This window comes from Petromyzon marinus, chromosome 62, assembly GCF_048934315.1.
Source record: "Petromyzon marinus isolate PM22_M1 ecotype Great Lakes invasive population chromosome 62, UKy_Petmar_22M1.pri1.0, whole genome shotgun sequence".
NCBI classification, from domain to species: domain Eukaryota; kingdom Metazoa; phylum Chordata; class Hyperoartia; order Petromyzontiformes; family Petromyzontidae; genus Petromyzon; species Petromyzon marinus.
The window spans coordinates 9,251,803-9,362,944 of record NC_133728.1 but is presented as its reverse complement, the minus strand read 5'-3'; the positions used below and the strand labels follow the sequence as shown (position 1 = coordinate 9,362,944).

The 111,142-nt window shown below is 51.2% G+C and overlaps 2 protein-coding genes across 2 annotated transcripts; both read right to left on the bottom strand.

Annotated features, from left to right (window-relative positions):
- Positions 1 to 19,491: 19,491 nt before the first annotated feature.
- On the bottom strand, positions 19,492 to 21,563 carry LOC142906278 (uncharacterized; the record flags this gene model as incomplete). Its single annotated transcript, XM_076053762.1, has 1 exon — positions 19,492 to 21,563. A coding segment is annotated over one exon (984 nt), but the record flags the coding sequence as incomplete, so codon positions are not given.
- LOC116955923 (ST14 transmembrane serine protease matriptase) lies at positions 21,558 to 110,230 on the bottom strand. Its single transcript, XM_076053761.1, is given in 21 exon segments — positions 21,558 to 22,798; positions 31,598 to 31,734; positions 32,618 to 32,889; positions 37,581 to 37,764; positions 38,201 to 38,323; positions 39,867 to 39,980; positions 43,280 to 43,387; positions 43,901 to 44,005; positions 45,770 to 45,900; positions 46,100 to 46,209; positions 48,049 to 48,071; positions 48,074 to 48,157; positions 48,397 to 48,527; positions 50,824 to 51,055; positions 51,848 to 51,883; positions 52,891 to 53,069; positions 54,708 to 54,778; positions 56,916 to 57,091; positions 61,553 to 61,706; positions 76,219 to 76,396; positions 109,980 to 110,230. Coding segments are annotated over 20 exon segments (2,604 nt in total). The 5' UTR covers positions 76,291 to 76,396; positions 109,980 to 110,230; the 3' UTR covers positions 21,558 to 22,636.
- Between the last annotated feature and the right edge of the window lie 912 nt (positions 110,231 to 111,142).

Here is a 111,142-nt window from a genome sequence, read left to right as displayed (position 1 = left end):
CCGAGGACAGTGTGAATCGATGCCAAGGTTTAGAATTGGAATCGATGTACCGAATACAATTCTAATCGATGCACAATTCGAAACAAAGTACAGAGTAATTTGGAATCGACGTACAGAGTCCAATTGGAATCTAAGTACAAAGTACAATTGGAATCGATGACCAAAGTTTAATCGGAATCGACGTACAGAGTATAATTAGAATCGAGGTACAAAGTGCAATTGGAATCGATGTAAGAGAACATTTGAAATCGAGGTACAAAGTACAATTGAAATCGACTTCGTTTGCTTGGTTAGAATCGATTCTCCCCTTCGCCTTGAGCGTGAATCGACCCAATCCGATTCCCACGCTGTGCTGGTCGCCTCGTCCGCGGTCTCCCCCCGTTGCGCTTTCTCGACTCGCAACAAATTTAAAGACCCAATCACTAAATTATAATCGAGGAATCGAAACACATTTGTATTTAAAAATATAAGAATCGATTCCTCCGCTCAAGCGTTGCCCTGGGCAACCGGGTGGACCCGGTCCCCTCCCCCCCCGCCTGGAGCCCCCCTCCCACCACACCACTGGTGCCAGGTCAGAGGGTTTTTTCCCCTCCAGATTCTCTCAATCCGATTATCTGAGAAGCTCTTTTCACGATATGGGGGGCACGGTGGGGGTGGGGGGAGAGTCAAGCGACAATACGACTCGCAAAAACAAGAGACAATGCTACATGTCAATAATAATAACAACAATAATCTTATTGGTTATTTCGGTAAAGTCGTGTAGAAGGGAAATAATAAAATTCAACATAATAAAATTATCACGACGTTTCGGCCACAACACAAGCATCCGTCCTCAGGTGAAGAAACAGAGGCTGTCGGGAAGACGGCGCTCCAGTGAACACTGCTAAGCTTGGCAGCGTCCTTTAAGCTGGGTGGGAGTAGCAGAGCGCCTTGACAAAGGAGTTTACATATCAACAGAATGATTTAGCAGTGACGTAGCTAAGTTAATGTGATAGATTAGCAGGATGTTAAAGTCAGAAATTAGCATGGAACTTGGAAATTATATTAAACATTACACTGAAAGGTACTAAGAGATCAGCAGGATGTTAAAGTGAGAAATTAGCATGTAACTGGGAGATTAGCATGATGTTAGTGTGAGGGATTAGCATGTAACTGGTCACAGAAGTGGCTATGTTAAAGTCAGAGTTTACATATCAACAGAGGCATTTAGTATATTAACGCTAAAGAACTGCAACTACCCACCTATAACTAAGTATAAACTACATCAATATAATAAATGTACTCAATATTTTCTTCAATAAGTTGAGCTATTAACATAAAGTAACTGGGTATACACTACACTATATATTGAATACCATATAGTAAACTAATAAAAAAAACTAAAATATATACTACATCAATGTTATCAATGAACTCAATATACTCTCCAATCAGCTGAGCTACTAGCAATACGTCTTCTATACATTACAATTCTACGTCGAAAAAAGTAGCGGTATCTTTTCAACGTTAGCACCACGGAAAGCGGCGAGCTTTGTTCAGACGGACGAGTCTATCTATGCTCGGAACGGAGGAGGGGGGAGAGAGAGAAACAGCCACGGCGCGCTACTCTGTCCTGTGCTGCGTTACAACTATGCTATAAACTAGACTACTATACATTACAATATTATACCTTCCAATCTAAACTACACTGTATTATATCGTATACACAGCCCAATATAAGCTCTAACATTATATTGATATGCCTCCAACTAAACTTTTTTCTACATTACATGACTATACACCGTACTATACACTGCCATAGACAAACCCCACCATTGAACTATACCATGCGTTACTATACACTACCCTATACTTTAGACTTTAATAATATTAGACTTGTAAAATTGCATTATCTATTATTCTACCAACCCTACTGTATACCACACTGCTGTATATTCACTATACAATTACGATACTATATATTACCTTATAAATTATATTAAACATTACACTGTTATACTATTTATTATTATACAATATGCTATAAACCATACTATTGACCGTCGTGTGAAAGGTACAAAGAGGCAGTGCCAGCGAATGGACTGCGGTCTGAAAGTCACCGTAAAACACAATCAATCAAGAAGCGAAATGCTTTATCACGTCTTTCCAATGATTACTAAGCCAGAATCCATCTTCTCGGTTGAAATTGTCTCTGTATTTGTATATGTGAATGGCCTCATGAACGAATCTCTCATGGTAGCCGGATGGCTTTCAGAGAACCTCCGTCTTGGAGAAGTCAATGTCATGTGAGCCCACTGAATTATAACAGTGATCTGCCACGGCTGAGGTGTTCGTCCTACCGTGTTTCAGGTCTGCTTTATGTTCACAGATGCGGTCCGAGATATGTCGTTTGGTTTCCCCAATGTAACTGCGACCACAGAGGCAACTTAGTTTGTAGACGCCCGGGTACTGTATGTCTGGAACAGCATCTTTTACAGACGGGACCAGATCACGGATTTTATGTAGTGTTGAATCGGACCTGGATCTTGTGTTTATTCAGGATTTTGGAGATCTTTTTAGTGGCACCCGCAATGTAGGGTAAGGTGATGGTTTTGAATGGCTCCTCATGGTTGGAGTGATGGCTTTGCGGATTGTGTAGTCGGAGTAACCATTAGCCTTGAGAGCTTGGTGTACGTGTTTGAGTTCACTAGCAATGTGTTCCTGGTCGGAGACGCATTTGGCTCTATGATGTAGAGTCTTGATGAGGGAATTCTTCTGGGTGGTGGGAATCCGGTTGTAGGTAAGCATCCGTATGGGTAGCTTTCCTGAACCATCAGGTCTCCTTTTAATTAGAACATCCAAAAAGAGTAGCTTGCCATCTTTTTCGACTTCCATGGTGAATCTGATGGCTGGGTGTATGGAATTGACGTGGTCGAGGAATTGGTCTAGAGCCGGCCGGCCATGTGGCCAGATGACAAAAGTGTCATCCACGCACCTCTTCCATAAGGTTGGGCGCAGAGTGGCAGTCTGGATAACGTTTGTCTCAAATGTCTCCATGAAAACGTCGGCTACAACCAGAGATAGGCGGGAGCCCATTGGGGTGCCCTCAGTTTGTTTGTAGAAAATTCCATTCCAAGTGAAGTATGTATTGGTTAAGCAGTGTCTCACCAGGGGGCGTACATCAGTATGCAGTCCTTGATGAACCAAGTCTTAAATGATTGCGATGGTGTCAGGTACAGGAACTTTGGTGAATAAGGAAACCACATCAAAACTGACAAGCAGGTCATCTGGGGACAGGGAAATACCCTTGTTTGTCGATACCTGGTGAGTAGAGTTTAGTACCGCAGAGGTGTTTTTTTCCAGTGAAAGGCCGCAGGATTTCAGACAAAAAATGAGCCAGTTTGTAGGTGGGGGAGTTGATAGTAGAGACAATGGGACGAAGGGGTGTATCTTCTTTATGTATCTTTGGAAGGCCATATAATCTTGGTGGCCTGGCCGCAGGAGGTTTCAACGAGAACTGTTTGGTTTGATCAATTAATGCGGTTGAATCAGAAATTATTTCGTTGGTTTTAATGACGAGGCTGTTGGTGGGGTCTCTTCTTATTTTTGTATAGCTGCCATCGTTGAGTAGTTCCTGAATTTTGTTGTTATATTCTATTTTGTCCATGATGTCAGTGGCATTGCCCTTGTCGGCTGAGAGGATGACAATGTCATCCCTCTTTTTTAATTGATATAGCAATAATAGCAATCAATTGGTGTTTTCAGTGATGACGTCATCTTTCTCTATTTATATTCAGTTTAACACGTAGGCTTTCGCGATCAGTATTATTCCATACTAGCGAAAGTACCCGGTGTTGCCCGGGCAAAACATACATTTCAAAACTTCTCTTTAAAACTTCACATATACATACACAGATGTAGAGTAGTAGTTAGTGACGTCATGTCACACTCGCCCTCCGGTACGATGACATCACGTACGGTGACGCCATGCACAGGGGGCGGGACGGTGACGTCATGTCCCCCTGGAGTATTTAAGCTGGAACCCGTCTCGTGTTCAAGGTCGTCTGGAGAGTCTGGAAACGTGAAGGGTGGAAGTCGGGACCCCGGGGCAGGGGGAAATTAGCACCGGGCTAGGGTAGCCTGTGGGTGTGCTAGGGGATCCCCAGTACCCCTACCCCCTGGGGACAAGTGAAATATTCCTACATCAGTTACTGGCATAAGCCTCCGAATAAACTGTTGGCGAAAGCCCTTACAAAGATTTGCCTTCGTGTCATCATTACGCCGTAACACTGATACTAAGCTATTGTGAAAGACCGCTGGGCCGTTAGTCCATTTCTCCACTAACAAAATTACAAGAGGCTTGCAGAATCTTGATTTGAAGCTTTCATGACTGCAGGAATCCATAATCTTTGGTTCTTTCGGTAAAGTAAAATAAAATAAATCACGACGTTTCGATCGCAACACAAGCAATCTTCATCAGGTTGGAAGAACCACAGCAGAAGTCCAAAAAGTTATAGAAAGTGGGGGGTAAATGGTTGATCTAAAAGGTTACCGAAAATTGTCGACCCCCCCACTCAAAAAATATATTTACCCCCACGCAGGTAAATATACCTACACAGCCTACATACAACAAAGTAATGTCTCTTAACTCTGTAGTGGTATCTACTAACTGTCCAGTAGCATCTACTGAGCCAGTAGTAGATACTGACTGTTTAGTAGTATTTACTGATTGTAGCAGTAACGACTGACCGTAGTAGTATTTACTGGGCCTACAGTAGTATCTACCGGCTCTATAGAAGTAACAACTAACTCTATAGTAGTATCTGCTGACTCTATAGTAGTATCCACTGACTATAGTAGTAACTACTAACTCTATAACAGTATCTACTGACTGTATAGTAGTATATACTGACTCTATAGCAGTAGCTACTGAGCCAGTAGTACAGTAGCTACTGACTGTATCGTAGTATATACTGACTGTAGCAGTTTTGACTGACTGTAGTAGTATTTACTGACTGTTTTAGTATTTACTAACTCTATATAGCAGTCTCTACCAACTCGATAGCAGTATCTACTATCATTACAGCAGTGCATACCGACTGTGGTGGTACCTGCTATCACTACAGCAGTGCATACTAACTGTGGTGGTACCTGCTATCACTACAGTAGTGCATACCGATTGTGGTGGAACCTGATATCACTACAGCAGTGCATACTGAGTGGTGGTACCTGCTATCACTACAGCAGTGCATACCGACTGTGGTGGTACCTGCTATCACCACAGTAGTGCATACCGACTGTGGTGGTACCTGCTATCACTACAGTAGTGCATACCGATAGTGGTGGAACCTGCTATCACTACAGCAGTGTATACTGACTGTGGTGGAACCTGCTATCACTACAGCAGTGCATACTGACTGTGGTGGTACCTGCTATCACTACAGCAGTGCATACTGACAGTGGTGGAACCTGCTATCACTACAGCAGTGCATACTGACTGTGGTGGTACCTGCTATCACCACAGTAGTGCATACCAACTGTGGTGGTACCTGATATCACTACAGCAGTGTATACCGACTGTGGTGGTAACTGCTATCACTACAGCAGTGCATACTGACTGTGGTGGTACCTGCTTTCACTACAGCAGTGCATACTGACTGTGGTAGTACCTGCTATCACTACAGCAGTGCATACCGACTGTGGTGATTACCTGCTATCACTACAGCAGTGCATACCGACTGTGGTGGTACCTGCTTTCACTACAACAGTGCATACCGACTGTGGTGGTACCTGCTATCACTACAGCAATGCACACCGAATTTGGTGGGACCTGCTATCACTACAGTAGTGCATACCGATAGTGGTGGAACCTGCTATCACTACAGCAGTGTATACCGACTGTGGTGGTACCTGCTTTCACTACAGCAGTGCATACCGACTTTGGTGGTACCTGCTATCACCACAGTAGTGCATACCGACTGTGGTGGTACCTGCTATCACTACAGTAGTGCATACCGATAGTGGTGGAACCTGCTATCACTACAGCAGTGTATACTGACTGTGGTGGAACCTGCTATCACTACAGCAGTGCATACTGACTGTGGTGGTACCTGCTATCACTACAGCAGTGCATACTGACAGTGGTGGAACCTGCTATCACTACAGCAGTGCATACCGACTGTGGTGGTACCTGCTATCACCACAGTAGTGCATACCAACTGTGGTGGTACCTGCTATCACTACAGCAGTGTATACCGACTGTGATGGTAACTGCTATCACTACAGCAGTGCATACTGACTGTGGTGGTACCTGCTTTCACTACAGCAGTGCATACTGACTGTGGTAGTACCTGCTATCACTACAGCAGTGCATACCGACTGTGGTGATTACCTGCTATCACTACAGCAGTGCATACCGACTGTGGTGGTACCTGCTTTCACTACAGCAGTGCATACCGACTGTGGTGGTACCTGCTATCACTACAGCAATGCACACCGAATTTGGTGGGACCTGCTTTCCCTAGAGCAGTGCATATTGACTGTGGTGGTACCTGGTTTCACTACAGCAGTGCATACTGACTGTGGTGGTACCTGCTATGACTACATCAGTGCATACTGACTGTGGTGGTACCTGCTATGATTACAGCAGTGCATACTGACAGTGGTGGTACCTGCTATCACTACAGCAGTGCATACTGACTGTGGTGGTACCTGCTATGACTACAGCAGTGCATACTGACTGTGGTGGTACCTGCTATGACTACAGCAGTGCATACCGACTTTGGTGGGACCTGCTTTCACTACAGCAGTGCATACTGACTATGGTGGTACCTGCTATGACTACAGCAATGCATACTGACTATGGTGGTACCTGCTTTCACTACAGCAGTGCATACTGACTATGGTGGTACTTGCTTTAACTACAGCAGTGCATACTGACTGTGGTGGTACCTGCTATGACTACAGCAGTGCATACTGACTGTGGTGGTACCTGCTATGACTACAGCAGTGCATACCGACTTTGGTGGGACCTGCTTTCACTACAGCAGTGCATACTGACTATGGTGGTACTTGCTTTAACTACAGCAGTGCATACTGACTGTGGTGGTACCTGTTATCACTACAGCAGTGCATACTGATTATGGTGGTATCCTGCAATGACTACAGCGGTGCATATTGACTGTGGTGGTTACTCCTATGATTCCAGCAGTGCATCATGACTGTGGTGGTACCTGCTTTCACTACAGCAGTGCATACCGACTGTGGTGGTACCTGCTATCACTACAGCAATGCACACCGAATTTGGTGGGACCTGCTTTCCCTAGAGCAGTGCATATTGACTGTGGTGGTACCTGGTTTCACTACAGCAGTGCATACTGACTGTGGTGGTACCTGCTATGACTACATCAGTGCATACTGACTGTGGTGGTACCTGCTATGATTACAGCAGTGCATACTGACAGTGGTGGTACCTGCTATCACTACAGCAGTGCATACTGACTGTGGTGGTACCTGCTATGACTACAGCAGTGCATACTGACTGTGGTGGTACCTGCTATGACTACAGCAGTGCATACCGACTTTGGTGGGACCTGCTTTCACTACAGCAGTGCATACTGACTATGGTGGTACCTGCTATGACTACAGCAATGCATACTGACTATGGTGGTACCTGCTTTCACTACAGCAGTGCATACTGACTATGGTGGTACTTGCTTTAACTACAGCAGTGCATACTGACTGTGGTGGTACCTGCTATGACTACAGCAGTGCATACTGACTGTGGTGGTACCTGCTATGACTACAGCAGTGCATACCGACTTTGGTGGGACCTGCTTTCACTACAGCAGTGCATACTGACTATGGTGGTACTTGCTTTAACTACAGCAGTGCATACTGACTGTGGTGGTACCTGTTATCACTACAGCAGTGCATACTGATTATGGTGGTATCCTGCAATGACTACAGCGGTGCATATTGACTGTGGTGGTTACTCCTATGATTCCAGCAGTGCATCATGACTGTGGTGGTACCTGCTATGATAACAGCAGTGCATACTGACTGTGGTAGTACCTGCTATGATTACAGCAGTGCATACTGACAGTGGTGATGCCTGCTATCGCAACAGTAGTACATGCTGACTCTATAGCAGTATATATCGACTCTATACCACAAAGCACTCACCTGACAGAGTGGCGTGGTGAGGCCTAGTCCCGTGCAGAACCCCCGGCCTCGCCTAGATTGTCCAGCCGGCCTAGGTGGCACTTTGACAGGCTGGGGCTGGGCCGCTATCCCTCCGCCCGCGCTACAATAATACTATCTGAGCGCTATAATATTAGTATCTATTGACCCTATAGAAGTAAGTGCACACATTGGGGTGGGGGAGAAGAGGACGTAACACTTTGATGAATTTACCTCTTCAGCGTTGTGTGTATTTTTTTTCCATTTTGAACGCGAATGAGAAATCCACCCCCCCCCCCCCTCACCGATGACGCGTGTGCGTTGCTAGGGGCAACCCCCGGTCAGCTTTAGCGTCGCGAGTAAATAAATAAATATTAATAAATTTTACTAAATTGTTAGTTTGACTACTTTAAAGTTGACGGATGGGAATATGGAATAGCGCTGGCTCACCACGGGGCTTACGGCGTGGTACCCGGCTACTTTTTCAAAACGTAAACCCCAAGGGACAGACAGACAGACAAAGAATGCCTTTTATAGGTAAGATAAAGGTTTTTGGGTTAGATCGCGTTATTTATAAATGTGTCGCAACCCTCCACCACCCGACACGGCCCAATCAGTAAAAATGTGTCACGTTGACAAAGGACAAAATAGTTCACTACTTTAGCCCACCGGTGTGTCGAAGAGTGAATCCACAACATTGACAAACAGCCTTTTGCCTGTCCAAGGACCCGGGTGTGTTTCAGTAAATCTGCAACTTGCAAGGCGCGATAGTCATTGCATTAATTCGTGTGAAATTTGTAAGGCCGTGGTGACACAGACTTATTTCATTTTAAGGTTATATTCCCGTGTTCATCATGACGTCCTTTTTACTTTGATGTCTCAAGGGGCTGTCCATAAATGACGTCACGCGATTTTTGACGATTTTTGACCCCCCCTCCCCCCGTCGTCACACGGCGTCACAAAAAGTCAAACCCCCCCTCAAATATGACGTCACAAAGCTCTGACCCCCCACAAAAATAAATAAAACATGCTTCAAATCACTTTAAACTATTGTCATTGTATTATTTATTGTCATTTATTGTATTATTTATTGCCATTTATTGTATTATTTATTTATTGTCATTTATTGTCATTGTAGTGCATATTTAATGTGGTGCTGCACTCTGATGTTGTAGGAGAAAACATTTATTACAAAGTCAATTTAATTAAAGTAGAACGTGTTTGTCTATATTTATTTAAAGTTGCGCATTTTGACGTGACGTCACATTTCTCAAACCCCCCTCGTCACACATCGTCACAAATGTCTGACCCCCCAAGGTGCGTGACGTCATTTATGGATGGCCCCCAGCAGCGTTACGGAGACCACGTGACGTGAGGGTTCTGTCGTGAGGGCTGTCAGTTGACGCCGAGGAGGGGGGAGGAGGCGACTCGCCCCCCTCCCCCCCCATGTGGAGTGACGTCACTCGCTAATAAATATTAATGAGGGGGGGGGTCCATTTAGAAGACGTCACATCTTCATGATCATTAATGTGGAGGGCTGTTCGATATAGAGTGACGTCACCCGCTCGTGATTATTAATGAGGGGGGGTGCTACATGTGGAGTGACGTCACCTGTTCATGAGTATTAATGAGGGGGGCTGGCCGACGTGGAGTGACGTCACGCGCGGGACACAGACATTCTTGGCTCATTACAGTACGACATTTGAGGAGTACGACGTTTCACTGGAAATTACAACCAGCATCTTCGGGCGATTTGCCAGACTAGTGAAGCTATCCACCAGCTTCCGGTCTTAAATAGTGCAGGATGACGTCATCATTGTTGTAACCCCATCACGTTTCGAGATCAGAGGCGGAGGTGGGGGTGGGGTTATATGCAATTATGTAATAGATCAGTAATCAGCCACTTAGCATGTGAATCACCTGTAAGGAATTGCCATGTGTGTTGTGTATCACTTAACTAGCTGGACTACCCGGCTTCGCCCGGGACTTGGATTCACCACGCCCGGCCGCCTTTGTCTCCCCAGTGGCGATGTTCACACACCACACTACTTACTCGTTTGAGTAAGTAAAATAATCGTCACCGGTGGTGGCAGCGGGAATCGAACTCGGGTCGCCGGGCTCGTAGCGCAGCGCGCTAACCACTACACTACAATGCGTTACGCTTCCACGTGCGCGGGTCACGTGACAGATTTGACGTCATAGCCCACTTGCCGTGCAAAAACTAAATGCATTATTGAGCTCCCCCTACCCCCCCCCCTCCAAAAAAAGTGTATTTTTATAATTGTTGCATGGTGTACAGTCTGGAAAGTACCCACATGGCAAATTTCCAGTTTGTTGCATGTCGGGAAGTACGCTAAACATTTTGAACAGACACACGCAATCACAACTTTGCCTTGTAGCTATCACAGCGGTTGAAATTATTTGAAATTATTCTCAATTTCGACCGATTCTCTAACGAGTCTTGGCCAGTAATAATTAGTTACTGCATAACACTCCAACGTTCTGAAAAATCAATTGAATGTCCTTGTTGGCAAGCATGCGCTGCCACTGCTGACAGCTGAGTTTGGGAGACTTTAATGTTCCTTTGGTGTTCTTTTAGTCTTACGCTAATATGACACCGCATAGGGGGTCGTCCATAAATGACGTCACGCACCTAGGTGGGGGGGGGGGTCAGACATTTGTGACGATGTGTGACGAAGGAGGGGGGGGGGTGAGAAATGTGACGTCACGTCAAGATGCGCAACTTTAAATAAATATAGACAAACACGTTCTACTTTAATTAAATAGACTTTTTAATAAATGTTTTCTCCTACAACATCAGAGTGCAGCGCCACATTAAATACGCACTACAGTGACAATAGTTTAAAGCGATTTGAAGCCTGTTTTTTTTTGTGGGTGGGGGGGGGGCAGAGCTTTGTGACGTCATATTTGAGTGGGTGGGGGTCTGACTTTTTGTGACGCCGTCTGACGAGGGTGGGGGGGTCAAAAATCGAGCAAAATCGCGTGACGTCATTTATGGACGGCCCCATACGCAATTGATCCGATATACACCTTCTGTTGATAACTTCGGTAATTCATCTTTAGTACAAGAGACTCGTTTTTTAATTGTGTGTACCGTACCAAATCTCACTTTAATTTTTTTGCTTTTGCAAAACACGGGCTAATTGGTCAGTAACTCCCGAGGTATATGGTATTTACATTTTTTGATAATCTGATCACTTTCAGCAGTATTGTTGCTCGGTCTTGGTTTTAGCATTCGATGCTCTGTTAATGTGAGTATTGTTGTAGCCAAGCAACAGAGAGCCGAGTCACAGCATTTACAATCTCTCCGACACATCAGCGCGCTGTACTGGTAACGAAGTGTCACGTTCTGTTCACGTGACAAACCCCTTGCTAATTGGCTGTGTCGGGTGGTGGCGGGTTTAACGACACCACATTTGTATTTACGCGATCTAAACCCAGCCCCTCCCCCCCCCCCAAAAAAAACTATATTATGGATGGTATTGGTCGCGAAAGTTTCCGAGGTGTTAAACTTAAAATGTTATCTTCGTTAGGCAATTCACGTTGAAGGAAGAATCGTTAAATTTCAATTCTTGCAGACACAACAAAACTATTTACAGAAAAATATTATTTTTCACACGCTTTCTATTAACTCACTGTCTGTTGTTGTTGTATCCTCAAATCTTGCAACTCAATTTTAACCCACTTCGCAATGTGGTATCGACTGCAGACTCTGTATACTTGTGTCTTACTGATGACAATACTACATTATATCATAAAACAAATACAAAAATCAATATTTTTAAACATCATTTTTTACATGTAAGATGTTTCGGCTTGGGTCTAATTGTCCACGCTCAACTGACGTTGGCTGTAATTGGCCCACGGTCCCCTTGCGTCGTGGCAAGCTTCTGGCCCACTTCCTGGAGTCGTGGAGTTCTGCCATTACTAGTACGGCACATTTCATTAAAGCGTGGTTTAAAAAAAAAGAAGCTTTTTTTCAATGTTACTTTATTCATTAGACAAATCGTTTCTCATCTCCAGCTGCTCGGTGGGGCAGTGCCCCAACGCCCCCTAGTGAACAAACCGCGCCTGTGATGCCCCACGCACTCAGCCGCTACGCGCCAGCTCCTTCTCACAAGCGGACCTGGCCATCACAAATTGATTGCACCTCAACGGAAGTGGCCCATGGTCATCATCATTATGACCGCGTGGAAATGTACAGAGCGGTAGCAGCCAAATACTCTGAAACGCGCGATGTCGATTCTAAATGGGAGAGACACGCAGACTCCAAATATACAGCAGCAGCAGGCAACAGGGTCTGGATCGAACCCACGACCTCCTGTGTACCAGGCGAGGTAGTTAACATCTCCTAGCCACCGTGATGATGATGATGGTGAGAGAGAGAGACACGCAAACTCCAAATATACAGCAGCAGGCGACGGAGTCTGAATCGAACCCACGACCTCCTGTGTACCAGGCGAGGTAGTTAACATCTCCTTGCCACCGTGATGATGATGATGAGAGAGAGAGACACGCAAACTACAAATATACAGCAGCAGGCGACAGGGTCTGGATCGAACCCACGACCTCCTGCACACCAGGCGAGGTAGTTAACATCTCCTAGCCATCGTGATGATGATGAGAGAGATACACGCAAACTTCAAATATACAGCAGCAGGCGACAGGGTCTGGGTTTAACCCACGACCTCCTGCACACCAGGCGAGGTAGTTAACATCTCCTAGCCACCGCGCTGCCAGTGACAGGTGAGCGAGGCTTGACACAGTGGCTGATGCAATGAAGTAGAGCGCTGTGTACAGACGAGTAGGCACGTGGAGGGGGGGGGGTGACGGAGGCGTCAACGTGGCTTTTCTGCACGGATGTGAGTCACAGGTGGCACAAAGCGAACTGCGCTACTCAAGCTGCAACCTCGCCATGACTCACGAACCGTGGACTCGCCCATAGCCACCTCCACGCTCTCTCCTGCCTCTCCCCTCTCATCTCACTCCCCTCCACGCTCTCTCCTGCCTCTCACCTCTCATCTCACTCCACTCCCCTCCACACTTTCTCCTGCCTCTCCCCTCTCATCTCACTCTACTCCCCTCCACACTTTCTCCTGCCTCTCGCCTCTCATCTCACTCCACTCCCCTCCACGCTCTCTCCTGCCACTCCCCTCTCATCTCACTCCACTCCCATACATTCTCTCTCCTGCCTCTCCCCTCTCATCTCACTCCACTCCCCTCCACGCATTCTCCTGCCTCTCATCTCACTCTCCATCCCCCTCCCCAGCCACCAGCACTGACGATTTCCTCCTGCCAAGTTCAAACCCCAGGCTCAACCACCCCCCTCCCCCATTCCAAGCCAGCATGTGGAATGTGCTGCTCACAGCAGGCGATACGATTTTAATCGTCGCTGTTCACCTTCAACTGCACCAGAAATTGGGCGTCACAAGTAGTTTTAAGGCAAGTAAAAAAAAAGAGCACAGCGACAAATTGGGGCCTGCATACGCAACGAGCAGAGTTAATTAAAATGTACAGGGAATTGGAGCCAGTCTTCGGACTGTTGCAACTCACGCAGCAATGTTGTATCTCAGGCCAAGACTCGAAGTCCACGTGGAATGATCTTGGAATGCACGAAGCTCGCTCCTTCGCTCTCTACCGCTCGCCTCGCCCGGTGACCCCGACGCCACCTATCAAGGTCACGCGGCGGGGTGCGTCCACCCGAGCGAGCGGGCGACTCGCGGTGTGAACGTCGCCGTCGCCGCCGCCGCCGCCGCCGCCGCTGCTGTGGTGAAGCGACAAGGGGCCGGCGTTCACCGCTTCTTCTTCTTCTTCCTTCCTTCCTTGCTTCCTTCATTCCTTCATTTTTTGTTTACGATCAGAGGAAACAAGAAAGATGCTCGGTGTAGTCGGCACTTTGCTTCCTTCATCATTTCGTTTTTTTTGTTTTTTCAATGCTTCGCTTTATGTGCTCCCCCCCCCCCCCCGCCTTTTTAAATGAAAGATTACACGAAAGATGTCACGCTCTGCTCTCCTCCTTCTTACCCCTTCCCCCTCTCTCTACCCCCCCCTCTCTCTACCCCCCTCTCTCTCTACCCCCCTCTCTACCCCCCTCTCTCTCTCTACCCCCCCCTCTCTCACTACTCTATGTCTATGTTCCCCCTGTTTTCTCTGAAATATTTGTAAAAAAAAATAACTACGACAAGTGCTGCATCTGCACCCAGCCCTTCCCACAGTCAAACGGCCTCCGACGGGTAGCTTAGATCTGCATGCAGAGCTCTCCGTCTTCTGCCACCGAGCACACGGCCTCCTCCAGCGCCTACTGCTCCTTGAAGGCCGGCACGGCGTGGGTCAGCCGCGCGTGGCGGAACTCCGGCCACACCCTGGCTCCAACCAGAGCGCGGAAGATGCCCAGGCTGCTGGCCGGACGTTGCCCCTCCAGGGCCACCTTCCTCGCCCTGTATACGGCGAGCTTGGCGTGGCCGACGAGCACGTTGACCGGCCCCTGAAGATGTTGGGGTCCGTCGCCCTTCGGGTATCCAAAGATGAGGACCGTCGGGGAGAAGTGGAGGCTGAACCTTAAGAGGATGTTTCTCAGGACCTTGAACAGCGAGTCCAGGCTCTTGCACTCCACGTATTGGTGCGCCACCGTCTCCACTTTACCGCAGAACCGGCACTCCGGGGACGTGTCGGTGAAGCGTGCCAGGGAGACATTGGTGGTGATGGTGCCGTGGGCGATGCTCCAGCTGAGGTCGCCGATGCGGTTGTACGTCGGGCTGGAGTAGAGTTGCCTCCAGCGAGGCCTCTCCGGAGAGATGCAGGGCAGGGCTCTCCTCCAGGCATGGTCCTTGTGGCTCCTCAGGGTGTCCTGTTGGTGGAACCGGACCATGTAGGAGTAGAGCACCTTCCTCTTTACATTTGCGAAGGCCACCTCCAGCAGGTCTTCCAGCCGGCACAGGTCATGATCCGCCTTCATTTGTCGGCATTGGCGATGCAGTGGCACGACTGAGAGCTCCGGTGGAGGAGGATCGAGAGGGGCCTCGTCATCCCCACTGCCGCTGAGAAGGCCCCCTTGGCTTCGGCTAGGATCCGGGCAGCCACCCGGAGCGACTGCAGCCCCCCTGTCTTTACGGCCATGTCTGCTGGTCCGAGCCACCGGCCCCGTGTTTCGGGCTCCACCAGATCTCCCATCCTGGTGAGCCACGCGTTGGCGAGGCGCCTCTCCATACCGGGGGCGGTGGTGGTGGATGGCAGCTTTGTCTGTGGGTTCCTGAGGATCGGTTCGAAGACCAAATCCTGGTCCGATCGCGGCTGGTTCAGCCTTCTGACGGCGAGGGAGCTCCATGTCTGCAGGACGCTCCTGTAGAAAGGTGGCAGCTGTCTCAGTGGGAGGCCCTACAGGTCCATGTTCCTCCTTCCTTCCATCTTCCTCCTTCCTTATTTCCTCCTTCCTTCTTCCTTCCTTTCTCCTTCCTTCCCTCCTCCCTCCTCCCTCATTTTTCTTCTTGCTTTCGCACTGGCTGCTGCCGATGCTGGAGACTGCTCTCTGCATCTCCACGTGGTCAACCTCCAGGATAACGGCGTCACCGCTCTGATGATTTGATTTGTGGATCCGGAGCGTTGCGTCGTTATACGTTGGTTCATTCTGGGGTAGTGACAGTGGTAAGGGTAGCGATAGGGGTGGTAGTAGGAGTCGGGGTAGTGATAGGGGTTGGGGTAGCGATAGGGGTGGTAGTAGGAGTCGGGGTAATGATAGGGGTTGGGGTAGTGATTGGGGTAGTGGTAGGGGTTGGGGTAGTGATAGGGGCTGGGGTAGTGATAGGGGTTGGGGTAGTGGGTAGGGGTTGGGGTAGTGGTAGTGATTGGGGTAGTGATAGGGGTTGGGGTAGTGATAGGGGTTGGGGTAGTGATAGGGGTTGTGATTGGGGTTGGGGTAGTGGTAGGGGTTGGGGTAGTGATAGGGTTTGGGGTAGTGGTAGGGGTAGTGATTTGGGTAGTGGTAGAGGTTTAGGTAATGATTGGGGTAGTGATTGGGTAGTGATAGGGGTTGGGGTAGTGATAGGGGTTGGGGTAGTGGTAGGGGTTGGGGTAGTGTTAGGGGTTGGGGTAGTGATAGGGATTGTGATAGGGGTTGGGGTAGTGGTAGGGGTTGGGGTAGTGATAGGGTTTGGGGTAGTAATAGGGGTTGGGGTAGTGATAGGGATTTAGGTAGTGGTAGGGGTAGTGGTAGGGGTAGTGATTGGGGTTAGGGTAGTGATAGGGATTGTGATAGGGGTTGGGGTAGTGATTGGGGTTAGGGTAGTGATTGGGGTTAGGGTAGCGATAGGGGTTGGGGTAGTGATAGGGTTTGGGGTAATGATAGGGTTTGGGGTAGTAATAGGGGTTGGGGTAGTGATTGGGGTTGGGGTAGTAATAGGGGTTGGGGTAGTGATTGGGGTTAGGGTAGTGATAGGGGTTGGGGTAGTGATTGGGGTTAGGGTAGTGATAGGGGTTGGGGTAGTGATAGGGGTTGGGGTAGTGATAGGGTTTGGGGTAGTAATAGGGGTTGGGGTAGTGATTGGGGTTGGGGTAGTAATAGGGGTTGGGGTAGTGATAGGAGTTGGGGTAGTGATAGGGGTTGGGGTAGTGATAGGGGTTGGGGTAGTGATAGGGTTTGGGGTAGTAATAGGGGTTGGGGTAGTGATTGGGGTTGGGGTAGTAATAGGGGTTGGGGTAGTGATAGGAGTTGGGGTAGTGATTGGGGTTGGGGTAGTGATAGGGGTTGGGGTAGTAATAGGGGTTGGGGTAGTGATAGGGGTTGGGGTAGTAATAGGGGTAGTAATAGGGGTAAGGGTAGTGATAGGGGTTGGGGTAGTGGTAGGGGTCGTGATAGGGGTTGGGGTAGTGATAGGCATAGTTTCTTTCTTTCATACGGCTGATGTAGATGCTGCAGAGATGACTACAATGTCACATTCACGTGATCAAGCATCAGCAGGAGCAGTAGCGGAGTGGTGGTGTAGCAGCATCATCATCATCGCTGTGATGTCTCCTCCTTCGTATTCGTGGATCGTGGTATTACGTCGCTAAACGCTGTACTACGGCCTGGCTCTGGATAACCACAGTCGCATCACTACCACTGGAGCATTTTTTATTGTACACGGATCATGACGACTTCAACGCACTTGTCTTGACATCGTTTCTTTTATTAAAGAGCCACGTGCTCACACTCGAACAGGCGGAGACCCCCACTGCAACCGCCCCGAGGTACCCGCGCAGCTCCCTGATATACGGTCAGAGGCCACGCCCCCATTCCCGAACCTTCTCGCTGGTTCTCGACGCTCGCTCTACCAGCAGACGCTACCATCCTCTTCCGTCACCTGGCCACGCTCCTATTCTCGATCATTCCCGCAGCCACCAGTCCATTCCTATTGCAAGCCGACTCCCCTGTCATTCCCTCCCGTGGCCACTAGTCCATTCGCTCTGCAGGCTGACTCCCCTGTCATTACCTCCCGTGGCCACTAGTCCATTCGCTTTGCAAGCCGACTCCCCTGTCATTACCTCCCATGGCCACTAGTCCATTCGCACTGGAGGCTGACTCCCCTGTCATTACCTCCCGTGGCCACCAGTCCATTCACACTGCAGGCTGACTCCCCTGTCATTACCTCCCATGGCCGCTAGTTCATTCGCATTGCAGACCGACTCCCCTGTCATTACCTCCCGTGGCCACTAGTCCATTCGCACTGCAGGCTGACTCCCCTGTCATTACCTCCCATGGCCACTAGTCCATTCGCTCTGCAAGCCGACTCCCCTGTCATTACCTCCCGTGGCCACTAGTCCATTCGCTCTGCAAGCTGACTCCCCTGTCATTACCTCCCATGGCCACTAATCCATTCAGACTGTAGGCTGACTCCCTTGTCATTACCTTCCGTGGCCACTAGTCCATTCGCACTGCAGGCCGACTCCCCTGTCATTACCTTCCGTGGCCACTAGTCCATTCACACTGCAGGCCGACTCCCCTGTCATTACCTCCCGTGGCCACTAGTCCACCCGTTCTGCAGGCTGACTCCCCTGCCATTATCTCCCGTGGCCACTAGTCTATTCACACTGCAGGCCGACTCCCCTGTCATTACCTCCCGTGATCACTAGTCCACTCACACCGTAGGTTGACTCGAATGTCGGTACACGTGTGTGCATCATCAGCTATCATCATCTGCCGCTGCTGCTGCCACGGTTTGTGCAGTGGATACGGTGTTAGGGGTGGGAACCACGAGCAGCTTCGTGGAAAATCGCGAACCCCCAGGGGGGGATCATTCTGCCGTGGCCCTTTCACAACGTTCGCAACTAAGCAGTGGTGATGTCAACACGGCGCCGGTGCCAGGCTAAGTGCACCCTTGAGGTTATCACGTTAAATTTCGAAGGCTCGCTGCCGGCAGGAGATGGAACAGAGAGACTCAACGTCCGTGCCAATCAATCATCTCCACCGACACGCAGCCCCCTTGCCGTCAACCCTCAGTGGCGCTTTGCCTAGTAGGATGGGGATGTTCTAGATTTGAAGCTTTCGTGACTGCAAGGATCCATACTCTTTGGTTCTATTCGGTAAAGTCATGTAGGTAAAAAATAAAACAAAAAATCACGATGTTTCGGCCACAACACAAGTGGCCTTCATCAGGTGAAGGGGACCGTACTGTCACGCTGTCCTCGTGGCCACTAGTCCACTCGCTCTGCAGGCTGACTCCCCTGTCATTACCTCCCGTGGCCACTAGTCCACTCGCTCTGCAGGCTAACTCCCCTGTCATTACCTCCCGTGGCCACTAGTCCACTCGCTCTACAGGCTAACTCCCCTGTCATTACCTCCCGTGGCCACTAGTCCATGTACACTGCAGGCCGGACAGCGTACTGTCACGCTGTCCTCGTGACAGTACGGTCCCCTTCACCTGATGAAGGCCACTTGTGTTATGGCTGAAACGTCGTGATTTTTTCTTTAATATTTTTTACCTACGTGACTTTACCGAAAAGAACCAAAGAGTAGGATGGGGATGGTTTATTTTTTTTTGTATATGTTGGGCGATTTGTTATTGTGTTGTTGTAATGTTCTTACCCCGTGCCCCCCTTAACTGGACATCTGTTTGAAACGAGCGCTGTAGCTCATCGGATTTCCTCCTGCAGTATTAAATACATATTACGATTCTGAATCCACTGCTGGATGAGAGTCCCTTGCCAAAAATCCTCCAAAAAAACCCACTTACAAACCTGCAGTCCGCCATCAGTCACCGGCCGGCTGTCCCAAACAAGAGCCCCCCCCCACCCTCGCCCCCCCCCCCTTCTAGGGGTTTACAAAACAAGGCAACGTAGGAAATATTATTTCTTTTATTCGTGTAAAATACAAAATGTACTTGAGCAAAGACAAGATAAAAAAAAATGACCACGCGTTCAGAAATTATCTATATACAACCACCCCCCCCCCCTCCCTATTTGCCCGAACTGCTCCCAAAAGCAGGAAAGTGGGGGGGGAGAGAAGAGTTCAGTGGCAGAAATGCTTTCTCTCTCTCTCTCTACACCCACCCACCAAGCCACTCACCCTCCACCACCACAACTGCAGATGCAGGGCCGAAGGGGGCTAAATTGGGCTTTTGTCAGAACCCGGCGAGAGAATTGGCGATCCGGGCGGGGAGTGTTCAACTGGTGGCGGGCAAGAAAATCGACTCGTAAAAAAAATGACCGATGTCTCTGGCACCGGCACGGCGGGCGTTGTTCGGTGTTGGAGTTCGATCCTAAGGGGCTCGAGAGATGCGCGTCTGGATTTTCGTCTCTACGGGGGAGGGGGGGGGTTAAACAAAAAAAAGGTGGCAACGCTAAATCCAAAGGCTTGACTTGTCACACGCACACCGGTGGCTAGGAGATGTTAACTCCCTCGCCTAGCACGTGGGAGGTTCGTGGGTTCGATCCCCGATCCTGACGTTGCCTGTATTTGCCGAGATGTTAATTCCCTCGCCTGGTACGCAGGAGGTCGTGGGTTCGATCCTGAGATTGACGGCGCCTGTATTTGGGCGAGATGTTAACTCCCTCGCCTGGCAATGCAGGAGGTCGTTGGGTTTCGATCCCAGACCCTGATGACGCCTGTATTTGGCCAAGATGTTAATTCCCTGGCCTACAAATTCGTCGCGGCGGCTGCAGCAGCTCTTGGGCGATGGCAAACAAAAAAAAAAGACGAACGAAAATTTTGCCGGCCGACCTTCGCCTCCTTGCAACGGGGATTCGCGAGCCTTTGAAACAAAAATACACGTGGCAAGAACAAAAATAAAAAAAAATCGATTCACCGTTAAAGGTGGAAGGTTGGGATCGGGGCAGCGAGCGACTTAAAACTGCACGGCGGCTAAAATAGCGCGTTTAACAAAATGGGGGTGGAGGGGTGGGGGACGTGGTGGGTAAGGGGGGGGCGTTCATCTTGCTCCAAGAAAAAATAAAATGAACCACGCGCAGAGGCAACAGGAGGCTTCGCGAGATTCACACGGATCGGCTTGGGCGAGGGAAAATTCTCTCGCTCTCTCGCACGACGACGCGAGACTACGCGAGAAATCGATTCTCTTTAAACGCCATCGCAACAAAGCAGCGAAAATAACGCCAGTGGCCGTTTTCCTCCACCTCAACGTGTGCGCGCGCAGACCCATATGGCAAGATTCAAACAAGCAACAACCGCTGACGACGACGACGATGAACGTGAACGATGATGACGACCGTGGTAAATGTGCAGACCCATGCAGATGTTCAGACACAGAACATTGCATCCACCACACACCCAGCAACACCCCCACCCCGCCACCGTACCCGCTCCACACTGCTGCCGGTGGTGGTGATGGTAGTGACACTGGTGGAGATGCTGGTGGTGGAGGTGGTACTGGTGGACGCGGTGGTGATGGTGATGGTAGAGGTGGCGGTAGTGGAGGTGGTGGTTGAGGTGGTGATGGAGGTGGCGGTGATACTGGTGGAGGTGGTGGAGGTGGTGGTTGAGGTGGTGATGGACGTGGCGGTGATACTGGTGGAGGTGGTGGTTGAGGTCGTGATGGAGGTGGCGGTGATACTGGTGGAGGTGGTGGTTGAGGTGGTGATGGAGGTGGCGGTGATACTGGTGGAGGTGGTGGAAGTGGTGGTTGAGGTGGTGATGGAGGTGGCGGTGATACTGGTGGAGGTGGTGGTTGAGGTGGTGATGGAGGTGGCGGTGATACTGGTGGAGGTGGTGGAGGTGGTGGTTGAGGTGGTGATGGAAGTGGCGGTGATACTGGTGGAGGTGGTGGAGGTGGTGGTTGAGGTGGTAATGGTGGAGGTGGTGGAGGTGGTGGTTGAGGTGGTGATGGAGGTGGCGGTGATACTGGTGGAGGTGGTGGAGGTGGGGTGGGATCGCGACCGCGCTTAGCGAACAACCGAGATTAAAAAGTTTGCCAACGAGACCACCGGGTCACATCGACAAGCTATCGGATACAAAGTGGGGGGGGGGGGGGGAGGGGGCCGGAGGGGGGGGGCAGGGGGACGCGAACTAAACTCTAAAATTGTACAACGCGCGCAGGCCGAACGGTAGAGAATTAGACCCAAATAAAACATCGACTCTCGAATCGAATCACATTCCCAAAAACAAAACGCGTTAATTTCACTAATCAATGAGGGGGTGGGGTGGGGGAGGGATGGGCGGGGGGGTGTTAATTGGGTTCCCGGTGTGGCCCGGTGTAGACACGCATGTGTGTGTCTACACATGTGTGTGTCTACACATGTGTGTGTCTACACATGTGTGTGTCTACGCATGTTTGTGTCTACACCAAACGGGGACAAGCAGGGCCCAGCTGGGCGCCCAGCAGCGCCCAGCGGGGCCCAGCGGGGCCAAGCGGCACTCAGCGGGGCCCAGCAGCGGGGCAAAGCGGGGCCCAGTCGGGACCAGTAGAGCCCAGCGGGGCCCAGCGGGGCCCAACGGGGACAAGCAGGGCCAAGCAGAGCTCAGCAGGGACCAGTAGAGCCAAACAGGGCCCAGCGGGGCCAAGCGTGGCCCAGTAGGGCCAAGCGGGGCCCAGCAGGGCCCAGTAGGGACCAGTAGAGCCAAGCAGGGCCCAGCGGGACCAAGCGTGGCCCAGCAGGGCCAAGCGGGAACCCAGCAGGGCCAAGCGTGGCCCAGCAGGGCCAAGCGTGGCCCAGCAGGGCCAAGCGGGAACCCAGCAGGGCCAAGCAGGGCCCAGCAGGGCCAAGCGGGAACCCAGCAGGGCCAAGCGTGGCCCAGCAGGGCCAAGCGTGGCCCAGCAGGGCCAAGCGTGGCCCAGTAGGGCCAAGCGTGGCCCAGCAGGGCCAAGCGTGGCCCAGCAGGGCCAAGCGTGGCCCAGTAGGGCCAAGCGAGAACCCAGCAGGGCCCTAGGCGGAGACTGACGTGGCATTGCCGTGCCAACACTGGCATGGCCGGGGGGGGGGAACGCGTCCCCCCCAGCCGCCGCTCCCCTCCCCCAGTTTGCCGGGGCCCGGCTTAGATGCCGGTCTTCTCCTTGAGCCACGAGCGGAAGACGGTGACGCGCGAGTAGACGCCCGGCTTGTTGCGCTGGGCGCAGCCCTCGCCCCAGCTCACCACGCCTGTCAGGAACCACTTGCCGTTGTTCTCCATGCAGGTGAGGGGGCCGCCGGAGTCGCCCTGGGGACCGGCGGGGGACAGACGGTAACCGTCACGGTCAGCGCGCGCCGGGGCTGCGCACGTACGGTGCCGTCAGAGGGTTCCAACGTACGTACCGCTATACGCTACACTAGCATACGCTACGACATACGTTGATATACACTACACTACTATACACTACAATATACATTGATATACAATACACTACTATATACATTGATATAAGATACACTACTATACACTACGATATGCATTGATATACAATACATTACTATACACTACACTACTATACACTACGATACACATTTCTATATGATGCACTACTATACAGTACATTACTATACACTGCACGATACATACCGGCAAAGAGACTCAGACCGGCATAGATCCATAGACTGATTATAGAGAGCGATGGACTGGCATATTATACACGCTACACCAGTATACTAAAGAGAAAACTAATTATTTTGAAATTGATTTTTGTGCTTAGTTTTTTATCCTTCCCCCCTGCACCTCCGATAATCGCGGTGGGCTACGTACGGTGCGAAAGAAGTTCAACATACACGCAAGAATACACTACTACACACTACACTGTACACTACTATACAATAATTTATGTAACCCTTTCTGGCAATGAAACGGGAGTTGTGTGAAGATGTTCAAACACCAAACAGAAACCTCTTGCCAAGGAATCAAGTTACTGCATTGACCACAACACACGGTACTTGTGGTGAACATGCAAACAAAAAAAAACATGCTCTGGTAGTCTATGATGATGCAATGTCTTTGAAATTGACTGGTCGAGAGCAGAGATAGCAGCCTTCTTCTTTAGAGCCGAGTCTCACCCAGTGTTCGACCAGAGAATGCCAAAAAACGAACAGCACAAAGACGATGCACTATCAGGGTATTTATAGCTCGGGGTGAGCACTTACAAACCTCCGATTATCACGGTTGGCTACGTACGGTGCGAAAGAAGTTCAACGTACATATATACCAAAGAAGTTCAATACAAAACAAGTTGAACATACATACAAAGTCTTTTGGGTCTTTCGGTAAAGCCATGTCAATAGAAAAAAATATAAAAATAATAACAATATCACGACGTTTCGATCGCAACACAAGCAATCGTCATCAGGTGAAAAAAAAAGAGGAAAGCTGCTGAGGCAGCCTGTTTATAAAGGTTTAGAAATGGGCGGGGCAGCTAATGTTAATGTAGGAGAGGGCTCCGACACTGGCAATAGGTCTACACCAATCAGAGAGCTGTTTATAAAGGTTTAGAGATGGGCGGGGCAGCTAATGTTAATGTAGGAGAGGGCTCCGCCACTGGCAGTAGGTCTACACCAATCAGAGAGTTGTTTATAAAGGTTTAGAGATGGGCGGGGCAGCTAATGTTAATGTTGGAGAGGGCTCCGACACCGGCAGTAGGTCTACACCAATCAGAGAGCTGTTAATAAAGGTTTAGAGATGGGCGGGGCAGCTAATGTTCATGTGGGAGAGAGCTCCGACACTGGCAGTAGGTCTACACCAATCAAAGAGCTGTTTATAAAGGTTTAGAGATGGGCGGGCAGCTAATGTTAATGTAGGAGAGGGCTCCGACACCGGCAGTAGGTCTACACCAATCAGAGAGCTGTTTATAAAGGTTTAGAGATGGGCGGGGCAGCTAATGTTAATGTAGGAGAGGGCTCCGACACCGGCAGTAGGTCTACACCAATCAGAGAGCTGTTTATAAAGGTTTAGAGATGGGCGGGGCAGCTAATGTTAATGTGGGAAAGGGCTCCGACACCGGCAGTAGGTCTACACCAATCAGAGAGCTGTTTATAAAGGTTTAGAGATGGGCGGGGCAGCTAATGTTAATGTGGGAGAGGGCTCCGACACTGGCAGTAGGTCTGCACCAATCAGAGAGCTGTTTATAAAGGTTTAGAGATGCTTGTAAATGTCAGCTCAGAAAAAGCCATCGCCACATGGAGGTGGAAGAGGATGGCAGGCCGCCAATCACTAACACAGCTAGCGGTGGCTGTGTTAGTGAATGTAACTCAGAGAGTCGAAGATAACTGCTAACATAGGTAGGTAGGAAAGGAACAACACAGCCAGTTATCACCTAAACTGGTTAATAACGTCCTTCCGATGATTGCTCAGTTTGTACCCATCTTCTCGGTTAAAATTGTGTCAGTGTTTATATATCTGGATGACTTCATGAACGAATCTTTGCTGATAGCCAGTGGGTTTGCAGAGTTCCTTCGTCTTGGCAAAATCAAGTTCGTGTGAGCCCAGCGCATTAAAACAATGATCAGCCACGCCTGAGGTATTGGTCCTACCGTGTTGCAGATGTGCCTTATGTTCACGAACACGGTCCGAGACATGTCGCTTAGTTTCCCTAATGTAACTGCTGCCGCAGACACAGCTTAGTTTGTAGACACCGGGGTATTGCATATCAGGGATCACATCCTTCACAGATGGGATCAGATCACGAATGTTATGTACTGTGTTGAAGCGTACCTGGATCTTTTGTTTGCTCATGAATTTGGAAATATTCTTGGTGACCCCTGCTATGTATGTCAAGGTAATGGCAAGCTCTCTCCGGGCTTACATTTACAAGCAGATTTCTTACATTGGCATGCTAATCTCCCACAATACAATGGCCACCCCTACAGCTTCATTTCTGAGTTACATTCACTAACACAGCCACCGTTAGCTGGGTTAGTGATTGGCGGCCTGCCATCCTTTTCCACCTCCAAATGTCGCTGGCTCTTTCCTAGCTCTCTCCGAGCTTACATTCACAAGCATCTCTAAACCTTTATAAACAGCTCTCTGATTGGTGTAGACCTACTGCTGGTGTCGAAGCCCTCACCTACATTAACATTAGCTGCCCCGCCCATCTCTAAACCTTTAAAAACAGCTCTCTGATTGGTGTAGACCTACTGCCAGTGTCGGAGCTCTCTCCCACATTAACATTAGCTGCCCCGCCCATCTCTAAACCTTTATAAACAGCTCTCTGATTGGTGTAGACCTACTGCCGGTGTCAGAGCCCTCTCCTACATTAACATTAGCTGCCCCACCCATCTCTAAACCTTTATAAACAGCTCTCTGATTGGTGTAGACCTACTGCCGGTGTCAGAGCCCTCTCCTACATTAACATTAGCTGCCCCGCCCATCTCTAAACCTTAATAAACAGCTCTCTGATTGGTGTAGACCTACTGCCGGTGTCGGAGCCCTCTCCAACATTAACATTAGCTGCCCTGACCATCTCTAAACCTTTATAAACAGCTCTTGATTGGTGTAGACCTACTGCCGGTGTCGGAGCCCTCTCCTACATTAACATTAGCTGCCCCGCCCATCTCTAAACCTTTATAAACAGCTCTCTGATTGGTGTAGACTTACTGCCGGTGTCGAAGCCCTCACCTACATTAACATTAGCTGCCCCGCCCATCTCTAAACCTTTATAAACAGCTCTCTGATTGCTGTAGACTTACTGCAGGTTATGGAGACCTCTCCTACATTAACATTAGCTGCCCCACCCATCTCTAAACCTTTATAAACAGCTCTCTGATTGGTGTAGACCTACTGCCGGTGTCGGAGACATCTCCTACATTAACATTAGCTGCCCCGGCCATCTCTAAACCTTTGTAAACAGCTCTCTGATTGGTGTAGACCTACTGCCCGTGTCGGAGACATCTCATACATTAACATTAGCTGCCCCGCCCATCTCTAAACCTTTATAAACAGGATGCCGAAGCAGCTTTCCTCCTCTTTTTTCACCTGATGACGATTGCTTTTGTTGCGATTCAAACGTCGTGATTTTGTTATTATTTTTATTATTATTTCTATCTACGTGGCTTTACCAAAAGACCCAAAGAATGTGAATTCCTGCAGTCACGAAAGCTTTAAGTCAAGATTTATACATACATAGGCTGAACGTACATACACATGAAAGAAGTTCAAAATATATACAGAAGACGTTGAACATACATACGACAGAAATTCAACATACATACAAAAGAGGTTCAACATACATACACAAGCTCAACATATATACATACAATAGAAGTTCAACATACATACGTACGTAGGAAGTTCAACATACAGACAGGCAGACGAACGCACTAAGGGAACGATGCGCGACAGAATCAGCTTATCACCGCCTCTCACATACAGTCGGCTGGAGGGCCGAATCGCTTTGGGGGGGGGGGGGGGGATATGAATAACCAAAAATCTGCCAGTTTAACACGTAGGCTTTCGCATCCAATATCATCCATTTAGAGGTTTTTGGGTTAGATCGCGTAAATATATGTGTCGTTAAAACCCGCCACCACCTGACACAGCCAACTAGTAAGGGTTGTCACGTAAACAGAATTTGGCCAATTCGTCACTAGTACAGCACACCGGTGTGTTGGAGAGCCAAGCCACAACATTTACAATCTGAGTATGACGTTTCAATTACACAGCAATCAGCTGATAATGTATTTAACAAAACTAACACTACCCAAATTAACAAATTTGCTAGACTAACAAACAACTGAACTAAAAATGAACATTTTATAAACAAAACGGTTATCAACATGACTAATGTTCAATTATCCAGTGATATGGTTTCAGTCCTGTCTAAAGATCAATACTTTGCCATTGAGATAATTGCTGACGTGGAATCAGCAGTTAGACATCTCCCCCATAATAAAGCTGAGATGACTAGGCACGAGGTTGCCAATTTTTTTGAGAACAGGAAATTGCTAAAAACAAATATTTAGTGAAGCAAAAGCCTTAAGATAATTGAGAGCAAACAAAGATATCCAAATTCTTGTATAGTAGTGTCGTGTATTGTAGAGAGTAGTGTATAGCGTAGTACAATGTAGTAGTAGTGTATAGTAGTGTATTGTATAGTAGTGTATTGTATAATAGTGTATAGCAGTGCTGTGTATTGTATAGTAGTGTCGTGTATTGTATAGTGTAGTGTATAGCGTAGTAAAATGTATTGGTAGTGTATAGTAGTGTATTGTATAGTAGTGTATTGTAAAGTAGTGTATATTGTATACCATAGTGTATAGTGTAATTTAGTGTATAGTAGTGTATTGTAGTGTTGTGTATTGTATAGTAGTGTCGTGTCGTGTATTGTATAGTGTTGTGTATAGCATAGTAAAATGTATTTGCAGTGTATAGTAGTGTATTGTATAGTAGTGTATATTGTATACCCTAGTGTATAGTGTAATTTAGTGTATTGTAGAGTAGTGTAGTGCAGAGCTTTGTGTAGTGTATTGTAGAGTAGTGGATTGTATAGTAGTGTAGTGTATAGTAGTCTACAGTAGTGTAGTGTATAGCGGTGGTGTATAGTAGTGTAGTGTATAGTGTAGGGCATAGTGTAGTCTATAGCATTGTAGTGTATAGTAATGTAGTGTATAGTAATGTGGTGTATAGTCATGTAGTCTATAGCGTAGTGTATAATAGTGCAGCTTATAATAGTGCAGTGTATAATAGTGCACTGTATAGTGTCGTGTATCATCATCATCATCACGATCCCATGGGGCAGATAGCCGATGGTAGTAGGTGGGTCCCGTTGCAACATGACGTCATTCGTTTTTTCCACTTTCCTCTCTCTCTGTCTTGTCGTGCCAATACGGCTCCAGTGGTGGCCACGTCTTGTTATAACATTCCCTAGCGGTCGCCAAATCTTTTTACACGCTTTTATTTAACTCACTCTGTATGTTGTTGTTGTTGTTGTTGCCGCATCCTCAAATCTTGCAACTCAATTTTAACCCACTTCCCAATGGGGTATCGACTGCAAACTTGGGATACTAATGTCATACTGATGACAATGCTATATTCTATCATTAAACATTATTTTTTATATGTTATGTTTCCGCTTGGGTCTAATTGTCCACGCTCAACTGACGTTGACTGTAAATCACCACGGTCCCCTTACGTTGTGGCAAGTTTCGGGGCCACTTCCTGGAGTCGTGGAGTTCTGCCATTACGAGTACGGTACATTTCATTAAAGCGTGTTAAAAAAAAAATATTTTTAAATATTACTTTTTATAAATACGGCTCCAGTGGTGGGCACATCTCTTTATAAATACGGCTCCAGTGGTGGCCACGTCTCTTTATAAATATGGCTCTAGCGGTGGCCACGTCTCTTTATAAATACGGCTCTAGCGGTGGCCACGTCTCTTTATAAATACGGCTCCAGCGGTGGCCACGTCTCTTTATAAATACGGCTCCAGCAGTGGCCACGTCTCTTTATAAATACGGCTCCAGCGGTGGCCACGTCTGTTTATAAATACGGCTCTAGCGGTGGCCACGTCTCTTTATAAATACGGCTCCAGCGGTGGCCACGTCTCTTTATAAATACGGCTCCAGCAGTGGCCACGTCTCTTTATAAATACGGCTCTAGCGGTGGCCACGTCTCTTTATAAATACGGCTCCAGCGGTGGCCACGTCTCTTTATAAATACGGCTCCAGCGGTGGCCACGTCTCTTTATAAATACGGCTCTAGCGGTGGCCACGTCTCTTTATAAATACGGCTCCAGCGGTGGCCACGTCTCTTTATAAATACGGCTCCAGCGGTGGCCACGTCTCTTTATAAATACGGCTCCAGCGGTGGCCACGTCTCTTTATAAATACGACTCCAGCGGTGGCCACGTCTCTTTATAAATACGGCTCCAGCGGTGGCCACGTCTCTTTATAAATACGGCTCCAGCGGTGGCCACGTCTCTTTATAAATACGGCTCTAGCGGTGGCCACGTCTCTTTATAAATACGGCTCCAGCGGTGGCCACGTCTCTTTATAAATACGGCTCTAGCGGTGGCCACGTCTCTTTATAAATACGGCTCCAGCAGTGGCCACGTCTCTTTATAAATACGGCTCCAGCGGTGGCCACGTCTCTTTATAAATACGGCTCTAGCGGTGGCCACGTCTCTTTATAAATACGGCTCTAGCGGTGGCCACGTCTCTTTATAAATACGGCTCCAGCGGTGGCCACGTCTCTTTATAAATACGGCTCCAGCGGTGGCCACGTCTCTTTATAAATACGGCTCCAGCAGTGGCCACGTCTCTTTATAAATACGGCTCCAGCGGTGGCCACGTCTCTTTATAAATACGGCTCCAGCGGTGGCCACATCTCTTTATAAATACGGCTCCAGCGGTGGCCACGTCTCTTTATAAATACGGCTCTAGCGGTGGCCACGTCTCTTTATAAATACGGCTCCAGCGGTGGCCACGTCTCTTTATAAATACGGCTCTAGCGGTGGCCACGTCTCTTTATAAATACGGCTCCAGCAGTGGCCACGTCTCTTTATAAATACGGCTCCAGCGGTGGCCACGTCTCTTTATAAATACGGCTCTAGCGGTGGCCACGTCTCTTTATAAATACGGCTCCAGCGGTGGCCACGTCTCTTTATAAATACGGCTCCAGCGGTGGCCACGTCTCTTTATAAATACGGCTCCAGCGGTGGCCACGTCTCTTTATAAATACGGCTCCAGCGGTGGCCACGTCTCTTTATAAATACGGCTCCAGTGGTGGCCACATCTCTTTATAAATACGGCTCTAGTAGTGGCCACGTCTCTTTATAAATACGGCTCTAGCGGTGGCCACGTCTCTTTATAAATATGGCTCCAGCGGTGGCCACGTCTCTTTATAAATACGGCTCTAGAGGTGGCCACATATTTTTATAATATTCTCTAGCGGTGGCCAAATCTTTTTCCGGCACCAACCTCTTCTTACGTCGTCAAAGACATTCTCTGTTTGGTCTTCATCTCTACCCGGTTCGGTCCATTTTTGACCGAACAACAACCACAACAACAACAACTTTTAATTGTCCTGCTGTCATCCATCTTACCACGTGTGTGTCCAAATAGTGCCAAATCACTTCTCGTCACTGCCTGCATCGTCATCGTCATCATCAGGTCGTCTTCTTCTATGGGGCAACATCTTTCTTACTATCCACTTTGGTCAACTCTTTGGTTCCAGCTAAGACGCAGTCATCCTTCCACAGCAATAACAACAGCGACCACCACAACAACAACCACAACCACGATAACCATGATGGTAAAGGAACGACGTAGTTTTTGGCGACAAGGGTTTCTATGCGAGTCTGTGTGAGTCTATGGGAGTTTCTGGGTGAGTCTAAGGGAGTTTCTGTGTGAGTCTATGGGAGTTTCTGTGTGAGTCTATGGGAGTTTCTGTGTGTGTCTATGCGAGTCTGTGTGAGTCTATGGGAGTTTCTGGGTGAGTCTAAGGGAGTTTATGTGTGAGTCTATGGGAGTTTCTGTGTGAGTCTATGCGAGTCTGTGTGAGTCTATGGGAGTTTCTGTGCGAGTCTCTGTCTAAGTCTATGGAAGACTGTCTGTGTGAGTCTGTGTGAGTCTATGGGAGTTTCTGTGCGAGTCTTTGCGTGTCTCTGTGCGAATCTATGGAGGTCTCTGTGTAAGTCTATGGAAGACTGTCTGTGTGAGTCTATGCGAGTCTATGTGAGTTTATGCGGGTCTATGCGAGTCTATGCAGGTCTATGTGGGTCTCTGCGTGTCTCTGTGTGTCTCTGTGTGTCTCTATGTGTCTCTGTGTATCTCTGTGCGAGTCTCTATGTGTCTCTGTGTGAGTCCATGGGAGTCTCTGTGAGTCTCTCTGTGAGTCTCTCTGTGAGTCTCTCTGTGAGTCTCTCTGTGAGTCTCTGAGTCTCTGTGATTCTCTGTGTGAGTCTTTGCTTGTCTCTGCGTGTCTCTGCGCGAGTCTCTGTGCGAGTCTATGTGTGAGTCTCTGTGCCTATGTGCCGGTGCGGTGGGCGTCTGCCTGCGTCCCCGCGGTTGGGTGGGGCCGCGTGCGGCGGAGGGGGTCACCTGGCAGGCGTCGATGCCGCCCGTGAGGAATCCGGCGCACAGCATGCGTGCCGTGATGCTGCCGTCCAGCAGCCCGTTACACACCGTCTGGTTGATGAGCTTCACCTCGGCCTTCTGCAGCACGTTCGAGCCGGAGCCTGGGGAGGGAGGGAGGGAGGCGAGGGAGGCGAGGGAGGGAGGGAGGGGAGGGAGAAGGGGGCTTGGAGCAGCTGCGGGGAACAACCGCTGTGCCGGCACCGATAGCCGCCACGAAGTGGCGGTGACGTCACCACGGCGCTCGTGCGAGGCTAAGTGCCGCGTGAAGCGTTAAGCGCCCGCTACTGGCAGGAAGGCACGGCACAGACCCGGCAGGTGCCGTGGGTCGGCTGACTGAGATGACTGGCCGATGCGCCACCTGTGCCCCCCCCCCACTGTGTCAACTCGCTGCGTTTTAGCCGCCCGTCGCTCCGCTCGTTGTTGTGAGCGTCGCTCCTCCGCCCTCCGTTGTTGTTGGAGGGCGACTACCTCCAACTGCCCAGTAGCATCCTTCACGAGCCTCCTCCACATAGGCCGATCTTGACACCGCTGGTACCAGTCATCGGCAAGTCCACTCAGCTCCACGTCCTCCTGTACCACATCACTCCATCTCTTCTCTAGCCCGTGCCGCGCCCATGTCGCCCTCTCTATTCGGCAGAACAAAAGCTGTTTAAGGCATGCGGTGGCTGGACATGCGGTGGCTGGGCATGCGGTGGCATGCGGGCTCCATGACCCAGCGGGAGCAGCTCACTGATGGGACTTTGTCCAGATCTTTCAGGGATTAATGAGCTCCTCACACAATCCAGCCTGCAGGTTAAACCTCCCCCTCTCCCCTCTCTTCCTCCCCCCTCCCACATCCTCCGCCACCTCCCCCTCAACCCCCCCTTCGCCTCTCCTCCCCCATACCTCCCCCCGCCCTCCCTCCCCCTGCTCCCACCCTCCTCCACCCCCCCTTCCTCCCCCCACCCACCCACCCCCCCCCCCCACCGCGCGTGCCAGCCTCACCGCCCTGCGTGATGGCCCCCCAGCCGGTGATCCAGCACTCCTTCCCCACGGGGAAGACGTGGGTGGCGGCCGGCAGGCAGATTGGGCGCACGACGTCGCTGAAGGTGATTGGCTGCTCGAGCTCGAGCACGGCGATGTCGTGGTCGTAGTTGTTGTCGTTGTACTTCTCGTGCACCACGACGCGGCGCAGCGACGCCGTCACCGTGCTCGCCGACGGCCGGCTCTGCGTGTGCAGGCCCAGCTTCACCACCCAGTTTTCGGGACGCGAGTTGCTGTGGGGGTGGGGGGTGAGGGGGGGTGAGGGGGGGGTGTGAGGGATGGAGTGGACGTGACGGACACGGACGAGGAGAGGTGCGTGCGGTCAACTGCGTGTGTATGTGTGTGTGCGTGTGCGCGTGTGTATGTGTGTGCGTGTGTGTGTGTGTACGTGTGTGTATGTGTGTGCGTGTGTACGTGTGTGCGTGTGCGCGTGTGTGCGCGTGTGTGCGCGTGTGTACGTGTGCGCGCGTGTATGTGTGTACGTGTGTGCGCGCGTGTGCGTGTGTACGTGTGTGCGCGTGTATGTGTGTACGTGTGTGCGCGCGTGTGCGTGTGTACGTGTGCGCGCGTGTATGTGTGTACGTGTGTGCGCGCGTGTGCGTGTGTACGTGTGTGCGCGCGTGTGTGCATGTGTACGTGTGTGCATGTGTGCGTGTGTGTGTACATGTGTTTAGGACGGTCCGGCAAAACAACCCCCTACCTCCTCGCGGTGCCGGACGGGCAACTCTGTCGTGGACAGTGCTGTGGGGGGAGTTCCAATTTTGATTGGCTCCTCCCCTCATGGCATATGTGTCCACCACAGGGGCTAAACGGGGGCTCTGGACGGGTGCGAGGGGCTGGTAACCCCTCCACCTTCAATTAATTACCACAAAACCACGAATTAAAGTGAAATATGTAACAACTAAGCTTGTGCCGGAGGCCCCGGGGGGCCAGGCGTCTATGACGTCTCCTGGCCAAACCCCAATTGGCGGAGCCAGGAGATTGAATACCTACCCTCGGGGCTACTCCAGAAACAACGAAAAGCCACTACGGGTGGCCACGTGGAATGTTCGAACGCTCACTGCAGAGGAGAGGCTGCCACTCCTCTGTCGGGAGCTGGACCGGTACCGCCTGGATCTATGCGGCATTCAGGAGGTCCGGTGGACCGGCTCTGGCTCCTGCCACCATGAGGGGTGGACAGTCCTCTACTCGGGGCAGCAGACTGCCAAACAACAGGGTGTGGGTCTTCTTTTGAACAAAAGAATGAAGGGGGCGTGGGAGCGTGGCGGTGAGGTGTGGGAAGCTGTAAGCCCCAGGCTACTTTGGGCTCGCCTTCCCATCAACCGGAGGCGAGGAATGGTGGTCGTGGTTACTTATGCCCCCACCGAAGATGAACATCCGTGGAGGGATGCAGGCAAAGCCGATGAGTCAGATGCCTTCTATGACCTCCTGTCACAGGTGCTGGCTAAAGTGGCCACTCGGGATAGAGTCATCATGTTGGGTGACTTCAATGCCCGAGTTGGTCATGATACTGGCACCTGGTCTGGAGTGATTGGAGGGCATGGGCCAGATCAGCTCAATAACAACGGTAGGAGGCTGCTAGATTTTTGTGCAGCCCATGGGCTTGTAATTACCAACACGCTGTTCCGGCATCGGCGCATCCACACAACATCATGGATGCATGCCGGGTCCAAGCAAGAACATCTGCTGGACTACATAGTGACGGACCAGCGAATGCGAGCCCATGTCCTTGACACCAGGACCTACCGTGGAGCTGATCTGCCCTCTGACCATCGACTAGTCATCTGTAAGATGCGCCTGCCATTCTTCCACTCCGGTGGTGGGTGTACACCCAGGACCCCATTCCAACCTAAAGTGGCCTGGTCTCAGTTATCTGATGAAAGTTGCAAGCGAGAATTTCATCATCGCTTGCGGCTGGGATTGGCATCGTCCCCGACTCCTCCTGATGTCGAGGGTAAATGGGCGAGGTTTAGGACTGTGACTCATGCAGCTGCAATGGCTGCTTTGGGTACGCGGTCCAGACCTCCCCAGACACCCTGGATGACAGAGGAGTTGTTCAGGATGGTTGAGAAAAAGCGACAGGCCCACTGTCATCGGCTACAGAATCCCACGTCAGAGAATGAGGAGGCTTACCGCAGCCTTCGCTCGGAGGTTCGGAGAGCCGTGAGGCGCTGCAAGGATGGGTGGTGGTCGCGGGTTGCTGAGGAGATGGAGTCTGCCTCAGTGGCCCGTGATCACAAATCGCTATTTAACTCCATCAAAAAAGTAACCTGCAGCGCCACACCTATTACCATCATTAGGGGAAAAAACGGTGATCCAATTTCCGACCCCCAGGAACAGGTTCGCAGATTTGCTGAGCATTTCTGTGAGGTCCTGGGGGAGGGAAAATCCCACAGCCAGGAAAACATCGTGGCACAAAGTGAGGATAACCCTGCTGAGGCTGCGGTGCCTCAAATATTGGATGAAGTCACCCCCTGTGAGTGGCTGGCTGAGGTGCCATCTGCTGAGGAAGTATTGAAGGCGATCCGGAGTCTGAGACCAGGAAAGGCAGCGGGCAGAGATGATCTCCCAAGCGAAATGCTGAGGGAGGGTGGCGTTTGTGCACAGACTGCCCTATATGACATCATAACAACAGTCTGGACCACTGGACGGGTTCCGCAGGATTGGAAGGATGCCCTGGTGGTCCCCCTTTTTAAGAAGGGGGACCGCACAGACTGTAACAACTACAGGGGCATCTCACTCCTCAGTGTGCCGGGAAAGGTCCTGGCAAGGATTATTCAGCATCGCCTTGCCAGGCACGCTGAGGAGAGGCTTGCGGAGCCCCAATGCGGTTTCAGGAAAGGGCGGTCCTGCACAGATGCCATATTTTCTGTCCGTCTGCTACAGCAGAGGTGTAGGGAATTCCAACAAGACCTACATCTCTGCTTTATTGACCTGGTCAAGGCCTATGATACCATCAGTAGGCCTGGGCTCTGGGTCGTTCTTCGTGCTTTTGGGGTACCTGACCCTCTGCTCACGATCATTAAGGACCTTCATGATGGTGAGCGGGCCCGGGTAAAACTACGTGGCCGGGAGTCAGAGCCATTCCCTGTACATCTTGGGGTGCGACAGGGATGTCCTCTGGCTCCCACATTATTTAACATCTATTTTGACCACGTAGTTCGTGAAGCCTTCAATAGCTGTACCGGGGGAATCTCCATATGGTACAGATATAATGGGAGGCTAATCGATGCCCGGGTGCGGTCAAGGGATGGCTCCCTATTGCTCAACCACGTTATGTATGCTGATGACTTGGTAATAGCTGCTCAGTCAGAGGAGGAGTTGGAGACGCTGCTGCTGAGACTGGAGCGTGCCACTAAGAGGTGGGGCCTTACCATCAGCCCCACCAAAACTAAGCACCTGCCTGGGTATTTTGTACCATCGGACACTCCACCCCCACAACTCCCAATCGGTGATGGGGCAGTTGTGGAGAGAGTGGAGAGTTTCCCATACCTGGGCAGTGTGCTTATGACTGGCTCCAGTTTAACAGCAGAGGTCTCACTCCGAATCAGTCGAGCGGCAATATCTTTTCATCGGTTGCGTAACGCTGTGTGGAAGCTACCTGGTCTGTCGCTCCGCACTAAGCTTCAGGTCTTCTCGGCCACGGTCATTCCCTCCCTTCTCTACGCTTGCGAAACGTGGACCCCCCTAATGGAACATCTTCGCCGGTTAGAAACATTTAGGCTGACCTGCCTACGATCCATCCTGGGTTTAACCAGACTGGATTGTGTGAGGAGCTCACAAATCCTTGAAAGATCTGGGCAGGGTCCCATCGGTGAGCTCCTCCGGCAGGCAAGGCTGCGATGGCTGGGTCATGTAGCCCGCATGCCCAGCCACCGCATGCCGAAACAGCTTTTGTTTGGCCGGATTGAGGGGGCTAAGCGGGCGCGGCACGGGCTAGAGAAGAGATGGAGTGATGTGGTACAGGAGGACGTGGAGCTGAGTGGACTTGCCGATGACTGGTACCAGCGGTGTCAAGATCGGCCTCTGTGGAGGAGGCTCGTGAAGGATGCTACTGGGCAGTTGGAGGCAGTCGCCCTCCAACAACAACGGAGGGCGGAGGAGCGACGCTCACAACAGCGAGCGGAGCGCCGGGTGGCTAAAGCACAGCGGGTTGGCACAGTAGGGGGCACAGGTGGTGCATCAGCCAGTCATCTCAGTCAGTCGACCCATGGCACCTGGGTCTGCCCCGTGACCTCCTGCCAGCGAGCGTTCGACACTTCACGTGGCCTCAGGGTGCACATAGCCTGGCACAAGCGTCGTGGTGACGTCACCGCCACTTAGTGGCGAATGGCGGTTGTTGTTGTTGTTGTACATGTGTACGTGTGTGCGCGCGTGTGTGCGTGCGTGTGTTTGTGTGTGTGCATGTGTGCGTGTGTGCGTGTGTATGTATTTGCGTGTGTGCGTGTGTGTGCATGTGTGCGTGTGTGCACGTGTGCGTGTGTGTGTGTGTGTATGTGTGTGCGTGTGTGTATGTGTGTGCGCGTGTGTGCGTGTGTACGTGTGTACGGGCATATGGTAATGTGGTGCTGGGGGTATAGTGGGGGGGGGGTGTGGCAGGTGGGTGGTAGTGTGGTAGTGGAGCGGGTATAGTGGTGGGGTAGGTATAGTGGGGGGGGGGGTGGGACAGGTGGGTGGTAGTGTGGCAGTGTGGTGGTGGGGTTGTGTGGGTGGTGGGACAGGTGGGTGGTAGTGTGGCAGTGTGGTGGTGGGGTTGTGTGGGTGGTGGGACAGGTGGGTGGTAGTGTGGCAGGTGGGTGGTAGTTCTGGTAGTGTGGTGGTGGGGTTGTGTGGGTGGTGGGACAGGTGGGTGGTAGTGTGGCAGTGTGGTGGTGGGGTTGTGTGGGTGGTGGGGGTGAATCCCGACCGGCTCTCCCTGGCTCACCTTCCCTGGAAGCAGTGGGCGGCCGACACGAGCCACTGGTTGGAGATGAGGGAGGCCCCGCAGCTGTGCTCCGCCACGGAGTTGGGGCGCTTGAGGTGGAGGCTCACCTGCCACGGCCACTCGCCCAGCTCCGCGTCCATGCCGCCCACGATGCGCGTCGGCTTGTACGGCCGGTTGCCGCACTCTGGAGGTGCACGCAGGTGGGGAGAGAGAGAGTTGTGAGTCTGTGGGTGTCTCTGCGCGTGTCTGCGCGTGTCTGCCCGTGTCTGCGTGTCTCTGTGCGTGTCTGTAGGTCTCTGTGCGTGTCTGTGTGTGTCTGTGCATGTCTGTGCGTGTCTGTGCGTGTCTGTGGATCTCTGTGCGTGTCTCTGCGCGTATGTGCGTGTCTGTGCATATCTGTGGGTCTCTGTGCGTCTCTGTCCGTGTCTGTCTGTCCGCGTCTGTCCATGTCTGCGCTGGTCTGTGGGTCTCCGCGCGTGTCCGCGCGTGTCTGCGCAAGTCTGTGGGTCTCGGTGTGCGCCTGTGGGTCCGTGTCTGTCTACGCAAGTCTGTGGGTCTCTACGCGAGCCCGTGGGTGGTGGTGGTGGTGGTGGTGGGTTGTGGGTTGTGGGGCGACCCACGGCAGTTGGCTTCGTCCCCTCCGTCGGAGCAGTCCTTCTCCCCGTCACACTCCAGGTTCAGCTTGCTGGGGCACTTCCCATCATTGCACTTGTAGTTGAAGGCCGTGCACTGCTGCGTCCCGGCTGCCCTCGGGGGGAAGGGTAGGGGAGGGGGGCGGTGGTGGGGGGGGGGGGGGGGGACAGAAACCCAAAGCGGTCTTCCCCTCCTGCCAACTGAATGCAGGAGACTCTTCCTCTCCTCCTCTTAATGACGGTGATCGGTTCCACGAAACCTCGAAGGCCACCGCTCCGCCCACCCCCCCCCCCCCCACAACCCGACCGCCCGGCACGTGTAGAATATTTTGCTTGCAGATGTGGCGGGGCACAGGAGAATGCCCTTCCCTCAACGACGGCGATTGTGGTTCGACGGAGCGGGGCGTTAGGCGAGTGCAGGTATGGACATCGGAAGTAACCCCCCCCCTTCCTTTTTGTCAGCCCCAAAAAACTTACTTCATCATATTTAAAAAAGTGGAAATTAACGGATAAATATACTTACCGCATCATAAACACGACATATTAAGAGAAACACGGTTAATCAATGCATCAATTTATATTTACTGTGCCTATGACAGTTCACTTATCGAATGGTCGATAAGTGAACACATTGGGCTCTACGGAGGCACTACACTACACGATACACTATTACACTATACACTACACTACTATACACTACACTACTATACACTACACTACACACTCAAGGTACTATACACTACACTATAATTCCACCACAAGAAACTACGCTACATTACACTACACAACACAACTATACACTACACTACTATACACTACGCTACTATACAGTACTATACACTACACTACGCTACATTACACTACGCTACTATACACTACACTATACACTCCACTACTAGACACTACGCTATATTACACTACGCTACAATACACTACACAACTATACACTACACTATACACTCCACTACACTACTATACACTACACTCCTATACACTACACTAGACACTACACTACTACTCACTACACTCTACACTACTATACACTACTATACACGACACTACTATACACGACACTCCTATACACTACACTAGACACTACACAACTACACACTACTATACACTACTATACATGACACTCCTATCCACTACACTCATGTACACGACACGACTATACACTACACTATACACTACACTACTACTCACTACACACTACTATACACTACTATATATGACACTACTATACACGACACTACTATACACTACACTATACACTACACTACTACTCACTACACACTACTATACACTACTATACATGACACTCCTATACACTACACTCCTGTACACGACACTACTATACCCTACAAAACGAAACACTACACACCTGTACACTACACTACTGTATGCTACATTACTGCAGTGTTGAGTCTATGGGCAGTGTTGAGTCTATGGTGCAGTGCTGAGTCTACGGTGCAGTGTTGAATCTACGGTGCAGTGCTGAGTCTACGATGCAGTGTTGAGTCTATGGGCAGTGCTGAGTCTATGGTGGAGTGCTGAATCTATGGTGCAGTGTTGAATGTATGGTGCAGTGTTGAGTCTATGGGCAGTGCTGAGTCTATGGTGCAGTGCCGAGTCTACGGCTCCCTCCGGCACTCACAGCCCGGGCAGGAGGCCTCATCGCTGCTGTCACCGCAGTCGTCCTTGTTGTTGCACTTGAGCGTGTTGGCCACGCACTTGCCGTTGTTGCACTTGAAGTCGGTCGCGTTGCATCCTGAGCAAGCGCGCACGCACACGCAGAGATGCGCAGAGACAGGGATGCTATCAATACACGCTGGACACACACAGACACACGCAGATATGCACAGACACATGCAGAGATGCGCAGACACACGCAGAGACGGGGATGCTATCAATGCACGCTGGACACACAACAACAACCGCCATTAAGTGGTAGTGACGTCACCACGACGCTTGTGCCAGGCCATGTGCACTTTGAGGCCACGTGAAGTGTCGAGCGCCCACTGGCAGGAGGTCACGGGGCAGACCCAGGTGCCACGGGTCGACCGACTGAGACAAGTGGCTGATGCACCACCTGTGCCCCCTGCTGTGCCAACTTGCTGTGCTTTAGCCACACGGCGCCCCGATTGTTGTTGTGAGCGGCGCTCCTCTGCCCTCCGTTGTTGTTGGAGAGCGACTGCCTCCAACTGCCCAGTAGCGTCCTTCACGAGCCTCCTCCACAGAGGCCGATCTTGACACCGCTGGTACCAGTCATCGGCAAGTCCACTCAGCTCCACGTCCTCCTGTACTACATCACTCCATCTCTTCGCTAGCCCATGCCATGCAAGTTCAGCCCCCTCGATCTGGCCAAACAAAAGCTGTTTAGGCATGCGGTGGCTGGGCATGCGGGCTATATGGCCCAGCCAATGCAGCTTTGCCTGCCGGAGGAGCTCATCGATGGGATTTTGTCCAGATCTTTCAAAGATTTGTGAGCTCCTCACACAATCCAGCCTGGTTAAACCCAGGATGGATCGTAGACAGGCCAGCCTAAATGTTTCTAACTGGCGAAGATGTTCCATTAGGGGGGTCGACATTTCGCAAGTGTAGAGAAGGGAGGTAATGGCTGTGGCCGAGAAGACCTGAAGCTTCGTGCAGAGCGACAGACCAGGTAGCTTCCACAAAGCGTTACGCAACCGATGAAAAGATAATGCCGCTCGACTGATTCAGAGTGAAACCTCTGCTGTTAAACCGGAGCCGGTCATGAGCACACTGCCAAGGCATGGGGAAACTCTCCACTCTCTCCACAACTGCCCCATCACCGATTGGGAGTTGTGGGGGTGGAGTTTCCGATGGTACAATTATACCCAGGCAGGTGCTTAGTTTTGGTGGGGCTGATGGTAAGGCCCCACCTCTTGGTGGCAAGCTCCAGGTTCAGCAGCAGCGTCTCCAACTCCTCCTCTGAGTGAGCAGCAATTACCTGATCGTCGGCATACATAACATGGTTGAGCAATAAAGAGCCATCCATTGACCGCACCCGGGCATCGATCAGCCTCCCATTTTATCTGTACCAGATGGAAGTTCCTCCGGTACAGCAATTGAAGGCTTCACAAACTACGTGGTCGAAATAGATGTTAAATAATGTGGGACCCAGAGGACATCCCTGTCGCACCCCAAGGTGTACAGGGAATGGCTCTGACTCCCGGCCACGTAGTTTTACCCGGGCCCGCTCACCATCATGAAGGTCCTTAACGATCATGAGCAGAGGGTCAGGGACTCCGAAAGCACGAAGGATAACCCAGAGCCCAGGCCTTGACCAGATCAATAAAGCAGAGATGTAGGTCTTGTTGGAATTCCCTACACCTCTGCTGTAGCAGACGGACAGAATATATGGCATCTGTGCAGGACCAACATGGGGCCCGCATCCGTCACTATGTAGTCCATCAGATGTTCTTGCTTGGACCCGGCATGCACCCATGATGTTGTGTGGATGCGCCGATGCCGGGACAGCTAGTTCGTAATTCCAAGCCCATGGGCTGCACAAAAATCTAGCCGTTGTTATTGAGCTGATCTGGCCCATGCCTTCCAATCATTCCAGACCAGGTGCCAGCATCATGACCAACTCGGGGATTGAAGTCACCCAACAAGATGACTATCCCGAGGGGCCACTTTAGCTAGCACCTGTGACAGGAGGTCATAGAAGGCATCTAACTCATCGGCCTTGCCTGCATCCCTCCACGGATGTTCGTCTTCGGCGGGGGCATAAGTAACCACGACCACCACTCCTCGCCTCTGGTTGATGGGAAGGCGAGCCCAAAGTGGCCTGGGGCTTACAGCTTCCCACACCTCACCGCCACGCTACCACGCCCCTTCATTCGTTCGTTCAGAAGAAGAGCCACTCCCTGCCCCGAGTAGAGGACTGTCCACCCCTCATGGTGGCAGGAGCCATAGCCGGTCCACAGGACCTCCTGAATGCCACAGAGATCCAGGCGGTACCGGTCCAGCTCCCGACAGAGGAGTGGCAGCCTCTCCTCCGCAGTGAGCGTTCGAACATTCTACGTGGCCACACGTAGTGGTTTTTTGTTGTTTCTGGAGGAGCCCCGAGGGTAAATATTAAATCTCCTGGCTCCGCCAAAAGGTGTTTGGCCAGGAGACGTCATAGACGCCTGTCCCCCACGGGGCCTCCGGCACAAGCTTATTAATTAAATTTTTCCATCGTGGTTTAGTGGTAATTCATTGAAGGTGGAGGAGTTACCAGCCCCTCGCACCCGTCCAGAGCCCCCGTTTAGCCGCTGTGCTGGTCACAGATGCCCTGAGGGGAAAGGCCAATCGGAATTGGCCCTCCCCCCACGGCACTGTCCACGACAGCGTTGCCCGTCCGGCACCATGAGATACGCACAGACACACGCAGAGACGGGGATCCTATCAATACACGCTTGATACACGCAGACACGCACAGACATGCGCAGACACGCACAGACACACGCAGACACACGCAGACACAAGCAGATACACACACAGCGATGTTATCAAAACATGCTTATCGCACACACACAACCAAAATTATACCTCCAGCACTACCACCACCGCCACACCACTACGAAGTGGTGGCTTATCATAGTCATCATCATCGTCAAATACTCTCAACGCGTGATGTCGATTCTAAACGTGGAGGGAAACACAGGAGGACCCGGAGAAAAATCCACGTGACCACAGGGAGAGAGAGAGACACGCAAACGCCAAATTATACAGCAGGCGTCGTCAGAGTCGGGATCGAACCCACGACCTCCTGTATACCAGGCGAGGTAGTTAACATCTCCTAGCCACCGTGATGATGATGAGAGACGTAATCTCCAAATATACAGCGGGGATCATCAGGGTCGGGATGAAACCCACGACCTCCTGTATACCAGGCGAGGTAGTTAACATCTCACAGCCCACTGTGGCGACCCCTCACGGTGACCCCCCCGCCCCCTTCCCCCTTCCCCCCCCTGCATGACCCCCCCCCCTCCCGTGACGCCCCCCCCCCCCCCTCCCGTGTGACCCCGCACCCTCCACCCCGGGCACCCTGCTCACGGCAGTCTTTCTCGTCGCTGAAGTCTCCGCAGTCGTTGACGCGGTCGCACATCCACATCTTGGGCTTGCACAGGCCGTTGGCGCAGGAGAACTGGTCAGCCCCGCACTCTGAGCCAGCGCCGGCAGGCGGGCGGGCACACGCAGACACGCAGACACGCACACGCAGACACGCGCACACGCAGACACGCACACACGCAGACACGCAGACACGCACACACGCACGCACACACGCACACACGCACACGGAGACACGCACACGAACACACGCACACGGAGACACGCACACGCAGACACGCACACGCACGGTCAAGCACACGGAGGGGAGCGGAGGGAGGGAGGAGGGTAGGGAGGAGGGGAGGGGGGAGGGAGGCAAGGAGGGAGTGGAGGAAGTGGAGGGGGCAGATGGAGCGAAGGGAGGGAGTGGAGGGAGCGAAGGGAGGGAGGGGAGGGGAGCGGAGGGAGGGAGGGAGGGGAGGGAGTAGGGGGGGAGGGAGGGAGTAGGGGGGGAGAGAGGGAGGGAGGAGGGGAGGGAGGAGGGGAGGGAGGAGGGGAGGCAAGGAGGGAGTGGAGGGAGCGAAGGGAGGGAGGGAGGGAGGGGAGGGAGGGGAGGTGATGAGTCACCGCAGTTGTTCTCATCGCTGAGGTCTCCGCAGTCGTTCCAACCGTCGCACTGCCGGCTCTGCACCAGGCATAGTCCCGAGTTGCACGTGAACATCCCGGGACACGCTACACACAGACACACAGACACACACACAGATAAAGGTTCCTGTTATAGCCTGAACAGACTGTTGGGGCAAGTGCTGTTAGCGAGTAGCACCTATGAAGAGGGTGAGGGGCACGGACACCACACACAGACACCAAACACACAGTTTAGCACGCAGGCTTTCGCGACCAATATCATCCATAATAGGTTTTTTTTCTAGGTTAGATCGCGTAAATATATAAATGTTGCGTCATTAAAACCCACCACCACCCGGCAAAGCCAACTAATAAGGGTTGTCACGTAAACAGAACATGCCAACTCGGGCATTGAAGTTACCCAACAAGATGACTATCCCGAGGGGCCACTTTAGCCAGCACCTGTGACAGGAGGTCAGAGAAGGCATCTGACTCATCGGCCTTGCCTGCATCCCTCCACGGATGTTCGTCTTCAGTGAGGGCATAAGTAACCACGACCACTACTCCTCGCCTCTGGTTGATACGAAGGCGAGCCCAAAGTAGCCTGGGGCTTACATCTTCCCACACTTCTCCGCCACGCTCCCACGTCCCCTTCATTCTTTCGTTCAGAAGAAGATGCACTCCCTGTTGTTTGGCAATTTCCTGCCCTGAGTAGAGGACTGTCCACCCCTCATGGTGGCAGGAGCCAGAACCGGTCCACAGGACCTCCTGAATGCCACAGAGATCCCGGCGGTACCGGTCCAGCTCCCGACAGAGGAGTGGCAGCCTCTCCTCCGCAGTGAGCGCTCGAACATTGCACGTGGCCATCCGTAGTGGCTTTTCCGTGTTTCTGGAGGAGCCCCGAGGGTAAAGATTCAGTCTCCTGGCTCTGCCAAATGGAATTTGGCCAGGAGACGTCATAGATGCCGGGGCCTCCGGCACAAGCTTTATAAAAAATGTAAATCGTGGTTTCGTGGTAATTAATTGAAGGTGGAGGGGTTACCAGCCCCTCACACCCATCCAGAGCCTCTATTTGGCCACTGTGGTGGTTACAAACACCATGAGGGGAAATGACCAATATAAATAGGCCCTCCCCCCATGGCATTGCCCACCACAGCGTTGCCGTTCGGCACCAACGAGGAGGAAGGGGGTTTACTTTATGAAACCTCACCTCGAGCCCTCAATACTCTGATAGTGCGCTGTTTTTGAGTTGTACGCCTAATGGCGTCTTCTGGTCCAACACCAGTGGAGACTAGGCTCTAAGAAAAGCTGTCTCGGGTGTGGACCAATCAAATTCAAGGACAGTGCATATTATCAGAGTTGTCTTTTTTGTTTGCATTTTAACTGCTTGTGTTGTGGTTATTGCAAACATGATGCCTTGAATAAAGGTGTCAGTTTTTGTGCCAGTTAAAAGGGTTAAACCTATTCCTATAGGAAGGGGGTTGTTTTTGCCAGACACGGACACCACACCACACACACATGGACACCACACACACACACGGACACCACACACACACACACATGGACACCACACACACACACGGACACCACACACACACACACGGACACCACACACACACACACACACGGACACCACACACACACACACACCACACACACACACACACACGGACACCACACACACACACATGGACACCACACAGACACACACACATGGACACCACGCACACCACACACACACACGGACACCACACACACACACACGGACACCACACACACACACACCACACCACACACACACACGGACACCACACACACACACACACAGACACCACACACACACACACACGGACTAGGCGAGGCAAGACTCACGGTTGTCGGGCTGGTAGGCCGTGTACTCGGCGACGAAACCGCGGTCCGAGTAGGATTCGTCTGAGTGGAACTTCACCTCCAGCGAGGCACCGCTGCTGATGGCCACAAACGTGGGCTGGTCGCTACAGTACCTGGCAACGCACGCGCACACACACACGCATACGGGGTCATCATCATCATCATCGTCGTCGTCAGCGTCGTCATCATCGTCATCATCATCGTGATCAGCCGATGACGATGATAACGATGATGATGACGTTGGCGGGCCTCCCTGGTTAACGTCTGCGCCACCGTCGCCACGGCCGCCCGCTCTGGCCCCAGTGGCGGCACCTCTTCTTGTTGACCTCCATGTAGTCCTTGAGGCAGTTGGACTCCTGGATGCCCGGCTCCCGCATCTTGAACCTTGTGAAGGTCACACGAACCTGCTTGTTGGCGTCGGTCTGCACGGCGGGGGGGGGGGGGGGGGCGGCAGAGGGGGGACGGGGTCGTTACGATCGGGCCCGAGAGGTCACCGCAGCCACCACCGCACCTCCACACCACCGCACTATCACCACCTCCACCACTGCACCACCTCCGCCACCTCTACCACTGCACCACCTCCACCACCTCTACCACTGCACCACCTCCGCCATCGCCACCACCTCTACCACTGCACCACCTCCGCCACCACCTCCACCACCTCCACCTCTTACCACTGCACCACCTCCACCACTGCACCACCGCCACCACCACCACCTCCACCACCTCTACCACCGCGCCACCTCCTCCACCACCTCTACCACCGCGCCACCTCCTCCACCACTGCACCAACACCACCTCTCTACCACTGCACCACCTCCACCACTGCCTCCACCTCCACCAGCTCCACCACTGCACCAACACCACCTCCACCTCTACCACTGCACCACCTCCACCACCTCCACCACTAACTACCAACACCTCCACGACCACCTTCACCACCACACTTCCTCCACCACTCCACTAGGGAATGTGATTTGTCGAGGTTTAAGGGTATGCTGTGAGATGTGTGTACGTGCGTGAGTGTGTGTGTGTGCATGTGCATGCGCGTGTGCGTGCGTGTGTGTGCCCGTGTGTGCGAGTGCCCATGAGCATGTGTGCGAGTGTGAGTGCGTGCGTGCGAGCGTGCAAGTGCGTGTGTGTGAGCGTGTGTGAGTGTAATCATGCGTGTGAGCATGCGAGTGTGCGAGTGTGAGTGCGTGCGTGCGCGTGTGTGAGCGTGCGTGTGTGCGAGTGTGAGTGTGTGAGTGCGTGTGTGAGTGCGTGTGCGAGTGTGAGCGTGTGTGCGAGTGTGAGCGTGTATGCGAGCGTGCGAGTGCGTGTGTGTGAGCGTGTGTGCGAGTGTGAGTGCGTACGTGCGTGTGAGTGTGTGTGAGTGCGTACGTGCATGCGTGTAAGTGTGCATGTGAGCATGTGAGTGTGTGTGTGAGTGTGTGTGTGTGAGCGTGTGTGCGAGTGTGAGCGTGCGTGCGAGTGTGAGCGTGTGTGCGAGTGCGTGTGCGTGTGAGTGCATGTGAGTGCGTGTGTGAGCGTGTGTGTGTGAGCGTGTGTGTGAGCGTGCGTGTAAGTAAGTGTGTGTGTGAGCGCGTGCATGTGTGAGCGTGTGTGAGCGTGTGTGTGTGAGTGCATGTGTGAGCGTGTGTGTGAGTGTGAGCGTGTGTGTGAGTGTGAGCGTGTGTGTGAGAGCGTGCGTGTGAGAGCGTGCGTGTGTGTGTGAGTGTGAGCGTGTGAGAGCGTGTGTGAGTGTGTGTGAGTGTGAGCGTGTGAGAGCGTGTGTGTGTGTGAGTGTGTGTGTGAGTGTGAGCGTGTGAGAGCGTGTGTGTGTGTGAGTGTGAGCGTGTGAGTGTATGTGTGTGTGTGAGTGTGAGCGTGTGAGTGTATGTGTGTGTGTGAGTGTGAGCGTGTGTGTGTCTGAGTGTGAGCGTGTGTGTGTGTGTGTAAGCGTGTGTGTGTAAGCGTGTGTGTGAGTGTGTGAGAGCGTGCGTGTGAGAGCGTGCGTGTGTGTGTAAGTGTGTGTGTGAGTGTGAGCGTGTGAGTGTGAGCGTGTGTGTGTGAGTGTATGTGTGTGTGAGTGTCAGCGTGTGTGTGTGTGAGCGTGTGTGTGTGTGAGCGTGTGTGTGTGTGAGCGTGTGTGTGTGAGTGTATGTGTGTGTGAGTGTCAGCGTGTGTGTGTGTGAGCGTGTGTGTGTGTGAGCGTGTGTGTGTGTGAGCGTGTGTGTGTGTGAGCGTGTGTGAGTGTGAGCGTGTGTGTGTGCGCTCACCTGGATGACCCAGCTGGTGTCCGTGTTGGGGGGTAGTACGTGGGGTAGGCTGGCGACGTGAAGTTCTGGGTCACCTTCTCCCTCGCTTGCAGGGTCACGGCCCCAAAGACTGGCGCAGCACACAACACGCAACACGCTCCCGTCACGTGACGTCACGCGTGACGCGACGGGGGGGGGGGGTGGCAACTCCAGCGGCAGTTGCCCCCAACACTCCCACCACCCCCCCCACCCCCCCCAGCCCCCCGCGAGGTGACAAGACACCCGGGCCAGCAAACTGCTGTGGTTCCCTCTCCTCCCCCCCCTCCTCCTTCCTCCATCTTCTCCCCCTCCCCCCCCCTCCCCCTTTACCGGGTTTGTCGATCTGCAGGAACTTGGCGTTGAACCCGGGCTCGTTCTGGACGTCGTTGGACGTGAAGGTGACGAGCATCACGTTCCCCGACGACAGCAGGCTGAACGCCACGGGGGCCACGCCGCACTTCCTGCGGTGGGGGGGGGGCGGCGATGAGGGGGGGGGGGCGGCGATGAGGGGGGGGGGAATTCGCGATCGGCGTCGTCACCGACGGCTTGAGCGACGTGGCATCATCGGCGACGTCGCTGATGTCACGTCACCTGCGACGTGACGTCAGCGACACGACATCATCGGCGACGTCGCTGACGTCACGTCACCTGCGACGTGACGTCCGCGACACGACATCATCGGCGACGTCGCTGATGTCACGTCACCTGCGACGTGACGTCAGCGACACGACATCACCGGCGACGTCGCTGATGTCACGTCACCTGAGACGTGACGTCACCGGCGACATCACCGGCGACGTCGCGTTGCCGTGACGTCACCTGCGGCGTGACGTCGGCGACGTTACCAACGTCATCGGTGACATCGCCTGCGACATCGCCTCAGCGACATGACATCATCAGCGACATAACCTCACCAGCGACACGACGTCACATCACCAGCGATGTGACGTCACCAACAGGAACACCGTCAGGTCACAGACTGGGTCACCGTAAGGTCACAGACAGGGTCACCGTAAGGTCACAGACAGGGTCAGAGAAAGGGTCAGAGACAGGGTCACGGTAAGGTCACAGACAGGGTCACCGCTGGGTCACCACCAGGTTCACCCACCAGGTCCACCCGCCAGGTCACCATCAGGTCACCATCAGGTCACCATCAGGTCACCCACCAGGTTCACCCACAAGGTCACCATCAGGTTCACCCACCAGGTCACCATCAGGTCCACCCGCCAGGTCACCCACCAGGTCACCCACGAGGTCACCATCAGGTCACCCGCCAGGTTCACCCACCAGGTCACCCGCCAGGTCCACCCACCAGGGTCACCCACCAGGTTCACCATCAGGTTCACCCACCAGGGTCACCCACCAGGTCACCCACCAGGTCACCATCAGGTGACCCACCAGGGTCACCCACCAGGTTCACCTGCCAGGTCACCCACCAGGTCACCCACCAGGTCACCCACCAGGTGACCCATCAGGTCACCCACCAGGTCCACCCGCCAGGTCACCATCAGGTGACCCACCAGGTCCACGCACCAGGTTCACTCACCAGGTCACCATCAGGTCACCCGCCAGGTTCACCCACCAGGTCACCCACCAGGTCCACCCACCAGGGTCACCCACCAGGTCACCCACCAGGTCCACACACCAGGTTCACTCACCAGGTCACCATCAGGTGACCCACCAGGTGCACGCACCAGGTTCACTCACCAGGTCACCCACCAGGTCACCCGCCAGGTCACCCGCCAGGTCACCCACCAGGTCCACCCACCAGGTCCACCCACCAGGGTCACCCACCAGGTTCACCATCAGGTTCACCCACCAGGTTCACCCACCAGGGTCACCCACCAGGTCACCCACCAGGTCACCATCAGGTGACCCACCAGGGTCACCCACCAGGTTCACCCGCCAGGTCACCCACCAGGTCATCCACCAGGGTCACCCACCAGGTGACCCACCAGGTCACCCACCAGGTCCACCCGCCAGGTCACCATCAGGTGACCCACCAGGTCCACGCACCAGGTTCACTCACCAGGTCACCCACCAGGTCACCCGCCAGGTCACCCACCAGGTTCACCATCAGGTTCACTCACCAGGTCACCCGCCAGGTCACCCGCCAGGTCCACCCACCAGGGTCACCCACCAGGTTCACCATCAGGTTCACCCACCAGGGTCACCCACCAGGGTCACCCACCAGGTCACCCACCAGGTCACCATCAGGTGACTCACCAGGTCACCCACCAGGTTCACCCACCAGGTCACCCACCAGAGTCACCCACCAGGTCCACCCGCCAGGTCCACCCACCAGGTCCACCCGCCAGGTCACCCACCAGGTGACCCACCAGGTCACCCACCAGGTCCACCCGCCAGGTCACCATCAGGTGACCCACCAGGTCCACGCACCAGGTTCACTCACCAGGTCACCATCAGGTCACCCGCCAGGTTCACCCACCAGGTCACCCACCAGGTCCACCCACCAGGGTCACCCACCAGGTCACCCACCAGGTCCACGCACCAGGTTCACTCACCAGGTCACCATCAGGTGACCCACCAGGTCCACGCACCAGGTTCACTCACCAGGTCACCCACCAGGTCACCCGCCAGGTCACCCACCAGGTCCACCCACCAGGGTCACCATCAGGTCACCCACCAGGTCCACCCACCAGGTCAACCACCAGGTCACCCACCAGGGTCACCCACCAGGGTCACCCACCAGGGTCACCACCAGGGTCACCATCAGGTCCACCCGCCGGCACTCACCGCAGCAACGTGCGGTTCTCGGCGGGGCTCAGGAAGTCGTAGACGGTGACGGCGTCGAACCGGCAGTCGTCCTCCACCATGAAGGAGACGAAGGTGAGCTGCAGCACCTTGCCGGCGTCGGCGCGGAGCAGCCACTGGCAGCGCGAGTTGGCGGGGTACTCCCCGTTCTCGAAGTTGGGGCTGCGGAAGAAGCGCTCCGTAGACCCCACGGCGTGCAGCTGGAAGGAGCACGCTGGGGGGCGGAGGGGGGGAGGGGGCACGCGGCAAGGCGGGGGTCACGCACGGTGCTCGTCTCTGCCTGGGGGTCTGCCTGGGGGTCTGCCTGGGGGTCTGCCTGGGGGTCTGCCTGGGGTCTGCCTGGGGGTCTAAGAGGGGGTCTGCCTGGGGGTCTGCCTGGGGGTCTGCCTGGGGTCTGCCTGGGGGTCTGCCTGGGGGTCTAAGAGGGGGTCTACCTGGGGGTCTACCTGGGGGTCTACCTGGGGGTCTACCTGGGGGTCTGCCTGGGGGTCTGCCTGGGGGTCTGCCTGGGGGTCTGCCTGGGGGTCTACCTGGGGGTCTAGCAGGGGGTCTGCCTGGGGGTCTGCCTGGGGGTCTAAGAGAGGGTCTAAGAGGGGGTCTACCTGGGGGTCTACCTGGGGGTCTACCAGGGGGGTCTGCCAGGGGGGTCTACCTGGGGGTCTACCTGGGGGTCTACGCACAACCATAGTCATAACCACCCATAGCCACTCGCATAGACCAACCACTCACAACCACCCACACCCACCACCCACACCCACCACCCACACCCACCACCCATACCCACCCCCACCCCACACCCACCCACACCATCACCCGTACCCCCAGCCACACCCCCACCCACACCCCCAGCCAGACCCCCAGCCACACCCCCACCCCAGCCACACCCCCGCCCCCAGCCACACCCCCGCCCACACCCCCGCCCACATCCCCACCAACACGGGTTCATAGCGCTAACCACTACACGACCGCTCCCCACACAGCCACCCCCCCCACCTTCCATACTCACGCGAGTTGAAGGGGACGACGTTGATGGGGTTGGCGGCTGTAAGGAGACACGGACGGACACAGACACACAGACACACACACACAGACACACACACACACGCGGACACAGACACACACAGACACACACACGCGAACACAGACACACACACAGACACACACACACACACAGACACACACACACAGACACACAGACACACATAGACACACACACACACAGACACACAGACACACACACAGACACACACACACAGACACACAGACACACACACAGACACACACACACACAGACACACACAGACACACAGACACACACAGACAGACACACACACACAGACACACACACAGACACACACACACAGACACACACAAAGATGAACGCCGATTGTGGGCAGGTGCCGCAAGCAAGGAGCAGCACCGAGGAAAGCCGGAACGGCACACGACAGGGTGGGTGGGTGGCCGGCACCACACCCGGCCGCCTTTGTCTCCCCCGGTGGCGATGTTGACCGCACAACGCGCCGGGTGCTCACTTGAGGCCGAGTCGACCCAGGGGAGGCCCGGGACACATTCGGCTGAACGTCGCCTTGGAGTTGGCAGCCATGAGGGGGAATCGAACTCGGGTGGCCGTGGTGCAGCTTCACCGTTGCCTTCACGTCACCGCAACGTCACCGCAACGTCACCGCAACGTCACCGTTACCGTCACGGTGACAGTCACCGTGACAGTGACAGTGACCGTGACAGTCACTGAGACCGTCACCGAGACCATCACCGAGACCGTCACCGTCACCGAGACCCTCACCGAGACCCTCACCGAGACCCTCACCGTCACCGTCACCAAGACCGTCACCATGACCCTCACAGAAGACCCTCACTGTCACCGTGACCCTCACCGAGACCCTCACCGAGACCCTCACCGAGACCCTCACCGAGACCGTCACTGTCACCAAGACCCTCACTGTCACCGTCACCAAGACCGTCACCGTCACCAGGATGGGGGGGTGAGTCACCGTCACCGTCACCACGACCACGGCCGTGACCGCGACCTACGGAAGACGGTGAGCGAGGCGACGTCGATCTGCCCCTGCCCGGGCTGCATGCGTGACAAGCCGAGCCGCTGCCTCAGCACCCCCTTCACCACCTCCTCCGACACCACGGAGCTCAGCACCGCCTCCTCCTTCTCCGGGATGGTGAAGCGGATGAGGTAGTAGGCCTTGACGCTGCCCTCGCTGCAGACAAACACAAAGGTCTCTGTGTGAGTCTAAGGGTCTCTGTGGGAGTCTACGGGTCTCTGTGTAAGGCTACGGGTCTCTGTGTGAGCATCTCTACGCGAGTCTACGGGTCTCTGTGGGAGTCTACGGGTCTCTGTGTGAGGCTATGGGTCTCTGTGGGAGTTTACAGGTCTCTGTGTGAGTCTACAGGTCTCTGTGTGGGTCTACGGGTCTCTGTGGGAGTCTACGGGTCTCTGTGGGAGTCTACGGGTCTGTGTGTGAGTCTACGGGTCTCTGTGTGAGCATCTCTACGCGAGTCTACGGGTCTCTGTGTGAGTCTACGGGTCTCTGTGCGAGTCTACGGGTCTCTGTGTGAGTCTACGGGTCTCTGTGGGAGTCTACGGGTCTCTGTGTGGGTCTACGGGTCTCTGTGGGAGTCTACAGGTCTCTGTGGGAGTCTACGGGTCTCTGTGGGAGTCTACGGGTCTCTGTGTGAGGCTACGGGTCTCTGTGTGAGCATCTCTACGCGAGTCTACGGGTCTCTGTGTGGGTCTACGGGTCTCTGTGGGAGTCTACGGGTCTCTGTGGGAGTTTACGGGTCTCTGTGTGAGTCTACGGGTCTCTGTGTGAGTCTACGGGTCTCTGTGTGAGTCTACGGGTCTCTGTGTGAGTCTACGGGTCTCTGTGGGAGTCTACGGGTCTCTGTGTGAGTCTACATGTCTCTGTGGGAGTCTACGGCTGTCTGTGAGGGTCACTGTGGGATATGAACGCTGGGTGAGGGGAGCTCACCCAGGGAGGCAGGGAGTGGAGGGAGTGGAGGGAGTGGAGGGAGGGAGTGGAGGGAGGGGAGTGGAGGGAGGGAGTGGAGGGAGTGGAGGGAGTGGAGGGAGGGGAGGGAGTGGAGGGAGGGGAGGGAGTGGAGGGAGTGGACGGAGTGGAGGGAGTGGACGGAGTGGAGGGAGTGGAGGGAGTGGAGGGAGTGGAGGGAGTGGAGGGAGTGGAGGGAGTGGAAGGAGTGGAGGGAGGGAGTGGAGGGGAGGGAGTGGAGGGAGGGGAGGGAGGGAGGGAGTGGAGGGAGGGGAGGGAGGGAGTGGAGGGGAGAGAGTGGAGGGAGTGGAAGGAGTGAGGAAGTGGAGGGAGGGGATGGAGTGGAGGCAGGGAGTGGAGGGAGTGGAGGGAGTGGAGGGAGGGAGGGGAGTGGAGGGAATAGAGGGAGTGGAGGGAGGGAGTGGAGGGAGGGGAGTGGAGGGAGGGAGGGGAGTGGAAGGAGTGAGGGAGTGGAGGGAGTGGAGGGAGGGGAGTGGAGGGAGGGGAGTGGAGGGAGGGGAGTGGAGGGAGGGGAGTGGAGGGAGGGGAGTGGAGGGAGGGAGGGGAGGGAGTGGAGGGAGTGGAGGGAGGGGAGGGAGTGGAGGGAGGGAGTGGAGGGAGTGGAGGGAGGGGAGTGGAGGGAGGGGAGGGGGAGGGGAGTGGAGGGAGTGGAGGGGAGTGGAGGGAGTGGAGTGGAGGGAGTGGAGGGAGTGGAGGGAGTGGAGGGAGGGAGGGGAGTGGAGGGAGGGAGGGGAGTGGAGGGAGGGAGGGGAGTGGAGGGAGGGAGGGGAGTGGAGGGAGGGAGGGAGTGGAGGGAGTGGAGGGAGGGAGGGAGTGGAGTGATGTTACCTGAAGCCCACGACCTGGGATGTGTTGTAGTAGGAGGCGAGGACGGTTGACTTGGTGAACGCCTCCTTGACCTACGCACGCCACCACAAGGTCGACTGACGGAAGGCGCTTCCACACAACGTCCACGCAACGTCCACGCAACGTCCACGCTACGCCCACGTAACGTCCACACAACGTCCACGCTACGCCCACACGTCACCACACAACGTCCACGCAACGTCCACGCAACGTTCACACAACGTCCACGCAACGTCCACGCAACGTCCACGCAACGTCCACGCCACGCCCACGTAACGTCCACACAACGTCCACTCAACGTCCACACGTCACCACACAACGTCCACGCAACGTCCACGTAACGTCACCGGTTGACAGGATGGGGGGGGGGGGTGAGTTCCTTAAATCTCCCCAAATGAGCCTCAACCACACCCCCCACCCCTCACCCCACACCCCTCACCTCTCACCCCTCACCCCTCACCCCACACCCCTCACCCCTCACCCCTCACCCCACACCTCTCACCACACACCCCTCACCCCACACCCCTCACCCACACCCCTCACCCACACCCCTCACCCACACCCCTCACCCCTCACCCCTCACCTCTCAACCACACCCCTCACCCCTCACCACACACCCCTCACCACACACCCCTCACCACACACCCCTCACCACAAAGATAAAGACAAAGATCCCCCATATAGCCTTAACAGACTGTAGGGGCAAGTGCTGTTAGCGAGCACCTATGAAGGCCGGAACGGTACACGAGGGGGTGGGTGGCCAGCACCACGCCCGACCGCCTTTGTCTCCCTAGTGGCAATGTTTACACACCGCACCAGGTACTCATTTGAGGCTGAGTCGACCTAGGGGAGGCCCGGGACCGGTTCAGATAATCGTCACTGGTGTTGGCCGTGAGCGGGAATCGAACCCGGGTCGCCAGGTTCATAGCGCAGCGCGCTAACCGCTACACTATCGCTCCCCACACCCCCCCCCCCCCTCACCACACACCCCTCACCACACACCCCTCACCCACACCACACACCCCTCACCCACACCACACACCCCTCACCACACACCCCTCACCCACACCACACACCCCTCACCCACACCCCTCACCACACACCCCTCACCACACACCCCTCACCTCTCACCCACACTCCTCACCCCCTTAACTCACCTAATCACCTCACCATCACTTCTCCCCTCTTCACCCCTCACCGCTCATCACAAACCTCACCACAACTCACCTCGTCACCTCACCCACCCGAGTCTCACCTCACCTCTCTCGCCCCCTCTCAATGCCTCACCTCATCGCCATCATGTTTCAACTCACCTACTCACCTCATCACCTCACCTCATCACCTCACAAGTCTCACCTCATCGCTCTCATCTCAGCCCCTCTGCCCCACCCCCTCACTGGCCTCACCTCATCAACTCACCTCATCACCCACACTCAACATCCCACCTCAACCCTCGCCCACCTCAACCCCTCCCCCACTCTCACGGGGGCTTCACCACACCAACAACTCACCTCGTCACCCCAACCCTCTCTCAGCCCCTCCCCTCCCTCACCTCGTCACCCCAACCCTCTCTCAGCCCCTCCCCTCCCTCACCTCGTCACCCCAACCCTCACTCACCCCCTCCCTCCCTCACCTCGTCACCCCAACCCTCACTCACCCCCTCCCCTCCTTCACCTCGTCACCCCAACCCTCTCTCACCACCCCCCTCCCTCACCTCGTCACCCCAACCCTCTCTCACCCCCCCTCCCTCACCTCGTCACCCCAACACTCACTCACCCCCTCCCCTCCTTCACCTCGTCACCCCAACCCTCTCTCACCCCCTCCCTCCCTCACCTCGTCACCCCAACCCTCACTCACCCCCTCCCTCACCTCGTCGCCCCAAACCCTCTCTCACCCGCCCCCTCCCTCACCTCGTCACCCAAACCCTCACTCTCACCACCCCCTCCTTCACGTCGTCACCCCAACCCTCACTCACCCCCTGCCTCCCTCACCTCGTCACCCCAACCCTCTCTCACCCCCCCTCCCTCACCTCTTCACCCCAACCCTCTCTCACCCCCCCCTCCCTCACCTCGTCACCCCAACCCTCACTCACCCCCTCCCTCACCTCATCACCCAAACCCCTGCCGCCCCCACCCTCCTTCCCTCACCTCGTCACCCAAACCCCTGCCGCCCCCACCCTCCTTTCCTCACCTCATCGCTGACCGTGGCAGCCAGTCTCTGCGCTGCGGGAGAGTTCATGTCCTCCAGGTCGGACGAAAATTCCATGTCCTTGACGTGCACGGAGCCCGTGTAGACGCGGGCAACCTTCTCATCAAGCGAGCCACGGTAATCCGTGGTCGCCTTATCCTGCACCTCCTGCACATAGACTGCACACGTGCGCAGAGAGAGAGACACCGAGACCTGTGTAGACTCGCTCACGTAGAGACCCATACTCACGTAGAGACCCACACTCACGTAGAGACCCACACTCACGTAGAGACCCACACTCACGTAGAGACCCATACTCACGTAGAGACCCATAGCTAGCTTCACACAGACCCATATTCACATAGAGACCCACACTCATGTAAAGACCCACACTCACGTAGAGACCCACACTCACGTAGAGACCCACACTTACGTAGAGACCCACACTCACGTAGAGACCCATAGCTAGCTTCACAGAGACCCATACTCACGTAGAGACCCACACTCACGTAGAGACCCATAGCTAGCTTCACAGAGACCCACACTCACGTAGAGACCCACACTCGCGTAGAGACCCATAGCTAGCTTCACAGAGACCCATACTCACGTAGAGACTCACACTCACGTAGAGACCCAAAGCTAGCTTCACAGAGACCCATACTCACGTAGAGACCCACTCATGTAGAGACCCACACTCACGTAGAGACCCATTGCTAGCTTCACAGAGACCCATACTCACGTAGGGACCCAGACTCACGTAGAGACCCATAGCTAGCTTCACAGAGACCCATACTCACGTAGAGACCCACACTCACGTAGAGACCCATAGCTAGCTTCACAGAGACCCATACTCACGTAGAGACCCACACTCACGTAGAGACCCACACTCACGTAGAGACCCACACTCACGTAGAGACCCACACTCACGTAGAGACCCATAGCTAGCTTCACAGAGACCCATACTCACGTAGAGACCCACACTCACGTAGAGACCAATACTCACGTAGAGACCCACACTCACGTAGAGACCCACACTCACGTAGAGACCCATACTCACGTAGAGACCGATAGCGAGCTTCACAGAGACCCACACTCACGTAGAGACCCACACTCACGTAGAGACCCACAGCTAGATTCACAGAGCACCACATAAACTCGTTCACGAAGAGACCCATACTCACGTAGAGACCCATACTCACGTAAAGTGAGGGAAAAAAGTATTTGATCCCCTGCTGATTTGTATGTTTGCCCACTGACAAAGAAATGATCAGTCTATAATTTTAATGGTAGCTTTATTTGAACAGTGAGAGACAGAATTACAACAAAAAAATCCAGAAAAACGTATGTCAAAAATGTTATAAATTGATTTGCATTTTAATGAGTGGAAATAAGTATTTGACCCCCTCTCAATCAGAAAGATTTCTGGCTCCCAGGTGTCTTTTATACAGGTAATGAGCTGAGATTAGGAGCACACTCTTAAAGGGAGTGCTCCTAATCTCAGCTTGTTACCTGTATAAAAGACACCTGTCCACAGAAGCAATCAATCAGATTCCAAACTCTCCACCATGGCCAAGACCAAAGAGCTCTCCAAGGATGTCAGGGACAAGATTGTAGACCTACACAAGGCTGGAATGGGCTACAAGACCATTGCCAAGCAGCTTGGTGAGAAGGTGACAACAGTTGGTGCGATTATTCGCAAATGGAAGAAACACAAAAAAACTGTCAATCTCCCTCAGCCTGGGGCTCCATGCAAGATCTCACCTCGTGGAGATGCAATGATCATGAGAACGGTGAGGAATCAGCCCAGAGCTACACGGGAGGATCTTGTCAATGATCTCAAGGCAGCTGGGACCATAGTCACCAAGAAAACAATTGGAAACACACTACGCCATGAGGGACTGAAATTCTGCAGTGCCCGCAAGGTCCCCCTGCTCAAGAAAGCACATATACATGTCCGTCTGAAGTTTGCCAATTAACATCTGAATGATTCAGAGGACAACTGGGTGAAAGTGTTGTGGTCAGATGAGACCAAAATGGAGCTCTTTGGCATCAACTCAACTCGCCGTGTTTGGAGGAGGAGGAATGCTGCCTATGACCCCAAGAACACCATCCCCACCGTCAAACATGGAGGTGGAAACATTATTCTTTGGGGGTGTTTTTCTGCTAAGGGGACAGGACAACTTCACCGCATCAAATGGACGATGGACGGGGCCATGTACCGTCAAATCTTGGGTGAGAACCTCCTTCCCTCAGCCAGGGCATTGAAAATGAGTCGTGGATGGGTATTCCACCATGACAATGACCCAAAACACACGGCCAAGGCAACAAAGGAGTGGCTCAAGAAGAAGCACATTAAGGTCCTGGAGTGGCCTAGCCAGTCTCCAGACCTTAATCCCATAGAAAATCTGTAGAGGGAGCTGAAGGTTCGAGTTGCCAAACGTCAGTCTCGAAACCTTATTGACTTGGAGAAGATCTGCAAAGAGGAGTAGGACAAAATCCCTCCTGAAATGTGTGCAAACCTGGTGGCCAACTACAAGAAACGTCTGATCTCTGTGATTGCCAACAAAGGTTTTGCCACCAAGTATTAAGTCATGTTTTGCAGAGGGGTCAGATACGTATTTCCCTCGTTAAAATGCAAATCAATTTATTAGATTTTGACATGCGTTTTTCTGGATTTTGTTGTTGTTATTCTATCTCTCACTGTTCAAATAAACCCACCATTAAAATTATAGACTGATCATTTCTTTGTCAGTGGGCAAACGTACAAAATCAGCAGGGGATCAAATACTTTTTTTCCCTCACTGGAGACTCACAAAGAGACCCACAGATAGACTCACATAGAGACCCATAGATAGACTCACATAGAGACCCATAGATAGACTCACATAGAAACCCACAGATAGACTCGCATAGAGACACACAGATAGACTCACATAGAGATCCACAGGTAGACTCATATAGAGACCCACAGATAGACTCACAAAGAGACCCACAGATAGACTTAGAGACCCACAGATAGACTCACATAGAGACCCACAGATAGACTCACATAGAGACCCACAGATAGACTCACATAGAGACCCACAGAGAGACTCACATAGAGACCCACAGAGAGACTCACATAGAGACCCACAGATAGACTCACATAGGGACCCACAGATAGACTCACATAGAGACCCATAGATAGACTCACATAGAGACCCACAGATAGACTCACATAGGGACCCACAGATAGACTCGCATAGAGACCCATTGATAGACTCACATAGAGACCCACAGATAGACTCACATAGAGACCCACAGATAGACTCACATAGAGACCCACAGATAGACTCACATAGAGACCCATAGACTCACATAGAGACCCATAGACTCGCATAGAGACCCACAGATAGACTCACATAGAGACCCACAGATAGACTCACATAGAGACCCATAGACTCACATAGAGACCCATAGACTCACATAGAGACCCACGGACATAAGAACGAAGCGAGCGAGCGTGCGAGCTTGGAGGAGAGTGCCATGGGCCCCCCACCCCCCCATGGGCCCCCACCCCAGCCTTAGTTGAGTCTTAACGACTCAACTATTTTTTGCCACTACCGGGTAAGGCCCACCACCACTACCCCCCCCCCCCCCAGACCCCCAAGCCCGCCCCTACGTAGCGACCCTGGCCAAGCTGAATGATAGCTCAACGCCAAGTGGGCTTCGTCGTCGTCGTCGCCGCCGCCGCGTGCAAATTCACAGCAGCGGCCAAATAACTCTCAACGCGCTGCTGATGTCGATTCTAACTGAGGAGGGGAAAATACCGGAGGGCCCAGAGAAAAGTCCACGGGGAGGGAGAGAGAGAGAGGGAGAGAGGGAGAGAGGGAGGGAGAGAAGGAGGGGGAGAGAGAGAGAGGGATAAGCTACCCGTCGGAGGCCGTTTGACTGTGGGAAGGGCTGCGTGCAGGTGCAGCACTTGTCGTAGTTATATATAAAGAGAGAGAGAGCGAGAGAGTGAGCGAGAGTGAAATGGAGTAGGAAGAGAGGGGGCAGAGAGAGGGGGGGGGGGGCAGAGAGGGGGGTAGAGAGAGAGGAGAGGCAGAGAGGGGGGTAGAGAGAGAGGGAAGGGGGTAAGGAGAGCAGAAAAAAATATTTTGTTGGGTCTTTCATTTAAAAGGGGGGAGGGGGTTTACATAAAGCAAAGCATAACAAAAACGAAATGATGAACGGAGCATAGTGCCGACTACACAGAGCATCTTCTTGTTTCCTCTGATCGCGATAAAAAGAGAGGGAGAGAGAGAGAGAGACACGCACGAAAACTCCAAATATCGAGCAGGTGTCAGAGGGGTTGGGATTCAACCCACGACCTCCTGCACACCAGGGCCAGGTAGCTAACGTCTCACTCACTAACTTGAGTCTGAGTGGATCTTGGTGAGAAGCCGATGGGGAGGGAGGGCAGGGGAGGGGAGGGAGAGGGGGTAGGGGAGAGGAGGGGAGGGAGAGGGGGTAGGGGAGGGGAGGGAGGGGACACGCATAGAACCACATGGACACGGAGACAGACACAGACACGCACAGCGACACGGGGCAAGGGGGGAATCATCGGGCGGGAGATGCACACACGCCGGTGGGGGGAGGGGGCGGTGGTGACGACTCACAGCCGAAGTACCAGATGGCCGCGATGATGCCAGTCACCACCAGCAGGATGAGGGAGACCACCGCCACCACGGTGAGGATCTTGCGAGGCGTCCACTTGGGCCTACGGCGGTGCGCCTTGGGCTTGTTGGGTTTGCTCGGCACGAAGACTCTCCCCTGCTCGCTCGCACGCACGCACAGATAACACAAAGCCAAAGGTTCCCCCGTTGTGGCCTGTAACAGACCGCTGGGGCAAGTGCTGTCAGCCGAGCGCCTATGAAGGCCGGCACAGCGCACCGGGGGAGGGCGGTGGCCGACACCACGCCCGGCCGCCTTTGTCTCCCCCAGAGGCGATGTTTAAACACCGCACCAGGTACTCATTTGAGGCCGAGTCGCACGCGCACACACACACACACGCACACACACGCACACACACACAGATAAACACACGCACACACACGCACACACCAACAACAACCGCCATTCGCCACTAAGTGGCAGTGACGTCACCACGACGCTTGTGCCAGGACATGTGCACCTTGAGGCCAAGTGAAGTGCCAAACGCCCGCTGGCAGGTCACGGGGCAGACCCAGGTGCCACGGGTCGACTGACTGAGATGACTGGCTGATGCACCACCTGTGTCCCCTACTGTGCCAGCCTGCTGTGCTTTAGCCACCCGGCGCTCCGCTCGTTGTGAGCGTCGCTCCTCCGCCCTCCGTTGTTGTTGGAGGGCGACTGCCTCCAACTGCCCAGTAGCGTCCTTCACGAGCCTCCTCCACAGAAGCCGACACCGCTGGTACCAGTCACCGGCAAGTCCACTCAGCTCCACGTCCTCCTGTACCACATCACTCCATCTCTTCTCTAGCCCATGCCGTGCCCGTTTAGCCCCCTCGATCCGGCCGAACAAAAGCTTCTAGATTTGAATTTTTCGTGACTGCAAGGATCCACACTCTTTGATTTTTCGGTAAAGTCACTTAGGTGAAAAATGAAATAAAATAAATTACGTTTCGGAAGCAACACAAGCAACCATTTTTCGATTCAAAGCTTTTGTGACTGCAATGATTCATCTTCTTTGGTTCTTTCGGTAAAGTCACGTAGAATGAGAATAAAATAATAAATTGATAAAATAAAATAACACAATAATATTCTCACGACGTTTCGGCCACAACACAAGCGGCCTTCATCAGGTGAAGGGACGAGACTGTCTGGTAGGACTCCAGCGCTGTCCTACCAGACAGTCTCGTCCCTTCACTTGATGAAGGCCGCTTGTGTTGTGGCCGAAACGTCGTGAGAATATTATTGTGTTATTTTATTTTATCAATTTATTATTTTATTCTCATTCTACGTGACTTTACCGAAAGAACCAAAGAAGACAAGCAACCATCATCGGATGTTGACTGCTCCAGCAAAATTACTGAAGCGTACGAACAAAAACTGTTACGGCATGCGGTGGCTGGGCATGCGGGCTACATGTCCCAGCCAACGCAGCCTTGCCTGCCGGAGGAGCTCACCGATGGGACCTTGCCCAGATCTTTCGAGGGTTTGTGAGCTCCTCACACAATCCAGCCTGGTTAAACCCAGGATGGATCGTAAGTAGGCCAGCCTAAATGTTTCCAAACGGCGAAGATGTTCCATTAGGGGGGTCCACGTTTCGCAAGCGTAGAGAAGGGAGGGAATGACCGTGGCCGAGAAGACCTGAAGCTTAGTGCGGCGCGACAGACCAGGTAGCTTCCACACAGCGTTACGCAACCGATGAAAAGATATTGCCGCTCGACTGATTCGGAGTGAGACCTCTGCTGTTAAACCGGAGCTGGACATGAGCACACTGCCCAGGTATGGGAAACTCTCCACTCTCTCCACAACTGCCCCATCACCGATTGGGAGTTGTGGGGGTGGAGTGTCCGATGGTACAAAATACCCAGGCAACAACAGCAACCGCTATTCGCCACTAAGTGGCGGTGACGTCACCACGACGCTTGTGCCAGGCTACGAAATCACGACTTAAAAAAATACCCAGGCACACACACACACGCACGCGCACACACACACACACACACGCGTACACACGCGCACACACACGCGCACACACGCGCAAACACACGCACACGCGCACACACACGCACACGCGCGCACACACACACGCACACACACGCACGCGCGCACACACGCACGCACGCACACACGCACGCACACACGCACACACACACACGCGCGCGCACACACACGCAACGCACACACGCACGCGCACACACACGCGCACACACACACGCACACACGCGCAAACACACACACACGCGCAAACACACACGCACGCGCACACACACACGCGCAAACACACACACGCACACACGCGCAAACACACACGCACGCGCACACACACACGCGCAAACACACGTACACGCACACACACACACGTGCGCACACACACACGCATGCACGCGCACACACACACACGCGCGCACACACACACACACGCGCGCACACACACACACACGCGCGCACACACACACACGCACACACACACGCACGCACACACACACGCGCGCACACACACACACACACACAAACGGACACACACGCACTGCACACAGTGGTAGTGTCGTGGATGCATCACCTTTGTGTCGCCTACTCGTGCCAGCGCCAGCTTCACCACTTGTTACAGCGCCAGCCTCACTACCGTTACCATGGCAGCCTCACTACCGTTACCATGGCAGCCTCACTACCGTTACCATGGCAGCCTCACCACCGTTACCATGGCATTATGACTACCGTTACCATGGCAGCCTCACTACCATTACCATGGCAGCCTCACTACCGTTACCATGGCAGTTTCACTACCCATTACCATGGCAGCCTCACTACCCATTACCATGGCAGCCTCACTACCCGTTACCATGCCAGCCTCACTACCCGTTACCATGGCAGCCTCACTACCGTTACCATGGCAGCCTCACTACCCGTTACCATGGCAGCCTCACTACCCGTTACCATGGCAGCCTCACTACCCGTTACCATGCCAGCCTCACTACCCGTTACCATGGCAGCCTCACTACCGTTACCATGGCAGCCTCACTACCCGTTACCATGCCAGCCTCACTACCCGTTACCATGGCAGCCTCACTACAGTTACCATGGCAGCCGCACTACCGTTACCATGGCAGCCTCACTACCCGTTACCATGGCAGCCTCACTACCCGTTACCATGGCAGCCTCAATACCCGTTACCATGGCAGCCTCGCGATCCGTTACCATGACAGCTCGCAAAATCCTGCTGAGCGGGGGTCGGGATTGACGAAGCAAATCACCATCATCCCTGCCTCCGCGGGTCGATAAAATGTGTACCACTGTGTGCGCAGGGGGTGGGGGAGTGGCAGTGTAGCGGTCAGCGCTATGCTGCGGCTACGAAGAGTTTGTTTCCCCGCTCACGGCCACCAACAACGGTGACGATGAATGATCTGAACCGGTCGTGGGCCTCCCCTTGGGTCGACACTCCCTCGCCACGGGGATGTGGAATTGGCACCCCTGGCCGTGCAGGGCCATTTCTTATACGGGACAGGGGCACCGATTCCTCGTGTGTGTGCCGGGTTTCCCACCACGGAAGTTGCCCCGTTTCGCCGTTTTATTTTGTCACTTCTCCTGCTTGGACTCCGACTCACTCCGAGACTCACTCCACGACTCACTCTGAGACTCACTCCAACACTCACTCTGAGACTCACTCTGAGACTCACTGCGAGGCTCACTGCGAGGCTCACTGCGAGCCTCACTCCTAGACTCACTTAGACTCACTTAGACTCACTTAGAGTCACTTAGACTCACTCCAAGACTCACTAAGACTCACTCCGAGACTCACTCCAAGACTCACTTAGACTCAGACTCACTCCGAGACTCACTTAGACTCACTCCGAGACTCACTCCGAGACTCACTTAGACTCACTTAGACTCACTCCGAGACTCACTCCGAGACTCACTCCGAGACTCACTCGGAGACTCACTTAGACTCACTTAGACTCACTCCGAGACTCACTTAGACTCACTTAAACTCACTCTGAGACTCACTCCGAGACTCACTTAGACTCACTCAGACACTCACTCAGAGACTCACTCAGAGACTCACTCCGAGACTCACTTAGACTCACTTAGACTCACTTAGACTCACTTAGACTCACTTAGACTCACTCCGAGACTCACTTAGACTCACTCCGAGACTCACTTAAACTCACTACAAGACTCACTCCAAGACTCACTTAGACTCACTCAGAGACTCACGCCGAGACTCACGCCGAGACTCACTTAGACTCACTTAGACTCACTCCGAGACTCACTCCGAGGCTCACTTAGACTCACTCCGAGACTCACTCCGAGACTCACTCCGAGGCTCACTTAGACTCACTTAGACTCACTCCGAGTCTCACTCCGAGACTCACTCCGAGACTCACTTAGACTCACTGAGACTCACTCCGAAACTCAATTAGACTCACTTAGACTCACTCTGAGACTCAATTAGACTCACTCCGAGACTCACTTAAACTCACTCCGAGACTCACTCAGACTCACTTAGACTCACTCCGAGGCTCACTTAGACTCACTTAGACTCACTCCGAGACTCACTCCGAGACTCATTTAGACTCACTGAGACTCACTCCGAGACTCACTCCGAGACTCATTTAGACTCACTGAGACTCACTCTGAGACTCACTCTGAGACTCACTCTGAGACTCACTCTGAGACTCACTCTGAGACTCACTCTGAGACTCACTCCGAGGCTCACTTAGACTCACTTAGACTCACTCCGAGTCTCACTCCGAGACTCACTCCGAGACTCACTTAGACTCACTGAGACTCACTCCGAAACTCAATTAGACTCACTTAGACTCACTTAGACTCACTCTGAGACTCAATTAGACTCACTCCGAGACTCACTTAAACTCACTCCGAGACTCACTCAGACTCACTTAGACTCACTCCGAGGCTCACTTAGACTCACTTAGACTCACTCCGAGACTCATTTAGACTCACTGAGACTCACTCCGAGACTCACTCCGAGACTCATTTAGACTCACTGAGACTCACTCTGAGACTCACTCTGAGACTCACTCTGAGACTCACTCTGAGACTCATTCTGAGACTCACTTAAACTCACTCCGAGATTCACTCCGAGACTCACTTAGACTCACTCCGAGGCTCACTTAGACTCACTCCGAGACTCACTCCGAGACTCACTCCGAGACTCACTTAGACTCACTTAGACTCACTTAGACTCACTCCGAGACTCACTTAGACTAACTTAGACTCACTTAGACTCACTCCGAGACTGACTTAGACTCACTCCGAGACTCACTCCGAGACACACTCCGAGACTCACTCCGACTCACTTAGACTCACTCTGCGACTCACTTAGACTCACTCCAAGGCTCACTTAGACTCACTCCAAGGCTCACTTAGACTCACTCCGAGACTCACTTAGACTCACTTAAACTTACTTAGACTCACTCCGAGACTCACTTAGACTCACGCCGAGACTCACTTAGACTCACTCCGAGACTCACTTAGACTCACTCTGAGACTCACTTAGACTCACTCCGAGGCTCACTTAGACTCACTTAGACTCACTCCGAGACTCACTCCGAGACTCACTCCGAGACTCACTCCGAGACTCACTCCGAGACTCACTCCGAGACTCACTCCGAGCCTCACTTAGACTCACTCCGAGACTCACTTAGACTCACTCCGAAACTCATTCCGAGACTCACTTAGACTCACTCCGAGACTCACTCCGAGACTCACTCCGAGACTCACTCCGAGACTCACTCCGAGACTCACTCCGAGACTCACTCCGAGACTCACTTAGACTCACTTAGACTCACTTAGACTCACTCCGAGACTCGCTTAGACTCACTCCGAGACTCACTCACTCCGAGACTCCGCACAGGAGCCTCCGGCTCGGTCGCTACAAACTCTGGCTTACGCCGCCACTTTAAAAAACAGACACACAATATAAATATTCTATCTACGGGAAATCATCGATTATCTGGCGGCTTACGGGGGGGTGGGATGGGAAGGGTGGTGACGGATGAAAAAAAAAATGCCGGATAATCGCTACATCATGATTTAAAATATCTTACTTTTGCAAATTCTCGCGTGACGCTATGTTTTTCGTGTGTCTACGGTGTGCAATTGGCTTTAATAAACTTGCACATGGCTTAACACGCAGTAGCACGCTTTCGCGACCAATATTATCCATAACAGAGCGCTTTTGCGATAGATCGCGTGAACGCAGATGTGTGTCGTTAAACCCTCCACCACTCGACACGGCCAATTAGTAAGCTTCATCGCAACCCTGGCTGTCGCCTGATTTTTCTGCTTGTCATAGTTACCGGACGAAACGTCACAGTTACTCGAATTGTAAATGGTTGTAGCGGGTTTACTCTCCAACACACAAGCGGTTAGTGCGAAACCAGTAACGAATTGGCCACGTTTTGTTAAAGTGACGAACCCCTTGTTGATTGGCCGTGTCGGGTGGTGGCCGGTTTAACGACACGATCTCACCCCCCAAAAAAACCTCCAATACGGAAAACCAACCAATACACCAGAAGAAATATCCTGCCGTAAAAAAAGTTGCCGTCTTCACCGTTACCGTAACTTGCCACCTCAACCTGGGAAAAAAAAACCTCTGCGTGGAGGCGATGTACGTGGTACCGCTACGCTGTTGTTGACTACCGCTGGTCTTGTGTTTCACTATCGCTTGTGTTTCACTATCGCAGGACTTGTTTCACTATGGCTTGTGTTTCACTATGGCTTGTGTTTCACTATGGCTTGTGTTTCACTATGGCTTGTGTTTCACTATCGCCGCACTTGTGTTTCACTATCGCTTGTGATTCACTATCGCTTGTGTTTCACTATCGCTTGTGTTTCACTGGCTTGTGTTTCACTATCGCCGCACTTGTGTTTCACTATCGCCGCACTTGTATTTCACTATCACCTGTGTTTCACTATCGCCTGTGTTTCACTCTCGCCTGTGTTTCACTATCGCCTGTGTTTCACTATCCCTTGTGTTTCACTATCGCTTGTGTTTCACTATCGCCTGTGTTTCACTATCGCCTGTGTTTCACTATCGCCTGTGTTTCACTATCGCTTGTGATTCACTATCGCTTGTGTTTCACTATCGCTTGTGTTTCACTATGGCTTGTGTTTCACTATCGCTTGTGTTTCACTATCGCCAGACTTGTGTTTTACTATCGCTTGTGTTTCACTATCGCCAGACTTGTGTTTCACTATCGCTTGTGTTTCACTATCGCTTGCGTTTCACTATCGCTTGTGTTTCAATATCGCTTGTGTTTCACTATCGCCAGACTTGTGTTTCACTATCGCTTGTGTTTCACTATCGCTTGTGATTCACTATTGCTTGTGTTTCACTATCGCTTGTGTTTCACTATGGCTTGTGTTTCACTATCGCTTGTGTTTTACTATCGCTTGTGTTTCACTATCGCCAGACTTGTGTTTCACTATCGCTTGTGTTTCACTATCGCTTGTGATTCACCATCGCTTGTGTTTCACTATCGCTTGTGTTTCACTATCGCTTGTGTTTCACTATCGCTTGTGTTTCACTATCGCCAGACTTGTGTTTCACTATCGCTTGCGTTTCACTATCGCTTGCGTTTCACTATCGCTTGTGTTTCAATATCGCTTGTGTTTCACTATCGCCAGACTTGTGTTTCACTATTGCCAGACTTGTGTTTCACTATCGCTTGTGTTTCACTATCGCCAGACTTGTGTTTCACTATCGCCAGACTTGTGTTTCACTATCGCTTGTGTTTCACTATCGCCAGACTTGTGTTTCACTATCGCTTGTGTTTCACTATCGCCAGACTTGTGTTTCACTATCGCTTGTGTTTCACTATCGCCAGACTTGTGTTTCACTATCGCCAGACTTGTGTTTCACTATCGCTTGTGTTTCACTATCGCCAGACTTGTGTTTCACTATCGCTTGTGTTTCACTATCGCCAGACTTGTGTTTCACTATCGCCAGACTTGTGTTTCACTATCGCCAGACTTGTGTTTCACTATCGCCAGACTTGTGTTTCACTATCGCTTGTGTTTCACTATCGCCGGACTGGTTTACAGCCTTTGGAGCGGTCTCGCTGGATCAGTCGCCGGGACCGATCCAAATAATGTTGAAAGCAGCCGGATATATAGAATCGCGCGCCGAGTAATCGATGATCAACTGCTATATATAATGGGGGGGTAATTTTTTTTACATACAGTGAGGGAAAAAAGTATTTGATCCCATGCTGCTTTTGTACGTTTGCCCACTGACAAAGAAATGATCAGTCTATAATTTTAATGGTAGGTTTATTTGAACAGTGAGAGACAGAATAACAACAAAAAAATCCAGAAAAACGCATGTCAAAAATGTTATGAATTGATTTGCATTTTAATGAGGGAAATAAGTATTTGACCCCTCTGCAAAACATGACTTAGTACTTGGTGGCAAAACCCTTGTTGGCAATCACAGAGGTCAGACGTTTCTTGTCGTTGGCCACCAGGTTTGCACACATCTCAGGAGGGATTTTGTCCCACTCCTCTTTGCAGATCTTCTCCAAGTCATTAAGGTTTCGAGCCTGACGTTTGGCAACTCGAACCTTCAGCTCCCTCCACAGATTTTCTATGGGATTAAGGTCTGGAGACTGGCTAGGCCACTCCAGGACCTTAATGTGCTTCTTCGTGAGCCACTCCTTTGTTGCCTTGGCCGTGTGTTTTGGGTCATTGTCATGCTGGAATACCCATCCACGACCCATTTTCAATGCCCTGGCTGAGGGAAGGAGGTTCTCACCCAAGATTTGACGGTACATGGCCCCGTCATCATCCCTTTGATGCGGTGAAATTGTCCTGTTTCCTTAGCAGAAAAACACCCCCAAAGCATAATGTTTCCACCTCCGTGTTTGACGGTGGGGATGGTGTTCTTGGGGTCATAGGCAGCATTCCTCCTCCAAACACGGCGAGTTGAGTTGATGCCAAAGAGCTCCATTTTGGTCTCATCTGACCACAACACTTTCACCCAGTTCTCTGAATCATTCAGATGTTCATTGGCAAAACTTCAGACGGGCATGTATATGTGCCTTCTTGAGCAGGGGGACCTTGCAGGCGCTGCAGGATTGCAGTCCTTCACGGCGTAGTGTTACCAATTATTTTCTTGGTGCCTATGGTCCCAGCTGCTTTGATATCATTGTCAAGATCCTCCCGTGTAGTTCTGGGCTGATTCCTCACCGTTCTCATGACCATTGCAACTCCACGAGGTGAGATCTTGCATGGAGCCCTAGGCCGAGGGAGATTGACAGTTCTTTTGTGCTTCTTCCATTTGCGAATAATCGCACCAACTGTTGTCACCTTCTCACCAAACTGCTTGGCAATGGTCTTGTAGCCCATTCCAGCCTTGTGTAGCTCTACAATCTTGTCCCTGACATGCTTGGAGAGGTCTTTGGTCTTGGCCATGGTTGAGAGTTTGGAATCTGATTGATTGCTTCTGTGGACAGGTGTCTTTTATACAGGTAACAAACTGAGATTAGGAGCACTTCCTCTAAGAGTGTGCTCCTAATCTCAGCTCGTTGCCTGTATAAAAGACACCTGGGAGCCAGAAATCTTTCTGTTTGAGAGGGGGTCAAATACTTATTTCCCTCATTAAAATGCAAATCAATTTATAACATTTCTGACATGCGTTTTTCTGGATTTTGTTGTTGTTATTCTGTCTCTCACTGCTCGAATAAACCTACCATTAAAATTATAGCCTGACCAATTCTTTGTCAGTGGGCAAACGTACAAAATCAGCAGGGGATCAAATACTTTTTTTCCCTCACTGTACATCAATCAATTCACAGCCAAGGGCACGAAAAACATCCGTCGATGGGAGGGAGAAAAAAAAAGAACCGAAGACGACAACGAATCATTGTGGCGTGTGTGTGTGTGTGTGTCGGTGAGCCAGGTCAACCGGTTTGCTGCCAGGGATTCTTCACCCAACGCCCACAAAGTTCACGTGCCGAGAGTTCGCCCAGCCGGCTACGGTGGTGAGGAAGCCGCCAGCCTGAGCCACCGCCCGTGCCCCCCCCCCCCCCCGCAAATTAGCACCACCATTTAGCACGGTCGGCTACTACGGAACGAATGAAGTTCGTACGTACGCCACACGATACACTAGATACTACACACTACTGTACACTGCCCTTCTATACACTACACTACTATACACTGTATACTACAACACACTACAATAAACACTACAATACACTGCACTATCCACTAATAAACACTACATACTACAACGCACTATCCACTAATATACACTACATACTATAATATACGCGACACTGCACTATCCACTAATATACACTGCACTATCCACTAATATACACGACATACTACGATACACTATATACTATGACACACTATATACGAAAATACACTACACACTACTATGCACTACACTATCCACTATTATACATGACAATGTACACTACACACAACAAACGATTAGCACGGTTGGTTACATATGGTGCGAAAGAAGTTCAACATACGCACACACTACACTACTATACACTACTGTACACTATACACTACTATACACGGCACTGTACACTAATATACTACACACAACCTCCAATTAGCATGGCTGGCTGCATATGGTGCCAAATAAGTTCAACATCCATCCACACACAAAGAGTCAGACTCATATTTAGAACTGCTTTGTGTTTAGTTTGTTGTCCTTCCCCCCACCCCCCCACACCTCCGATTAACCATGGTTGGCTACGCATGGTAGTTGAAAGAGTTTAGTGGCACCTGAGCCAGTTCACGTCCCGATTGGAGGAGAAAAACACAGCCATGGACTGGAGCACAGCCGTCGGGATGGGGAATGGCACACAAGGGGACTCTTACTAACATTCGACTTACAAACTTTCAGAGATAACGAACATACCCGATCCGTATGTCCGGTTGCCTGTTCGGACCAAGAGTCGTAAATTCAACCAACGCACAATTCATGGCGGTGGTGGCATCTACATCTACAGAACGTGAAGAACCAGTGGCATCTACATCTAACATGAAGAACCAGTGGCATCTACATCTGCAGAACGTGAAGAACCAGTGGCATCTACATCTGTATAACGTGAAGAACCAGTGGCATCTACATCTACAGAACGTGAAGAACCAGTGGCATCTACATCTGTATAACGTGAAGAACCAGTGGCATCTACATCTACAGAACATGAAGAACCAGTGGCATCTACATCTGTATAACGTGAAGAACCAGTGGCATCTACATCTGTATAACGTGAAGAACCAGTGGCATCTACATCTACAGAACGTGAAGAACCAGTGGCATCTACATCTGCAGAACGTGAAGAACCAGTGGCATCTACATCTGTATAACGTGAAGAACCAGTGGCATCTACATCTGCAGAGCATTAAGAACCAGTGGCATCTACATCTGCAGAGCGTGAAGAACCAGTGGCATCTACATCTGTAGAATATGAAGAACCAGTGGCATCTACATCTGCAGAACGTGAAGAACCAGTGGCATCTACATCTGTAGAATATGAAGAACCAGTGGCATCTACATCTGTAAAACGTGAAGAACCAGTGGCATCTACATCTGTAAAACGTGAAGAACCAGTGGCATCTACATCTGCAGAACGTGAAGAAGCAGTGGCATCTACATCTGTATAACGTGAAGAACCAGTGGCATCCACATCTGCAGAACATGAAGAACCAGTGGCATTTACATCTGCAGAACGTGAAGAACCAGTGGCATCTACATCTGTGTAACGTGAAGAACCAGTGGCATCTACATCTGCAGAACGTGAAGAACCAGTGGCATCTACATCTGTATAACGTGAAGAACCAGTGGCATCTACATCTGTGTAACATGAAGAACCAGTGGCATCTACATCTGCAGAACATGAAGAACCAGTGGCATCTACATCTGCAGAACATGAAGAACCAGTGGCATCTACATCTGCAGAACGTGAAGAACCAGTGGCATCTACATCTGCAGAACGTGAAGAACCAGTGGCATCTACATCTGCAGAACGTGAAGAACCAGTGGCATCTACATCTGTGTAACGTGAAGAACCAGTGGCATCTACATCTTCAGAGCATTAAGAACCAGTGGTATCTACATCTGCAGAACGTGAAGAACCAGTGGCATCTACATCTGTATAACGTGAAGAACCAGTGGCATCCACATCTGCAGAACATGAAGAACCAGTGGCATCTACATCTGCAGAACGTGAAGAACCAGTGGCATCTACATCTGTGTAACGTGAAGAACCAGTGGCATATACATCTGTATAACGTGAAGAACCAGTGGCATCTACATCTGTGTAACGTGAAGAACCAGTGGCATCTACATCTACAGAACGTGAAGAACCAGTGGCATCTACATCTGCAGAACGTGAAGAACCAGTGGCATCTACATCTGTATAACGTGAAGAACCAGTGGCATCTACATCTGTGTAACGTGATGAACCAGTGGCATCTACATCTGCAGAACGTGAAGAACCAGTGGCATCTACATCTGCAGAACGTGAAGAACCAGTGGCATCTACATCTGTATAACTTGAAGAACCAGTGGCATCTACATCTACAGAACATGAAGAACCAGTGGCATCTACATATGCAGAACATGAAGAACCAGTGGCATCTACATCTGCAGAACATGAAGACCAGTGGCATCTACATCTGCAGAACGTGAAGAACCAGTGGCATCTACATCTGCAGAACGTGAAGAACCAGTGGCATCTACATCTACAGAACGTGAAGAACCAGTGGCATCTACATCTGCAGAACGTGAAGAACCAGTGGCATCTACATCTGTATAACGTGAAGAACCAGTGGCATCTACATCTGCAGAGCATTAAGAACCAGTGGCATCTACATCTGCAGAGCGTGAAGAACCAGTGGCATCTACATCTGTAGAATATGAAGAACCAGTGGCATCTACATCTGCAGAACGTGAAGAACCAGTGGCATCTACATCTGTAGAATATGAAGAACCAGTGGCATCTACATCTGTAAAACGTGAAGAACCAGTGGCATCTACATCTGTAAAACGTGAAGAACCAGTGGCATCTACATCTGCAGAACGTGAAGAAGCAGTGGCATCTACATCTGTATAACGTGAAGAACCAGTGGCATCTACATCTGTGTAACATGAAGAACCAGTGGCATCTACATCTGCAGAACATGAAGAACCAGTGGCATCTACATCTGCAGAACATGAAGAACCAGTGGCATCTACATCTGCAGAACGTGAAGAACCAGTGGCATCTACATCTGCAGAACGTGAAGAACCAGTGGCATTTACATCTGTATAACGTGAAGAACCAGTGGCATCTACATCTGTGTAACGTGAAGAACCAGTGGCATCTACATCTTCAGAGCATTAAGAACCAGTGGTATCTACATCTGCAGAACGTGAAGAACCAGTGGCATCTACATCTGTGTAACGTGAAGAACCAGTGGCATCTACATCTGTGTAACGTGAAGAACCAGTGGCATCTACATCTACAGAACGTGAAGAACCAGTGGCATCTACATCTGCAGAACGTGAAGAACCAGTGGCATCTACATCTGTATAACGTGAAGAACCAGTGGCATCTACATCTGTGTAACGTGATGAACCAGTGGCATCTACATCTGCAGAACGTGAAGAACCAGTGGCATCTACATCTGCAGAACGTGAAGAACCAGTGGCATCTACATCTGTATAACTTGAAGAACCAGTGGCATCTACATCTACAGAACATGAAGAACCAGTGGCATCTACATATGCAGAACATGAAGAACCAGTGGCATCTACATCTGCAGAACATGAAGACCAGTGGCATCTACATCTGCAGAACGTGAAGAACCAGTGGCATTTACATCTGTATAACGTGAAGAACCAGTGGCATCTACATCTGCAGAACGTGAAGAACCAGTGGCATCTACATCTGTGTAACGTGAAGAACCAGTGGCATCTACATCTACAGAACGTGAAGAACCAGTGGCATCTACATCTGCAGAATGTGAAGAAACAGTGACATCTATTCTAGATTTAAAGCTTTCGTGACTGCTAGGATCCATACTCTTTGGTTCTATTGGGTAAAGTCACGTAGGTGAAAATAAAATAACAAAAAATCACGACGTTTCGGCCACAACACAAGCGGCCTTCATCAGGTGAAGGGACGAGACTGTCAGCGCTGTCCTCCAGACAGTCTCGTCCCTTCACCTGATGAAGGCCGCTTGTGTTGTGGCCGAAACGTCGTGATTTTTTGTTATTTTATGTTCACCTTCGTGACTTTACCCAATAGAACCAAAGAGTGGCATCTATATCTGCATAATGTGAAGAACCAGTGGCATCTACATTGAACCCACGACCTCCTGTACACCAAGCGAGGAAGTCAACATCTCCTAGCCACCGTGATGATGATGAGACATGCAAACTACAAATATACAGCAGGCATCGTCAAGGTCGGAATCGAACCCACGACCTCCTGTGTACCAGGCGAGGTAGTTAACATCTCATAGCCACCGCGGCGCCCCAAAGTGGTGGTGACCCCTTGTCCATTGCAGGGGTCATAGGTCGCCAGAGGTCATGGAGAGAGGAAGGCCCCCCCCCCACGTCCCCCCTGCTCCACCCCCCCTCCCCGTCTCTCCGGCTCACCTCATCGTCGCCACCGCCGTCATTGCTGCTGCTCGTCGGCTTCCCGTTGTCTCTCCTCGGCTCCTTCCCCATGGCACTCGCTCTGGGAGGAGGAGGGGGAGGAGGAGGAGGTGGCGGTGGTCGGCTACGTCCCCACTGGCACCACGCACGTGTGTGTGTGCGCGCGCGTGCGCGTCACCTGGTAGGATGGAACAACAGATGAGCATCGGTGTCAGTCATCAACAGCATCATCAGCATCATCATCAGCAGCAGTATCAGCAGCAGTATCAGCAGCAGTATCAGCAGCAGTATAAGCAGCATAATCATCAGCAGCAGCATCAGAAGCATCATCATCATCAGCAGCATCATCAGTAGTATCAGTAGCAGCATTATTATCATCATCATAATCAGCAGCATTATCATCGTAATCAGCAGCATTATTTTCAACAAGAGCAGTATCAGCAGCAGCATCATTATCATCATCAGCAGCATCATTATCATCATCAGTAGCAGTATCAGCAGCAGCATCATCATCATCAGCAGCAGCATCAGCATCATCATCATCAGCAGCAACATCAGCAGCAGTATCACCAGCATCATCATCATCATCAGCAACAACATCATCATCATCATCAGCAGCATCATCATCATCAGTATCAGCAGCATCATCACCAGCATCATCATCAGCAGCATAGGGTATAGGATCGGATAGGGCAGGGGTCCCCAATCCCCGGGCCGTGGACCGGTACCGGTCCGTGGCCTTGTTAGGAACCGGGCCGCACAGTAGCAGGAGGTGAGAGCGGTGAGTCAGCACGTGTGGCCCGCCCACATTGTTTTATTATTCACCGCTTCCGCCAGCGCCTCTTTCCCGCACTGCGCACTCAGTCTCAGTGTTGGTATAAAGCCCACAAGCTCTAACCCCTAGTAGCCAACATGAGTAAAAAGACAAACGTCGCTGGAGAGCTTCTTTGAGAAGGGGGAAAGACTCAACGATGAACCCCCGCCTCCCCGATCCGTGAAAAAAATTGTCTTCCACGAAACCGGTCTCTGGTGCCAAAAAGGTTGTGGAGCGCTGGGATAGGGTATAGGATGTACCGATTAGGGTGTTGTGAATGCGCAGTAGGGGGTAGGATCAATACCAACGTCGTTTATGGGGCAATATGATTTTAAGGGCTGTGAAACAAGCCCAGTTGGAGCACGGAGGGCGAAGTTCAATCACCACGCATCGCACTGTAAGCACAGGACCTAGAGATACACAGAGACCCATAGAGTTACACAGAGACCCATAGAGTTACACAGAGACCCATAGAGTTACACAGAGACCCATAGAGTTACACAGAGACCCATAGAGCTACACAGAGACCCATAGAGCTACACAGAGACCCACAGAGCTACACAGAGACCCATAGAGTTACATAGAGACCCATAGAGTTACACAGAGACCCATAGAGTTACACAGAGACCCATAGAGTTACACAGAGACCCATAGAATTACACAGAGACCCATAGAGTTACACAGACCCATAGAGTTACACAGAGACCCATAGAGTTACACAGTGACCCATAGAGTTACACAGAGACCCATAGAGTTACAGAGAGACCCATAGAGTTACACAGAGACCCATAGAGTTACACAGACCCATAGAGTTACACAGAGACCCATAGAGTTACACAGAGACCCATAGAGTTACACAGAGACCCATAGAGTTACACAGAGACCCATAGAGTTACACAGAGACCCATAGAGTTACACAGAGACCCATAGAGTTACTCAGAGACCCATAGAGTTACACAGAGACCCATAGAGTTACACAGAGACCCATAGAGTTACACAGAGACCCACAGAGTTACACAGAGACCCATATAGTTACACAGAGACCCATAGCGTTACACAGAGACCCATAGAGTTACACAGAGACCCATAGAGTTACACAGAGACCCTTAGAGTTACACAGAGACCCATAGAGTTGCACAGAGACCCATTGAGCTACACAGAGACCCAATAGAGTTATACAGAGACCCATAGAGCTACACAGAGACTCAGAGTTACATAGAGACCCACAGAGTTACACAGAGACCCTTAGAGTTACACAGAGACCCATGGAGTTACACAGAGACCCTTAGAGTTACGCAGAGACCCATAGAGTTACGCAGAGACCCATAGAGTTACACAGAGACCTGTACAGAGACCCATATACAGTGAGGGAAAAAAAGTATTTGATCCCCTGCTGATTTTGTACGTTTGCCCACTGACAAAGAAAGGATCAGTCTATAATTTGAATGGTAGGTTTATTTGAACATTGAGAGACAGAATAATAACAAAAATCCAGAAAAACGCATGTCAAAAATGTTATAAATTGATTTGCATTTTAATGAGGGAAATAAGTATTTGACCCCCTCTCAATTAGAAAGATTTCTGGCTCCCAGGTGTCTTTTATACAGGTAACGAGCTGAGATTAGGAGCACACTTTTAAAGGAAGTGCTCCTAATCTCAGTTTGTTACCTGTATAAAAGACACCTGTCCACAGAATCAATCAATCAATCAGATTCCAAACTCTCCACCATGGCCAAGACCAAAGAGCTCTCCAAGGATGTCAGGGACAAGATTGTAGAGCTACACAAGGCTGGAATGGGCTACAAGACCATTGCCAAGCAGTTTGGTGAGAAGGTGACAACAGTTAATACGATTATTCGCAAATGGAAGAAGCACAAAAGAACTGTCAATCTCCCTCGGCCTGGGGCTCCATGCAAGATCTCACCTCGTGGAGTTGCAATGATCATGAGAACGGTGAGGAATCAGCCCAGAACTACACGGGAGGATCTTGACAATGATCTCATGGCAGCTGGGACCATAGTCACCAAGAAAACAATTGGCAACACTACGCCGTGAAGGACTGAAATCCTGCAGTGCCCGCAAGGTCCCCCTGCTCAAGAAAGCACATATACATGCCCGTCTGAAGTTTGACAATGAACATCTGAATGATTCAGAGGACAACTGGGTGAAAGTGTTGTGGTCAGATGAGACCAAAATGGAGCTCTTTGGCATCAGCTCAACTCGCCGTGTTTGGAGGAGGAGGAATGCTGCCTATGACCACAAACACCATCCCCACAGTCAAACATGGAGGTGGAAACATTATGCTTTGGGGGTGTTTTTCTGCTAAGGGGACAGGACAACTTCACCGCATCAAAGGGACAATGGATGGGGCCATGTACCGTCAAATCTTGGGTGAGAACCTCCTTCCCTCAGCCAGGGCATTGAAAATGGGTCGTGGATGAGTATTCCAGCATGACAATGACCCAAACACAAGACAACAAAGGAGTGGCACAAGAAGAAGCACATTAAGGTCCTGGAGTGGCCTAGCCAGTCTCCAGACCTTAATCCCATAGAAAATCTGAGGGAGCTGAAGGTTCGAGTTGCCAAACGTCAGCCTCGAAACCTTAATGACTTGGAGAAGATCTGCAAAGAGGAGTGGGACAAAATCCCTCCTGAGATGTGTGCAAACCTGGTGGCCAATTACAAGAAACGTCTGACCTCTGTGATTGCCAACAAGGGTTTTGCCACCAAGTACTAAGTCATGTTTTGCAAAGGGGTCAAATACTTATTTCCGTCATTAAAATGCAAATTAATTTATAAAATTTTTGACGTGCGTTTTTTTGGATTTTGTGGTTCTTATTCTGCCTCTCACTGTTCAAATAAACCTACCATTAAAATTATAGACTGATCATTTCTTTGTCAGCGGGCAAACGTACAAAAGCAGCAGGGGATCAAACACTTTTTTTCCCTCACTGTAGTTACACAGAGACCTGTGGAGACATGCCGAGGGGTCCCCCACAGACTTCAACTCCTAAATTATGTTTTTTTGTTATTTTAGCAGGTAAGGCCCCTTTGAGCTATATAGCTATTTTTTTTTCTATAGCAGCCACAGATAGTCCTGAACGCAGGTCGGTTCTGAATGTGGAGGGAGACAAACGCTAAGAAGCCGTACCCCCCCCTCCCGGCTCACCCGTGGGCTCATCGCCATCTGCTTACATCTATACATGAAATAAGTAATATTTGAAAACACTTTTTTTTTAAAAACACGCTTTAATAAAATGTACCGTCCTAGCAATGGAACAACTCCACCACGACTCCAGGAAGTGGCCCTGAAGCTCACCACGACCTAAGGGGCCGTGGTCATTTACAGCCAACGTCAGTTTACCGCAGACAATTAGAGCCAAGCCGAAACATAAGATATAAAAAATTATGTTTAGAATTTTTTAAATATAATTTTTTAATGATAGAATATAGTTTTGTCATCAGTATGACATAAGTATGCCAAGTTAGCAGCCGATAACGCATTGGGAAGTGGGTCAAAATTGAGTTTGAAGATTTGAGGATACAACAACAGAGAGAGTTAATATAAAAGAGTGTAATAAAAAAGGGAAATTTGTGAATGTGTCTCTGTTCGAAATGTTTAGCATACTTCCAAACATGCAAAATTTGGCTTGTGGGTAGCTTCCAGACTGTACACAATGCAAAAAGTATGAAAATAGACTTTTGCATTATTTTTTGGGAGGGGGTGGAGGCGCAGTAATGGATATATTTTGCTCGACAAGTGAGCGGTGACGTCACATCTGTGATGTCACCCGCATGCGGCAGCGTCACGCAGTGTGCCTGCTGACGTCACGCACCCCCCCCCCCCCACCCTCCGCGTAGGCCGTGTATTAATCCAAGACAAGAATCCAAGTCTCGGGCGAAACCGGGTTGAGTAAAGCTCGTGTTTTATATAGATGGCGCCCGTCACACACAGAACGCTCGCAAAAAAATGGAACCGCCGCACGACATCTCGCTGCCGAGCTCGTCAAGGAGGCTACAAACCATCGCTATGCCGACTCCTCTCATCCTCGCAGCAGCAGCGGCTACAAACCATCGCCATGCCGACTCCTCTTATCCTAGCAGCAGCAGCGGCGGCGGCGGATTTTGGCTCAACCGTCGAACAAAGGCGGTGCTGGTCACCTCATTGTCACGCTGTCAGATGCTATATACACTACACTATACACTACACTATAGACTACACTATACACTACACTATAGACTACACTATACACTACTATACACACTATACACTACACTATACACTACAATACACTCCACTATACACTACACTATGCACTCCACTATACTACACTATACACTCCACTATACTACACTTTACACTACACACTCTACTATACTACACTATACACTACTATACACTACACTTTACAATACTATGCACTACAATAAACTCCACTATGCTACACTATACATTACAATGCACTCCAATATACTATACTATACAGTATGCGACATTATACGCTACAAAATACACTGCCATACACGACACTATACACTACACACGACTATACAGTACACTATACACGACTATACACTACACTATACACTACTATACACTACACTGTACACTACTATACACTACACTACACACTACACTGTACACTACTATACACTACACTGTACACTACTATACACTACACTGTACACTACTATACACTACACTACACACTACTATACACTACACTACTATACACTACACTATACACTACTATACACTACACACTACTATACACTACACACTACACTACTATACACTACTACACTATATACTACACACTACACTATACACTACACTATACACTACACACTACTATACACGACACTTTGCACGACACTTTTGTCTCAGCAATCGAACAAAGACGGTGGGCGAGGTCACCGCATCATCGCGCGATGTTTTCAGACGCGGCTGCTTCTGCAGCCGTCTGGAACGCTCTTCCCTTCCCGATATGAGGAATGGGGTAGGGTATAGGATGGGGATACGCGTGGCATTGTCTTTGTACTGTTCGACTTTTGGCATTGTTCGCTCATCCGACACTGGTGGTGAGACGAGCCCATGAAGAAGGCCGCTGTCTCTGGCGTCGGCCAATCAGTTTTAAAGACAATGCATAGCACTGTTATCACAGCCATGTTTGTTTTGCATGTTCGCTGCAAGAACCGTGTGCAGTTAATGCAGTCACACTTGATGCCTTGCAAAAGGTTTTCCTATTTGGTGTTTGAACATCGTAACAACAACTCCTGTTCCGTTTCCAGAAAGGGTTAAAAAAAACTATTTTTATTTTTCATATTTTTGTTGAGTAGCAGCGGGATGGCGTCATGGGATAGGTGTGATGACGTCACGTGACGGGGATTGTAAGGGGGTACACACCTTAAGGGGGACACCCCGTGACGTAACGGGGGTCCCGTTGTGGGAGCCCGGGCCAAGTGGCGGCTAAGAGGGGCCCCGCTGCTCTCACTCGGTCGGACGGAGCCGGCTGCACCCCCCGTTCCGACTCGGGCGAGAGAGCGCGCCCCAAGGGAAATAGCCGAGGCTAGGGACCAGAGTAGAGCCGAGGTCCAAGGGAAGGGCCGAGTGTAGTGTGCACCTACCTCTGGTGCGTGAGTGTAGTGTGTTAATAACAGTGTTAATAAACCGGCGTAAGCCCTTACCTGAAACTCCCGAGTCAGCGTGGTTCTACACCTCAACACTTTGATACTGGCAAAAAAAAAAGGTCATTGCAAGTGGACTCTCGATTATCTGCGCCAATGACGGAAAGCACTGTCGCGGAAAATAAAAACTCGCGGATAATATGAAAATATAACCATCTTCCGCGGATCTCCATGCCAAAAAAAACCTCGCTTATAATTAGTACAAATAATATATTGATAATAAGTTTTTTTACCCTATTTTCTGGCAACAAAACAGCTGTGTTGAGTTGTTAAAACACCAAACTGAAACCTTTTACAAGGAATCATGTCTGCATTAACCACAATACTTGTGGTCAGAATGCAAACAAAGAGCACACTCTGATAATATGATGCATTTCGATTTTAAAGCTTTCGTGACTGCAGAGATTCATATTCTTGGTTCTTTCGGTAAAAGCTTCGTAGAAGGGAAACAATAAAATAATACAAAACAATACAATTCTCACGACGTTTCGATTGCGACACAAGCAATCATCATCAGGTGTGAAAACCACAGCAAGAAAAATTTTAAAAAGTGGTGGTTTTTAACCGCCACTTTTTTTTCAAATTTTCTTGCTGTGGTTTTCACACCTGATGATGATTGCTTGTGCTGCAGTCGAAACGTCGTGATACTTTTATTGTTTTATTTGTATTATTTTACTGTTTCCCTTCGACGTGACTTTACCGAAAGAACCAAGAATATGAATATATGCATTGTCTTTTAAACTGATTGGCCTCGTCTCAAACGGTGTTAGACCAGAGGATGCCAAAAGGCACACACAGCACAAAGACAATGCCACTATCAGAGTAATGAGAGCTCGGGCTGAGCAGCTACATCATGCCAGTACCAAAATATGATAATAGGGTTTTCCCCTTTTTTTATGGCAACAACTTAACACCTGTTTTGTGTTCTAGTCGTCCCGGCTTCGTAGATGAAAAAATCACAAAATAAAGTACAAGCACAACTGACGATTTCGATTGCTACCCTTTCGATATAGAGCGAACGCTAGTGATGGACCGACCGATCGATGCGCGTGCTCCGTGATGGTAACACTTCCCTTGCTCCCGCCCAGCAGAAGACTCCGGCCCACTGAGCGGATGACAACGGAGCCACAGCCAATCGACGTCAATCAAACTCCGCCACCCACCGTTGTGTCAAGATATTGCAACTACTGTACTGTAGAGGCGACCGCGTGGACTCTCGGATTAACCGGATGCAAGGCGATTTGCCCTGGTTGAAGCGCCGTGTGACTTGTCATAAACATTTCCAAGAATAATAATTATTTAGCGATAGTAGGTTTTTTTGGGTAAAATCACGTAAATATCTAAAAATGTCATTAAGCCCGCCACCACCCGACATAGCCAATTCGTAAAGGTTTGTCACGTTAACAGAACGTGGCCAATTCGTTACGAGTACAGCACACCGGTTGTGTTATGGAGAGTAAAGCCACAACAATTACAATTATAGCGTAGTGTATAGAGTCGTTACGAGTACAGCACACCGGTTGTGTTATGGAGAGTAAAGCCACAACAATTACAATTATAGCGTAGTGTATAGTGTCGTATGCTAGTTCAGCACACGGGTTGTGTTTTGGAGAGTAAAGCCACAACAATTACAATTATAGCGTAGTGTATAGTGTCGTTACTAGTACAACACACCGGTTGTGTTTTGGAGAGTAAAGCCACAACAATTACAATTATAGCGTAGTGTATAGTGTGGTTACTAGTACAGCACACCGGTTGTGTTTTGGAGAGTAAAGCCACAACAATTACAATTATAGCGTAGTGTATAGTGTGGTTACTAGTACAGCACACCGGTTGTGTTGGAGAGTAAAGCGACAACAATTACAATTATAGCGTAGTGTATAGTGTCGTATGCTAGTTCAGCACACCGGTTGTCTTTTGGAGAGTAAAGCCACAACAATTACAATTATAGCGTAGTGTATAGTGTCGTTACTAGTACAGCACACTGCTTGTGTTTTGGAAAGTAAAGCCCCAACAATTACAATTATAGCGTAGTGTATAGTGTCGTTACTAGTACAGCACACCGGTTGTGTTGGAGAGTAAAGCGACAACAATTACAATTATAGCGTAGTGTATAGTGTCGTATGCTAGTTCAGCACACCGGTTGTGTTTTGGAGAGTAAAGCCACAACAATTACAATTATAGCGTAGTGTATAGTGTCGTTACTAGTACAGCATAGCGTAGTTATATTGTCGTCACTAGTACAGCACACCGGTTGTGTTTTGGAGAGTAAAGCCACAACAATTACAATCTGAGTTAGACAGTAATTCCAACTAGCTTCATCAGGCGACAGCCAGATTGTTCATGTGGGCTTCAAGGAAAATTCCGGAGTTATAATTAATAAATAAAAATCTCAGATGCGCAGTTAATCCGCACGCAAGATAAACCACACGCGGATAAATATCGTGATTCTACCGCAGATTATTATTGCAAAAAAAGACAAAGATCCCCCGTATATCCTCAGCAGACTGTTGGGGCAAGCGCCGTCAGCGAGCACCTACGAAGGCCAGCATTGTGGCACACGAGATGGTGGGTGGACTACACCACGCCCGACCGCCTTTGTCTCCCCAGTGGCGATGTTTACTACACACCGCTATACCAGGTACTCATTTGAGGCCGAGACGATCTAGGGGAGGCGCAGAACCGGTTCAGATAATCGTCACTGGGTGGTGGTGGCCGTGAGCGGGAATCGAACCCCGGGTCGCTACTGCACCACCGCTCCCCGAGGAACTCCTGGACGCACACAACGATAAGATGCCTTCCCGGAAAAGCACGCGCATCTGAAAAAAAAAAACCACATCGTCCTCCATCAACGGCAATTTTCCCACGAGAAACAAAAACGGCAAACGATGGATTTGAGGGGTTGCGTGATTTCACTCTCAAAACCTCGCAGGGAGGGATCACATCCTCGAACGTGTCCATAGGGCCCCCCCCGCCCCCCCCCCCACCTACCATTGCCAGGGACTCTCCCCTTCCGTCCCTCCCTACCGCTCGTGTTCCTCACCGTGCCGCGCTGGCTGCTGGCGACGGCCGCGGTGTCAGGCCAGGGCGGGTGGTGCCGTGCGGAGCGTTGCGAAGATTCTGACTCTCTTGCGTGCGCGTGTGTCAACAGAAAGGCCCAAGCACAAAGCGCGCGAGTCGTTCCAAAATGGGGGGCGCCACGTGAGAGCGGGCAAACCGAGGACCACCGGGGACCGCCGGCGTTATTTGCCGGGGTTATTTGCCGGGGTTATTTGCCGGGGTTATTTGCCGGGGTTATTTGCCGGGGTTATTGCGCCACGAATCTGTGCGTCCGCGGCTCCCCACCAGCTACGGCCAGTCTGGGACAGCCCCCCCCCCCCCCCCCAACTTCCCCCCCAACCCGCCGGAAGCGTTGAATTCCCCCGAAGATAAAATAAAATCTAAATCAGCGATTCTGAAAACCCCGCAGGGAGAAAGGAAACACGAAGCCCGTTCATTTCCTCTTCTGCCTTTCGTTATGAAATCTTGGCTGCCAAGAGCGAGTCTCAGTGTAGCTCTATGGGTTTCTGTGTAACTCTATGGGTCTCTGTGTATCTCTCTATGGGTCTCTGTGTAGCTCTATGGGTCTCTGTGTAACTCTATGGGTCTCTGTGTATCTCTCTATGAGCCTCAGTGTAACTCTATGGGTCTCTGTGTAACTCTATGGGTCTCTGTGTAGCTCTAATGGTCTCTGTGTAACTCTATGGGTCTCTGTGTATCTCTCTATGGGTCTCTGTGTAACTCTATGGGTCTCTGTGTAACTCTATGGGTCTCTGTGTAACTCTATGGGTCTCTGTGTAACTCTATGGGTCTCTGTGTAACTCTATGGGTCTCTGTGTAACTCTATGGGTCTCTGTGTAACTCTATGGGTCTCTGTGTAACTCTATGGGTCTCTGTGTAACTCTATGGGTCTCTGTGTAACTCTATGGGTCTCTGTGTAACTCTATGGGTCTCTGAGTAACTCTATGGGTCTCTGAGTAACTCTATGGGTCTCTGAGTAACTCTATGGGTCTCTGTGTAGCTTTATGGGTCTCTGTGTAACTCTATGGGTCTCTGTGTAACTCTATGGGTCTCTGAGTAACTCTATGGGTCTCTGAGTAACTCTATGGGTCTCTGAGTAACTCTATGGGTCTCTGTGTAGCTCTATGGGTCTCTGTGTAACTCTATGGGTCTCTGTGTAACTCGAAGGGTCTCTGTGTAACTCTAAGGGTCTCTGTGTAACTCTAACGGTCTGTGCAATTCTATGGGTCTCTGTGTAGCTCTATGGGTCTCTGTGTAGCTCTATGGGTCTCTGTGTAACTCTATGGGTCCCTGTGTAACTCTACGGTTCTCTGTGTAACTCTACGGGTCTCTGTGTAACTCTACGGGTCTCTGTGTAACTCTACGGGTCTCTGTGTAACTCTACGGGTCTCTGTAACTCTACGGATCTCTGTGTAACTCTACGGATCTCTGTGTAACTCTATGGGTCTCTGTGTAACTCTATGGGTCTGTGTAACTCTATGGGTCTCTGTGTAATTCTATGGGTCTCTGTGTAACTCTATGGGTCTCTGTGTAACTCTATGGGTCTCTGTGTAACTCTATGGGTCTCTGTGTAACTCTATGGGTCTCTGTGTAACTCTATGGGTCTCTGTGTAACTCTATGGGTCTCTGTGTAACTCTATGGGTCTCTGTGTAACTCTATGGGTCTCTGTGTAACTCCACCGGTCTCTGTGTAACTCTATGGGTCTCTGTGTAACTATATGGGTCTCTGTGTAGATCTAAGGGTCTGTTTAGATCTATGGGTCTCTGTGTAACTCTATGGGTCTCTGTGTAACTCTATGGGTCTCTGTGTAACTCCATGGGTCTCTGTGTAACTCCATGGGTCTCTGTGTAACTCTATGGGTCTGTGTAACTCTATGGGTCTCTGTGCAACTCCACGGGTCTCTGTGTAACTCTATGGGTCTCTGTGTAACTCTATGGGTCTCTGTGTAACTCTATGGGTCTCTGTGTAACTCTATGGGTCTCTGTGTAACTCTATGGGTTTCTGTGTAGCTCTATGGGTCTCTGTGTAACTCTAAGGGTCTCTGTGCAACTCTACGGGTCTCTGTGTAACTCTACGGGTCTCTGTGCAACTCTACGGGTCTCTGTGTAACTCTATGGGTCTCTGTGTAACTCTACGGATCTCTGTAACTCTATGGATCTCTGTGTAACTCTATGGGTCTCTGTGTAACTCTATGGGTCTCTGTGTAACTCCATGGGTCTCTGTGTAACTCCATGGGTCTCTGTGTAACTCTATGGGTCTCTGTGTAACGCCACAGGTCTCTGTGTAACTCCACGGTCTCTGTGTAACTCTATGGGTCTCTGTGTAACGCCACAGGTCTCTGTGTAACTCCACGGTCTCTGTGTAACTCTATGGGTCTCTGTGTAACTCTATGGGTCTCTGTGTAGATATAAGGGTCTCTGTGTAACTCTATGGGTCTCTGTGTAACTCTATGGGTCTCTGTGTAACTCTATGGGTCTCTGTGTAACTCTATGGGTCTCTGTGTAACTCCATGGGTCTCTGTGTAACTCTATGGGTCTGTGTAACTCTATGGGTCTGTGTAACTCTATGGGTCTCTGTGTAACTCTATGGGTCTCTGTGTAACTCCATGGGTCTCTGTGTAACTCCATGGGTCTCTGTGTAACTCTATGGGTCTCTGTGTAACTCTATGGGTCTCTGTGTAACTCTATGGGTCTCTGTGTAACTCCATGGGTCTCTGTGTAACTCTATGGGTCTCTGTGTAACTCTATGGGTCTCTGTGTAACTCTATGGGTCTCTGTGTAACTCTATGGGTCTCTGTGTAACTCTATGGGTCTCTGTGTAGATATAAGGGTCTCTGTGTAACTCTATGGGTCTCTGTGTAACTCTATGGGTCTCTGTGTAACTCTATGGGTCTCTGTGTAACTCTATGGGTCTCTGTGTAACTCCATGGGTCTCTGTGTAACTCTATGGGTCTGTGTAACTCTATGGGTCTGTGTAACTCTATGGGTCTCTGTGTAACTCTATGGGTCTCTGTGTAACTCTATGGGTCTCTGTGTAACTCCATGGGTCTCTGTGTAACTCTATGGGTCTCTGTGTAACTCTATGGGTCTCTGTGTAACTCTATGGGTCTCTGTGTAACTCCATGGGTCTCTGTGTAACTCTATGGGTCTCTGTGTAACTCTATGGGTCTCTGTGTAACTCTATGGGTCTCTGTGTAACTCTATGGGTCTCTGTGTAACTCTATGGGTCTCTGTGTAACTCTATGGGTCTCTGTGTAACTCTATGGGTGTCTGTGTAACTCTATGGGTCTGTGTAACTCTATGGGTCTGTGTAACTCTATGGGTCTCTGTGTAACTCTATGGGTCTCTGTGTAACTCTATGGGTCTCTGTGTAACTCTACGGGTCTCTGTGTAACTCTATGGGTCTCTGTGTAACTCCACCGGTCTCTGTGTAACTCTATGGGTCTCTGTGTAACTATATGGGTCTCTGTGTAGATCTAAGGGTCTGTTTAGATCTAAGGGTCTCTGTGTAACTCCATGGGTCTCTGTGTAACTCCATGGGTCTGTGTAACTCTATGGGTCTCTGTGTAACTCTATGGGTCTGTGTAACTCTATGGGTCTCTGTGTAACTCCACGGGTCTCTGTTAAACCCCCGCTGCAACCTGACCCAGACAATTATCAGTAAGGAGGTTTGGCACGTAAACAAAACGCGGCCAATTCGGTACAATTCCGGCATTTACCGGTTGTGTGCAGGGAGAGTAAACCCACCGGAATTGTAACGGTTCCAGTGGATTTAACTCTCCCAACACACAACCAGTAATTGCCAGAATTGTAAAAGTTGTAGCGGATTTAACTATCTCCCAATACACAACCAGTAATTGCCAGAATTGTAAAAGTTGTAGCGGATTTAACTATCTCCCAACACACAACCAGTAATTGCCGGAACTGTAAAAGTTGTAGTGGATTTAACTATCTCCCAATACACAACCGGTGATTGCCAGAATTGTAAACGTTCCAGTGGGTTTAACTTTCAACAGACAACTGGTAATTGCCGGAATTGTAAACGTACTAGTGGGTTTAACTCTACCAAAGCATAACAGGTGCGGGAATTGTAAACATTGTAGCGGATTAAACTCTCCCAACACACAACGGGTGAGTGCCGGAATGGTAACCATTCCACTGGGTTTAACTCCCAATATACAACCAGTGAGTGCTGGAATGGTAACCATTCCACTGGGTTTAACTCCCAACACACAACCCGTGAGTGCTGGAATGGTAACCATTCCACTGGGTTTAACTCCCAACACACAACCGGTGCGTGCTGGAATGGTAACCATTCCACTGGGTTAAAATCCCAACAGACAACCGGTGAGTACCGGAATGGTAACCATTCCACTGGGTTTAACTCCCAACACACAACCAGTGAGTGCTGGAATGGTAACCATTCCACTGGGTTTAACTCCCAACACACAACCAGTGAGTGCTGGAATGGTAACCATTCCACTGGGTTTAACTCCCAACACACAACCAGTGAGTGCTGGAATGGTAACCATTCCACTGGGTTTAACTCCCAACACACAACCCGTGAGTGCTGGAATGGTAACCATTCCACTGGGTTTAACTCCCAACACAACGGGTGAGTGCCGGAATGGTAACCATTCCACTGGGTTTAACTCCCAACACACAACCCGTGAGTGCCGGAATGGTAACCATTCCACTGGGTTTAACTCTCTCACAAAACACAACCAGTGCATGCTGGAATGGTAACCATTCCACTGGGTTTAACTCCCAACACACAACCAGTGAGTGCCGGAATGGTAACCATTCCACTGGGTTTAACTCCCAACACACAACCGGTGCGTGCTGGAATGGTAACCATTCCACTGGGTTTAACTCCCAACACACAACCCGTGAGTGCTGGAATGGTAACCATTCCACTGGGTTTAACTCCCAACACACAACGGGTGAGTACCGGAATGGTAACCATTCCACTGGGTTTAACTCTCTCACAAAACACAACCAGTGCATGCTGGAATGGTAACCATTCCATTGGGTCTAACTCCCAACACACAACCAGTGAGTGCTGGAATGGTAACCATTCCACTGGGTTTAACTCCCAACACAACGGGTGAGTGCTGGAATGGTAACCATTCCACTGGGTTTAACTCCCAACACAACGGGTGAGTGCCGGAATGGTAACCATTCCACTGGGTTTAACTCCCAACACACAACCGGTGAGTACCGGAATGGTAACCATTCCACTGGGTTTAACTCCCAACACACAACCAGTGAGTGCTGGAATGGTAACCATTCCACTGGGTTTAACTCCCAACACAACGGGTGAGTGCTGGAATGGTAACCATTCCACTGGGTTTAACTCCCAACACAACGGGTGAGTGCCGGAATGGTAACCATTCCACTGGGTTTAACTCCCAACACACAACCCGTGAGTGCTGGAATGGTAACCATTCCACTGGGTTTAACTCCCAACACACAACGGGTGAGTGCCGGAATGGTAACCATTCCACTGGGTTTAACTCTCTCACAAAACACAACCAGTGCATGCTGGAATGGTAACCATTCCACTGGGTTTAACTCCCAACACACAACCAGTGAGTGCCGGAATGGTAACCATTCCACTGGGTTTAACTCCCAACACAACGGGTGAGTGCCGGAATGGTAACCATTCCACTGGGTTTAACTCTCTCACAAAACACAACCAGTGCATGCTGGAATGGTAACCATTCCACTGGGTTTAACTCCCAACACACAACCAGTGAGTGCCGGAATGGTAACCATTCCACTGGGTTTAACTCCCAACACAACGGGTGAGTGCTGGAATGGTAACCATTCCACTGGGTTTAACTCCCAACACACAACCAGTGAGTACTGGAATGGCAACCATTCCACTGGGTTTAACTCCCAACACACAACCAGTAAGTGCTGGAATGGTAACCATTCCACTGGGTTTAACTCTCTCCTAAAACACAACGGGTGAGTGCTGGAATGGTAACCATTCCACTGGATTTAACTCCCAACACACAACCAGTGAGTGCCGGAATGGTAACCATTCCACTGGGTTTAACTCCCAACACACAACCAGTGAGTGCTGGAATGGTAACCATTCCACTGGGTTTAACTCCCAACACACAACGGGTGAGTGCCGGAATGGTAACCATTCCACTGGGTTTAACTCCCAATACACAACCGGTGAGTACTGGAATGGTAACCATTCCACTGGGTTTAACTCTCTCCCAAAACACAACTGGTGAGTGCTGGAATTGTAAACGTTGCAGTGGGTTTAACTCTCTCCCAAAACACAACTGGTGAGTGCGGGAATTGTAAACGTTGCAGTGGGTTTAACTTTCCCTCAACACACAACGGGTGAGTGCCGGACTAGTGACCGAATCGGCCCACGTTTTGTTTACGTGCCAAACAAACACCCCCCCCCCCCCCTTTACCGATTGGCTGCGGGTCGGGCGGTGGCTGGTTTATCGGCGCAAGCCTCAACCAAACACGGTGGTGCCCAGTTGACAAGCTGACCACCGTTGGCACATCTAAACTTCCTTCCCCGCAGCCGTCCCTGGCCAGCATTGCTCTCATCGGAAGGCGCGGCCAATTTCCACCCGCTCCGCCCACCGTTACATTTAAGCGGTATTTTTAAACCCTATTATTTCACCATGTTTAACCTATTTGACCCCTTTCCCACGTGTCCACCACACCCCCACCCGAGACGCATCTGCAAGTTGCGTGGGGTGGGCCACCCCTCACCACCGAGTCTGGGAACGAGTGCAAGACGCTTTCGGAGTTAGTTTTATTCTGAGCGAGGCATAGAAGCAGTAGCAGCAGTAGCAGCAGTAGTAGTATCAGTAGTAGTATTAGCAGCAGTAGCAGCAGTAGTAGCAGTAGTAGTAGCAGTAGCAGCAGTAGTAGTAGCAGCAGTAGTAGTATCAGTAGTAGTAGCAGTAGTAGTAGCAGCAGCAGTAGTAGTATCAGTAGTAGCAGCAGCAGTAGTAGCAGTTGCAGCAGCAGCAGTAACAGTAGTAGTATCAGTAGTAGCAGTAGTAGTATCAGTAGTAGCAGCAGTAGTAGTAGCAGCAGTAGTAGCAGTTGCAGCAACAGTAGCAGTGGCAGTAACAGCAGCAGTAGCAGCAGTAGCAGCAGCAGTAGTAGCACCAGCTGTAGTACTCGCAACAGTAGTAGCAGTAGTAGTAGCAGTAGTAGCAGCAGTAGTAGCAGCAGCATTAGCAGCAGTAGTAGTAGCAATAGTAGCAGTAGTTGCAGCAGCAGTGGCAGTAACAGCAGCAGTAGTAGCAGCAGTAGCAACAGCTGTAGTAGCAGTAGCAACAGCTGTAGTACTCGCAACAGCAGTAGCACTAGCAACAGCAGTAGCAGTAGTACTAGCAACAGCAGTAGTACTAGCAACAGCAGTAGCTGTAGTACTAGCAACAGCAGTAGCCGTAGTACTAGCAACAGCAGTACTAGCAACAGTACCAGCAGTACTAGCAACAGCAGTAGCAGTACTAGCAACAGCAGTAGTAGCAGTGGCGCCCACCACCTACTGTGGACAACTGTTGCAGGACCCTCCTCAAGGACCACCTTGAGACTTGTCATGACGCCTACGAGCATCGTAAACCAATGACATAAAACTAGCTGGACCCGGCGTGACGTATGCCAATCTCGCTGATCTATAAAAAAATATATATAAAGATTCCCGCATTGTTGTTTTTTACTCATATTTCCTAATCAAAGATTTTTCTGAAGGTATATACTTAGATAGAAGATATAGTAGTCACCACCCCAGCCATTATTTTGGCCATTTGTGTACCAAAGTCGGCAAAGCATTCAAAACCTTGCGACAATTCCACCGGAAAGAGGCGATGTGAAACCGCACGTCCTAAAATCTCGCTCATCAAAAAAATAAATCTACACCGGGGGACAATTCCTCCAAAGCGTCTCGCCTTCGGAGAGCCGAAGCAGACGAGCCAGGAACTGGAAGCCAGCCGAACTTGTCGCAGACATTCTTTGCCCCTTTTATAAAGATGGATAGATACATGGGGCGTGGGGGCAAGAGAGACACATGTACCCGCCAGAAGGAACGCAAGGCAGGTGGGGCGAGATCACAAACGGAGCAAAAAAAATATTTTTACTATTTAAAAACTAACAAAAATGTTTTTAAATGATACCAGGTAAGGCCCCGCTGAGCGACGCAGCTCTTTGTCGTAAGCGACCTGGCTATCACAAATGATAGCTGTACGAAAGAGGCTTATCGCGTGGAGATGTACAGCAGCCAAATGCTCGTCTAAACGCACGTTGAGTCTCAGAATCAGAATGTTTTTCAGGAGCGACCTGGTCTATCACAAACGATAGCGGCTCAACGAAGTGGGCTTATCATCGTTCGGGAAATTTATAGCAGCATCCAAATAACTCTAAACGCGTGACGTTGATTCTAAATGTGGGAGGGGGAAATATCCATGCGACCACGGGCATAAAATACGAATTCCAAATATACAGTAGACATCAGGGTTGGGATCTAACCCACGACCTCCTGCATACCAGACGAGGTAGTCAACATCTCGTCACTGCTTATTGGCAGAGGGCCAACGAGGTGACTCCTCGCCTGGCATGCAGGAAGCCGTGGGTTCGGTCCCTGCCCTGACGCCTGCTGTGTATTTTGAGTTTGCGTGTCTCTCTCTCTCATGAACAACAATACGGTGGCTAGGAGATGTTAACTACCTCGCCTGGTATGCAGGAGGTCGTGGGTTCGATCCCGACCTTAACGCCTGCTGCTGCTGTATATTTGGAGTTTGCGTGTGTGTCTCTCTCTCTCTCTCATCAACACGGTGGCTAGGAGATGTTAACTACCTCGCCCGGTATGCAAGAGGTCGTGGGTTCGATCCCGACCCTGACGCCTGCTGCTGCTGCTGTATATTTAGAGTTTGCGTGTCTCTCTCCCCTTGCTCGCGTGGATTTTTCTCCGGGTCCTCCGGTTTTCCACCCTCCCACATTTAGAATCCACGTCACGCCTTCAAGAGCTATTCGGCTGCTGCTGTACATTCCCACGTGGCGGTGGTGGCGATGATGATGATGACGACGATGACGACGATGATGATGATGAGCCGCTTCGTTGCTCTGCTGTCATTTGTGATGGCCAGGTGGGTGATCGCTTCTGAAAAAAAAAGGCTCCAGGTGGAGGGGGGGGGATGGGGCCTAACCTGACAACAATAAAAACTAATTTTGATTCAAAGCTTTCGTGACTGTGCCGGGATTTATATTCTTGGTTCTTTCGGTAAAGTCACTACCACGTAGAAGGGAAACAATAAAATAATAATAAAAAATAGATATAAAACGATGTAAATAAAATATAAGCAATATTTATTGCTTCATATATTTTGTTGTACCTTATTGTTTTCCCTTCTACGTGCACCTTGCCGAGAGAACCAAGACTACGACTAAGGACACATTTAGCTGAGCCGTCTAGAGCCGCCAGGGGGCGAGCGTCAGCGCACAGCGAAGAGGGGGCGAGGTGGGCCAACACCTCTTCACAAGTACGACAAGTACAGTCAGCAACCGGAATTTCTTGTTCGAGGCTGGCGTGACTACTCCCCCCTTGCCTTCGCTCTTGTGTACCCACCCCCCCACGCTCTGCGTCCGTCCGCGTGTAGCGTCGTGGGGGGGTCACGGTGTTGTGGGGTTCGCGGTGTCGTGGGGGTCGCGGTGTCGTGGGGGTCACGGTGTCGTGGGGTTCGCGGTGTCGTGGGGGTCACGGTGTCGTGGGGGTCACGGGTGTCGTGGGGGTCACGGTGTCGTGGGGGGGTCACGGTGTCGTGGGGGGGTCACGGTGTCGTGGGGGTCACGGGTGTCGTGGGGGTCACGGGTGTCGTGGGGGTCACGGTAACGTAACCACGGAGAGAGCAGAGGGAGGCGCAAACGGCATGTACACAGCAGGCAGTCTGGGTCCGGGATCGAACCCACGGACCTCCTGTCACTAGTGGGTGGGGGGGGAAGGTGGGGGTGGGGGGGCATAATCCCAACTGAGTCACGTGCAGGGGAAACCCCCGGGGGGGGGGGGGGAGATGACACTGGCATGACGTCACCGAGCGAGGTCACGCCCCCGAATCGACGAGTCACAAAGCCCCCCCCCCGCCCCCCCCGGTGGGGGGCGTGGCTTACACGCGTAAGAGGAGGACGCCGCGCGCGTCAACAGACGTCACGTGGAGTTCTGTCGACGTCAAGGAGCCCACAGGTTGTCACGTGCCGCTTGCACGGAGTCCCGGTCGTGTGTGGGGGCCTTACGCGGGAGTGAACAAAAATAACATTACGGAAACTTCGATTTAAAGCTTCCGTGACTGCAAGGATTCATCTTCTTTGGTTCTTTCGGTAAAGTCACGTGGGTATAAAATATAAAATCAATTCAATCACGACGTTTCGATAGCGGCACAAGCTGGTCGTCGTCATCAGGTTGCAAGAATTACGGCAAGAATTTTAGTTTTTTTAGCTCAAGCGGGAGAGATGCTGTGGTAAGAGGTCAGCCTGGTTCGCCAACGATTTGCACGGAGACCAGTAGACTCGCACGCTGACACAAAGACAAAGATCCCCCGCCCCCGACAGCCTTAACAGAATATTCTTAGCTCTTTCGGTAAAGTCACGTTGAAGGGAAACAATAAAATAATAAAATATATGTAAAACAATAAAAATTCTCACGACGTTTCGAGAATTTCTCACGACGTTTCGAGAATTTTTTATTGTTTTATATATATATATATTTATTATTTTATTGTTTCCCTTCAACGTGACTTTACCGAAAGAGCTAAGAATATGAATTACTGCAGTCACGAAAGCTTTAAATCAAAAGCCTTAACAGAGTGTTGGGGCAAGTGCTGTTAAGCGAGCAGCATCTATGAAGGCCGGTACGGCGCACGATGGGGCTGGTGGACAGCACCACGCCCGGCCGCCTTTGTCTCCCGAGTGGCGATGTTGACTACACACCGCACCAGGTAACGCATTTGAGGCTGAGTCGACCTAGGGGAGGCCGAGGACCGGTTCGAATAATCGTCACTGGGCGGTGGTGGCCGCGTGCGGGATTCTTAACATTCAACCGTGACATTGTCTCTACAACATCATCTCTGCAACATCATCTGTACGACATCTCTACAATGGGATTTGTTGAAGGACCTTAACATTCAACTGTGACATCGTCTCTACACCATCATCTCTACACCATCATCTCTACAACATCATCTCTACAACATCATTTGTACAATATCTCTACAACGGGATTAGCTGAAAGACCTTAACATTCAACTGTGACATCGTCTCTACAACATCATCTCTACAACATCATCTCTACAACATCATCTCTGCAACATCATCTGTACGACATCTCTACAATGGGATTTGTTGAAGGACCTTAACATTCAACTGTGACATCGTCTCTACACCATCATCTCTACACCATCATCTCTACAACATCATCTCTACAACATCATTTGTACAATATCTCTACAACGGGATTAGCTGAAAGACCTTAACATTCAACTGTGACATCGTCTCTACAACATCATCTCTACAACATCATCTCTACAACATCATCTCTACAACATCATCTCTACAACATCATCTCTGCAACATCATCTGTACGACATCTCTACAATGGGATTTGTTGAAGGACCTTAACATTCAACTGTGACATCGTCTCTACACCATCATCTCCACACCATCATCTCTACAACATCATCTCTACAACATCATCTCTACAACATCATCTCTGCAACATCATCTGTACAATATCTCTACAACGGGATTAGCTGAAAGACCTTAACATTCAACTGTGACATCGTCTCTACAACATCATCTCTACAACATCTCTACAATGCGATTTGTTGAAGGACCTTAACATTCAACTGTGACATCGTCTCTACAACATCATCTCTACAACATCATCTCTACAACAGCATCTGTACACCATCATCTCTACAACGGGATTAGCCGAAGGACCTTAACATTCAACTGTGACATCATCTCTAGAACATCATCTCTACAACATCTCTACAATGCGATTTGTTGAAGGACCTTAACATTCAACTGTGACATCGTCTCTACAACATCATCTCTACAACATCTCTACAATGGGATTAGCTGAAGGACCTTAACATTCAACTGTGACATCATCTCTAGAACATCATCTCTACAACATCTCTACAATGCGATTTGTTGAAGGACCTTAACATTCAACTGTGACATCATGTCTACAACATCATCTCTACAACATCTCTACAATGGGATTAGCTGAAGGACCTTAACATTCAACTGTGACATCGTGTCTACAGACTGTTCCTTTCACTCCCTACCCTGCCCCCTCCCCAAAACCACCACCGCCCTCCCATGCCATACGAAAGAAGAAGAAGATGATGCAGGAGACTCACACGGAAACCCGCGCGCCCATAAATGCTCGGGCAGGCGAGGGGGAAGGACCGCGATTATTTCATCGGAGCTCGAAAACAAAAACGCGTTGGTGGTGGTTGGGGGGGTGAGCCTGGATGGGATGGCCGCGGGTGGTTACGCAACAGCTTCGGCAAGTCCGCTTCAAGCGTCCGAATTCTGGTCGTGGACGTTGGCATTTAATTTTTGCGGCACAGGGGGAGGCGACCTGCCGACGGTGGCTGCTGGCGCGCGGCCATGGCGGAGGCACGTTGGATTGGAGGATATACGCACGGTGACGACGCAAACCACTGACACGTTTTCATTCACGGGCTAGAACAGAGGGGCGTGAGGCGCCATGACTGCCTACGGTGCCATTATGTCGCCGAATGTGCTCATCGGGGTGTGTGTGGTCGGGGGGGTGGAAGGGCAATAAATATAAACACAAAAATATAAACTTTTTTTTATTTGACCAGGCGAAAGAAAGCGCCACCTCGAGGTATACGGCGACACTGGCCGTCGCGAATGATAGGTCAGCGAACGCGGCTTATCATCATCATCACGTGGAAATGTCGAGCAGGATAAATATCCACACGACCACGAGAGAGAGAGACACCGAAAACTCCAAACACACGGCATGCGCCAGGGTTGGGATCGGACCCACGACATCCTGCATACCCAACGAGGTAGTTAACATCTCCTTGCTATCGTGATGGTGATGATGAGAGAGAGACACCGCAAACTCTAAATATACAGCAGGCATCAAGGTCTGGATCGAACCCACGACCTCCAGTATACCAGGCGTCTTTCGCACCATATGGAAGCCAACCACGCTAATCGGAGATGCGGGGGAATGATAACAAACACGCAAAAAAAGCAGTTCCAAACAGATGACTTTGTCAATCTAGATGACGATGTTAAAAGTGCACTAAGCTTCAGTTTTCCTCCCCAACATCGGCAGAGTGTTCCAGACGGCCGGCAGAAGCAGAGCATCTGAAACAACGCGCAATGCGGTGACCACCGACTTTGTTCAAAGGGCTTAGCCAAAAGTCTGTGCTTCTGCGAGGATGACCGATGGGGGTCTCGGCTGGTAAAATTAATTTAACAAAAAGTTTAGTTTTAAACCGCACACGCTGGACAACCCAAGCAACGCACCACTCCATGACGGAGTTGTGTAATCTTGGTGCTTTCGGTAAAGTCTCGGAGAAAGAAAACAATAAATTTAATAATACGACGTTTCGATTGCAACACAAGCAGTCATTATCAGGCACAAATGAATGGGAAAACAAACTTCGTAAACTTAGAAATATAATGCGATACAACACAGAGAGTCGGCTAACATAACAGTCAACACCCTACCTGGTTGATTACGTTCTTCCAAAGATTGCTAAATTTGAGAGACAAAACACAGACACGGAGTCACACAGACAGACACACAAGCAGAGAGAGACAACACAGAGACACACAGAGAGACACACACATGCACAGACACACAGACACACAAGCAGAGAGAGACAACACAGAGACACAAGCAGAGAGAGACAACACAGAGACACACAGAGAGAGACAACACAGAGACACAGAGAGACAACACAGAGACAAAGAGAGATACTCACACAGACACACAGAGAGAGACACACACAGAGACATACAGAGAGAGACACACATAGACACACAGACAGACACACAAGCAGAGAGAGACAACACAGAGACACACAGAGAGAGACACTTGACATAGACACACAGAGAGAGGGACTCACACAGAGACAAACAGATAGAGACACACATAGACACACAGACAGACACACAAGCAGAGAGAGACAACACAGACAGAGAGAGACATGACAGACAGAGAGAGAGACTCACACAGAGACACACAGAGAGACACACACACATAGACACACAGAGAGACACACAAGCAGAGAGAGAGACAACACAGAGACACAGAGAGAGAGACACATGACATAGACACACAGACAGAGAGAGACTCACACAGAGACACAGAGAGAGAGAGACATGACATAGACACACAGAGAGAGAGACTCACACAGTAACAGAGAGAGACACACAGACACACAAGCAGAGAGATACACAGACACACAGAGAGAGACACACACAGACAGAAAGACACACTAGCAGAGAGGAACAACACAGGGACACACTGAGAGTCACACACCATCGACACACAGAGAGACTCACACAGAGACAAACAACACAGAGAGAGACTCACACAGAGACACACACAACATAGACGCACAGACACACACACAAGCAGAGAGAGAGAACAGAGACACACAGGGAGAGACACAGAGAGAGACACACATGACATAGACACACAGAGAGAGAGAGACTCACACAGAGACAGACAGAGACTCACACACAGACACACAGACACAAGCAGAGAGAGACAACAACAGAGACACACAGAGAGACATGACATAGACACACAGAGAGAGAGACTCACAGAGACAGACAGACTCACACAGACACACAAGCAGAGAGAGACAACAACAGAGACACACAGAGAGACATGACATAGACACACACAGAGAGAGACCCACACAGAGAGAGACACACAGACACACAAGCAGAGAGAGACAACACAGAGACACACAGAGAGAGACATGACATAGACACACACAGAGAGAGACCCACACAGAGAGAGACACACATAGACACACAAAAGCAGAGAGATAACACAGACACACAGAGAGAGACACACACGATGTTGACTGTTATGTTAGCCGACTCTCTGTGTTGTTGCATTATATTTCTAAGTTTACTAGGTTTGTTTCCTCTTTCATTTGTACCTGATGATGATTGCTTGCGGTGCAATCGAAACGTCGCATGCTATTTGTTAATTTATTCCTTCTTTCGGCGTGACTTTACCGAAATAATCAAAGCGTACTTCCTGCACTCACGAAAGCTCAAAATCAAGTTTGTGTAATCTTCTTGGATGGTGAGAGGGGAGAGAGGTCAGTCTTTAGATGCCGGAGGCGAGAGATAACAAAGCCTCCCATTATACCTCTCGTCTTGAGTCGTGAAGACTGTTCATAAGCCGATTGATTACAGTTGATCATCGATTTTCCAGGTTACGATCATCCGGATTCCAATGTTATCCAGTGGCCCAGGGCCAAAATGGCAAAAACCGGCAAAACTGCTCTGAAGGTGATCGGGCTCCATGTAGCGTGACACACAACCTAGCTCTCTGCTCGAGTTCAACGCCAAACACATACACGGTACGTTATACAACACACACTTCTTAATGACAAGTTTGCAAGTATATACATCACCCCATGTAAAAGTATTCGCGATTGGAGTGGTAAGTAGGGAAACGGGAAATACAATAACTTTATAAAGTATCGTCCATTTGCGTGTTTATTCATCCCCATTGAATCCAGTAAGCACATTTCAAGCACAACAGAAATAACAGAACACCTATCAACAATTTCATGCAAGAATGTGCAACAAATAAGTTATTTTAAACAATAATTAGTGAAAATCCTTGAGCCACCACCACCACCATCAGCCAGAGTCAAATCCACTGCTGGATGAAATCATTACCACCACCACCATCAGCCAGAGTCAAATCCACTGCTGGATGAAATCATTACCACCACCACCATCACCATCAGCCAGAGTCAAATCCACTGCTGGATGAAATCATTACCACCACCACCATCAGCCAGAGTCAAATCCACTGCTGGATGAAATCATTACCACCACCACCCAGCCAGAGTCAAATCCACTGCTGGATGAAATCATTACCACCACAATCAGCCAGAGTCGATCCACTGCTGGATGAAATCATTACCACCACCATATCAGCCAGAGTCAAATCCACTGCTGGATGAAATCATTACCACCACCAGCCAGAGTCAAATCCACTGCTGGATGAAATCATTACCACCACCATCACCAGCCAGAGTCAATCCACTGCTGGATGAAATCATTACCACCACCATCAGCCAGAGTCAAATCCACTGCTGGATGAAATCATTACCACCACCACCATCAGCCAGAGTCAAATCCACTGCTGGATGAAATCATTACCACCACCAGCCAGAGACAAACCACTGCTGGATGAAATCTTTACCACCACCACCATCAGCCAGAGTCAAATCCACTGCTGGATGAAATCATTACCACCATCACCATCAGCCAGAGTCAAATCCACTGCTGGATGAAATCATTACCACCACCACCACCACCATCAGCCAGAGTCAAATCCACTGCTGGATGAAATCATTACCACCATCACCATCAGCCAGAGTCAAATCCACTGCTGGATGAAATCATTACCACCACCACCATCACCATCAGCCAGAGTCAAATCCACTGCTGGATGAAATCATTACCACCACCACCACCCAGCCAGTCAAATCCACTGCTGGATGAAATCATTACCACCACAATCAGCCAGAGTCGATCCACTGCTGGATGAAATCATTACCACCACCATATCAGCCAGAGTCAAATCCACTGTTGGATGAAATCATTACCACCACCAGCCAGTCAAATCCACTGCTGGATGAAATCATTACCACCACCATCACCAGCCACAGTCAATCCACTGCTGGATGAAATCATTACCACCACCATCAGCAGGAGTCAAATCCACTGCTGGATGAAATCATTACCACCACCACCATCAGCCAGAGTCAAATCCACTGCTGGATGAAATCATTACCACCACCAGCCAGAGACAAACCACTGCTGGATGAAATCTTTACCACCACCACCATCAGCCAGAGTCAAATCCACTGCTGGATGAAATCATTACCACCACCACCATCAGCCAGAGTCAATCCACTGATGGATGAAATCATTACCACCACCATATCAGCCAGAGTCAATCCACTGAAGGATGAAATCATTACCACCACCACCATCAGCCAGAGTCAAATCCACTGCTGGATGAAATCATTACCACCACCACCACCACCATCAGCCAGAGTCAAATCCACTGCTGGATGAAATCATTACCACCATCACCATCAGCCAGAGTCAAATCCACTGCTGGATGAAATCATTACCACCACCACCATCAGCCAGAGTCAATCCACTGCTGGATAAAATCATTACCACCACCACCATCAGCCAGAGTCAAATCCACTGCTGGATGAAATCATTACCACCACCATCAGCCAGAGTCAAATCCACTGCTGGATGAAATCATTACCACCACCATCAGCCACAGTCAAATCCACTGCTGGATGAAATCATTACCACCACCACCACCATCAGCCAGAGTCAATCCACTGATGGATGAAATCATTACCACCACCACCATCAGCCAGTCAATCCACTGATGGATGAAATCATTACCACCACCACCAGCCAGAGTCAAATCCACTGCTGGATGAAATCATTACCACCACCACCATCAGCCAGAGTCAAATCCACTGCTGGATGAAATCATTACCACCACCATCAGCCAGAGTCAATCCACTGATGGATGAAATCATTACCACCACCACCACCATCAGCCAGAGTCAATCCACTGATGGATGAAATCATTACCACCACCACCAGCCAGAGTCAAATCCACTGCTGGATGAAATCATTACCACCACCACCATCAGCCAGAGTCAAATCCACTGCTGGATGAAATCATTACCACCACCATCAGCCACAGTCAAATCCACTGCTGGATGAAATCATTACCACCACCACCATCAGCCAGAGTCAATCCACTGATGGATGAAATCATTACCACCACCACCATATCAGCCAGAGTCAATCCACTGATGGATGAAATCATTACCACCACCACCAGCCAGAGTCAAATCCACTGCTGGATGAAATCATTACCACCACCACCATCAGCCAGAGTCAATCCACTGATGGATGAAATCATTACCACCACCACCATCAGCCAGAGTCAATCCACTGATGGATGAAATCATTACCACCACCACCAGCCAGAGTCAAATCCACTGCTGGATGAAATCATTACCACCACCACCACCATCAGCCAGAGTCAAATCCACTGCTGGATGAAATCATTACCACCATCACCATCAGCCAGAGTCAATCCACTGATGGATGAAATCATTACCACCACCACCACCACCATCAGCCAGAGTCAAATCCACTGCTGGATGAAATCATTACCACCACCACCATCAGCCAGAGTCAAATCCACTGCTGGATGAAATCATTACCACCACCACCAGCCAGAGTCAAATCCACTGCTGGATGAAAGCCTTCCCCATCATCATGCAAGTGTACTGTATTAAATTGTAGAATACTCTACGAGAGTGTACTGTATGTCAATAAACTATTGTATGCCAGTGCACTGTATTGTACGCTAGTGCACTGTATTGTACGCTAGTGCACTGTATTGCACGCTAGTGCACTGTATTGCACGCTAGTGCACTAATGTACGCTAGTGTGCTTGTATTGTAAGCTAGTGCACTGTGCTGTATGTTAATGCACTGTACGCTAGTGCACTGTTGCATGCTAGTGCACTGTATTGAATGCTAGTGCACTGTACTGTACGCTAGTGTACTGTATTGTACGCGAGTGCACTGTACTGTACGCTAGTGCACTGTGCTGTATGCTAATGCACTGTACGCTGGTGCACTGTATTGTATGCTAGTGCACTGTACTGTAAGCTAGTGCACTGTATTGTACGCAAGTGCACTGTACTGTAAGCTAGTGCACTGTATTGTACGCTAGTGCACTGTATTGTACGCTAGTGCACTGTATTGTACGCTAGTGCAGAATGCCGTCTTTAACCTGTGTATTCTCACTTTTTGGTACCTGGATGACGTCATTAACCTGAGTGTAGTCACTTTTTGGTACCAGGATGACGTCATTAACCTGTGTGTATTGTCACTTTTTGGTACCAGGATGACGTCATTAACCTGCGCATTCTCGCTTTTTAGTGTTAGGATGACGTCATTAACCTGTGTGCATTCTCACTTTTTGGTACCAGGATGACGTCATTAACCTGTGTGCATTCTCGCTTTTTGGTACCAGGATGACGTCTTTAACCTGTGTGCATTCTCGCTTTTTGGTAATAGAATTACGTCATTGGCCCGTCCTGCATGCACTCAAAACGCGGAAACGGCGCCCCCCCCCGACCCCGCCCCCCCCGACCCCCCCCCCGACCCCGCCCCCCCCTGTGAATCACCCGAACAGCACCCGTGACGCCGTCTAATTGAAAACACGCTGAGAGCAACTCGCACTGGCCACGTGACCGACAATCAGCATTGCCTGGTGTGGGGACCACCCGCAAACCACAAACACCTGCACACCTGCACACCACCTGCACACCACCTGCCACCCACCTGCACACCACCTGCCCCCCCACCTGCCAACCACCTTCCAACCACTTGCAAACCACCTGCCACCCACCTGCCACCCACCTGCACACCACTTGCCACCCACCAGCCACCCACCTGCACACCACTTGCCACCCACCTGCCAACCACCTGCCACTCACCTGCCACCCACCTGCACACCACCTGCACACCACCTGCAAACCACCTGCCACCGACCTGCAAACCTGCACGGTAACTGCGGAGTGGCCGCCACTCCACATTCCCTGGTGCGGGAAACCATCCGCACACCACCAATAGCCGACTCATTAAGCCAGCCAACCAAGCCGCCCTTGCCCGCAAGACACCGGCAACGCATATCTCGCCGGTTGACACCTTCAGCCACCGTGAATTAAAACGAACACCAAGTTCAATCTCTCCGAGGCTACCTACAGGGGGGTGCATCACGCACTGCCTGGGGGTGGGAGAGATGCCCTCTCTGGGGGGCGCGAGACATTGGCAGATTTTTTTTTGAAGGTAAATAATCGAAAACACAAATTAAGGATGGGCACACGTAAGTCACAACTTTGTTTCATTATGATACCTCCTTTTGCCAGTAACAAGATATGGAAATAGGTTTTACCCTTTTAACTGGCACAAAAACTGACACCTTTATTCAAGGCATCATGTTTGCAATAACCACAACACAAGCAGTCAAAATGTAAACAAAAAGAGACAACTCTGATAATGATATTGGCACTGTCCTTGATTTGATCGGTCCACACCCGAGACGGCTTTTCTTCGAGCCTAGTCTCCACTGGTGTTGGACCAGAAGACGCCAAAAGGCGTACAACTCAAAAACAGCGCACTATCAGGGTTTTGAGGGCTCGGGGTGAGCATTTACATTATGAGACCTCCTTTGCCAGTAACAAGATAGAGTAATAGGTTTTACCCTTACTTTGTTTCGTCAAACCCTATGTATTTATTGACATTGCACACTCTTTAACGGCTGAGAAATAAAGGTGGGTAAGGCTGTAGTAAAGGTTATAAGGTCTACAGTATCTCTGTCACCTCCGGGATAACCCAATGCGTGGGTTTTCAACATTGTTCGTGTGGAGAATCGCGCAGGTTAAGGTTGGGGCCTCACGTGGTTGGACAAACAGGTTGAGACCGACCGAGTACACACACAGACAGGCAGGTGACTCACCTAATGCACACAGGTGAGACGCACCTAGTACACATACGCACACAGGTGAGACGCACCTAGTACACACATACAGGTGAGACTCACCTAATACACGCACACAGGTGAGCCTCACCTAGTACACACACAGGCGAGGCTCACCTAGTACACACACACAGGTGAGACTCACCTAGTACACGCACACAGGTGAGCCTCACCTAGTACACGCACACAGGTGAGACTCAGCTAGTACACGCACACAGGTGAGACTCACCTAGTACAAACACACAGGTGAGACACACCTAGTACACACACACAGGTAAAACTCACCTAGTACACGCACACAGGTGAGACTCACCTAGTACACGCACACAGGTGAGACTCACCTAGTACACACACACAGGTGAGACTCACCTAGTACACACACACAGGTGAGACTCACCTAGTACACACACAGGTGAGACTCACCTAGTACACGCACACAGGTGAGACTCACCTAGTATACGCACACAGGTGAGACTCACCTAGCACACACACACAGGTGAGACACACCTAGCAGACTCACCTAGTACACACACACAGGTGAGACTCGCCTAGTACACAGGTGAGACCCACCTAGTACACAGGTGAGACTCACCTAGCACACACACACAGGTGAGACTCACCTAGCACACACACACATGTGAGACTCACCTAGTACACACACACAGGTGACTCGCCTAGTACACAGGTGAGACCCACCTAGTACACAGGTGAGACCCACCTAGTACACAGGTGAGACTCACCTAGCACACACACACAGGTGAGACTCACCTAGTACACACACACAGGTGAGACTCGCCTAGTACACAGGTGAGACCCACCTAGTACACAGGTGAGACTCACCTAGCGCACACACACACAGGTGAGACTCGCCTAGTATACACACAGGTGAGACTCGCCTAGTACACACACACACAAGTGAGACTCGCCTAGTACACACACACACAGGTGAGCCTCACCTGACACACACACACAGGTGAGACTCACCTAGTACACACACAGGTGAGACTCACCTAGTACACACACACAGGTGAGACTCACCTAGTACACACACACAGGTGAGACTCACCTAGTACACACACACAGGTGAGACTCACCTAGTACACACACACAGGTGAGACTCACCTAGTACACACACACACACACAGGTGAGGCTCACCTAACACACACACAGGTGAGTCTCACCTAGTACACACACACAGGTGAGTCTCGCCTAGTACACACACACAGGTGAGACTCACCTAACACACACACACAGGTGAGACTCGCCTAGTACACGCACACAGGTGAGACTCGCCTAGCACACGCACACAGGTGAGACTCACCTAGTACGCGCACACAGGTGAGACTCACCTAGTACACGCACACAGGTGAGACTCACCTAGTACACGCACACAGGTGAGACTCACCTAGTACACACACAGGTGAGACTCACCTAGTACAAACACAGGTGAGACTCACCTAGTACACACACAGGTGAGACTCACCTAGTACACACACAGGTGAGACTCACCTAGTACACACACACACAGGTGAGGCTCACCTAGTACACACACACAGGTGAGACTCACCTAGTACACACACACAGGTGAGACTCACCTAGTACACGCACACAAGTGAGACTCGCCTAGCACACGCACACAGGTGAGACTCACCTAGTACACGCACACAGGTGAGACTCACCTAGTACACGCACACAGGTGAGACTCACCTAGTACACGCACACAGGTGACACTCACCTAGTACACGCACACAGGTGAGACTCACCTAGTACACACACACAGGTGAGACTCACCTAGTACACAGGTGAGACTCGCCTGGTATATGCACACAGGTGACTCACCTAGTACACACACACAGGTGAGACTCACCTAGTACACACAGGTGAGACTCACCTAGTACACACACAGGTGAGACGCACCTAGTACACACACACAGGTGAGACTCGCTTAGTACACACACAGGTGAGACTCACCTAGTACACGCACACAGGTGAGACTCACCTAGTACACGCACACAGGTAAGTTCTAAAGGTAACACTCACTTGAGCATATGTTAACATAGGCAAGTCACAAACTGGGCACGCTCAGGTGCGAGGCCTCACACACACCCAGGTACACACATTCAGGTATGGCTGACAAGGAGAACACACACTAGGCGAGTCTACACACAGGTAAACCTCATCTGCCCTCACCCGTATTCGCGTATGGAAATCTCACGCAGGTAAGCCTTACCTGGCCACACTATCAGGCACGTAAGCTGCCGCTTGGCTTCCAATAGATGTTAGGTAAGGCACAGTGGGATATGTAATCTCTCTCTCTCTCGCTCTTAAACTGATGCTGCTGCTGTTGTTGTTGTAGAGCGCTTCATGTCAGAAGGGACCTGGGAATCACGAAGGAGGCCGCTTGCGGCTCAAGGCAGCGGGCTCATCGTCATTATAATCGTCGTGTGGAAGTGGCTTTATAGCAGCAGCAGCAGCTGCTGCTTTAGAATCAACATCACGAGGGGTGATGTTGATTCTAAATGCGGAGAGGGGTAAATACATTTTTTTTTAAACGGAGAAAAATCCACGCGACCACGAGGGAGACAGAGAGAGAGAGAAACGCAAACTGCAGATACAGCAGCAGCAGGCGCCAGGGTTGGGATCGAACCCACGACCTCCTGTGTACCGGGCGAGGTAATTAACATCTCACCATGATGAGAGAGAGACACGCAAACTTCAAATATACAGCAGGCATCAGGGTCTGGATCGAACCCACGACCTCCTGTATACCAGGCGAGGTAGTTAACATCTCACCATGATGAGAGAGACACCGCAAACTCCAAATATACAGCAGGCATCGTCAGGATCTGGATTGAACCCACGACCTCCTGTGTACCAGGCGAGGTAGTTAACATCTCCTAGCCACCATGATGATGATGAGAGAGACAACGCAAACTCCAAATATACAGCAGCAGGCGTCGTCAGGGTCTGGATCGAAACCCAGGCCGCACGCCTTACACACAGCCACAACACAGCCACATCACAGCCACAACTCAGTCACAACACGGCCACAACACAGGTAAGGCGGCACACGAACAAACACAGCCACACCACAGACAAACACAGCCACACCACAGGTAAGGCAGCACACGAACACAGACAAACACAGCCACAACACAGGTAAGGCAGCACACGAACACAGACAAACACAGCCACGTCACAGCCACACCACAGGTAAGGCAGCACACGGACACAGACAAACACAGCCACTTCACAGGTAAGGAGGCACGCAGACAAACACTCTCCTCAGCCGACATCGCTCACCTGGCCGCTCGCTCCCTTCTCTACCCGATGATCTCTTCCGAATTCGCGCGATACAATGTCCCTCCCTCCTCTCCACACTGACGACGAAAGAGAGACAGAGAGAGCGAGCGATGGTCGACCTCGTCGACTCGACGAGGAGGTGGGATGAGGGAGGAGGTGGGGAGACGCCGGGAAGAAGAGGTGGAGGTGAGAGAGATCAAAATGGAGTGCAGGGGGTGTGGAGGGGAGAGAGGCGGGGCTCACGCGATGACGACACCGATGCGTCATCCCCCTCCTCCTACCCCCCCTCCTCCTACCCCCCCTCCTCCTACCCCCCCTCCTCCTACCCCCCCTCCTCCTTCCTCCCCCTCCTCCTTCCCCCCTCCTCCTTCCCCCCCTCCTCCTTCCCCCCCTCCTCCTTCCCCCCTCCTCCTTCCCCCCCTCCTCCTTCCCCCCCTCCTCCTTCCCCCCCTCCTCCTACCCCCCCTCCTCCTACCCCCCTCCTCCACCCCCCCTCCTACCCCCCTCCTACCTCCACCCCCCCTCCTACCCCTCCCTCCTACCCCCCTCCTACCCCCCCTCCTACCCCCCCTCCTAACCCCCTCCTACCTCCCTCCTACCCCCCTCCTCCACCCCCCCCTCCTACCCCCCTCCTACCTCCATCCTCCACCCCCCCTCCTACCCCCCTCCTCCACCCCCCCTCCTACCCCCCCTCCTACCCCCCTCCTCCACCCCCCCTCCTACCCCCCCTCCTACCCCCCTCCTCCACCCCCCCTCCTACCCCCCCTCCTAACCCCCTCCTACCCCCCTCCTCCACCCCCCCTCCTACCCCCCTCCTACCCCCTCCTCCACCCCCCCCTCCTACCCCCCCTCCTATCCCCCTCCTCCACCCCCCTCCTAACCCCCTCCTCCTACCCCCCCTCCTCCTACCCCCCCTCCTCCTACCCCCCTCCTCCTACCGCCCCCTCCTCCACCCCACCCTCCTACCCTCCCTCCTACCCCCCTCCTCCACCCCCCCCTCCTACCCCCCTCCTTCACCCCCCCTCCTACCCTCCCTCCTACCCCCCTCCTCCACCCCCCCTCCTTACCCCCCTCCTCCACCCCCCCTCCTACCCCCCCTCCTACTCCCCTCCTCCTACCCCCCCTCCTCCACCCCCTCCTACCCCACCCCCTCCTACCTCCCT